Below are 121,896 nucleotides of genomic sequence, written 5' to 3' on the forward strand. Positions count from 1 at the left end.
AGATTCCCAGGAACCTCCCTTCTTTCCACTCAGAAGTCCATCCCACCTGCCTTCAATCCCAGCAGACTCCTCCTCTAGGGCTCCTAACTCTCCACCCCACCTCAGTTCATCCACCTGTCCCTTCTACCTCTCCCATCCTTCCAGCCTCTCTTTCTTAAGACTTTTTCCCCTGAGCATTTAAATAACTCTCAGCCTCTTTCAGCCAAATGAAACCCTCCCTCTGCCCTGAGTCACCAGCAATGTCAGCTTCTCCCTCCTTCATCAGACCATTAAATTACCAATGAAAACAGTAATCTCCAAATCCTAATTTGTTGCCTCTTTACCTTCTGCCATTCTGAACCTTCATAGTTGGGCTCCACCAAAACTGCACTTGCCAAGGTCAATAGAGATGCCCTAATTATTAAATGGCCTTCTTTTCTGTCCTTACATGAGTTTTCTGGAGGCATTAGGCACCATGGAGCACTATGACTGGATGGGCACATTCTTCTGTGAACCCTGACTCACATGGACTGCTGGTTTTCCCAATGGTCCCTCTAGGTCTCCTCATGAGCTCATCTTCACTGGCCACTCCCACACTGCACCCCTGCTCATTTATATTCTTCTCAGGCCCATGGGTCTACTCCCACTGAGAGCTCACAATTCTACATCCAGACCTAACCTGGACATCTCACTTGAGTATATCCTTTCACTCTCATTTAAATTACTTCCTAATCCTGGCCGTTTTTGCTCAGTGGTTAGAGCATTGGCCTGTGGACCAAAGAGTCGTGGGTTCGATTCCAGTCAAGGGCATGTACCTGGGTTGTGGTTCAGTCGCCAGCCCTGGTCAGGGTCATGCGGGAGGCAACCAATCGATGTGTCTCTCTCACATAGATGTTTCTCTCTCTCTTTCTCTCCGCCCCCCCCACCTCCCACTCTATCTGAAGATAAATGGAAAAATATCCTTGGGTGAAGATTAAAAAATAAATAAATACATAAAACTAAATTACCTCTCAAACTGAACCTGTCATCTTTCCTTAAACCTGCTCTATCTAAGCAAATGGGACCGTCCCTGTCCACCCACTTGCCTAGGAGCCATGCTGATCATCTCTCTCCCCCCACAGCCACCACTGCTGCTCTAACCCAACCCTCATCACCTCTCACAGGGCCTGTTACAGGAACCCCCCACATTTCTCTCTTCCTCTGGCGTCCCATCCAATCCACCAGCTGCCCTAGCTGCCAGAGAGACTGTTCTAAAATGCAAATCTGACCCCATCTCTCCCTTGCTTAAAATCACTCCTGACTAAAAAATCTTAAAGGCAGTATCTGGTCCATTCTGAGGTTCCCAACCTTGGTGCCTCTCAAGATCCATTTATTTATCCTCCCCTTTCTTACCTCTAGAACCCAGGAAATCCCTGTGATGTCATAGGTATCCAGGAAACCCCTATGGTAGCATTGCAAAATGTCCTGATCTGCACAGGATAACTGGAGTTTCAGATCATTTTAACGAAGACAAGAACATGTAAAGATTTTAGTATTAACCCAAGTGGCTTGTTTTGAGCTGATAGTTAATGGGTTCCTCATTTTGCAAAGGAGGGGCAGAGATCCAGAGAAGAGAAATAATTTGTTTAAGGTTATGCAGCAAGTCACTGTGTTCTGTTTGCTGTACCAGGCCCCTAAATCCAGGATGGACAGCTACCAGCCTTGGGCAGTACACCTGGAAACTGCTGTCCCTCCAACTCCAGGAAGGCCTTGGCATTGACTCATCCCCCTAGAGACCACACTCCTTCCCACTTCCCTGCATGAGAAGGTCACTCATCTCCTTCCTCTGTCCTTCCTCTCCTCAGCTTCATCTGCATCCTCTCACAGGAGAGGTTAGAAATAAATCCAGCTGTGAGTAGGGAGTCATTACTGGCTCTGAAAAGGTGCCAACAACAACAAAAGAAATTCTCTCCACTGAGGTGGTGCTTCTGGATGGTGAGATGAGGAACAGGAGACACATGAGCCTCCTTTGTGACCCAGCCCTTCTGCTTCTTAGCTGTGTGACCTGGACAGGTTACTTAACCTTTCTGTGCCTTGAATTCCTCATCTGAAGAGTGGCTTCCCTACTGTCTATGAGGGCATGGGGCAAACACATTTGCTCTCCTGTTTTTTCTCACTTATTGGCCTTTCCTTGCTATCTGAGTGTTAGAACTGAGGTTAGAACAGTAGGAGGAAGATAAAGCATTGATTGTAAGTCCTGAGTCAGCCTTGATGTAGGCACCTGGCCCAGCCTAGACTGGGGATAGCTGTCCTGGGGATGGCCAAACCTCCATTTGTCATGAAGTGTTCTTAGGCCTTGTATAAACCTCTGGGCACACATTTTTCAGGCGTGTGTGTGTGTGTGTGTGTGTGTGTAGGGGAGGTGTCAAGAATTCAGTAATGCATGTTCTGGCCATCTATCTCTTTGGCCATCTCTCCATTCCCCCCCAGGCATTATGGGTGAAGAAAAGCCCATGCTCAAACCTACTCTCTGCTCCTGGGGAAACTGTCCAATGTGGAGACAAAGGGTTTTATATATTCTGGCCTCAAATGTAAAAGGCTGGTGGGAGAAGGGTTTTCCTTTTTCTCATAACACCGGAAGGCAAAATGAGGAGCAAGGGGCAGATGGGTCTAGGAATGTGAAAGTTGTCCCATAGCTGGAGAAAGATCTCAGGAAATGGTCGTTGCCTGTGGTTGCAGTTGTGCTAGCAAGGGCTGCCATCCAGGAGATGGGGTGCTGCAAAAGGGATTCCTCTACTGAAAGAACAAGAGTCCTTCTGCCGTTCCTTCCAATTACCAACCCCAGGCTCCAGGGAGACAGACAGGAAATATGACTGGCTCTGAAACCTAGAAGGCAGTGCAGGCCCTATGCTCCTAATTCTTCTGGAATCACTCAAGGCTTGGCATGGAGGGCTGCCTTTTGTCCCTGCCTGTTCCCAGGCTCCGAGCAAGGAGTTGGTACTGAATGTCTGTCTGTGCCCACCTTCCATCCACTGAAACAGCCTGGGCTCCTGTCTGTTGCTGTGTCAGCATCAGCATTCCTATTATATGACCAAGTGGGATTTATACTCTGGAAGCATTAGTACTGGGCTGAATCAGCAGAATGGCTAACACAGGAAAATGTTAGTACCCTCGCCTCTTCTAGGCAGCTCTCAGAAGACCTCATGGACACTCCACTTCCTCTTCAGACAACCCAGCCTGGCCTCCTTCAGAGTTGCCAGGGCCTTTTGAGGTTACCCTGGCAGACTACTGGTGGTGGAAGAATCCCCCAGAGAGCTTCGAAAACATACAGGTTCCTAGACCCCATTGCTGGAGATTCTGATCCCAATGTTGGACCTAGGACTCTGTATTCTAGATAAGTTTCCCCCAGGTATTAGGAGACTGTGATGCAAAGCCAGGATGAGAACTACTGCTCAGCATCATCTCTGATTGGCTGGTCTTTTGGCCCTGCTTATCTGCTGGTCCCTGACCCGATTCCTATTCTACCCTCTCCAAACTCAACTCATGCCATCACTGGACAGTTCCAGCTGATGGATAAATTGCTACTTTGAAGTAAGCTGAAGCTGGTGGGCTCTCTACAGCTTGGAAGCCTCTAAAACCAAAAAGCACCTGCTTTACTCCATGTGACTGGCAGGGTGCCACCATCCTCATCTCATGAGTCATTTGCCCTCTGTTGGAGTTCCAAGCATCAAAACACTTGCTTCAGACCCCTTTACCAAGTCAAGGAGTGCATTCTTGTCACAGTCTGATTTAGAGGCAGGGTGGAGATGTGTCTTTAAGTTTCAGTGGGGCACTTGAGGTCCAGATTGGTGGAACACTTGGCCCAACTTCACACAGCTGAATTTGGGATGACGATTCTAGTCCAGGCTCCTTTGCCTTCAAATGCTAGTCTCTTGAGAATGGGGACAGTTCATCTCTTTGTTTGAGATAGTACTAACTTTTTTATGTGATGGACATTCCCTTGGTGTGCTAAATTTTGAAGCTGGCTCTTTATAGGGAAATATAAGACTTAAAATGTAAAGATGTAGTAGACTTTTTAATCTCTCCCTCTTTCCAGCCTACTCAGTTTTAGGGGATCTAAGAATCAGGCCCTAGATTTAGGGAAGCTGGTTGGTGAGGAGTGGTCAGCCCCAGGAACTCAGAACAGGGAATTTCTGTGGGTCATCAGCCCTGTGTCAACAGGCTCTTTTTCAAAATCCATTGTCTGAATCCTCTCCAAGATCATCCTTTCTGGCTGTGGCCCTTTTTGCTCCTGGGGTCATCTATAGTTCTGCCTTCCTGAATTTTTGCTACAACTTGGCCATGGCAAAACCTTTCAAGTCTTATTCAAGAGGTAAGACCATCACTAGGTCAATCGTTTCTTGAAGCAGAGATTCTCTTTCATGGAACAAAACTTCCCCGAGCACCTGTTCCATGCCAGGCTTGGAGCTCAAAAGTGACTCTGGTGGATCTTTGTCTTTGAGGAATTGTTTGTAACACCCCAGGGGAAGACAAACTTATACACATACAAGTGCAATAAGGAAGTCTAGACCCCAGACTGGAAGTGTGGAGTGTGGAGCTGGGGTTTGGGGGAACCAAGGGGAAGCAGTCAGTTTAACTCATAGTTGAAAGGTGAGTCTGAAAGATGAGGAGATAGCTGAATGGGGTGGGGGTAGATGGAGTTCTCAGCAGAAGGAACAGCTTTTGAAATGGCCCAGGGTTGTAAGATGGCACTGCATGCTTGTGAAATGCCAGTAAAGTGCCCTGTGTGAGATGCAGCCGGGGAGGGAGGTGCAGATCTTCAGGAAAGGCCTGGATTTCAGGCTAAGGAGCAGGGGCTTTGGCCCATGTGCAATGGGAAAGGCATGCATGGCGGAGCCAAGGCAAGGGATGGAGAAGATCAGATGTACATTTGGAGAGACCTTGCAGATCTTTCACTGGGGAGCCTGGGAAGATAGTGAGGCAGGGCAGTTTAAAGGCTGTTGTTACAGCCCAGCCAGTGTGGCTCAGTGGTTGCACATTGACCCATGCACCAAGAGGTTGCCGGTTTGATTCCCAGTCAGGGCACATGCCCAGGTTGTGGGTCAAATCCCCAGTAGGGGGCATGCAGGAGGCAGCCAATCGATGTTCTCCCTCATTGATGTTTCTATCTCTCTCTCCCTCTCTCTTCGCGCTCTAAAAAAAAAATCAATAAAGAAAAAAAATTTTTTAAGATAAAAGTAAAGGCTGTTGTTACAAGTTGGAAGAACTTAAGAAGCATCTACCCAATTCTTTTATCTTATTGCTGCACAATCTGAGGCCCAAAAAGTTAAAGTGCCTTGCTCAAGGTCACCCAGCAAGATTAATAGCAAAGTCCAGGCTTCAACCTGTGGGTTCTGCCTCCCAACACAGGCATCCTCCACTGCCCTAGTATCCTCAGGAAGAGAGGCAGCCCACTGAGATTTCCCCATTGTCCTTTGCCTCTGAATCTGTTGTGTGCTCTGCCCCTACTGCAGACCAGCCTGCTAGGGCAGTGGTAGAGAAGTGTTCCCAGAGGACAGAGTAGGGAGCATTGCTTGTCTGCTTCTGAAGCTGGGGCTGCTGCTGCTGCCTCTACACCAACCAGGGAGCTTTCCAGCCACAGGAGGAAGCTAGGAGCCAGGGGATGAGGCTGTGGTGATTTATGATTGCACAACAGGACATTAATGTCTCTGGCTGGCCTGCTTGTCTGTCAACTTAGCCAAAGAGGATGCTTCTAAAGATCATGTCCTCCAGCACTGGAGATAGGGTGCACAGTTAGTCATACAGGGTGCCTGCCCAGTACCCTTGTGTCAAGCCGGTCACCAGAGGGTAGGGCCCCTCCTTTCCTGAGGACATGCCAAGGGGTAGATCCTCATAGCCTGGGCAGGAAAGGGTGTCCTACTATGGGGAGTCCAGAAGATCTGCCTGGGTTTGAATTCAGGCTCTATCAATCACCTGTGGCTGGTCACATAGCATCTGTGTTTCAACTTTCTTGTCTAAAAAACAAAGATGATTCTGAGCCTCTCAGTCCTTGGGATTCAGCCATCTCTCAGGTTCTTAGGTACAGATCCCCTGTTTCTACAGCTAAAGAATGGCAATAGTTTTCCATTTCAGAAGAGGAACATGATGTATCTAGAACTACGATTTGTCACAGTTGGGTGGAGTACTTCTCATTTAGTTTAATTTCTCACTTCAAAGGAGGGAAAATTGAGACCCAGAGAGGGGACAGGCCTTGCACATTGAGCTGGGAGCCAGGTAGAAGCCAGAATGCTAGTTTTTCAAATCCCTGCTTCAGGTTTCTTTAGCAGTACCAGGCAGTAGAGGAGAAAGCAAGAATGTTAAGCCATTTGCTTTGTATAATGTCATCATGCCTCTGAAGCAGTCCTCTAAAAAGCCAGGGGCTGCTGGGCTGCTGCAGCTTTAAGCCTAGAGTCTTAAAAAAAAATCAAAAGGGAAAGGGGGGGGGGGACAGGGCCAGCTCTCCCCTACACCATTGGAGGGGAGCCTCACTGTGGAGACTACAGATGTCATAACTGTTTGTCTTTGGAACATCCTTTCTTTACATCTGCTTGACTTTTCCCAAACAGATTTGGCCTGGATTTTTGTTTGTTTGAATGCACATTGGACTGGTAGTGGAAGGAACTGAAGTGGAGAGGTCAGGGAATCAGCTTGAAATGTGCCAGAAAGTTCCCAAGATTTAGCATTGACACATTTAATCCACATGTAGACAACCAGGGTTGGCTTAAAGGACTCATTCCCATGGACTTATGCCCAGGCCAGAATAGTTCATGCCTTGCCTGGCAGGAAGAGAAAGGGAGAGGAAGGACAGAAGGAAGTGGGAGGGTTTATTCACCAGCAGGATTGTATTTTGCTGGGTGGTGTAGTAAGGAGAGGGGCTGGATCCTTTGTTGGAGGAGAGAGAGAAGAGTCATTCTAGATTCTCTCTTCACTCAGTCCATATGCATTCCTTTCTTTTTTTTTTTTATCCTCACCCGAGGACATTTTTGCATTTATATTCAGATAGAGCAGGAGGGAGAGAGGGAGGAAGAGAGAGAGAGAAACATCGATGTGAGAGAGACACACTGACTGGTTGCCACCCACACAACCCCAACCAGGCCAGGGACAAATTGCAAGCGAGGTACGTGCCCTTGGTGGGAACTGAACCTGGGACTCTCTGGTCCTCGGGCCGACACTCGAACCGAACCGCTGAGCCAAACCGGCCAGGGCTCATTCCTTTCTTTAACATATTCTACGTATTTACTGTTTACCAGGCACTGTGTTAAGCACCAAGGAGGCAGTGATGAAGAAGACCAAACACAGATTTCATTTTCTGCCTTTGTTAAAATCTCTCACAGGCTTTCTATTTATTTCAGAATAAAGATTTAAGTCCTTTGTGTGCCATTCAGGGCTCCTCATGTTTTGGCTCCTGACTCCATCCCCAGCCCCACTATCCATCACTTTAGGTAGCAAACACTGGATTCTTTGTGTATCAATATATCTGTTAGGGAGGAACCTGCCTCTGAGTCTTGCTGCCTGTGCCCTCTCTCTGCCTGCTCTCAACTCCTATGTGTTCTTTAAGAGCTGAGTTGGAAATGTTACCAACCTCCCTGGAGAAGCTTTTCAGAATCTATTCCTATCCAGCCCAAAATAATTTAAAAAAAACCAAAAAACAGAAAACTTAGGCCCTGGCTGGTGTGGCTCAGTTAGTCAAGCGTCTTTCCGTACACCAAAGGGTCGCTGGTTTGATTCTCAGTTAGTGCACATGCCCAGATTTCAGGTTCCACTCCCTGTTGAGGTGCTGAGCCCGAAGGCAATGGGCTGATGTTCTTCTGTCACATCAATGTGTTTCTTCTCTCTCTCCCTTTCCCTTCTGCTCTCTCTGAAATCAATTTTTAAAAAATACTTAACACTTAACACATTTTAAATTCCTGAGGGCAGGGTTCCGTGTCCTCTTTCTCCAGCATCTAGCATAGAGCTTGGAATATTTCTTCAGAGAAACTCCTTCATTCTAGGTTCTCATACACACATGTAATATCCCATACTTTATATTTTAACTCCTTATCATTTTCTAACATACTCTACATACAGGAGTGGGCAAATGTAGATTTACAGTTGTGAGTAAATGAAACAGTTTATTCTTATATTATTATTTATTAATTATTGTACTATTTATTTATACAACTATAAACCTACTTTGGCCTACCTGTATTTATATCCTGCCTATTTTATTGGGTAGGGTAGTTTTGTTTTGTTGTTGTTGTTCACTGCAGTGCTCCATTGCTTAGACAGTGCTGGAACACAGTAGGTGCTCAATAGATACTTGCTGAATAGATGAAGTAAATAAAATGTGCAGTCAAAACTAGGGGTGTGTGAGCTACATAGAATGTCAAAAAAAGAAGCACATGCGCAAGAATCTGTTAGCTTGACCTCGGTGTGTATGTTCTAGGTGGAGAGGATTGGTTAACCCCAGATAGAACCCAGTGTTAAGCATATAGTAGGCTCTTGGTAACAGAATTGAATCTTTAACACTCCACCCTGGAGAGGAAGAAGGGGCTCCCCAGGGGTCAGTCAGCAGACAGCTGCATCCTTTCTGTAAATTAACCAGTATGCCTGGCCAATATTTGTCCTTCCATGTTTTTACTCTCATCAGGTCCAAGAACCTCAAGGTTGGGTTGGGGAGCTGGAATCTTGTGGGGGAAGGTAAAAGTTTAGCTCCCAATGTTTAGCTCCTTAATTCAGCCACCCCGGGGGCGGGCATCACCTTGACAGTTTGGATCTACAGTAGATGAGCCCCCTCACATGTGAACCGCCTAGGCCTGCTACAGTATCTCGGAGACACGGTCCAGATTTGAGGCTTTGGCCCCCTCCCCTGGTAATTTCCTGGAGAATATGGGGCGGGGCCGTGAATCAGCACTCGCCCGGGCTCGTGCAGCCTTCGTTCCCGCCAGGGGTCCCCAGCGGCCGCTGAATAAGAAACACCCCCTCCCTCCGCCCGCGCGCTGTGACCACTGGGAGCTGTAGTGTTGACCGCCCCTTTGTCCTTGATCTCGCCAACGTTATCCCCTCGCTGGTAGACGAACTACAACTCCCAGGGGCCCAGGTTCCGGGAGCCTGGCAGGGCGGAGGTCTGAGCGGGGAGGGGTGGGGACGTCTGGAGAGGCTGGGACGCGGAACCGGGGTGAAGTTTAGAACCCAGATTGTTGAGGGGCAGCGGGGACGGAAGGGACACGCAGAAAACGGCGACGAGCAGAGTTGCAGAGGGAAAGCCCGAGAAGCGGAAGAGCCGGGGCGGGGCCTGGGCGGGGCGCGCGGGTGGGCAGGTTCTGTGCGTCACGCGGCGTGGGCGGGACCTCAAGGGGTTGTCTGTCCGCGGCACGCACAGCAGCCGCAGCCGCTTCACGACCGCTCCCGCGGTTGCAACTCGAGCCATAACCTTCGCGCCCCCTTGTCGCCTCTGCTGCCCGCTTCCTGGGTCGGTCCCTCAGGCACACGGCTCCAGCCTTCCGAGCCCTCAGGCCTCCCGGTGATCAGGCCGGCCCGACCCAGCCCGGAAGATGGTGGATCGCGAGCAGCTGGTGCAGAAAGCCCGGCCGAGCAGGCGGAGCGCTCCGACCACATGGCCGCGGCCATGAAGAACGTGAGTTCCTCTTCCCCTCCCCCGCATCGCCCCAGCCCCTTCGCAGACGCGGGCCTTCGCGTGGACCATCTGAGTACTAGTCGCCTGGGGTGACTGCAGGGTTGGCCGCTCCTCCTCGCTCACTAAAAGGTCCGAGGAGGGTCTCGATAGCGAATGGGGACCCGGGTTGTGACGCGGCCTTTCCCTGAGTGTGCCCCAGGGCTGGCGGCGCTGCCTCCTAGGCCCTCCCGGGGCCAGGGCTGGGGCGGGGTCTTGCAGGGCTGGTCTCTGAAACGGGGTCTCTGCCCTCCTGGGCTGCTGGGGGCGTGAGCGGGGGCCGTGCGCATCCTTTGTGCCCCACTTCCCCTCCTCCCAGCCTGCGCGTGGGGGCGGGGGACCGCATGGATGCGGTTCCTCTTTCTCTCCCTGGTGTCTGGGCGGCGCCTTTGCCATTCACTCCGCTTGTCTCCTGGTTTCCTAACATCCCCCCACCCCCACCCAATCTTTTCCGCTGCCTCTCCTGACAGATCCTGTAGAACCTTCCTGGGAGAAATGTAGGCTCCCCTGAAAACGTGGGCTCAGTGGTGCAAAATCGAAACCTTCCTCACGTTTTTCGTAACAAAAGGCTCCTCTTTCTCCCATTTCCCAAGCAAAGCTCTCGTGCCTTTAGGAAGGGGGAACGTTTGTTTTGTTACCGTTTTCATTGATTGTTGTCAACATGTCATCTTCATTTTTTCTAATGTTTTGTATTGAAAAGGGTAGGTATTGTTTTCAAAATAAAGGTTGTGAATTTATCTGACTGGTTCAATTTGTGACATGCTGTTTGTTTTTTAAATACAGGCACACATCTGTTGAAATTCCTGCTAAGTTGAAAAAATATTCTCTAATCTGTTACTGCAAACAAAGCGGTGGTGGGAGGCAGTATCAAATCATTCCAGAAGATTCTGCATTTGTCATATTGCAGAGAGCCTAGACTGGGTGGAGGCTGGGAGGAGTTATTTTAAAGAGGAAAAAGTCTTTCTTTAAAAATATTGTTTTGTTAGATACATCAGAGGCTTGGAAAACAACAAAAAAGCTAGCGTATCCTCATGCTGATGAAAAGGGAATACTGATCTCCAGTTGTCTGCAGATTACTGTCTGTATTGCACCATTTTGTCAATAACACCACATTTATCTAATGGGCTGCCAACGAGTTTGATGTTGGTGAGGGGAGGTATTGAACATTATTAAATGAAACATGAAAAATTAATTCAATTAATGATTTAGGTCTCCTCCTATCTTAATATTTAACTTTTCTTCTACCTTATGTAACAAAGGTTTTAAAATGTATCCTCAGTGTGAAGTGGATTTAGGAGTGTATCTTGCATGTTAAATCATTTTACTGAAGCAGTATAGGTATTACAGATTACTGAATAACTTCATGAGTTCACAAAAGATGATAGTGCTGATGCCTTTTTGTTTAAGCCAGCTACATGAACAAAACATTTTATCTCATTAAGGAAGACAGTTGATTTTGAAATTGGTAGTACCACTGAATCAATGTATTACCACACTTTCGATCTTAAAACATTTTAAAGCTCAAATGATATGTTGTACTTTTAATAGTTATCAATATTGGAAATATATTTAGTTTGTGTCATTTAGACTCTTCTAATTTTTCCATACTTCTAGTTTCACAGAAAATCGAGTGACCTCGAACCTATATATCCATAGCAACCCAGTGATGTCACACACAATGACACAGAGGCTGCAATGCACCTAAGGGCTGGTAGGGAGTATGCAAATGGCATTTGTCCAAGGTAATGCAGAAATTAGCAGATATGCCAGATGGAATTGAGCACTTCATCTTTCACCAGATAAGGATAAGTGCAAAAAATAAGAATTTCATTTACCCTTACATATGCAGGTCATTGACCTCTAGATATGCCTATTCATTTTCCTATTTCTAGTTTTCTTAAAAGCATGTGTAAGATACATTTGTATTTTTAAACATTTAACCATTAAAATTGGGCAGTGATGGAATAAAGATAGAAATTTTAAACAAGAATACATTTTATGATCATAGTGCTGGAACCAGGTTGTATACTTGGGTTTATTACATGTTACTAACTTGACAGGTTTTAATAAAAACCTTTAAAAAATCATGACTTCCTACTGGGTCATTTTCAGTAAATGTTAGGGAATATTCTGTTAGAAAACACTAGATTGGGATTTGGAAAAATTCTCTTTTGCTATATTTATGCTTCTCCTTGATGGAATTTGGAGGAAAGAGCAGTTTGTAACTTAAAGCAGGCCCTTTTTTTCAAACCCGTTTACTGTGACTTTGAAGAAGTTGGTTTACCTTGAACCCTGTTTTCCTCATCTGTAAAATGGGTCAATACCTAGTTGCTAAATTAGTAGTGAGGATTAAATAAATGCAATAGGTTCTCAAAATGGTAACTGTTTACAAAACTTTGTTTTTTTTCCTCTTATGAAAGTCATCTCATCGTGGAGAATTTGGAAAATACTGGAAGATAAAAAGAAAACATTGAGTCCTACATGTTAAAGGGACTACATTTATTTGCATTTAATGAAATTATTCTAGTAATAACACTTTTGGGATCTGTGCAGAGTGGTAGTTTTATGTGGGTAACCAGGCTAGACATTATATGCAATATTTTGAAAAGGAGGAAAGAGGGAAGTTTAGTCTTCTAAGACAAATGTATAGTCTTGCATCTAAGGAGAGAGAACACCTAGATGTTTCCTATTGGTTAGACAATGCTGTCTTGTCCTTTAGATTTTAATGGCCTCCTGAGAAGTTAATATTCTAAGTAGGCTACTGGTACTTGCCTGGGGTGGGGGCTGTAGAAAAAGGTTCTGGGCTGCTAATTTTGTTGGAATTACTGAGCTACTCTGGGTGTGTGTGGGGGGCATTGGTGCCAAGAGGCTATCTTAATTACATTTTTTTTTAAAAAGCCTTCCTAGTAGAATTGATAAACTTTAAAATTCTTGCTATCTGTAATACTGTTTTTCCTACTAGCTATTCCAGGAGGCTAGATCAATAGCCATTATCACTAATGGAGTAATGACACCTCTGTAGACTCTTCAGAGGTGGAGTTCTGCCAGCCATTATTCTAAGTCATGTGGTTTCAGTTGTTCTCTTTGAGGTTTAAAGAACACAAATCAGTTTGCTTTTTATATGTTATCTTTCACGATAACTGAAATGAATGTTAACTGCTTTTTCTAATTATTAAAAAATTATATTGAGATAAAAGATGTTGCTAAATGTATGTCCTCATTAATTCTTTGGATTAACTGCTGACCCTGGGGATGATTTCTTCCCTTAGTACTTGGAGGAAACCTTATTTATTTATTACACCAAACTCTAAATTATTAAATAGAGTGGAGAAAATGACCTTGGTTTTATTGAGGTAAAAGTCACATAACAAACTAACCATTTTCTTTTTAAATGTATTATTTGTTTATTTTTGAGAGAGAGAGGGGAAGGGGGTGGAGAGAGAGAAACATCAATTTGTTGTTCCATTTATTTATGCATTCATTAGTTGATTCTTGTATGTGCCCTGACTGGGGATGGAATCCACAACCTTGATGTATTGGGATGACACTCTAACCAATTGAGCTATCTGGTCAGGGCACAAACCATTTTTAAGTGTATAATTCAGTAGCATTTAGTATATTCACAATGTTGTATAACTGTCATTTCTAGTTGGAAAAAAAATGAGAAAAATTTTAAAATGATAAATTTAAAAAGTGATGCTGGTCTGGCTATTGCTGGCTGGGTTTCAAAACATAACTGATTCAGGAATGTGTCAGTAATGAATTGCCCACAACAGCAAAGCCAGTGGTAATCAATATCCCTTTGTCTTTGTTTTCTAACTTCTGAACCTTTTCAGCATAAATTTAAAAAGAGATTTACTTTTAGCTAGATTTGTATTTCCATTATAAAAGTTACAGAGCTCACCCAAAAAAATAAGAACAATTTACCTGAGATGAGAGCAAACTATTAACTATTTAGAGATCACGGAAATTTTGCTGGTCTTCTTATGACTCATTTTCCACCCCAAGGCTGACTTTGTTATAGATGATCTCCCTGCTGTGTGGCAGCAGCTCCCTAAAGAACACTATGCAGTACTGAGAGTGGTGAGCTATTCAAGCATGGGATTCTTAACTGATGGGATTCCCGTAAAAAAGATGTTAAATAAGGTGTTTTGATGATTCTGAGGCTGCCAGAAGCTTCTTCTCATCCCCATATCACTAGCCCTAACACTTTTATTTGGCAGGGCATTTTTCTGTATTTCTACCAGATTTCATTGGATGTGAAAGAAAAGCAAAGAACTTTATACATTTAATAGTCAAGCACGGACGGGGGCCACATGTAAACCACTATCTTTTATTTTCTAAGCTCTGTTTCTTAGTGCTTGACCAGACATTTGAAGCTATAATTAAGGGGGGCTGTATTTGTTGTCTTTCTAGCCTACCCGTGCCAACTTCCTTATGCCTTTCCACTCATAATCATTTTTCCGTTGTCTTCCCCAAATTTCATTTTAGGTATCGGTTATCGTTTTTGTTCATTATCAAACTATATCATCTTATTTTAAATTGGCGCTTGTAGAGATCCTTGAAAATTTTATTTTACTAATTTATGAATTTGAATAGTTAAGAAAATAGTTACATGAAAAGTGATCACCGAAATTTCCAAAAGAGCCTAGCTGGTGTGCCTCAGGATTGAGCATTGTCTCATGACTGAGAGGTCCTGGTTCGATTCCCAGTCAGGGCATATGCTGGGGTTGCTGGCTTGATCCCCCAGTAGGGGGTCTTTAGGAGGCAGCCAATCCATGTTTCTCTCTCACATTGATCTTTCTCTCTTTCCCTTCCTCTAAATCAATAAAAACATTTTTTTAAAAGAATCTTAAATTTTATTATTATTATTATTTTTTTTTTTCTTCACCTGAGGACATTTTTCCATTTTTTGTTCAGGTAGAATGGGAGGGAGAGAGGAAGAGAGAGAGAAACATCAACGTGAAAGGGACACATCGAGTGGCTGCCACCCGCACAACCAACCAGGGCCCGGGACAAACTACAACCGATGTACACGCCCTTAGCGGGAACTGAACCCAGGTCTCTCTGGACCACAGGCTGCCACTGTAACCGCTAAGCCAAACTGGCCAGGGCAGAAAGCTTTAATTTAAAGATAAATGGTTAAATAAAACTGGTCTGGTCTCATGATTTTGTAGAAACAATAAAAATTGTAAATCTTAAAGATGTTGTATGAGTTTTTTCCTTTTTAAAAGAACTGCTGAAGTCTCCATCAAATTTGCGTCAGCATTTCACTTGTAAGGGTGTGTCCCACAGAATTAGATGTTCTTTACCAGAGTTGAATGGTATTCATGTTCCTCAAGGCCTTAGTTGGGTTGTAAAAAGGTAAATAGAAATGTGAGTGTTCTTACGTACATAGAGTAAAAATTTTTTTTTTTCAATTGCAGTTTACATTTAACATTATTTTGTATTAGTTTCAGGTGTACAGCATAGTGGTTAGACAATCACACTTTTACAAAGTGTTCCCCTGATATTTCCAGTACCCACCTGTCACTCTACATAGTTATTACAATATTATTGACTATATTTCCTGTGCTGTACTTTACTTCCCTGATATATTGGTTTTTAACATATTTAAAAAATTTCCAAATAAACTTATTGGTCTTATTTTCTTAATCTTTGAAGCAATATCTTATTTTTTGGAGAGATGTAAAGCCAGGCTTAGTGAGTGTGTAGTGTCATTTCTTAATAATTCTGTTACTAGAATAGGGGTGTTAGAGCTGGGGATATGACAGTGACAGCGATGGGCAGCTGAACATGTAATGACAGTAGTAGCTCAAGAGGAATCCCTCATCTGCCCTCCCCCACAGCTGAGTGTAAAGAGCAGCTGCAGTGGTGTAGAGAAGTGAGAAAAGGCTAAGGGGCAACAAGAGGAAGGTTTTTAAAACTGCAGGTTTGTATTGAAAGAGATTATTGAATTTCTTTAGCTTTCTGAAAGGTATTACGAATTTGACAATTAAGCCACCATATTTAAATAATCTCAATTTAGGAAACAAAGTTGCTTGTGGTGCCAGTACTTGAAAGATGTAGAAATAAGCTTAAACTTTTTTATTTTTTTTTTACTGAATTATTTCACTACAGTACCATTGAATTCAATACAATGCTCCTTTTGTAGCAGTCTAACATGAAATAATGAATGAGTGTGTTTGTAGCAGTGGCCCATCATGAATAGTAGCAATACAAACAATCCCATACTCCCTACCAGTATACTTTTACCTGAGGCATGCCTGGTATGGGTAGACTATGGCGGATGGCGGTTATTTTCAAATCATACTCTACTCTTCACATATGAACTACATTTGATCTTTTTTAACTACATTTGTGTAGTAAAAATAGAAACTTTAGACACTAGATTTTTTTTTTCTTAGGCTGAAAATGACCCAATCCAGAAGAGCAAGGAGAACTAACAGGATAGGAGAAGAGGAACAGTAGTAAAGAGCATTCTGAGGCAAGCAAAGCTAGTGAGAACAAGTGAGCAGGGAAGGAATATTCTAGAATATCTTGAATTTTGGAATACTGTGATTTTTCTAAGGGAGTCTGGCTTTTGGAAGACTGTCATCAATGAGACTGACCACTGATGATGAAAATGTGTGGCTTTGCCCGGCTGGTGTGTCTCAGTGGATTAAGCATCATCCTGTGGACTGAGAGGTCCTGATTTGATTACTGGTCAGGGCACATGCCCAGGTTTCGGGCTTGATCCCCAGTAGGCCCCAGTAGGGGATGTGCAGGAGGCAGCCAATCAATGTTTCTCTCTCACTTCGATGTTTCTCTCCCTTCCTCTTGCTCTAAAAAATCAATGGAAACATTAAAGAAAAAAAAGACAAGTTTCATAACCATAATTATTCCCCATGGACAGACATTGCCATCATGTCTTTTCCTACAGGTTTAGGTTTGCTTTTGTACCTTGCCTTTTTCCCTTGACATTATTTCAAGGATGTTTTCTTTTGTCATTATTATTATTATTATTATTTTTTTATCCTCACCTGAGGACATCTTTCCATATTTTGTTCAGATAGAGTGGGAGGGAGAGAGAAAGAGAGTGGAACATTGCTGTGAAAGGGACACATCGAGTGGCTGCCTCCCGCATGACCAACCAGGGCCAGGGACAAACCGCAACTGAGGTACATGCCCTTAGCGGGAACCGAACCTGGGTCTCTCTGGACCACAGGCCCATTTTACAGGTGGAAATGTTTAAGAAATTTGCCTAAGGCTTGAGCTAAAAGTATTTATTTTTTCTAAATCTAAGTCTCAAGTTTTTTAGGACCTGGCGATTTGGCTCAGCAGTTAAGAGTGTTGGCCTACAGACCAAGAAGTCCTGGGTTCGATTCCTGCCAACAGCATGTGCCTTAGTTGTGGTTTGTCCCCGCCCCAATTGGGGTCGTGTGAGTGGTGGCCAATCAATGTGTTTCTCTCACATCGATGTTTCTCTCTTCCTCCCGCTCTATCTGAAGATGAAAATGTAGGAATGTCCTCTGGTGAGAATAAAAAAAGGTTTTCTTAGGCTCAGTGGTTGAGCGTCCACCCACTTACCAAGAGGTCACTGGTTTGATTCCTGGTCAGGGACTCAGAGGAGGACATTGACGTCACACTCTGGACATCGGGAGAGTTCCTAGAGGAAGTAATGCCAGAGCAGTGTGTGTAATTGGGGGGGCGGGGGATGGCATGATGAGAGGAGGAAAGGTTTTGGGAAGGAATGTCCAGTCAAGGAATAATAGCATGTTTAGCTTTGGGATGTACAAGGAACAGAATCTGTTGCATCATTCATTTATTAACTGTTAGTTACTCTTAGGGAATACTGCAGTAGTGTGCATTTGAAGGCATATTAGGAAATGAATCTTACCCTGGCTTGTGTGGCTCGGTTGGTTGAGTGTCACTCCATATACTGAGAGGTTGCTTGTTAGATTCCCGGTCAGGGCACATGCCTGGGTTGTGGGCTCGAACCCCAGTGGGGGGAGGGGGTATGCAGGAGGCAACCTATCAATATTTCTTTTATGGATGTTTCTCTCTTTCCCTTCCTCTCTTCTCTAAAATTGATTTAAAAAATGAAATGAGTCTAAAGAGGTAAATGGGTTGGTTCATGAAGGGCCTTGTGGAGTTTGTTATTTCTTAAGATATGGAACACCACTGAGGAATTTTATGTAGAAGAGAATCATAATGATTCTTTGGTCTGGTGAGATCATTGGCAGCAATGTGGAAATTGAACAAGAGGACAGTGACAGAGGGAGACTGATTAGAATATTGTAGGGGTCTAGTCTGAAGGGATGAATACCTGGAAAAGGACAGATTTGAGAATTTAATGGCTGGAAATAGAACAGAAAAAGAGGAAAAATGATGGAAAAGATTAAGTTGTGGCCGTGCTGAGTTTGAGGAAATATTTAAGTGCAGGTAAATAGAGACATTTTGGTTTCATGTTGATACATGAAAAGCACTTAGAACAGTGTCTGGCAGAGTGTAAGCAGTTGGTGTTACTTATTATTCATTAAGTAAACCCGTGTTTTTTAAAAACCCATTAACGACCACCCGTGTTTTTTAAAACCCATTAACGACCATGCTCTGGTCTAAGATCAGAAGAATATAATACTTCCGACATTTAAGTGGTAGTCTTCTATATACCCATGATAGCTGAAACCAGGCATAATACGATCATCCTTGGAAAATGGAGAGTTGAAGTCAAAATGTGAAACCCTGGGGGAATAGCATGTTACTAGTGACTGGAATGAGAAATAAAAGGCTAAGAGTAAATATATATGCAGAAAACCAGGAAATAAAAAAAGTCAGCACTGTTAGATTCCTGTAAGATAAAGACAGGGTAATATTAGGTATGTGAAATAGGAAGGCATTTGATGACTTTTTTAGAATGGTTACAGTGGTAATGGGGTGAAGAGTGAAAGAGCATTGAAGAAATGACAAGTAACAGTAAATTCTTAATGTCAATAGGCTCTGCAACTTTGCCCTGGCCGGTTTTGCTCAGTGGTTAGAGCGTTGGCCCGCGGACCAGAGAGTCCTGTGTTTGGTTCCCACTAAGGGCACGTACCTCAGTTGCAGTTTGTTCCCGGCCCTAGTTGGGGCCGTGTGGATGGCAACCAGTTGATGTGTCCCTCTCACATTGATGTTTCTCTCTCTCTCTTCCCTCCTCTCTCCCTTCCGCTCTGTCTGAAGATCAATGCAAAAATGTCCTCGGGTGAGGATTTAAAAAAAAATAGACTCTGCAACTTTGAGTGAACCAACGTATGATGAAACTAGTTTTACCATAGGCTAATTGATATAAACAAGAGTTAAGTTACTATGGCATTTCATCAACATCACAACAAAACATTATTTGGGGGCCTGCTGTTTAGGTTTTTTTTACAAAAACTTAATTTAGAAGGAAATAAGAATGAAGAGATGGCTAAGGAATAGTTCAGTTATCTCACTGGAAACAGCCCAAATGTCCATCAGTAGATGAATGGATAAAAAAGCTATGGTACATATACATCAGCTGTAAGAAAGAATACTATGCAGCTGTAAGAAAGAAAGATCTCTTATCCTTTGAGACGACATGGAGGGACCTGGAGAGTATTATTCTAAGCGAAACAAGCCAAGCAGAGAAAGACAGATATCACATGATCTCACTTATTTGTGGAATGTAATGAACATAACAGTCTGAGGAGCGGTGTAGTCCCAGAGACGTGGAAGTGGGGTACAGACTGACAATCCCCAGAAGAGGGGGTGGGGGGGAATAAACCACAGAACTTATATGCATGTATGTATGAACATTGGACATGGACAACAAAGGTGGGGACAGGGTGGGGAGGTAGGGGGAGGTGGGAATCAATGGTGGGGGGGAAGGAGAAACATCTGTAACAAACAATTTTTTAAAAAAGAATGGAGATGGGATTAAAAGACATCATTTATTTTAATTTTGTAATTGGACTATATGTTGATGGGAAAGAGTAAGAGATAGAAGGGAAAATGCAAGAAACAGAATGACCGATGGGAATATGTTGGGAGGGAACAAACATCTTGTTTGGCACAGGAGGAGGAGGCAGTGAAAGTTGCAGTTGTAAAGGCCTTGAAATTGGCTTATTTAGTAGACACGTTTCTTCTGAGAAGAGGTAAGTAATAAGCAAGGATTGGTAGGCAATGAGTGCTAAGGGCCCAGCTGAAGTTTTAAAAAAGAACACATTAATTTGTAGTAACTGCAATCTATATTTTGTTGGTATCTTTCTGTCTCTTTCACCCCACTGGTCTAAATTTTAGTTATAAGTGTAGAAGGGCTGGGTACTTGGATTGATTGAGCTCTTGGGTGTTTTAGAGATGGTAGAGCAGAGGGACAAGACATAGGAAAGTTGATAATTAATGCAAAAAAATCATTGAATTGCTAAATCTTGATGAACCTTGGAAGGAAGGAATAAAGCCTAAATGGAAAGGACTTAGAGAAAAGGGGGGGGGGATCAAGAGCAAGTCTAGTAGGTGGGAGTGAGGACTGATATCAGAGGATAAGAGCTTGATTTTAAAGTGAATGATTGTAGTCTGGCTGGTGTGGCTCAGTGGTTGGTCATCAACCTGTGCACCAAGAGGTAGCCAGTTCGATTCCTGGTCAGGACACATGCCCAGGTTGTGGGACCCGATCCCCAGTGGGGGGGCATGTTGGAGGTTGCCAGTCGATGTTCTCTCTCATCGATGTTTCTATTTTTCTCTCCCTCTCACTTCCTCTCTGTCTAAAATCAATAAAGGAAAAAAATTTTAAGTGAATGAGTCTAGATGAGGTCAAGGGTATGGTTTGGGGATAAGTTGTCAAAATCAGTGAGATAACTGAACTATTCTTTATAATTAATTTTGTGAAGTAGCCTTGGACAATGGAAGTAAAACTAAAGATCTGGACACAGGTTAGCAACCTCAAAGAAAGTGAACATGACATTGATTCCAGGAAAAATTGTAGAAGCAAAGAAAAGGCCTGAAAGAGGAGATTATGAAGGAGTCAGTATGGTATGAGAATCTGTTTAATTTTTAATTTCCATTTAACTAAATTTTAGAATAGGGTTGTTTGGCTGCTAGTAAAAGGAGTGCTAGAACATAGTATATCTGAATTTTTTCAAGAAATTTGATTAGGTGTTTTCCTGATATGTAGGGTTAAATGGCAAGCTGCAAAGCTTTGACATATGTCCTAATTATTAAAAAGTGAGATCAGCCTGGCTGGTGTGGTTGAGTGTTGACCCATGCACCCAGAGGTCACCGTTTTGATTCTTGGTCAGGGCACATGCCCACGTTGTGGGCCCAATCCCTGGTGGGGGGGCATGCAGAAGGTGGCTGATTGATGTTCTCTCTCATCAATGTTTTTTTTTTTTTTTTTTTAATTTATCCTCACCCGAGGACATTTTTCCATTTTTTGTTCAGATAGAGTGGGAGGGAGAGAGAGGAACAGAGAGAGAGAGAGAAACATCGATGCGAAAGGAGCACATCGAGTGGCTGCCACCCGCACGACCAGCCAGGGCCGGGGACAAACTGCAACCGAGGTACGCGCCCTTAGCGGGAACCGAACCCGGGTCTCTCAGGACCGCAGGCCAACGCTCTAACCGCTGAGCCAAACCGGCCAGGGCTCTCTCATCAATGTTTTTATCTCTTCCTCCCTCTCCCTTCCTCTCTCTCTAAAAATCAATAAAGAAAAAAAAAATGTTTTTTTAAATAGTAAGATCAGATTGGAGTAAGGGTGGGATCTAGACTAACGAAGTGGCTTTATTTTTGCTTAAAGTTCTCTGCCTTGGCCCCAGATTAACTATTCATTACATCTGGTGTAGATGTAGGAAAAAAGACATAGTTAGGCCTTTGAGATTTCAATAGGAATTGAGTATGATTTGGTTTTCAGAAGTTAATTTATGCAAAATTTGATGCAGCAAGATAGTGTTAAAACAGGTATATTAGTTAAGTTTTTGTGTCTAGCAAACTATCCCAAATAGATATTCTCACAAATCTTTTGGTTTGCTGAGTCATTTTGGTTTAGGCCAGTTCTAGTGGGCTGGATTAACTACAATGGCTGTGGAAGGCTCCTGGTTTCAAGCCCCACTTTAGAGCACTTTTCAGGCTTTTGCTTGCCTCATGCTTGCTAGCCAAAGCTAGTGCTCCACTAGCCAAAGCAAGTCACATGACCAAGCTCAGATTATATAGGTGGAGAAATATATTCCATTTCTTTTTGTAATATATTTATATTGATTTTTAGAGAGAAAGGGAGTGGGAGAGGGAGATAGAAACATCATTGAGAAAGACACATCGATCAGCCACCTCCTGCGCATCACCCCGCTGGGGATCGAGCCTGCAACCTGGGCATGTGCCCTGATTCGGAATCAAACTGATGACCTCTTGGTCCATGGATCGAAGCTCCACCACTGAGCCACACTGGCTGGGCTATATTCCATTTCTTTTCTTTCTTTTTTTTTTTAAAATTTAATTTTATTTATTTTGTTTTTATCCTCACCTGAGGCCATTTTTTCATTTTTTTATTCAGACAGAGCAGGAGGGAGAGAGAGGAAGAGAGAGAGAGAAACATCGACATGAAAGGGACACATTGAGTGGCTGCCACCTGCACGACCCAGCCAGGGCTGGGGACAAACTGCAACCGAAGTACATGCCCTTAGCGAGAACCGAACCCGGGTCTCTCTGGACCGCAGGCTGACGCTCTAACCGCTGAGCCAAACCGGCCAGGGCTGTATTTTATTTCTTGATGGGAGGAACTACACAATGATTGAAAAGGAAGAAGATATATACAGGTATGGGATAAATTATTGGGGCCATTTTTGCAAAGGATCTGGGCTGGATATATCATAGTAGATTCATGTTGCCCAACAAACATTCAGAAGTGACTGTTAAGATACCATGGTGATTCAGTGGTAAGTAAAATGTGCTACCTGCCATTAAAGACTTTAGTTTTTTGGGGCATAGGGGGTGAGTATGTAGTTAGAGTACAATGCATCAGAAATACGCAGTGTAAAAGAGGAAAGGTACACATTACTAATACATAGAGTAAATAGTAATTAGTTCTGCATAAAAAATTTTTAGAAGACTTTAGGAAGTAAGTGTAGTATTTGAATTAGGCCTTGAAGGATATGTAGAGAATGTTTCTTTATGAATTCTGAAGGTGAGTTTTTTAGGTGGTCAGAAAAGCATGAGAGCAGAGAACTATGCAGTATGAGGAAGCATAAATATGACCTGGTTCTGGGTATTAATCGTTTGGAGCAGAGTTTTTCTACCTTGGCACTATTGACATTTGGACCAGATTATTCTTTGCTCCTGCAGGGGGCTGTCCTATGTATTGTAGGATGTTCATCAGCATCCCTGGCTTCTGCCTATTAGATAATATCTCAATAGAGCTATTTTTTAAAAATACTTTTTTCTTTATTGAATTTAGAGAGAGAGGAAGGGAGAGGGAGAGATAGAAACATCGATGAGAGAGAACATTGATTGGCCGCCTCCTGCATGCCTCCCACTGGGGATCGGGCCCACAACCTGAGCATGTACCCTGACTGGGAATCAAACCGGCGATCTCTTGGTGCATGAGTCAACACTCAATCAGTCAGCCACACTGACCAGGCTCAATAGAGCTATTTAAAAAAAAAAAAAAAAACTGCACTATACGAAAATTAAAATAGCACTTTCTCATATACCAGCCAGTTTAATTGCTCCCCTCGAAAAATCCCACAGATCTATGATAAAACTAGCAATTATAAATACTAGAGCATTTGTTTGCTGAATTCTGCAAGTAGCTTAGCTGAAGTTTGAGTTCCTGTATTCTGAATAGCAGGCTGAAGGGTACTGACAAAGGAGAATATTTTGAGGAGGAGTCAGGGTGAGAGGAATTGTATTCAGATCATACAAATAGTAAGTAGAGAAGACCCAGGGACATGAGGACTATCTTTACCTGTTTGAAGAATTGATTCTGGCCCCAAGGGATAAAATTCTTAAGGCTAGCAAATGGCAATTGTAGGGAGATAAATTTAGCTTTAACATGAAGTACTTCTGGAGGTGTATTTAGGCCGAGTTCTCACAGAAGTTGTGCAGATAGGTGAGAAACTTTCATTCAGCAGGGTCTGTAAGAGGGAAAAGAGCACTGGTTTGGTATGTGTATAGACTGTATTTTGGGAAGTAAGTTAACTTAGTATATCTCCCTCCTTAACTTTTTTCCTCATAGTGGTAGGAATGAATGCTTTGTAATGAAAAATATCCATGGTGAGAAATGTGAGGTTCTCCCTTGCCAGGTAGCTCAGTTGGTTAGAGTGTCATTCCGATTCATCAAGGGTTCAGGTTCAATGTCCAAGTAAGGACACATGCAAGAAGCAACCAATGAATGTGTAAATAAGTGAAACAACAAATTAATGCCACCCCCTTTCCCCTCATCCCCTCCTCTTTCTCTCTAAAAAAAAAATCAAATAAAAAGAAATGCCCTGGCCGGGTGTGGTTCAGCGGTTAACACATTGACCCACGTACCTAAGGGTCCGGGGTTTGATTCCTGGTCAAGGGCACGTACCTGGGTTGCAGCTTCGATCCCTGGCCCTGGCCCTGGCCAGGGCTCATGCAGGAGGCAACCATTCAATTTGTCTCTCTCACATGGGTATCTTTCTCTTTCTCCTCTTACCTCCTTCCCTTTCACTCTCTAAAAAGCAATGGAAAAAAATATAAAAATAAAGTAAAAAGAAAAAGAAATGTAAGGTTCTTAGCCCTTTCAAGTTTGTTTAACTGTTCCTGAGCAATAAACATTTCTTGTTTTGGGACTTGAAGGTATTGAGAAATAGTAACCTACATCAGACTACATAGGAGTTTATTTGAAGTCAGAAGAGGAGGATTAAATACAAGAGCTAGACGTCTGTGCTCTATGACTGAGTTTTCTTTGTGTGAACCTACATATGAAATGTGAATTACTTGGAATTCTGAACTCCTCAAACAAATGAGCTGATATTTAATTGCTGGTATGTGTGGAAAATGTTATGATACAGTAATTTTATTTTTACAGCTTTATTGAGATAAAATTCACACACCATACGATTCACCCATTTCAAGTGTATAATTCTATGATTTTCCGTATGTTCAGAGTTGTGTAAATATCATTATTACCTAATTCCAGAACATTTTCATTACCCCAAAAAGAAAGCCTGTACCCATTCCAGTCACTTCCCTCCCCCCCTCCGCAAAGCCCCCAACTCTAAGCAATCACTAATCTATTATCTGTTTCTATAGATTTGCCTATTTAGAACATTCCATACAACTGGAATAAATATGTAGTCTTTGGTGACTTTCTTTCATTTAGCATAATGTTTTCAGTGTCATCCATGTTGTGACATGTATTAGTATTTCATTCCTTTATGCCTGAATACTACTCCACTGTATGGATAATGCTACATTTTGTTTATCTACTCCTCAGTTGACTATTTATTTATTTATTTATTTAATCATCACCTGAGGACATTTTTGCATTTATCTTCAGATAGAGAGGGAGGAAGAGAAAGAGAGAAACATTGATTTGAGAGAGACAAATTGAGTGGTTGCCACCCACATGATCCCAACCAGGGTTGGGGACAAACTGCAACCGAGGTACATGCCGTTAGTGGGAACTGAACCTGGGACCCTCTGGTCCACGGGCCGATGCTCTGACCGCTGAGCCAAACCGGCCAGGGCTCAGTTGACATTTGGATTGCTTCTACTTTTTGGCTGTTGCTGCTATAAACATTCATGTACAAGTTTTGTGTGGATATTATGTTTTAATTTCTCTTGCATATTATGTATGTATAACTAGGAGTAGAATTGCTGAGTCATGTGGTAACTCAACATTTTGAGGAGTACTGTGCTTTAGTTTTTTTTTTTTATCCTCACCAGAGGATATTTTTTCCATTTTTTGTACAGATAGAGTGGGAGGGAGAGAGAGTGAGAAACATCGACGTGAAGGGACACATCGAGTGGCTGCCACCCACAGGACCAACCAGGGCCGGGGACAAACTGCAACCGAAGTACGTGCCCTTAGCGGGAACCGAACCCGGGTCTCTCCGGACCGCAGGCTGACGCTCTAACCGCTGAGCCAAACTGGCCAGGGCAGTTCTTTTTTTTTTTTAATCCTTACCCGAGGACACTTTTGCACTTATCTTCAGATAGAGCCGGAGGGGGGGAGGTACCAAATTGGGAGAGACACATCGACTGCTTGCCACCCACATGGCCCCAACCGGGGCTGGGGAAAAACTACAAGTGAGGTACGTACCCTTAGCAGGAACCAAACCTTGGACTCTCCGGTCCAAGAGCCAACACTCTAACCGCTGAGCCAAACTGACCAGGGCTGTGCTTTAGTTCATAAGCTGGAGAAATAGATATGTATGGATCCCACGCAGTATTGTATCATTAAGGACAAAGGCTGTTCAGAAGAGTATTTTATTTATCTTTTCTTTATTAATGTTAGGAAGGGAGAGGGAGATGGAAACACCTATGAGAGGGAACATCGGTTGGCCACCTTCTGCCTTTCCTCCACTGGGGATCGGGCCCACAAACCTGAGCATGTGCCCTGACTGGAAATCGAACCAGTGACCTTTTGATGCATGGGTTGACACTCAACCACTGAGTCATATCTGCTGGGCCAGAAGAGTATTTTATTAAAACACCCCCACCCCACCCCCACCTAGTCAGTGTGGCTCAGTGGATTGAACGTCATCCCTTGGACTGAGAGGTCCCGGTTTCTGGTTAGGGCACATGCCCAGGTTTCAGGCTTGATCCCCAGTAGGGGGCCTGCAGGAGGCAGCCAATTAATGCCTCTCTCCCACATTGATGTTTCTCTTCCCCCTTCCTCTCTCTAAAAAATCAATAAGAACATTTAAAAAAATAAACTTTTTTATAAAACAACTGGCTTTGTTTTTTTAACTTGGTTTTCAAAATTGGCTTTAAAATCTAATTGTAGATATAATTAATGGGGCAAATTGTGGAGGTTTATTTGAATAGGTACGACTAGTAACAAGACAAAGTTCAACCTTGACTACTTTTCAGCCCCTCTGTTTTCAAACCCTTCTAGAAATACACTGATAAAATGTATTTTATCAAATGCAGATGGGGCAAAAGTAGGTTTACAGTTGTTTGTATGGAAAATAATACAATAATTAATAATACAAGAATAAACTTTCATGTACTCACAACTGTAAACCTACTTTTGCCCCCCTGTATTTTTTTATGACTAGAATTTCATTATATAGATGTATCATGATCTAACTAGCCTCCCATCAAAGATTATTTAGGTGGGCCCTGGCCAGTTTGGCTCAGCGGTCAGAGTTATCAGCCTGCGGTCCAGAGAGACCCGGGTTCGGTTTCTGCTAAGGGCATGTTCACCCATACTGTCACCTTTACAATGAGTCATCACACTTCTAAGTTTTGCCAATCTGATCGGAGACAAATGAACATAATGAAATTGGATACTGTATATATATTTTGCTTTTCTTTAACTGTTTATTCCTTTTGACCATTTAAAAAATTACTGGTTAGCCCTGGCTGGTTTGGCTCAGCGGTAGAGCATCGGCCTGTGGTCCAGAGAGACCTGGGTTTGGTTCTTGCTAAGGGCATGTACCTCGGTTGCAGTTTGTTCCCAGCCCTGGTTGGGTCGTGTGGGTGTCCCTTTCATGTTGATGTTTCTTCTCTCTCTCTCTCTCTCTCTCTCTCTCTCCCTCCCCACTCTATCTGAACAAAAAATGTCCTCGGATGAGGATAAAAATAAATAAATAAATAATTACTGGTTAGTCTTAACATTCTTTTTAGGAGGTCTTTATGTAATAGAGAAATTAGCTCTTTTCCTGTGATGTGTTGCAATGTTCACATCATCAGAGACTGTATGGGCAAAAGAGCACAGGATTTGAAGGCAGTGGCCTGAGTTTGTGTCCTTGTGCTGCTGTGTGTTAATGGTATGATGTTGGGGGGAAATTTGTTTCATTTCTCTGCATCACGTATAATGTCCCCTGTAGGGTAGTTATAAAAAGAGCATAGCACTTGGTGGTGTCAGAAAAATACAGGTTCTTAGCCAGCTTTTCTCTCATCTGAACCCTTGAATTTGGCCCTAAGTATGCCATGGGTTTCATGACTCTTCTAGAAAGTCCCACTTCCTAGAATGCTTTTTCCTTCTGTAATTTTTATCCAGGGTGACTGCTGCTGATTTTAAAAAACCCAGCTAAAGCTGTTACTTTCTAATTAAATATTCTGTAAGCTTTCCAGGAAGAGTTTTGCTACCTTAAGAATACCTCTGACTGATACTCTAATGTGAATAAGCTTGTGCCGCCTTCTCAAGGAGTATTGTATCTTCAGCACAGTGATGTGTAGTGTGTGACACATGCTGGATGTTCAATGAATGCTTGACGAATTACCTGAAGGAGTGGCTTTAAGTATATTTTCCTTGCCATCAAACCTTATGGGGCATGTTATATCAAGTTTTCTAGAATGAATATGTGTTAGAGGTCTCCAAGACTATTCCTTAGGTTTAATGATTTGCTAGGACAAAGCATAGCATCTCACTGGTGGCTATGGTTTATTACAGTGAAAAGATACAAAGCTAAATCAGCACAGGGGAAAAGTGCTTGGGATGATCAGAGTAAACCAGGCACAAGCTTTCAAGGGTCCTCTCTCAGTAGAGTCCCACAGGATATATGTGTGAAATGTTGTCTACCCAGGAAACTCTTTGGAGGCTCAGTGCCCAAGCATTTTATTAGGGCTGGTCACATAGGTATTTAATGCCCAGTACATAACAAAATTGGAGACTCCTAGAAGGAAAACAGGTGTTTAGCATAAACATTATTTGCACAGTTTAGAGACAGTGAGCCATTCTTATCTGGAAATGGCGCTAACCCTTTTAAAATCCAAGTTGTCAGATGCCAGCCAAGGGTCAATTGTGTAAACAGACCTGTCTAAAAATAGCAGTCTTGAGCCTATCTTATTAACTCTTGTCTGCACAGAAAAGTTTAGGGCATTTTACTCAGATATGAAAGACAACTTCAGATTTTTTTTTTTTTTAATTTTAATTATTTAGTAGACAGGTCATCTCCAGACTACATATTTAATTGTATTTAAACAGAACAGTGTCACATTTATTTACAATGGTTATTTCACCGCCTACACAGTGTATAGACACCATGTCCATTACATGCACACTGATGCCTATCTTGTACCTTGTCATCTTACTTCTCCTGTTTTTAGTGTAGAGTGTTCATATATAGCAGTCATTGCATTTACTTTTTTCATGACCTCTTAGCCCTTTCAGGTGATGGTGATGGTTTGGACAAAAAAATGCATGAAGAGGCCAAATATACCTAGTGTCTGATAGCTTCTTGTTTTTTATTAAAAAATTTTTTTCTTTAGTGATGTTAGAGAAATAAAGACATTGATGAAAGAAAACATTGATTGGCCGCCTGATGCATGGCCCCTACTGGGGATCTGGCCCACAACCTAGGCATGTGCCTCAACCGGGAATTGAACCGGCGACCTCTTGGTGCTTGAGTTGTGGCTCAGCCACTGAGCCATACCAGCCAGGTGGGAGTTCTATTTCTTAAACTGTTGGTGAGAATAACAGATTTTTCTGGCCTTTTTACTTATAACTCTTTGTCTGCAACTCACTAAAGTCAATTTGAACTTTAGCTAATATTTGTAAGAGTTGAGAAGAGAGATCTCCATTTTGTTTTTTGTTTTGTTTTGTTTTGTTTTTTTATCCTCACCCGAGGACATTTTTGCATTTATTTTCAGATAGAGCCGGAGGAAGAGAGGGGGGGAGAGAGGGGGAGAGAGAAACATCGATTGGAGAGAGACACATCGACTGGTTGCCACCCACATGATCCCAACCGGGGCCGGGGACAAACTACAACCGAGGTACGTATCCCCAGCAGGAACCGAACATGGGACTCTCTGGTCCATAGGCTGATGCACTAACCGCTGAGCCAAACTAGCCACGGCCTCCATTTTGTATTTAAGCAGATCATAACAATGCTGGAACATACAAGCTTTCCACATTTTCCAACATCTGTGACAGTAAATTTTGGGGACCATATTTTGTACTGCTGCTGCATTCTTTTTTTTTTTTTTTTAATGTTTTCATTGATTTTTTTAAGAGAGAGGAATGGTCCTGGCCGGTTTGGCTCAGCGGTTGGAGTGTCGGCCTGCGGACCAGAGAGTCCCGGGTTCGGTTACCGCTAGGGGCACGTACCGAAAAAAAAAAAAATGAGAGAACGAGAGAGAGAGGAAGGGAGAGAAAGATAGAAACATCAATGTGAAAGAGAAATGTCAGCCCTGGCCGGTTTGGCTCAGCGGTTAGAGCGTCGGCCTGTGGTCCAGAGAGACCCAGGTTCGGTTCCCGCTAAGGGCACGTACCTCGGTTGCAGTTTGTCCCCGGCCCTGGTTGGGTCGTGCGGGTAGCAACCAATTGATGTGTCCCTTTCACGTTGATGTTTCTCTCTCTCCCTCCCTTCCACTCTATCTGAACAAAAAATGGAAAAATGTCCTCGGATGAGGATTAAAGGAAAAAAAAAAAGAAATGTCAGTCGGCTGCCTCCTGCACTACCTTTACTGGGGATTGAGCCTGCAACCCAGGCATGTGCCCTGAGTGGGAATCAAACTGGAATCTCTCAGCCCATGGGTCGGCGCTCAATCCACTGAACCACACTGGCTGGGCAGTGCTGAATTCTTGTAAACAATTCAGTGACTTTTGAAAAACATTACCTCTTTTCCCAAATGATGCATATCTCACATCTTCCCACATTGAATCTTGCTTGTTTAAACCTTTTTTGGACACTGGGAATTTTTTTGTCCTTTTAAAATATTATTTTTTGATCTTCAAAAGTAGTATGGTTGTGATCTCCATTTGAATGTAAAAGTCATAGATTCATTCCCATACAAGTCATTTTGAACTTAAGGAATTTTAAGTATTTTGATTCAAGGTTTTTAGAGAAACACTTTTTTTGAGCAGACTTTTTAGAGTTAAAGGCTGTTCTCTCTCATTTAATTTTTCTGTGGTAGAGAACATTTGAGTATGTTCCAGATGTGGTCGAGTTACTGTATCTAAAGATGATACCGGCATTTCATAATCTCCATGTTCCAGTTTGCTGAGGCAACCAGACAAACTTTACATGTGCACAAATTACTACCTTAGGATTCTACGGCCAAACTTTATTTGCAGTATAAGAGCTAATGGTATATAGCATACTGGAGAGGTAATTTGAGCTTTAAATAGTTGCTGGAACTTGAAATAAGGACAGTATGATTTAGGGGAAAGGCCAGGACTCCTATCTCAATGGCCTTCGGCACTCTGGCTCCTCCTTGCACTAGAGACAACTAGCCTTCGGTATCTGCACATTCAGGGAATATAGGCTAGAGTCTTGTGATACATTGGACCAAGGCCTACAGAGGCCTTGGCTTGTTTGAAAGCCAGTCTGGGGAATTTTTCTAGCTATATGATAACTGAAGTTTATGGAAAGAAAGTAATGTAAGATAGATAAAGAAGTTTCAGCTTAGAATAGAACACAAGATGAAATGGAGAAGAGAAGATAAATTAGGAGATTATGTATATAAGACATATAGTGGCTTCTTAGGTGACAATTAAAATGAAGGAAAATTAGCCCTGGCCAGTTTGGCTCAACGGTTAGAGCGTTGGCCTGTGGTCCAGAGAGACCCCGGTTTGTTTCCCGCTAAGGGCACCTCGGTTGCAGTTTGTCCCCAGCCCTGGTTGGGTTGTACGGGTGGCAGCCACTCGATGTGTCCCTTTCACATCAATGTGTGTGTGTGTCTCTCTCTCTCTGTTCCTCTCTCTCCCTCCCATTCTATCTGAACAAAAAAATGGGAAAATGTCCTCAGGTGAGGATTAAAAAAAAAAAAATGAAGGAAAATTATTCAGGGTATTCTTTAAAGTATTTGCTCACATCTCTATAGCACGTGACTGTGTCAAGAGCACTTCATCTTTCATCTGATACACTCTTATACAATAACTTTATGAAAGAGGCAGCGGCCTCTGTTTTACAGATAAGCAAACTGAGGCCCAGGCAAGAAATATCTTGCTCCCAAGGTCACTTAGTAAATGGTGAGACTGGAAAACTCCAGTCTTCTGGGATATTTGAATGTACATCAGAAATTAACAGGAATGGCAGTGCCCTGAGGGCTGAGAATAGTGTCTCCGAAGCCTAGACAATATAAAGAATTGGATATGAGATGATAAGCCTCATTATTCAGGAGAAGTGTGTTTCTGTAAGGGGATGTGGTAGGGGGTCATGGAGCAGAAAGCACCTGTGTCCTGGTTTCCTTCTGCTCTGAAGTCCAGTATACCAAATCCTGATCTCCCACTCTGCTCTATAGCACTTAGGTCATGTCTGGTAGAGGTACATGTTGTTCTCTGGCATTATAATGGACAATCAGTAATACATAGTAAAAAGTTAACACAGAAAAATTACTGATTGATTTAGGAAATACTTAAATGTATATTACTTGTTGGATGTTGTGAGAATTAATAAGCAAAGCATGATCAATTCATTCAAAGAATAAATTGCAGTAAACAAATGATTTGGTTTATATTCTGGTTTAATTATTTCTGAGAGATACTATTTAAATTACACAGCCAGAAGAGATAAACCACAGAACTTATATGCATGTATGCATAACCAATGGACATGGACAACAAAGCTGGGGACGGGGCAGGTGGGATGGGGAGGAGGGTGTCAATGGGGTAAAAAAGGAGAAACATCTAACAAAAATACAGTTAAAAATAAAAATAAATAAAAAATTATCCTGAAAAAAAAAAAAAGAATAAATTACACAGCCAGTTTTACTAAGCAAAACCCTCCCTGCCCCACCCTACCCCCTTTATTTGATGTATTTATTTTTTGGTTGATTCTCACCCAAGGATATTTTTTCATTGGCTTTTAGATAGAGTAGAAGGGAGGGAGGAAGGGGGAGAAAGGGGAAAGAGAGAGAAAGAAAGAGACATTGATGTGAGAGAGAGACATCAATTGGTTGTCTCCCACATCCCCTGACCAGGTCTGGGGATCTAACCTGTGATCCTCAGTCCATGGGCTGACACTCTAACCCCTGAGCCAAACGGGCCATGGCCCCAATCTTTTTTATAAAAGTGAATATAGCCCTGGCTGGTTTGTCTCAGTGGTAGTGTTGGCCCTTGGACCAGTGAGTCGCGGGTTTGGTTTCCAGCCAAGGGCACGTACCTTGGTTGTGGTTCATGCCTGGCACTGGTCTGGGTCGTGCTGGAGGCAGTCAGTCGATGTATCTCTCTCATGTTGATGTTTCTCTCTCCCTTTCTCTCCCTCTCTCTCCCTCCCACTCTATCTGAAGATAAATAGAAAAATATTCTCGGGTGAGGATTAAATAAAAATAAAAGTAAATCATACTGAGTGTGATTCATACTAGAACACAAGTCTCTTGCCATCCCAGCAAACCCTCCACCCCTGCCCATACTTTAGCAGATTTTTTTTTTTATATATCCTCACCCGAGGACATTTTTTGTTCAGGTAGAGTGGGAAGGAGAGAGAGGAAGAGAGAAACATCGATGTGAAAGGGACACATCGAGTGGCTGCCACCCGCACGACCAACCAGGGCCGGGGACAAACTGCAACCAAGGTACATGCCCTTAGCGGGAACCGAACCTGGGTCTCTCGGTACCGCAGGCTGATGCTCTAACCGCTGAGCCAAACCGGCCAGGGCTAGCAGATCTTTTTTTTATTATGTAGATGCTATGGTTGATCTACAGAGGAAACAGTGAAGCCTCTAGAGAGTAGCCAGGAAGCGGGGGGTGGGGGAGGGGTGGAAGGAGAGATGGGGAAGATTTCATGGGGAACATTAGCATTAACTTGGTTCTTGATAATTATGTAAGTATATTCCAGGCAGGAACACAGGGAAATATTCTGGGCAGGGGCAGAACAAAGAGCAGAAGTATGAAGTTTTTTGCCATTAACATGTTACAGCTGGAGCACAGGCATAGGAGAGACAGGGTGAGGCAAGGGAACCACCAATCTGCTATAAGACTTAGGAAATAGTCAATGATCTGGGGTTCTTGATGTTGTGATTTAGCCATTGACTTAGTACACACCAGTTTAGATATTATAGTTAAGTAGACAAATAAAAATGGACCTTAGAATAAGAATAAATAAAATGTAAGAGTTCTATCGTTGTAAAATTCTCTGTTTCATATGGTTGTCAGACACTTAATAGTATATGTGGGTGGCACCGATATCACGGAAATCAATTTATATAAATTAAATGTAGTGTTAGTGACTTGATTTAACTTCTTTATTATATTAGTTTCAGGTGTACAGCATGTTGGTTAGACATTTATATAACTTACTAAGTTATCCAACATCGATAAATCTAGTACCCATCTGGCACCATGCATAGTTATTATATTATTGACTATATTACCTATGTTACACTTTACATCTTCATGACTATTTTGTAAGTACCAATTTGTACTTCTTAATCACTTCACCTTTTTTACCCAGCCCTTTAATTCCTCTTCTATCTGGCAACCATGTAGTTATTCCCATTTTATTACTTATATTTTTTTAACCTTTTCTTCTTCTTAAAGAAGTCTTAAACATTTCTTGTAATACTGGTTTGGTGGTGATGAACTCCTTCAGCTTTTTCTTGTCTGGGAAGCTCTTTATCTCTCCTTTGATTCTAAATGATAACCTTGCCAGATAGAGGAATCTTGGTTATAGGTTCTTGTTTATCATCACTTTGAATATTTCTTGCCAGTCCCTTCTGGCCTGCAAAGTTTCTCTTGAGAAATCAGCTGACTGTCTTATGGGAGCTCCCTTGTACGTAACTATCTGCTTTTCTCCTGCTACTTTTAAGATTTTCTCTTTGTCTTTAACATTTGGTATTTTAATTATGATGTGTCTTGGTGTGGGCTTCTTTGGGTTCATTTTGTTTGGGACTGTACTTCCTGGACTTGTGTGTCTATTTCCTTCACCAGATTAGGGAAGATTTTCTGTCACTATTTATGCAAATAGGTTTATAATCCCTTGCTCTCTCTTCTTCTGATACCCATATGATGTGAATTATATTACTCTTGGTATTGTCCCAGAAGCCCCATAAATATCCTCATATTTTAAAAAAATTTTTTTACTGTTCTGATTAGGTGTTTTTTGCTACCTTCTCTTCAAATCACTGATTCAGTCCTTTGCTTCATGTTATCTGTTATTGATTTAATCTAATATATTCTTTACTTTGGTTATTGTATTCTTTATTTCTTACTGGGTTTTTTTAATGGCTGCTATTTCTGTGTAAGTTCTGACTGAGTTCATCTATTCTCCTAAGTTCATTGACATCCTTATAAGCAACACTTACAGTGTTGTGAACTCTGTATCTGGTAGATTGCTTATCTCCGTTTTGTGTAGTTCTCTTTATGGAGTTTTGTTCTGTTCTTTAACTTGGAAGATTATGTCTCCTCATTTTGGCTGCCTCCCTGTGTTTGTTTCTAAGTATTAGGGAGATCTGTTATGTCTCCTAGTCTTGGCATGGCGGCCTTATGTAGTTAGTGTCCTGTGGGACCCAGTGGCTCAGTCTTCCTGTTCACCTGAGCTGGGTGCTCCAGGGGTGTCCCTCATGTGGATCCTGTTGTAGTTGTGCCTTGATTGCAGTTGGCAGGTCAGTGGGACCCTCAGGCTGGCTGCTGTGAGGACTGGCCATGACTACAGCAGACCAGCTGTTGTATAGGGACTTGACCCCACAGAGTGGATTTTGCTTGGCGGGGCTAAGTTTCATTTGGGTGTTTCATTTGTGGAGCTGTTTGGGTGGTGTTCTGGTAAGGTCTGAAGCCAACCAGGTGTGTTGGTTCTGGGGCCTCTTGGGACGGGCTCTGGTGCAGGCAAAAGTCGGCAGCTGCCTGAGCCCGGCCTGGAACCACTTGGCAGAAGCTACAGAGTGATCTGTACTTGGTAACTTGGAGGTACCTGGGAGAAAGAATATGCTATAAACCGAGACCAGCTGCCATTAGAGCTGGGAGCCACTCAGCAAGAGGTACAGAGCACACTGAGACCAGCCACTGATTGTTTAGAGTTTGTGGACCTTTGAGAGATTTTAGGAAAGTCTGTAGTGTGGGCCAGGGTCCCACTGGTACATTGGTTGGGTGGGGCGGGTTCTCGGGTTATCATCAGGGTGAGACCAGTGAGTGGTATTAGCTAGTTTGATGGAGACTCAGATTTGGCGCCCTTCTGGGAGGGCTCAGCAAAGGAACAGTGGTTACCTGCCAACACTCTGTCTGGACCAGAGCTGCTTCTGATCCTGTACCCTGAAGCTAAACCATTCAGTTCTTTCTCATACATCCCTGGTGCTTTTCAAGCTGCTGCCCAGCACTGGAGCTCAGAGCAAGGGAGTAAGTCCATGCACAGGCCCTTTAAGAGGAACATCTGGGACTCCAGCAGCCCTTCATCTTACCCCAAATGAATACCCACTGATTTTTACAGCCAGATATTGTGGGGCTGGAACTCTTCACTCCTCAGGGGAGACCTCTACAGATAAGATATCCCTCTAGATTTTTTTAAAATATGTTTTTTTTTTTTAATCTTCACCCAAGGACATTTTTGCATTTATCTTCAGATGGAGTGTGTGTGTGGGGGGTGGGGACGACTTCAAGTTGGGAGAGACACATTGAGTGGCTGCCACCCACATGACCCCAACTGGGGCGGGGACAAACTGCAACCGAGGTACACACCCTTAGCGGGAACTGAACCTGGGACTCGCTGGTCTGTGGTTCGACACTAACCACTGAGCCAAACCGGCCAGGGCTAAAAAATATGTTTTTAATGATTTTCTTTGAAGAACGGAAGGAGAGAGAGATAGAAACATCGGTGTGAGAGAGAAACATTGATTGGTCGCCTCCTGCACACCCCGCACTGGGAATCGAGCCCACAACCCAGGCATGTGCTCTGACTGGGAATCAACCTGTGGGACCTCTCAGTCCATGGGACGACGCTGAGTCCACTCAGCCACTCCAGCCGGGCTCCCTCTAGATTCTTAACCGCCACAATTTAGTTATAATTTTGATGTGGTCATCGGAGGAGGCAAGCACAGCGTTCTCTGTGCTATTGCTTTTGTTTTCTCAAGGCAATTAGTTTTGGGGATGATGAAAACCCTTAGAAGTGCCCATATTGAAAGAGACATTAATTCCTATTGGCTATCTCAGCTCAGAAGTACTTTGTTCACCTCTCCATTCTTTTGTATTGCTAGTTGTATTCAGTCAAACACTACAACAAATATGTGTTCCCCAAGTAGCTGAAATCTGAGTGCTCAGACTCAGTCCCATGCCCTCAATTTTGACTACCTTTCTGAGGTTTGTAATTTATATGATCTTAACACAAGAGCAGAATACCTCCTTGTTTCTCAAAAGTCAGCTTGAAGTTGACTTTATATTCTTAACTAATACCCAAAATATTCTCAAGAAGGGATGGGACTGAAGTTTAGCAGACAGGGAAAGATCAAGAGGACGCTGTCATTCTGTAAGAGAACAGAATAGTATATAAGTCATCTATACTAAAATCTCTAGAATTAGTGTGTATGTAATCTTACATGAAATAATGGTTGACCTTTGCAATTTAGATCAAAATTTGGTTTGTCATCTAATAGACGTGACAGTTTCTTCATGGAATAGCTATGTGATATGTGTCCTTTTATGGGGGGAAGCAAGGGTTCAGGCACTATTAACCCAGCTGCATTTATTTTTTCCTGTTGTTCCTTACACCCCCATCCTCCTTCTATAAATCCATACAACCTACCTTCTTTATCTGTTAATCACCTTAATCAACTGATGGATCTGTTTGTGTTTTAGTGGTATAAGATTATGATTAACCCAGCTGACATCATCTGTACCATAACAACTCTATTCTTTTCCTTCTAATAGGTGACAGAGCTGAATGAGCCACTGTCCAATGAAGAAAGAAACCTTCTTTCTGTGGCCTACAAGAATGTAGTTGGGGCACGCCGTTCTTCCTGGAGGGTCATTAGTAGCATTGAGCAGAAGACTTCTGCAGATGGTAATGAAAAGAAGATAGAGATGGTCCGTGCTTACCGTGAAAAAATAGAGAAGGAGTTGGAAGCGGTATGTCAGGATGTGCTGAGTCTGCTGGATAACTACCTGATCAAGAATTGCAGTGAGACCCAATATGAGAGCAAGGTGTTTTACCTGAAGATGAAAGGGGACTATTATCGCTACCTGGCTGAAGTAGCTACTGGAGAGAAAAGGGCAACTGTTGTAGAATCATCTGAGAAGACCTATAGCGAAGCCCATGAGATCAGCAAGGAGCATATGCAGCCTACTCACCCCATTAGATTAGGCCTGGCTCTTAACTACTCCGTTTTCTACTATGAGATCCAGAATGCCCCAGAGCAAGCTTGCCACTTGGCCAAGACCGCCTTCGACGATGCCATTGCTGAGCTCGACACTCTCAATGAGGACTCCTACAAGGACTCCACTCTCATCATGCAGCTTCTTCGCGACAACCTAACGCTCTGGACAAGCGATCAGCAAGACGACGATGGTGGAGAAGGCAACAATTAAGGCCCCCCAGGTGGACTGGCAGCGCACGCTGATGCTACTACTGCAGTCTTTATTTTTTTCCCATGAGTTTGGGGGTCGGGTGGGGGAGGGAAAAGGAGGGATGACCTTCCTAGAGAGAAACCCATGACCTGTCCTGTCTTTGATCGCCTCTTTGACATATTTGCCAAAATACCACTAGTGGAAGTCAGGCTAGCTGTGCTGGTATTGGAATAGCGGCCTCACACCGGCATATGGACTGTTCTGTAGATTAATGCAAGTGGAGCTGTCTGTCTTTAATTTAACTTATTGCTAGATAATAGGATTTTAGGACAAAAAGAAAACTTCAGTGGAATGGCCCTCATTCAGTAAGTTCTGTGGTTCCAGTAAGGATTTTTATGTACATATGCTCTTGTCTTAAGTTTTGGGTATTTTCTATCTCATTTGTTTTAGCTGTGCATTTTTTTCAGGGTGTACTCTACCAGACATGAATAGTTTAAATCCCAAACTGACAGACTTAGAACATAAGGTATATTTATCCTTATGGTTTAGGCCTTGCTAGTTTTCTGAAGTCTCTGATTAGTAGACAGTATTAACACTAAATTGCAGTTTACAGTATTTCTACATTACAGCCATATGTAACATCAAGCCATTGATTGTGTATTTTTCTTTGATAGTTATTTTGGCTTTACATCCTTATTCAGCCTTATCCAGGTTGGTTATCTCTCTCCTAGGCCAAAGGCTTGCCTGAGGAATATCAATGCTACTTTAGGTTTTGGTTAATAGGTGCTTGGCGGGTGGCTATGGGATTTTCGTCTTTCTTTCCTCTTAAATCCACCACAAAAATTATTAATCACTTTAATAGAAATGTTAAACACCACAAAAATGGAGAAAATTCAGGTCTGTATGTCACTTATTGCATCGATACTTTCAGAGAACTCCTGATTTGTAAGCTGCCACAGCTCCTTCCTCAGGGATTATGCTGCCATTTCACTCTTCACTTGAGTCTTCCCCACTGTACCTTATGCTGACACCACTCAGTTGGGTTGTAGAAGCCGGGTGGTCATTTTGAGAAAGTTCATAGTGCAGTGTGTGAAAATTCAGGTGCTAGAAGCTTACTGGTAGAAAAATCCAAAAGGAAGAGCTCTATTCATAAACTTTGTCCCGGTTCTGGGAGCCTTGTAAATGTGTCAGTTTTTCCTCCCTGAAAACACTCTTTCCCCAATTAATTGTTACAGGAAAACAAACTAAAATCATTATCGGATAATAAATAAATCCTATTTGACCAAAACTTTTTCTATATATTTTTTTCTCTTCAATAAAAGCATAGAAATCAGAGATTCATTTCGTGTGCAATCAGTGCACGTTTTAGAATGGAAGGAAACCACATTGCTGTTTTCACAAAGTTGTTTTCATTTAGCCTAGGTCCTTCATTCTCATTTAGGATAAATCTGTCTGAAAACATGGTCTGTTGCATGTGTGTTCAGCCTTTTTTATAAGATCAGTAACTGTGAACTCCCAAGATAGATAATTACACCAGACTTGTTTTCTTTCTTTGTTTTATTTAGGCAAGGAGAGGTATCAGTAATGAATGAGGAAAACTGACACTTGCTTTTGCTAAAACCACAATTGAGCTTACAATTATGAAATGAATACATTTAAAGAGATCCAGGTGACAGTAAAGAGAGAATGGTGATGATACTCTATAACATTGCAGTTTATCAGCATGACTTTTCTTAGAAGGTCCCCTTCCTATGCTAGAGTGAAAGTCCCCAACTAACCGTACCCTACCAGAACTAATAGAAGAAAGCTCTACAGGGCCCTAAAGTCAATGCCATGGATGGGAAAAGATTTGGGGTGGGGGTAGGTTGGGTTTTCCTTAATTTATCTTCCATGTCCAGTGAACAGTGTTGTGTCATTGTAGCATTTGGAAATGATTTACTGGAATTACAAAACCCATATATATATTTTTAATTTCAGCTTTAGCTCTGGCTGCTTTTTATAATCAAGATAAAATCATACCTGAGGGCTAAAAATTGAAGAGGGAATGGGCGACTTGATATTTAAGCAGCTTGAATGGTTTCTTTTTTCTTTATTTTTAAAGAAATGCACTTGCCTATGATACTGTCTCTCCAGTGAAATGATTACTCCTCCATTACTCTATTGATACAATATTGTGCATGCTAGTGTTGTATTTCTATACAGTAGCTTGAAATTTATTTATTTATACTGTAGGTGTTATGTATTTCTATGACAAAAAAAAATTGTCTACAAATTTTTTAAAGTTTTTTAAATTTAATTTTTCCTTTTGGAGGTAAAAGTTTGCTCTACCAAATAGTGATTGTAACAAATTGATCTGTTTTGGATGTTGCTATAGTGACATGCAGTTATATATTTTGTTTTTAAGGGGGGGGGCAAAGAAACACCAGTGTTAGCTTAATCTTAATGTCTGGTGTTTGTCATGGTGAAATTATAACTATTACAGTGTAGAGAACAATGAATATGTTCTCTGAATGAGCCTTTGTGCTTTTTGTCATGTTATGCAGTGAACTATTTTTAAGGTCTAATCAGTGATTATTTTTCCAACTCCATGTTTCTCTAAGGAATTATTTCACACACGGACCATTCTTAGCAGTTTTCCTCAGTGATGGAATATCATGAATGTAAGTCATTATGTAGCTGTCGTACATTGAGCAAATAAACTTACAGATCTGATGTCAGTGCTACATAGTGTTATTTAATGAGTTTAAATTTTCCGTTGCTTTTGAAGATTTGATTGGATGTGAGTGTTTTCTCCTTTCCTCTTTCAAAGAATGGGGTTGGATTGGGGGAATGGGGTAAGACAGTATCTACTGGAAAGCGCCTATATCTGGGAATAAGACTTGGGTTTACTGACCTTGAAAAATCATTGCATCTTTTGGGCCTTCATTGTTTCTCCTACAAAATGAGTGCCTTCAACAAGATCTTTGAAGGTGGCGTAAAATATTTGAGAAGTGCAAAAACCTTAGTTTGAATCACAACTCCTTTTGATCTTGGGGCAAATGACTAAACTGAACCTTGGGTTGTGTTGGGGGCTGTAAGTCTAAATAAAAACTGGGTCCTGTGCCTGGTTCAGTCTCTCTCAATTAATTAGGTGCCCAGTATTGTTGCAGACCTCATTAGCTATTACATGAGGTGATTCTTTGTACTTATAAGTATATTGTCTTGGGTTTTTTTAGTCCTGAGGCGGTCAGCAGCCATGGTTAGTGTGGGCTGAGCTCTTAACAGCCTGCTATTGCTGATGGCAGCTGTCAGAATATGTCCACCATCTGAATTGAATCCCTGGGTGTGTGGGCTGTTCGCCTTGACCAGGTATGAGGAGGGCTTTGTGTACAGGAAGGAATGCTGGGGCAAAGGCTTTCCTCCTCCATCAACTTGGGTGTGTTCCAGCAAAGGAAGGGGACGAGGTACTGGTTCACACAGTGGAAGAAGATGGCTTTTTAATTACTTGAGAAATTGTTCATATTTTAGGTATAACACTGTGTGACTAGGTTTTTGCCTATGTAATCAATGAATTCATCACTCAGAAACATCCTGAGAGTACTGCTACAACTACAGCTGTGGAAATAGAAGTGACAGATGTGCCTAAGGTCCTGTAGCTTGCTGATAAGCCCACATCAGAGCTCCACCCAATCTTTGGCCCTCCTGAGCTCTGCCTACTAACACTAGGTTGTGCTCAGCTAGGAGATTCAGAAACTGAGCAGCAGCCAACATTCAGCCACATTGACTGAGCACTTTTAATGAGGGAGTTACTGCCCTGGCTGGTTTGGCTCAGCGGTTAGAGCATTGGCCTGCAGTCCAGAGAGACCCGGGTTCGGTTACTGCTAAGGGCACGTACCTTGGTTGCAGAAATAATGTGGGAGTTACTGAGGGCAGAGAGATGATCAGACATCTTGCTAACAGGAAGGTATAGATACGGGTGAGATCAGAACAGTCAACTTATTGAAAATAACAGACTTGCCGGGCCAGTGTGGCTCAGTGGATTGAACACCATCCCATGGACTGCGAGGTTCCGGTTCGGTTCCTGGTTTGATTCCTGGTGAGGGCACATGCCCAGGTTTCCGGCTTGATTCCCAGTGAGGGGTGTGTAGGAAGCAGCTGATCTATGTATCTCTCACATCGATGTTTCTATCTCTGCCTTCCTTTCTAAAACATCAATAAAAACATTAAAAAAAAGAATAACAGACTTCCCAATGCTTGTCAGAAAGAAAGTGTAGCTCCTAGAAGTTGCTATTTTTTGTTTGTTTTGTTTTTTTTCTTTATTGATTTTAGAGAGAGGAAGGGAGAGTGAGAGAGAGAAACATCAATGAGAGAACATCAATTGGCTGCCTCCTGCACACCCCCCACTGGGGATCGGGCCCATAACCTGGGTATGTGTCCTGACTGGGAATCAGACCAAGACCTTTTGGTGCACGGGTTGATGTTCAATCACTGAGCCACACTGGTCAGGCGAAGTTGCTATTCTTATACCCTTGTTCCTTCCATGTAACTTACTGTTACAAGTGCCTGGAATTTGACAGGAGACTGGAATTTGCATCGAGGTTTTCCACAGACACTTAAATTTCTCTTGAGATAAAATGCTGTCTGTTGTGTTTCTGTGTAGTTTTAATTAGTTCCTTAATGTAGTAGTTTTCAAACTTTAATCTCAGGACCCCTTTACACAACTCTTAAGTGGTTTTGTTTATGTGTAGTGTATCTAAAACTGGAAACTAAAAATACTCATAAGTAGTTGGAAAAGGATGGCCCTAGAGAGTTCAGGTTAAGAAAGTTCTAATTCACGAATTGCATGATGCCCGGGGTTAGTCACCAAGGAGCAGTCCTGTTCCTCAATACACTTTAGAATTTTAAAAATTACTGATAGTGCGAAGCAATTAAATGTGATGAGAGAGGGGCAGGAGAGTAATTATAAAAGAATGAATGACCCACTCTGCTTGAGGCATCCACAAAGTACAGTTTCCATTCCTAGAACTTCATAGGTGGAGTGGAGGGGCCATCAAATGAGATTTAGTGGCAAGGGACCTAAAAGTGTAGCAGGTAAATTGCTGTTCGGTGTGAGTGGTTTTCCTCCTCTCTATTTATGTGTCATTACCACATGCATTGGCCTCTGTGCTGGTCAGCTGAAACTGCATGTTGACTCACTGCTGATCTGAGTGGCTAAGAATGGCAGCTACCTCTTCTTGGGTAGAGAAACTCTCTGAAGCAAGCGTGGAGAAACTATCTGAAAACTAGCTAGGTAACACTATTCTCTGTTTCTAAGAGTTGACATTTAGTGGTCATCAGCCTAATCAGAACATTAAAATGTGGGATACCAGCTTGGATAAAGATAAATGAGGTTAAATCGGAATGGCCACAAACCCCACCTCTAACTGCAGATACCTGTGATCAGTGAGGAACTTGGGGAGAAGAGTGGCTGGGTCACACTGATGTATCCTCAGTACCAGGGTTTAGGATTGTTGGGGTCTCATCTTCACACTGAATCCACATCTGGCAAAACAAGATGCTTTAGGATTTCCCAATTTAATATTCTGAAATGGCACTCAATTATCCATAGTATGGGAAAGGAAAGTCAATAGAAATTATTTTGGGGAACATTTTTTTGTTTGTTTTTATTTCAATAGGTAGTACATGTGTGTTAAAAATACAAACAGGTGTAGTCTAAAACAGGTTTTTTGCATTGCCTTTGAGCTAAGAATGGTTTTTTTTTGTTTGTTTTATCATCCTCACCAGAGGACATTTTTCCATTTTTTGTTCAGATAGAGTGGGAAGGGGAGAGAGGGAGGGAGAGAGAGAGAGAGAAACATCGACATGAAAGGGACACATTGAGTGGCTGCCTCCTGCATGACCCAACCAAGGCCGGGGACAAACTGCAACCGAGGTACATGCCCTTAGTGGAACTGAACCCGGGTCTCCCTGGACTGCAGGCCAACGCTCTAACCGCTGAGCCAAACTGGCCAAGGCCTAAGAATAGTTTTTGAAAAATCTTCATTGATTTTTTTTTTTTTTTTATCCTCCCTCATCTGAGGACATTTTTTCCAATTTTTGTTCAGATAGAGTAGGAAGGAGAGAGAGGAAGAGAGAGAGAGAGAAACATCGATGTGAAAGGGACACATCGAGCGGCTGCCACCCACACGACCCAACCAGGGTCGGGGACAAACTGCAACCGAGGTACATGCCCTTAGCGGGAACTGAACCCGGGTCTCACCAGACCGCAGGCCAACACTCTAACTGCTGAGCCAAACCGGCCAGGGCTTCATTGATTTTTTTTAGAGAGAGAGGAAGGGAGAGAGAGAAACATCAATGTGAGAGAAACATTGATCGGCCGCCTCCTGCACACCCCCTACTGGGGATCGAGCTTGCAACCCAGGCATGCACCCTGACTGAGAATTGACCTTTTGGTGCATGGGACTATGGGCTGGTTTTTACATTCTAAAGGGTTGCAAAGAAAAAGTGCAGCCCAGCTGGTGTGGCCCAGTGGATTGAGCACTGTCCCATGAACTGACAGGTTCTGGTTTAATTCCGGGTCAGGGCCCATGACTGGGTTGCAGTCTCGATCCCCCAACATGGGACATGCACGAGGCAGCTGATTGATGTTTCTCTCTCAGGTCAATGTTTCCATCTCTGTCTCCCTCTCTCTCTCTCTCTCTCTAAAAAATCAATAAAACATTTTAAAAGAAAAAAGTGCAGAGAGCGACATAGTATTGCCCATAAAACTTAAAATATTTACTGTCTTTTCTTTTTTTAAATAATTTTCCTTTATTGCCCTGGCCAGTTTGGCTCAGCGGTTAGAGCGTCGGCCTGCGGTCCGGAGAGACCCGGGTTCGGTTCCCGCTAAGGGCACGTACTTCGGATGCAGTTTGTCCCCAGCCCTGGTTAGTCGTGCGGGTGGCAGCCACTCGATGTGTCCCTTCACGTCGATGTTTCTCTCTCTCTCTCTCCCTTCCTCTCTCTCCCTCCCACTCTGTCTGTACAAAAAATGGAAAAATATCCTCGGGTGAGGATAAAAAAAATAATAATAATATTTTTTCTTTATTGATTTTAGAGAGAGAGGAAGGGAGAGAGAGTGAGAACATCAATTGGCTGCCTCCTGCATACTCCCCACTGGGGATCGGGCCCACAACCTGGGCATGTGTCCTGACCGGGAGTCGAATACACTACCTCTTGGTGCATGGGTCAATGCTCAACCACTGAGCCACACCAGCCAGGCAAAGATAGTTGCTTTTTTTTTTAATCCTCACTTGAGGACATTTTTGCATTTATCTTCAGACAGAGCAGGAGGGAGAATGGGAGGAAGAGAGAGAGAAACATCAATGTGAGAGAGACATCGATTGGTTGCCACCTGCACGATCCCATTCAGGGCCGGGGACAAACTGCAACCGAAGTACATGCCCCTAGCGGGAACCAAACCCGGGACTCTGGTCTGTGGGCCAACACTGTAACCGCTGAGCCAAACTGGCCAGGGCATATTTGCTATCTTGACAGTAGTGTGATGACTCCTGGTCTATCAGGAACTCTCCTAAGCCTGGCTTTGAGATGGAAGAATTTTTGCTCCTTTTGAGCCCTAAGTGACTCTTGGATCATAAAAGGTTTTGCCTTGTGATTTTAAATATGTATAACTGAAATTTGATGGACACAATAAGTACCTCTTGAATTAGATTTAAACCCAATTTAAAGGGTAGCTAGGTGATACTGGACCACTTTAACCCCCAACGTTTTATTTTGAAAATTTTCAAAGACAAAAGGTGAAAGTGACAACAAAATACCTACTGTTTGATATGACAGTAAACATTCTGTCATGTTTGTTTTGTATTTCTCTGTCTTGTGGAACCTTGAAAATGAAATTTTTTTGTAACCACCCCTACACACACATACCAATTAGGATCTAATTAAAATTCATTAATTGGATTTAATTATTAGGTTTCTTGAGCCTCTATTCCTTCTGCCTCTTTTCAAGAGACTAGGCTACCCACGTCCTAGATTTGTCCATTTATTTCCTCCTGTGTCATTTAATTTGTTCCTATCACTGGGCACTTTTTATCTTGCATAAGAATTTTACTTTGTCCCTCCATTCAGCCTTATGTGGTTCATGTGGAGTGGAATAGGGTCTGACCAGGGCTCTTGCCCTGAATCCAGTGATCTTAAGCAGCAGCCAGCACCAGGGCCTGTTACCTGAGCCTATGAAGACTAAGCTGCAGTTCTGAACAACAGGCTAGGGGGAGTGCCTGCTACCCATCTTGTTTTCTGAGCCTTCCAGACTAAGGGGTTTTGCTGCTGCAAAACCTCCTACCTCCCCTGGATGGAAAAAGCATTAGGTAGGTGCCCAATCATCACTTGCTTTGACTCAGCAAGCCTTGTCACACATGTGCTCATTTGGCCTGGTGAATCCTGGTGGCTTGCAGCTGTTCTGCTGGTGTCAGGGGGTGGGGTGGGGTGTGTGAAAGTGCAGCCCACCAGTGTACGTTGGAGTTCTCAGGAACGGGCAGGCCTGTCAGAGAGGCTGCCTTCATGTTGAATCTACATCTGTAGAATGATTCTAGGATTGTTTTAACACGATCTTGGTGTAAACTGGTTCTTCCCACCATGATGGGCAAATCACCCTATACTTACTGGCTGTTCCATAGGGGCTGAGAAGAGAAGTCAACACTTGATACCTCTTTTCACTTTCTCTTTGCTTGAAGCCAGAATTTAGGGGTGGGGTTTTGATGGATGGTCAGTTATTTAAAGTCTGATGGCAAGCACATTTTGAATTCTATCAAAGCATATTGCCCTCCAAAAGTCCTTGCTTCCCAATGTATGGAGTTACATCATCATACTTTATAGGTGTTTTTGCCTACTCAGTTTTAAAAAACATTCCTTTTTGGGAATGTTGTGGTCCTAGGTTAAAGGGGGTTGGATAGTGGGAAGACTAAAACTGAAAAATATTCTCTTGCCCTAAATTAGGGTATATTAAATAGAGATAAGGTAAATTTAGGAAGTATTGTAAAGGCTGGGTATTCGGTATAAAGGGTGAGCAGCTTGTGGCTGACTGCAAAGCATCTTGGGTGAGACCCTCTCCGTGTACTCTCCCTAAATGCTGTCCAGATCTCTAGGATCAGACAGATACTACATCCCACTGCTGGTGTGAAAGCAAAAGGAGTAATAATTGCTCCCAGTGGCATATTAGGATTTAAGTTTCCTTAGCCTAGTGGTGATAGAAGCCAAAATGAACCTGGGCAGCAAAACAATCGCCTTGGTCCATCCCTCAAGGTTTCAGCACCCAAATGTGTACCAGCAACGGCGAACTTGTCTGCCCGTCCCAATATTTGGGTTACCGAATGGTTTGCAGGGCCCTAGAATTGGGGGAGGGGGGCGAAATTCAGCATCAATCCTGGACCAACTCTGGGCCCCAGCACCGCCCCCACCTAGGTAGGGTCCGGCTCCGGTGGTGCCGTCCTCTGCTGTCCCCCGCTGGGTACTGCCGGTTCTGCAGCTGGTTCTCGTGGACAGAGTTCAGATGAGTTCTGCTTCCTGTAAACCTTCACGCTACTCAGTTTTGGCCAAGGTCACAGGACAGCAGCAGCGCCCTCCAGTCCAGGGCGCCGTCCTGGGGCCTCTCTGGTCATCTCCCACCCCCAAACACCTGGGCCCCAGGCAAAGGATTCTGCTGCTCGCGTGCCCGACAATGCCGGGGCGAATTAGCCTGGATGATCGGCAGAGCTCTACGCGCCTGCACGCCGTGTGCTACCGCTCTGGACAGCCCTGTCGCAAGACTGGTCAAAGCTCTGCTCTGAAGAACGAGGGGCTCTGATGATTGAGGGTCTCAAGGTTCCAGGACCGGCTAGACGCCGGTCTGTGAGCGCAGAGGCGGCCTGCCTTCCAACCGCGTGCTTTGGCGAGAGCCAATCATAGGCCAGTCTGTCCCACTCCACCAATGATCGGCCTGTTGCTAGGCCTTGGGTTTCTGCGCCAGGATCTGCCTGCACAGCTGCCCCTTCTGATTCGTTCCCTACCCTGCCCTCCCACCATGCGCAGGGCTTCATTCTCCCTTTTCAAATATTCTTTCTGCCTTCCGCCTGCTACCCTCACTGTATTCCTTTGTCACCAAGAGTAACCTAGACTGGGCTTTTCAGGGCATAGCAGTGGTTCTCAACCTTCCTAATGCCGTGACCCTTTAATATAGTTCTTCATGTTGTGGTTGACCCCCCTCAACTATAAAATTATTTTTGTGCTACTTCATAACTGTAATTTTGCTACTGTTATGAATCACCATTGTAAATATGTGTTTTCCGATGGTCTTAGGCGACCCCTGTGAAAGAGTCATTTGACCCCCAAAGGGGTCAGGACCCAGAGGTTGAGAACCACTGCCTTGTAGGGTTAGCGACATCTATTAGCGCGTCCATCGCCTTGGCCGGCCGGTGGAAGGAGCCGGTTTGAGAGGGCGGAGCCTCAGGCTCCTGCTGGGCCCTAGACCCCGTGCCCACCTGTTTCCCCCTCTTAAGGAAGCGACTTCTAATGTCCTGTGCAGGTTCGCTGTGCTTTTTTTACCTACATAGCTCTCATTCTGGAATCAACCCAGGAGGTCAGCATTATCCCATATTGTAGAGATCTGTACACAATAGTTGGAAGGGCTCAAAGGGGGTTGGTGACTTGAGTCTGTGGGGTTCTGTCACCTCATTCGCTGGTCCCATGACAGAGTGCTGAATTAGAGGGAAAGTCTGCTGTCCTGAGGACAATGAGGCCAGCCCCTGCCTCTCTTAGGCAGGTATTCAAGGTCCTCTGCTGCAGCCAGGCCCCAGCCTACCGCTCTAGCCTCATCTGCCTGTCCCCAGTGCCACAGCCTGGTCCTCCTCTGTGCATGTGCTGTTCTCCCACCGAATGCCCTTGCTTTCCCCATGCTCCTGGATAGACGCTTATAACTTCTAATTGAATGGTGGCCACCAGGGCTCTCCTCCAGAATCAGCTGTCAGAAATGTTAGGGAGTGCAGACACCCCAATCTCTGCACTTCTCATCTCCCAGTATAGAGCTGTATAATCCTAAGGTCTGGGAGGGAAGGTGGGTTGCCCAAGGCACAATCCAACTTAGATTTAGGACCTGAAGATCATTTTCAGTGGCTACTGACTGTTTAGAAAGGTGAGATTTCTGTCACTCAGCAACTTCTGTCATTTTCCAAATGAAGGGCTATCAGTGGAAGAAAGCTAAAGAGCTCAGGATTTGAATTCTCATTCCTCCATGTCCTAGTTATATGGTGTAACTTCTCAAGTTCCTGAGCTTTTCAGAGTGTCAGTTTCCATATTTCTAAAATGGGAATAATACAGTTACCTCATCAAACCACCTAGCATTGACCAGGTGCTTCATGTGCTTAATGACCAGGCACTGTTCTAAAGGCTTTAGGTGTTTTAAGTCATTGAGTCAGCTTCATTTTGCAGAGAAAAAAAAACTAAGACTTAGTAACTTGCCCAAGATCCCACAGCTAGTAAGTGGACCAATGGGGATTTGAACCAAGGCAATTTGACACCAGTGGCCAAAGCATAACCATAACCCTGTTCTGCCTCTCAGAGGTATAGAGTTGTTATGAGGATTTAATAAGCTAAGGAGTGATTGACGGCTAGCAGGTGCCCAATACACGCTACTTGTGATTGGTAACAGAAACTGTGATCAATACCTATGCAATAGGGTGGGGTAGGGGCTCTGGCTCCAGGCCTTGGCCTCAAAGGCAGAGTTAGGGGTGGCAGCCAGGGGAATGAGCTGAGTCCTCCAGAAGGGAACTTTCAGGGGGCTTAAGAGCTCTCAGAGACTGAGGCCCAGAGCAGAGAAAAAAGGCATGGTAGGTACCAGGCTAGGGGTGGCGAGGGTGGGGGTGGTGTCAGTGTTTTCCAAGACCATGTCTTCTGTGCCCATTTCTGCTCTGGACCTGGCAGGACTCAGAACTTGAGCAGATTCCCAAATGTTCTGGGGTGAGTGGTGTCAGGTATCTGGATGTCTCTGTAGAGCACCAGGGGGCAGTCACTAGCCTATCTGGGCCTAGAGGGAGGGGAGGGGCAGGTAGAACTCTGATGCCCAGTCTCAGGGTATCCTGCAGGGGGGCATTCTCAAGGTTTGCTTTGGCACTGCTTCATCCCTCCTGGCAGGTGGGGCCAAGGTTTCATTTCTGGAGTTGGCCAGTACAGTCTGAGGCCTGAGCTGGCCAGGCCTACTACCTGCTTGGTGGGAATTTATTACTCCTCCTCCAGAAACACTCTGTTTCTCACCCAGAGGCCATTGCCTTGGGGCTCCAGAACCCTTGCTGAGGGATTGGCCTGTGGAGCCACTCACATGAGTTCAAGGCTTTCATGCTGGTCAGGCCTAGGGAAGAGGGTTTTCAGGATCTTCATCGGGCCATTGAGGGGATTGTAAAAGAATAGCTCTGCCACCATGACTCCAAGAGAGGTTGGGTGGGGATCAGACAGGGAGAGGGACTTGGTGGGAAGAGGGCACCTTGGCCTCTCTGGTCATCCACTGACCTGATTAGGTTCTCATTCTCCTTACATTGTTCTCCCCAGTCTGAACACAGACTCTTGCAGCCATCCCTAACCAGACTTAGAGGACTCTCATGAACCCATTTTGTAGAGGGAAAATGATGTGGGAAGAAGAGGGTTATCCAGACCTGCCCTGGGGTCAGGGCCAAGACTGAAGCCTTCCTCGTGATGGCCCTTGTTGGTCCTGCAGAGAGCTATCCTTACCTCCTTGGGCAACGCTGGGACTTTGGCCTTCCTACAGTTGTGAGGGGACCAACCCTGGTCAGTCACCAATCTTCCTGATTCCCCCTTGATTCCCATTCTTCACCACACTAACAGGCAGTCAGGGCAGGAGGGGCTTCAAAGGCTACCCAGATCCTTCAGAATAGGAACTGAGCCCAGAGCAGGGCTGGACCCCAGGCCATGCCTTTTAAATACAGAGCTGCTCCTGATCCATCTATCCATTCTTTAGTCCAAGCCTTCCTGGAAGGTTCAGGTTCTGCCCTGTTAACCCTGGAGAGGGTGTTACTTCCTTCCACTCAGGCAGTCCCTGAACCACCAGTGCTGTATCTTGATCCAACCACCACCAGCTTAGGCTGGGCAGGATGGTGTATTGGACTGGTAAGTGAGATAGGCTGGAAGGAAGGGTGGGAGGGGGCCATTATGCTGCAGAGACCCCTCCCTTTGCTGGCAGTTTTCCCCAGGAGCTCCAGACATGACCTTTTCTCTCAGCTGGGAGGTGGGAGCCCTGGCCCTCAATCTGCCCCTCAGTGGCGAGGGAGATGGATGGATGGCCAGCGAGGCTCTTCCACCCTCCATGCTCCTACCTGAGGTCATCCAGCGATTCTGCTATTGATCCAGAGCTGACCCTTCTTAGCTAACCCTGGGATTCCTGGCATTTTTCATGCTGCCAGTCCTCCCAGCGGTTGGCAGAACTATCAAATCAGAAGCCCATGAGAAAATATATACATATAAGTCCAAAGTCACCTGGCCAGGTGGAGGAGGACCCAGAGCCTTTGACTAAGAGAATTGTGCCAGGGATGGAGTGAGTTCCTGCTTACTTGTGGGTCTCCCCAGGGCACCCGGTGCTCCTTAGGGTTGGCACACAGGGACACTGGTTGATTGACAGACACTATACACTTTGGGGTAGAGGGTGCATGGTGGGCCTCCTCCACATTCCCTAGGGCCACTTCCCTGGGAGAGCAGCATGAGGCTTAGCCAGTGCCCAGTTCTGGCTAAGATGAGCCGGGACTGGCCCAGTTGTCCCCACCCATGCAGCTTCCTCCCTCCTTCCCTGATTTGATCCTGGGCTGGCAGCTCCTTGATGCTGTGTACATCTGGGCCTGGGGCCAAGCCCTGAGCTCTAGGAGTGTCCCAAATTTCCAAGTCCCACAGTGTGCACATGGAGGTGGGGGTGGGTGCAGGGAATCCAAGGTAAGGCTAGCAGATAGGACCCTGGCCAGCCTGATTCCTGCCCTGCCCTGGGCTCTGTCAGGAGCTTGGTGACCTCTAGAAGACCAATGGGTCTGGGGTCTCTGTTAACCCAGTGGCCAGTTCCTGGCCAGGGGCTCCAGTCCTGCCTGACTCTCATCTCCTTTATGCCTTTGGTTGCCCCTCCCCCATCACAAAGGTTTTTCTGGCCACACCCTTTGGACCCAGCACTGGGGTCCTCTAGGCAACTTTTGCTTCCCACCCCACCCTCTTCTCAGAGCTGTCTACACCTAGGTTGATTCTGTAGCAGAGAATATCATGGTATCTGGAAACAATTCACTCACCCAGCAGCCAAGGTCTGGGGTCTGCTCCACCTTACAGAGGCAGTGAGGTCAGCCAGCCCCAGGTAAAGAGCCATGGCCTCAGCAGATCCCTTCCTTTTCCCTGCCTGCTCCCCACACCTCCACCTCCAATCCGTCCTCTACACTGCAGAGCCTGCGGCTCCTACATCCAGGTACCTGGTTCCTTTTCCCTGTCTCCCTGGCAGGACCCATGTCCACTACATCTCAGCAGGACATTGCCCCCTGCCTCTTGGCTGGCTCCTTACCAACCACTCTCCTGTATGATCTGGAACCTGTTTCTAAAACAGGGATGCTTAAACCCTTTGCTGACTCTGCAGCCTACAAAGTATGGCCTCCAGTGCCCTCCAAGACAGAACCCCCACCACCTCCTTCATTTGCCCCCTTTCTCTCTCCCTCACTTGCTGCTTATCCTGCAGCCTTCCAGCCCTTGCCCGTGTTATTCTCCTTGGCCTATCACACAAGGGTCACTTCTGGAAATCCTTGTTCCCCATTCTACTAAGATTGCAGCATGTCCCAGCCTCTCTCTGATGCATGATGCTGCTTGTCATTGAGCTGCTTCCTCCACTTGCCTCTTTGAGAGCAGGGACTTGGGCCTACTGGTTGAGTGCTGGGCCAGAGGAGCTGCCAACAGGGAGGGCAGATTTCACAACTGGAAGGGAGAGAGACCTGGGAATTAGCCTGGAACTGAAGGAGGCGTGTGTGCTCTACAGATCCCTGGGGGAGCCAGCACCAGCCAGGGTTGACAAGCAGCCACAGACACTTGAGGTCCCTGAGGGAGCCGTTGTCATCAGCCTGAAGCATGGAGCATCGGCCCTCAGACACCCTTCAGCTGGGCAGAGGGGCCCAGATACTAGAATAAAATCAAGACCAATATCTGAGTCTGCAGCCTTGAAGGACATCAGGGACCTCTAAAGAAGGACCCATTGAAAATTAGGGAAATGCCTAGAGAGTCTTGGAACTGCTCCTGTGTCACAGCAGGAGCTCAGGGACTTCCAGGTCTCCCAAAGCCTAGTGCCAGCCCCTCCCAATGGAGACCCCCCAGACCTGAGCCAGCCAGTCCTCTCCACTCTGCCCAGAGGTGCTGCCTCAGAGTCCACATCTTCCAAGCTAGGCTCGGGGCATAGGGCCAGACCACCTCAGATTCTTCTCTGCCTCTGCCCCTTGTGTGGCCTAGGCAGGCTACAGGCCATATACCTGTTTCCTCATTTCCTACATTAGTTTCCCATAAAGACTGGGGCCTATTTCCTTTGCAGGGAATGGATTCCTTCCCTCCCACCTACCCCATGCCCCAGCTGTGTACCAGATTATGGCCTGAACCCTGGGGACCTCAAAGCTGCTGCCCTGGAACCCCTCTCCTATAACACTGACAGCACCCCAGGTGCTGACCCCTGCCTGCCCCAGACCATGGCTCTGTACTCTGGGCCTGAGACTCCTAGAAACTTTCTCCAGGCCATTTTTCAGCCTGACTCCCTTGAATAGCTGTGGTCCCTGGGCTCAATTGCATCCCTCTCCTCCTCCTCCTGAGGTCCCACCAAGCCTCATTTGCAGCATTTTAAGCTGTGGCACCCCCAGCTCCACAGCCTTCCTGTCTGATCTAACCTGTCCTCCCCTGCCTGTGGCCACACATATGTCCCCCACCCCTCCAGGACTGTGTGAACCAAGGCAAGTTTATCCATTTCTTTGAGGTTCACCTGTGCCCAGTTAAGCAGGCCTAACCACACCTCTTCCCAGGATTGAAGTGAGGATTATTACCTTGTCAAAGGCTTGGCATCAGTTTTCCCACACATCAAGGGCACCAGCAGAGGAGCTGGCAGCTCTCTCTGACAAAGCAGGAGGACGCAGCCACACCTGTGCAGGCTAGGGCCATCCCACTGCCAACCACAAGGGAGCTGGAGATCAGAGCAAGGGTGAGAACTAGACAAGCTGACTCTGGGTTGTGGCCACGGGAGCATGTAGGTGTCCAGGAGACACCTGAGATGTGGGATATGTCTGGAATGAGGGTGGCAGATTTAGGAGATTGGAGCTCGGAAAATAAGTGGAAAGTGGAAGGGTGGGTAGACTGGGCAGTGCCCCTGGCCTTCAGGCCCAGACTTGTGCTGTCAGCTCGGCCAGCACAATCCTTGGTCTATGTATTTATTTCCCTGTTGGCTTCCCTCCAGGTCTGGTGAGGCCTCCGAGAGCTGAGACCTGCTTTGGCTTTATGCCTGCTCCATATTATAGTATCCCAACAGGGAGCCTGCACCAGAGAGAGGAAATTAGGAAGCTGGACAGTGTCTGGGTGGGGTGTGTGTACACATGCATGCCCAGACCCTTCCCTGTGGGGTGCTGCTCCTCTCAAGCACCCTATGAAAGAAAGGCTGTGGGCTTATAAAAGAAAGCAGGAGTATTTTGCCATGTGGCATCTTGTCTACAGAAATAGTGTGGGGTCTCTCAAGCTCTTGAGGACTTGAGACTGGGCTCCAAAGCTCCCACCTGCTTTTGGAGGTGCCTCGGAACCCTCCTTGGGCCAGGTAAGAAGGTGTTGAGTTGGGCAAGGGCAGACAAAGGAGAAGGCCAAGGTAGGTGTACCTGCTCCTGCCTGGCAGTCAAGGCAGGCCCTCTGTGGAGCGACTAACTAACCTCTCACTCAGAATCTTTGCTTCTCTTCCACTAAAACCTAGGCCCCAATCTCTGGAGGACACCATCAGGCCTGAGAGCCCAGGCCCCATCCTGTACGCATGGGCATGGGGGGAGGAGGAATGGGTCCTTTGACTAGGCCTAACTCCCCTCGGAAAGTCACCTCGAATCACCACACTCATCATATCATCTACATGATCCTGTCCCTCTCTAAGAGGATGATATAGTCATGAAGTCGGGTACCGGACTCTGAGCTCCCAAGAAGAACACCTCCCCTAACCCTGCTATCCCCTTCCACCTGACCCAGGCTAGGTGTCCCTGAGTACCCAAGCCTGGGCCAGGAGCCTCTCCTTGCTTCCCTGGCTCCCACACCTGGCTTATTGGGGTTTTAATTGCTGATTACAATCATTACCTCTCTCTTCATGGACATGGTGCTGGGGAGTAAGGGCTGTGCCCTGTGATGGACACCAATGAACCCACAGGGCCCAGCATGGGGTCTGGCACAAAGCAAGCCCTCAGCAAATCTGAGGAATGTGTGAGCCAGCAAATAGCACCAACTCCTATGCCTCCACACACACCAAGGTTTAAGGCGAGTGGCAGGCAGCTGTTTTGAACTTTATTTGAGAAAAACAACATAAACGTATCAAAAGAGCATACAGGCTGACTGGTGAGGATGGTCAGTGATTGCTATTGGGGGGTTCGAAGCAGGTCTAAGGCCTTTATTTGGCTCCGGGCTGCTCGGACTTCCCAGCTTCTGGGCCCCCAAGCTGGGCGCGAGCCTCGAAGGTGACAGGGATGGTGATCTCTGCTGACTGGTTGGCTGGCTTGGGCATCGGGGCCTCCACGGTGAGCGTGCCCTCAGGGGACAGGGAAGAAGACACCAGGGTGGGGTCCACACCAGGGGGAAGCCTGAACATGCAGAGAGAGAGAAGAGTCACACACAGGTGAGTCACCGAATCCTCCTCCCGACCCCCACCATCTGGTGCTAGGACCCCCACCATCTGGTGCTGGGACTCACGTGTATTTTCGGGTGAAGCACCGGGAAATGTAGCCATGTTCATCCTGTCTCTCTTCATGCTTGCCTAGGGAAGGGAAGATCAGAGTTCGTGAGGAACCACCTCTCAGGCCAGCCTACATCCAAACACGCCCCACCTGGTGGCCTGGACTCCCGGCCAACTCAGACTGGCGGAGGAATTTTGGGGCCTGGGACTGTCCCAGGCCCTCATAAGCTTCTGGAAAGTTCCGTTTGCCTGGCGCCCCCTCCACAGACCGGAATAGGGGCAGGGACAGAGCAGGAGGACCTGGTCTCTTGGGTTGAGGGCTGGGGTGGAGGTAAAATCTCCACAGGAAAAAGGCGTTTCTTCCCTTAACAGTGAGTTTTTTTTAGGGCCGAAAGTTCCCTTAGGGGCTATCCGCACCCCCCTTGCTGGGGGGGAGGGGGCAAGGCCAGGAGGCCAGTTTTTCACTGCCTAGGCTCCCGCCCCGCCAGCTTCATCCCCGCAGGCCCGGGTCGGGGTGGCGGTGGGGTGCGGTGGGGTGGGGGTGGGGCAGGTGCTCACCGGTGATCTCCACCACGCCTTCCTTGGTCTTGACCGTCAGCTCCTCGGGGGCGAAGTGGTTGACGTCCAGGGACACGCGCCAGCGGTCGGGGGTGTGCTGGATCTCCGAGACGCCACTGCTGAGCTGTCTGCTGAGCGCGCGGCTGTAGGCGGGCGCGGCCACCGCCGGGGTGCCCTCGACGGCGGCCGCGGGTAGCGGGCGCATGTAGCCCGGCCAGCCGCTGTGGCTGAAACACTGCGACCACTCCTCGGGCAGCCGCGGCATTCCGAAGGCCTGCTCGAAGAGCCGGCTGTGGCTCGGGTACCAGTCGCGGAAAGGGTCCCAGCTAGGACTCCGCAGGAGCGAGAAGGGCACGCGGCGCTCGGTCATGCTGGCTCGGTTCTGCGATTCTGGCCGAGGCTCGGAGAAATGTCGGGAGCCGGAGCCAGCAGCGCTTTTAAAGGGCTTCGGCTGGGAATTTTTAGCAGGAGGTGCTTCAGGTCTCTATTAATGGCAATGACTAGTTGCGGACAGCCCCTCCCCCTGCATACCGGGGCGGGGGCGGGGGCGGGGCGAGGAAGGCTCTGCCTACATCTGGAACCTTCTAATGCTCAAAAAAACAAATGACGAGAGCGCTGTTGCTGATGCAGTGCCCACTGCCGGACACTCACAGGCCTGGGCGCCAAAGCACTGGGCTACAGCCTGTGGACAGTCCCATTCTTTCGTCCAGGTGGACAAAGCTGAGAAAGGTTGAGCTACTTGTCTCAGGCTACACTAGAAGTGGCAGAGCCAGGATTTAAACCACAGGGTATCTGATATAGTGTGGGTGTTTGGTTGTTTGTTGTTTTTATTACTTTTAAAGAGAGAGATTTGTTGTTCCACTTATTTATGCATTGATTCTTGTATGTGTCCTGATGGGGGGGTTGAATCTGCAACATTCACTTATAGGTATACTCTAACCAACTGAGCTACCTGGCTGGGGCCTGTGATATAATATTTTAAGAAGCAGTCTGGCCTTGGCCAGTTTGGCTCAGCAGCTAGAGCATTGGCCCACGGACCAGAGAGTCCCGGGTTTGGTTCTCGCTAAGGGCACATACCTTGGTTGCATTTTGTCCCCGGCCCTGGATGGGGTCGTGTGGGTAGCAACCACTTGATGTGTCTCTCTCACATCGATGTTTCCTTCTCTCTTCCTCCCTCTCTCCCTCAAGATAAATGCAAAAAATGTCCTCGGGTGAGGTTAAAATAAAAAGCAGTCTGGTGTGGTTTTCAGGAGTGTGGGCTATGGGGCCAGACTGCTTAAATTCACATCCTGGTTCTGCCATGGTTCTGTCACTGATTGGAAGAACTTATGCAAGTTAGACTCTGTGTGCCTCAGTTTCTCCATCTGGAAAATGGAGATGATGACGATGATGATGATGATGATGATTGCATCATTGGGTTGGTGTGAGGATTCAACGACTTCATAGAAGCACAGACTTTAGCCCAGGGCCTGGTACATGATAACTGTCAATTACTGTTATTATCTACCTGGAATTGAAGAGAGGGAGGAGGGAGGAGAGTGTTCTATCCCTGTTGCACAGGCAGTAGCATGTGTGGGTCCGGCCCTTTCCCCCCTGCTCCCAGCAATGAGGATGGTGCAGATGTGAGAAACCCCAGGTCCAGTGCTGAAAGGGAGTCAGGCGGAAGATTATTGTAAATCTCCACATTATATCTATGTTGTGAGCAAGGAAGCATCCCTGAAAGGAGTCATTCACACATGTTTGTGTCTTTCCATAATGCCAAGTTCGTTAGGGTGGCATGCATCTGGTGGGGTAGGAGTCCGGCAGGGCTCCAAGCATGACCCAAGGTACAGCCAAGCTTGAGGTGATAGGATCTCTGATTTCTTATAGCTCACAAGGAGTGGAGGTCTCACACATATTGGTTTCCAGAAGGAATCCTTTTCCAAGTGTCCAGACTTCTGTTTTGGGGCCTTCCGGGCCCCTTCTAAGGGTGCTCCCGTTACACCCCATTACCTCAGTCTTGACACACCTCAGTCTTGACTGACAGTGACTCCATATTGGATTGTCAAAGATGTTCCAAAAGTATGTTCTGGTCTTGCTCTATACAATCTATTTTTTATTTGAGGGCAGGGAACCTGAAATGCAGCAATCTTGAGTCAGATCTGGGCTTTGCCATTGACTTACTGCATGATTTTGGGCAAGGCCTTTTCTTTCTCTAGGCCTCAGTTTCCCTTTTTGAAAAGTATAATTACAAAGCCCCTTTTATTTATTTATATTTATTTATTTATTTATTTATTTATTTTTATCCTCACCCGAGGACATTTTTCCATTTTTTGTTCAGGTAGAGTGGGAGGGAGAGAGAGGAACAGAGAGAGAGAGAGAAACATCGATGTGAAAGGAACACATCGAGTGGCTGCCACCCGCACAACCGACCAGGGCCGGGGACAAACTGCAACCGAGGTACATGCCCTTAGCGGGAACCGAACCTGGGTCTCTCAGGACCGCAGGCCGACGCTCTAACCGCTGAACCAAACCGGCCAGGGCCCCTTTTATTTTTTATTCCCACAGTACAAAGGAAGAGGGGGCTCCAGGTGGTACAGTTTGCTAAATCTTGCTTAGAGCCTGAGGCCTGCCCTTTGACCCCACCTCCTACTTGATCACTTATGGAATCCAGGCCCCAATGTCCCACCTTTGAAAGACAGTGGTGCCTCTAGGCTCCTGCCATAATCCTGACTTTACCTCTTTTCTGCCTTCATAGGCATGGCCCCGGTCCAGCCTTCCTTCTTGAGCCTCTGTCTTATTATCCCTCCTTTTTAGCTGAGGAGACAGAGGTTGAGAGTGACTGGCCTACTGTCTTCTGTTAGACATGAGCAGAGTAAGCCTATTGCCTCTAGTGCTCAGGGTTCTTACCACCAGGGGCTTCTACCTTGGAGTTTCCCTACCTCCTCTCTTTCTGAGACCTACCTTGCTTATTGCCCCTCTTCTGGGGCTGAGGCTGTACTCTGTCAGTTCTACAGGAAGCCTTGCTCTGCCCAGGACACCTGAGGGGCTGGAAGCCAGACTCCAGGCCACTTACCTTGATGAGCAAGGGGGTAACAAGTCTCATGCCCTCTCTGAGCCTCAGAAAGATGAGAGAGAGCTCCTGGATGCCTTTCTTTCTTACCCCTCATGTTCTCCATCAGGCAAGAGCTGGGGCTGGCCACACAAATCTGAGGTCACCTCTGGAAAGGCCTCTGAGCACCTGGGGCTGTATTGAGCCAAGGGTAGAAGGCAGACAGGACCCCTGCCCTCTGCCCCATCTTCTTTGCTGGATCATGACATGAGCCCAGTGGGTCTCAGTTGGAAGCTATTGGCTGCCTCCCAAGGGTCTCAGCTTCAAGAAGCCCCAGGCTTTCATTCCTTGTCACGCCCAGCCCCATAAAGTCAGGATGAGGTCAGGAGCCAAGGAGGGCCCTCATCTGCCCCTGCCTGCCCACCTTGGCCCATACTGGAGCCCAGGTGCCCCGCCCTAGAGGGAGCTGTCTGGTATAGTCATGGATGCTTTCAGGTGTGTCCTGCCCTGCCGGGCCCAGCCACGCTCTGGGTGGGGGCTGACTGGCTGGCTGCCAGCTCTTTGTAGACACAAGCTCCCTTCATAGTTCCCTTCATCTTGCCTGAAGCTCGGCAGGGAGGATCCATCCCTGCTGTCCCCAGCTGGAGGAAGTTGTGCAACCTGAGGTGCAGCAACCCCAGCACTCTGCCCACGGTGGGTGGAGGAGGCAGAATGGAGAACTCACATTCATCTTCAATAGGCCAGTTCTTGAGGGACCTGGGTCACCCTGCCAGTCACAAGGGAGGGGACATGGGTGGGTCATGGCAAGAGGGGGTGGGGTATGGGAGAAACTGGGTTTTGGGGTCAGAAAAGGCTGGGCTTGAATTTGGGTGCTGCTGTTCACTGGCATGGTGACCTCTCTGAGCCTGTATGTCCCCATCTACAAAATGTGGCTAATAATGCACCCATCTTGCAGGACTGGAGTGAGTATCAAATGCAATAATGCATGTGAAGTGCCTGGTGCTCACTAAGTGTTAATTGTTATTAAGGAAATTGGGCCTTTAATTTTTGGATATTGAAACTTAGACTAATGAGAATTACCCAGTCGTATGTGTGTTATAGTGCGTCCAAGTATCTTATAGCGCATCCCATTATTGAGATGAGGAAACTGAGGGCCAAAACTGCCCAAGGTCACAAAGCTGGAAAGGGGTGTGAGGAACTGGAACTCAGGCCTCATGACCCCCTGTCCTACAGAGGAGAGACTTCCCAGGCAGTCCAGGGAGGGCTGTGGGCTTCTGGGCGCAGGCTGCTCTGTTCAGCAAGGGTTGCCTGTCAGGACAGGGAGGGTTGGACCAGACTCATGGGGTCCCTCCAGCCCTGACCAAGATGCCCTTCCTCCAGAAGGTTGTACCCTGAACCCAGGCACAGGACTTGGCAAGAGGATCAAGGGTTGGATGTCAGCCCCCACTTACCCACCTGCCCAAATATTCTTTGACAATCATCTACTCTAGCATTCCAGTCACTGAGCTGCCAAGGGTAGTTTTTCTGTAATTAAGAGTCTACCCTCGCCCTGGCCGGTTTGGCTCAGCAGTTGGAGCGTCGGCCTGTGGTACAGAGAGACCCGGGTTCGGTTCCCGCTAAGGGCATGTACCTCGGTTGCAGTTTGTCCCCGGCCCTGGTTGGTCGTGCGGGTGGCAGCCACTCGATGTGTCCCTTCACATCGATGTTTCTCTCTCTCTCTCCCTCTCTCTCCCGCCCGCTCTATCTGAACAAAAAATGGAAAAATGTCCTCGGGTGAGGATAAAAAAAAAAAAAAAAAAAGAGTCTACCCTCAGGGATTTCCTAGAAGCCATGGCAGGGGTGGGGGGATGTGGACACTGCAGGGTCTGGGATTACTTAATTGGAGGGGCCCCTCCCTGACCCCAAAATTCGGGATGCTTTGCAGCAGCCTCAAGACCAGCCTCCCAGCCTGGCACTGTGTCTGAGGCCTTAGCCACAAAAGCCACACCCTTGGGTTGCCTTTACCAACTGTGGCTGAGCCAGCTCCTCCTTCCCTAACACAGCTTCAGAGAAAGTTCCAGAGTCTTTAGGCAGCTGACAGAGCTCCCTGGAGAGGCCTGACAGCTGACAGATTTCACCTGTCAGTGAGCCTGCTGGGAACTGAAAATGAGGGCAGCAGTAATTAGAACACACGGGGGTGGGGGGCAACAGATCATTCTGGAAGTGTGTGGACACTGAACCTCTGAGTCCATTTCCAAAAATCCATTTCCAGCCTGCACACCCACTAGGCCTTTGGCTTCTGGCTGACCTTGGGATCACCTCAACCTCATCACCATTGAAGGGGTGCCAAGGAGGGGCCAGGTGGCCCCTACCCATCCTCTGGCCCCTACCGCCTGCTGTCCAGAAGAAAGAATCTGTCTAGTTTGGAGTCTGGGGACCTGCATGTCTGACTCTGGGACCTTAGCCAGCAGCCGGCTCCCATGACTCATTTTCTTCATCTGTACAATGAGACCATTGGACTGGATGTTCTCTAATACTCCTTCCAGCACCGTGAATCAACAGTTTCCCTTCTACTTTCCCCCTCCCCCCGCAGGTCACTTACACTGCCTGCTCTGCTCTGGAAGGAGGGGGTGTGTTTGTGGTGAGTGGAGGGAGGGGATGAGGGAGGATATGGAGATGTGGCACCCCCTGTGGTGGCCTTGGAGGTGGGAGTCCCTAGGGCTGGAGCACCCTCTTGTCTTAGGTGTCCTGAGAAACTTTCTCAGGCAGAGGGGGACCTGGAGAAGGAAGGGAAGATACCTGGTGATAGGACCAATTTGTTCAATATGCCCTCAGCTGAGAGAGGCTGATGAGAGGCCAGGGGGGCTCCCAAGAACATTTCAGAGAGGCAAGGGATGGGGGGAATGTTGCCGGCTGGAACACCCAAACTGGGCATATGCACTTGAGATTTGCTACCCTGAGTCTGGGGCTGCAGGAAACCAATAGGAAAACAGGACACAGGAAAGTCCTGTCCAGTTGCCTGGCTGCTTTGTGTGTTGGGAGAGGAAAGATGGGGGTGGGGGGTGGGGAGTGATCCCTGCAGCCCCTATCTGTGGACTGAGAGACCAGGAGAGAAACTACTGCATCCCAAAAGCTCACACCCTGAGAAGTTCCCCCACCCCCATCCCATTTCCCCTTCCTTGTTACCAATGCAGAATTAGAGTTTCCTGTTTTCCTGCCTGCCTTCCTGGCAGTATTTTTCTCTTTTCCCAAGGTACAGAGCAGAGGCTGACCCCTCAGCCCATAGGAAGGACAGAGAGGGTACCCTGGTACCCTGGTACCCTCCCAGTCCTTACTCAGAGAACGGGCTTTCTCAAATAGCCAGTCGGGGTGCTGAGGACAAGAACTTCAGGTTTCCAGGCTGAGTTGGGCCAGCACTCTCCTCTTGGTGCACGTCTGTTTTGTGTCCCTAGGCAGATACCAACTAGCAGTTTTCACTCTCTCTCTGTCGCCCTCTAGTGTCTGCCTGACACCACTACACCTTGCCTTTGGGCTCCTGGCCTCCCCCAGGGTTTCTGGAACTGCTCAATGCATGGCTCTCTTGTTCACTCATTTACTCATTCAACAAACATTTCAAGGGTGCCAATTTTGAGGGTGGCAGAGACCAATAAAGCATGAGCTGGGCTCCAGAAGCTCACAGATTTAAGGAGAGAGAGACTTGCCAACAAAAAACTGGAACGAAAGCCTAAGACCCTGAAGTCAGAAACAGACCCAGCACTGGAGGAACCCAGAGGCAGGCGTGGCCACCACAGCTGGGGACCAGAGGCTCTTCAGAGTAGGAGGCAGCTGAGCTGAGCCTCACCTGAACATGTGGAGGAGAAGGGGCATTCTTGGGGGGCCCAGGGAGGAGGATCAATTGAACTGGGGTGTACTAGAGTGAAGGGCAGTGGTGGGAGAGGAGGTTGGAGGGCTGGTAGGAGGAAAGGATTGCTGTTCCAGGTAGAGCCATTTAGAAGCCTTCCAAGCCCTACGAGGTGGCGAACTTGGTCACAGGATACAAGGTCCACAAGGCAGAAAGTTCTCTTTCATTAATTCAATACTGTGTCCTCAGAGCCAGGAACTGTGTGGCACACAGTAGGTATTTATTTATTTATTTATTATTTATTTATTTATTTTCAATCCTCACCTGAGGACATTTTTCCATTTTTTGTTCAGATAGAATGAGAGGGAGAGAGAGGAAGAGAGAGAGAGGGAGAAACATCGACGTGAAAGGGACACATCGAGTGGCTGCCACCTGCATGACCAACCAGGGCCAGGGACAAACTGCAACTGAGGTACATGCCCTTAGCAGGAACCGAACCCGGGTCTCTTTGGACCACAGGCCGACGCTCTAACCGCTGAGCCAAACCGGCCAGGGCACACAGTAGGTTTTTAATAAGTACATGTGCAATGAGTGAATGAAAGGTTGGATTTGTATTTTATCTAGTTGTTTTTTTTTTATTGATTTTAGAGAGAGAGGAACGGAGAGGGAGAGAGAGAGAAACATCGATGAGAGAGAACGTCGATTGGCCACCTCCTACAATGCCCCCCACTGGGAATCAGGACCACAACCTGGCCGTATGCCCTGACCAGGAATCGAACCGGTGACCTCTTGGTGCATGGGTTGAAGCTCAACCCCTGAGCCACATCGGCAAGGCTGGATTTGCATTTTAGATAGAGCAGGATGAATTGGAATGGGCAAGAGGTGGCATGGGAGGGATGCTAGTGAGAAGGCTCAGGATTGTTGGGACAGAAATGGAGGTGGGGCAGAAAGGGAATCGGTACCATCTGGGGGCAGCTGGCTGTGAGGTGTGAGGAGGAAGGCATCAGGCTGAATAATGAGAAAATGGAATTGGGGAGTGGGGAAAGAGCAAGTATGGGCTCCGTGTGACACAGGCTACATTTTCATGCCCACCTTTGTGTTTTATGGCCCCCTGCCCAGGAGGTGACATCTCCAGAGAAGGGCCAAATATGTGCTCCCTGTAGCTCCAAGAGCTTGCCTGAGGCCCAGTTTTGCTGAACTTGTATAAAGGGTTAAAGAGACAGGTGCTTCTTTGAACAGCTTCCTCAGATCAGAAACAGAGCCCCTGGCCCCCACAGGTGACCCTTCTAGTCAGAAGGAAAAGAAACTGGAGAGGAAGTCATGTGTTGACACAGCCACAAGCTTCAGGAGCATGACCTCCCCTGCTCTGGGAACCAGACCAGACCAAGGCTCACACAGATTTGAGCTTTGGACATGTGAGATGCTTCCTCAGCAGAGGTGGAGCAGGGGCCCCTGAAGGCTTAGTGGTCTGTGAGATCCACAATTGCATGCTGAATTGTGGGCATGTGCACATCTTCTGGGGAAAGGGTTCCCACCTTCATCAGGTTTCCAAAGAGCAGTTGATTCAAACCAGGTGAAAATCTACTACTCTAAGAGGAGGAGGAGAAACAGGAAGGGGAGAAGGAAAAGGTGGGGGGGGGGGGTTGATTTTGTGTATTTGTTTAGATCTCTATAAAAGAAATATAATGTAACTGTTAAAAGAAAAAAAAATAACCCACTACTCTAAACTCCCTTTTCAGGCTCCATCCTAGGGAGCCTGGATTCAGCCACATGATGCTCCAAACTGTTCTAGCAGTTTTGGAACATTCCACATTTGGGGAAGGTCCTGTGTGTTGGCCCAGTGCCTCCTCCCTCTGCCCCACCCCCACCTACTGCTGAAGCTAGTTGGGATGTGGGGTTTGGGAGTGATCTTCTTAGGTCCCTGTTTTCCTCCCCACTAAGCTGCAGGCTTTGCAGATTCATACATGGGGGCAGGGGGATGGATGGATGTGCTGGGCTTAGGTTCCTTGGTGCCGGTTCTTCTCTCTGGGTCCTCAGGAGTCTTGAGCCCTCTCATTTCTCAGTGGGAAGAACCCTAGAACCCATGCCCTTGCACACTCTCCAGGTATTCAAATCCACAGAGGCCTGGTCTCACCACCTGCCCTTTGGGCACTGAGTGTTTTTATTAGAGTCCCAAGTTTTATCCGCATCGCGGAAAAAAAAGGGAGTGGGAAATAGAGAGAGGGGTAACCCGGAACAGACCCCAGACCCCTCCCCCCACCAGAGCCCAGGGCATCTGCCCTATTGGGCCAAGGAAGACTTCATTAGATCCCTGAGGGCCCCAGGAGGAGGGGGCTGGGAGCAGCAGAAGAGGGCTGGGGGCCACTGCTTCCTGTCAATGTCCCAGGCCAAAGCCCTCAGTCTAGATCCTACCCTTTCTCCCAAGGGCTGTAGCACCCTTCTCTGGGAAGCCATAGCTGGCCACCTCCTTACCAAACCCTGAGGAAGAAGTGCTCCCTTGGGCAGGCCCTGAAGCCCATGTTATCCTATGCCTGTGACCCAGACAAAGAGCACATAGGAATGGCAGGGCCTGCTCAGTCATCAGGCTATATTGCTTCTCTCCTCTGCTCACAGGCTCTTCTTCCATCCACCCATCCTCTCTTCCACCTGATGACTTGAACCCTTTTTCATCTCAGGTCAGATTCAGTTATGGTCTGTATGTCCCACCTCTTTTCATGCAGAAGGTCTAACTTGTGTGGCCTTGGCCCAGGGAATGAGGTGAGGGCTGAAGGGGAGAGACTGGCCTGGAGAGGAGAGGTGGGACCAAGAGTGAGCTCCCTGGCTCGTCTTGGCACTCCTGGGCCTGGAGAGGGGTTTGGGAGAGCCTCCAGCCCTCAGCCAGGGTTCTCTTGCAGCCAGCTCAGAAGGAAGCAGCTCCCCAGCCTGGATGGTGGTACACCAAGGGTTAGGCCATTCTTCTTTCTGTCTAACGTATATCCTGCTTGCTGTCCCATCTCCTTGCCTGCCTAGTGATAGAGATGAGCCAAGGGCCCTTTGTAGTGGGTAGGGGAGGCTCCCAGGATTGGCACCTTCAGCGATGTCCCTGGGTCCACTGAGCTGAGGTCCCCAGCCTGGTGAGCTGTCATCAAGCAGGAAGTGGGGCAGGGTAATCCCTGTGTTCGAAAAGGCTCTTTGTTCCCTGGACATGGTGGGTGGGCAGAAGGTGGGGGTAGGGACCCTCTAGAAGCAGCAGAACCCAGCTTCTTTGTGTCTGCAGGGCACCCACCCTCAAGGTCTTCCCTGGCCCTGGGACCTCTTTGTAGCAATAGGGTGTAGGGCCCCCCCCACCATGGGTCCTGGGGCCTGACCCCTCCACTCTCCCTGTGCCAGGGGCACCAGGCTGGGCCTGTATGGGCTCAGAAGCCCCCACTTTCTGAGCTGCTCCGGCTGTGGTAGCTGGGACTGGGGGTCCGGGAAGGACTGCGTGTGTGGCTTCGGGTCCCTCGACTGCGGCTGCTATAGCTTCCATGGCTGTGGCCAGGGCTGGGGCTCCTGCTGGGGCTCCTGCTTGAGTAGTCACTGCTCAGGCAGCTGGAGGAGGAGGATGAGGGGCTGGGCCGGTAGTAGGGGATGGGCCGCTTTCGGGCACTGCCAGGAGAGAAAAACTGATTACAGGCCATCCAGGGCCCTGAGCTCTGCCCATCCTGGGCCCTCACTTGGGCCCTGAGCACCTCCCCTGCAGTGGCCAGGGGTTTGCTGCCTCAGATTCACCCCTCCTCCTGCCCTAACAGGATTGAACAGTCAGTGGTCACTTGCCAATTTCATGTTGATCATTTTGTTTTTCCTCACTTGTCTGCAGAGAAAGGGGGTCGGAATTCTCAGCTTGACCTGAGTAGGTACTCAATAAATATTGAATGAATCTAAGTTTTAAATATAGACAATTTACATCAACCAAGTTAAGCAGTGGCTTCTGTGCATGGAAAGGTTTGTGGATATGGCCCAGCTCTGCTCCTCTGTTCCCCACAGAATGAAGGATTTGGGTATTTTAGGTCCCATGAAGAGAACAAGGAAGAGATCCCTGGCCACTGCTGCCTATACCCACCGCTTGGCCCAGGCCCACAGGCCCCCTCTCCTCACTCAGCTACCTCCCACCAGCCCTGGAGTTAGTTTGAAGCCAGGAGACTGTGACCCAGAGAAAAGAAAAGAGAGTGGTTAAAGGGGCAACAAAGCCCCATCGGACGAAGTTAATTCTGAGGAAGAAAACAGGTGTACGTTAGTGGGAGGAGGAGGAGGCAGCCTGGAAGAGGGACTGAGGTGGGTGTCAAGTAGCAGGTGTGTGGGTCTTCCATCTTAGGACCTCCCTCATATGTCTGGGGGATGTCCCATGCCTGGTGGTCTGGCCTTTAGCTCTGGGGTGAAGGGAGGAGGCACAGTGATCATCAAGGCCTGGGAAGGGCCAGTTTGAGAATTAGACCATGTGAAAACTGAAAACATGTTCAGGGAGGCCTGATTATTTTTGGACATAAGAACAGAGACCCAGAGAGGCCCACCAATCTTCCAAGGCTGCCCAGTAAAGCTGTGGCAGAACTGGGCTCAGAATTTTGCCTGTGGCCTTCTACCCCGTGTCGGGGTCGAGGACTTTTGGGTGATTTCTGCAAACACAGACCATCGGTTCACCTGGAGACCCAGGCCCATACCCTCCGGTCCTGGCAGAGAAGCTCTGATCATGGCACAGCCCCACTGGACTATGTGGAGAAAGTAGAAAGGATGGATTCCTCCCACAGCTGCCCCAGAGACCAGGCTGCTGATGCCCCCTCCTCCAAATTCCCCAGGGGGCTGGAAGGTGAGCAGTGAGGTTAGTGAGAAAAGGAGAGGCAGACAGACAGCTGAACAGAGCCAGATCAGCTCACATGGGCATCTCCCCTGCAGCCTGTGGAGAGGGGGTCCACTTGGCCCCCAGGCTGGCCACAGGCCACTCAGCAGGCTGGACCTTGAGACGAAGGAGAAAAGGAGACATCATTGCCAGGAGATGAAGGGAGGGAGGGAGGGGCTCCAGAAGGGATGGCTGGAATCTTCCAGAACTTAATTTCAGATTTGCAGCTTTCCACCCAGACCCAAGTACAGATTCCCCCTCCCTTCCATGGGCCTTCAGGCCCCCTCCAGGGACCATTCTCTTCTTGAGGCCTTCCTCCCCTCAGTGAACCTCAACCCCTGTCTGAGTCCACCCTGTCCCCAGCACCACCACTTCTAGCCTCTATGCTCCATGGGCCCTCTTCCCTTTACTGAACCCCCATCTTCTCTCTTCAGCCTCCTCCCCTCCCTGCACTAGATTCAGTCGGTACCCCCCCCCCCCCGCCCCAGAGGTCCCGGTGGCCTTCAACCCCTAGGTCCCCCGGCCCCTCCATACCTGGTGATGCGCCGCGGCTCCATGAAGCTGGGCGAGTCCCGGCGCCGCTTGCGGATGGGCGAATAGCTGCGGGAGCGGCGCCGGGCGCGGGCAGCATCAGCCTCGGCGTGCCTCGCGCGGCCCTCGCTGTCCTTGTCCCTGCGCGACCCGGCCCGAGGTGAGCGCCGCTGCCGCTGCCGCGCGAGGGCGCCCCCGCCCACCCTCTCCCGGGCCCCCACACCTCTCCTTCTCTCCGCAGCCCCACCCGCTTACCGGCCGGGTGGTTTCTTGGGCGACGGAGAGCGGGTGGGGCTGCGGACCCTCCTCTCCGCCGAGCGTGAGCGGGATTTGGAGGGCGAGCGGCTCGAGCTCCACGAGCGAGGGTGGGGGCCCGGGCTGCGCGACGAGCTCTTCCGCTCTGGGCCGCCGGGCCGGCCGTGCGCGCCCGGGGACGGGGAGGTGCTGGCCGGCCGGGCGCGCGGGGGCCGCTCCTTGGCCCTGGAGGAGGGGCACCGCGACAGGGGGTCAGCTAGGGAGAACGCGGGCTTCGTGGAGGGGCAGAGTGGGGGCTTCTAAGCTTGGGAGAGGGGGGCTCAGCGGAGAGGAAGGGGCTCCGCAGGGGCAAGGCTCTGCGCGAGGAGCTTATAGAGGAGGGAATGGGTTCGTGAGCGGGAGGAGGACGGATCCCGGAGGAGGAACGGTTGGGGGGCAGGGAGAGAAATCAGTGAGGAAAAGGGAGAGTGGGGAGGTTCAAGTGAGGGGCAGGGTGCTCCGTGAGGGCGGGAGGAGGAGAGGGAGCGTGGGGGTGGGTAGGGAGGGGGTGTTAGTGTGAGAAGGGAGGGTTCCTTGGGTCCAAGGAGAGTGACCAGTCGGGGAGGCACTCGGTGAGTGCGGAGGGAGAGTGGTCATGAGGGCAGAGGAGTCGGTGGGGGTGGGTGTTCCGGGGGGCAGTGCGGGGAGGGGGCGCCTCCATTCCCTGGGACCGTGCCCGCTCACCGTTTACTGTGCCCGCCGTGGCCTCGCTCCGAGCCAGGCTCGGGCCCGGGGCCGGGGACCCCGCCACCGCCCGAGTCGCTGCTGGACCGGGCCCTGCTGAGTGAGCGTGACGAGACCCGGGGCGGCGCGGGCCGGGCGCGCCGGCGGCCTCTACGGCGGGGCGCGGACGCCGGGGACCGCGAGCGCCGTCGCCGCCGCCGCCGCCGCCGCCGCCGCCGCCGCCTGGCCTGCCCGCCCGCCGCGCGATCTCCTCTGCCCTGCGACGACGGCGCCGAGCGCGGGCTGGTGCTCTCCTTCCCCCGCGCGGGCGACGTGGCTGCGCCGGCCTCCGCCTGGTCGCCGGCCCTGGGCGAGGGCGAGCTGGGCTTCTGACGGGGAGAGAGGCAGAGAGGGAACGGGGGTGGGGGGTGGGGGGAGAGGGAGGCCGAGAGAGTGACCGAGACAAAGAGGGGGGACAGAGAGACAGAAGCAGAGACAGGGAAAAGAGAGGGCGTGGAGAACGCAGAGGGGAGAGAGGCAGAATCCGAGGAGACAGGGTGAGGGGAGACGGAGACGAGTTAGAGAAGCAGAGAGACAAAACGGAGACGAGAAGTCCGAGAAAGAGAGAGAGAGGATAGACCAAGAGAAGGAGCGAGAGGTCGAGGATGAGAGAGCGGGTGGGTGGGGTGGGGGGAGAGAAGGAGAAGGGGCTTTCACCGGGCCCAGGCCGGGGGCTGCCAGTCCCGGAGCATCGCACACACGGTTCCCCGCGCCTGCCCTGCCTCTGCCTCTCCTGAGTGTCCACCTTCTGGCCTCAACAGTGCAGCTCATGCAAGGTTCTCAGCATGCAAAACACAAGAGGAACGGAGCGGTGGGGGGCGGGGGGCTGACAGGGCAGGGAGGGGGCTCCAGGACGGGCACGGAGGCTGGCATTGCTCCCCTCCATGGGACGGACGATCCCGGCCGAAAGAAGAGAGAGGGCGGGCACTGGGAGGCCCGACCAGGGCCAGCCCAGCAGGCCGGGCCCCCCAGCGTGGCGGTGAGTGAGGGGATGGAGGGGGCACACGGCACACAGATGGGGCAGGGCGGGACAACTGAACTCAAAACTAAACCGAAGAAAGGGAAGAAAACAGAAATAAAAAACAAAATCCACAAATGTCATTAGATACCAAAATCAAAAACAATGTCTGAACTCCTGGGGAACTGACATTTTTCTGTTAACATTTTCTTTCTTTGTTTTCCGGCCCTGCAGAGACCTGTGGAGCTGTCAGTAGCACCCGACTGTCTTTCTGTTTCTCTCTTTTCTTTTTCTTTTTCTTTTCTTTTTTTTAAGTTCTGATTTTTTTTAAGTCCCTCTTGGTTAACGTCCACTTACCAATAAAGTGGCACTTCCTCCTTTAGTAGGTAAGATGTGTAAGAGAAGGGAAAAGTGTGGTAGCGTAAGTTCATCATTAGATTCACAAAAATGCAAGAGAGATAGAGAGAGAGAGAGAGAGAGAAACTCAACCACCCCATTCTAGGCCTAGAGGAGGCCATACTGCCTCTGGAGGAAGGACTGGCAGCACCTGGCTCCTTGGGCCTGAGCAGGCACCTCTTGGGTGACCATGACCGCTGGATAGAGATGTCATGTTTTTCCAAAAGTGGAGTTTAGGACACAAGGATCTGGATACAGAAAACCAGAAAGGGCACCTGGTACCTTCAAAAGGGCCCTGGCTAGGAAGCAGGGTCCCAGAGCCTGACACTACCTCACTTAGTGACCCCAGCCAAATCACTTCCCCATACTGGGCCTCAGTTTTCCCATCCACGAAATGAGAGGGTTGGACTTTGCTTCCTAATGTTCCTTCCAGCAAATATTCCAAAATTCTCTGCATGCCCCCTGACCACCCTCTCCATCCCCCTCCCTCCATAGAACTGGCCTTCCTCCTGTCCTTGGGTTTCCATCTGGTAACAGTTGATTACACTTGTCTGTTTATAAGTATGTCCATCACTCCTGCCCCACCCCCAATAACCAGCACCAACTTGACTTTGAATACCTCCAGGGCAGATTTGGTGTGAAATTCAGTTCTGTAACTTGAACTTTTATCACAAAATTTGGCACCTAGTAGGGCCTCAATGCCATTTGCTGAGGAAGAAAGAAATGCCCTTATAAGGGCCAGGGCCAAACCAGGGAGTCAGGTCACAGGGCACAATGTAGGCCAAGTTATTTTGACAGGCTCTTGGGATGAGAGAACAAAACCAGCTGGTACCCCTCAGGGCACCTTGCTACTAAGGGCTGGAAGGAGTGTGGTTGGCACCACCCTGATGCTTCCTGCCTCTGTGTGCCAAGGCCTCTGTGTGTAAGCCTGGATCTAGCCTGGGCATGAAGGTAGAGCCCAGAAGTCAGCTCCACTGGTGGAGAGGCACAGCCAGCTCGTGGCTGGTGGCTGAAGCAGCCAATGGACGCCAACCATAGAAGGTGAAAGCAGCTGACCAGAGCCAGATGGGCTCCTCCTAGTAGAGTCTGGTGTCTCTCTTTGGGGCAGAAGCAGGCATAGGTGGGCAGAGTAGATATTACCAGGTACCAAGGTACCCTTCTGAGCACCCTGACTCTAGGCTAGGAGAGATGGAGGCTAGGTTGTTCAGCCATGGCCCCTCTGACATGGCATTTTCATTCTCAATAGATATTACCAGAGACCTTTGGCTCTCCAACACACATGCCCTCCACCCTTGCCGGTATAACTCCCAAGCTCCCAGCACTAGGTTCTGTCATCCAGCATCCTTTTCCTTCCAGAGAACACAAATGCAAAAGTCTACAGGTCCCCCAAATTTCCAGGATCTTTTCTATCCCCTGGGTTGTCAAAGAATGTAGAGTGAACAGATCCAGGTGGGGGAGTGGGGACCCTGGTAGCCAATGCATAGTAACTTATACCCAGGGAGACACTGATCCCCATCTTTACAAAGCCTTTGCTTGCTACTTTGGGTGGTGGGGGTGGTGTAAGAAGGCAAGCAGGCAGAATACTAAACTTGGGAATTAGGACCTGGATGTGAATTCTGCTCCAACCCAGACGCTGGATATGAGCCCCAACTTCTGACTCCAGGAGAGGCCAGCACGGGGGGGGGTGGGGGGGAATCAAGGGCTACAGTGTTCTTTCCCACAGGCACTGCAGGGCCCTTTCTACTTCCCACTGTTGGTCTGAGAGTATTAGGAATAAAAAAGGTCTGGGTTAGGTGGATGCCCACCCCCAGGATGTTGCTGTCCCTAACTGTTGAGGCGCAAGTCCTTGGGCCAGACCCTTGTGCTGATCTGGACCCTTCCTGCCTGGTACGTCTTGAAGTCCAAGCTCTTTCCTATTTTCCTCTCACCTCCTCCAAGCCAACTGGCTGCCATTACAAGACAATAGTAATTGGCAAAGTTATCACACTGGAATCAACCCTAATGTGAGCTTGCTGTGAGATCTAAGGAAGTGACTTAATTCTGGGGCCTCAGTTTCTCCATTGGTAAAATGGTCATTAACTGGGGTCTTTCTGAATAGGGTGGGCCTGTTCAGGGGTTGAGAGGCTCTTTATAGAGTACAACTGACTCACTGTTTCCTCAAACAGGGTCAGAGCAGTGCAGAAAGGCCTGGGGCCCCATGACATGTCCCCCCAAGTGCCAGGATGATGGAGGATGAGAGGAAGATGTTGCTTGTAGGGTGGCATATAATGCCTTCCTTTGGGGAAGACTCCTAGGGCCAAACTCACTCCACTTGTCCCTCCAGGTGCTCTCATGACAGGGACACACAATCCTGCCAGAGGGTGAGCCTCATCCTCAGCTTGGTTGGGTCTCATTCTTTCCAGGAATTGAGGAAGAGATGAGTCCAGATACCATGGATTGTTTCACTGCCAGACAGAACTGTGGTGGCCAGGGACCACCAAACATCTCTGGAAGCCTGTTCTATGTGAGTCCTGTCCCTCTTGCCTGGAACTGTGCTCCCCTCTTCCCCCTCCTCTCTCCGACTCACAGTCTGGTTAATGCTTATTCTTCTGTACAGTCAGCCCAAGGCCACAACCTCCAGGAGGCCTCTCCTGAGCCTCACCTGGAGTCAGGCACGCTCCTCTATGATCCCACAGACCCTTGTTCCTTCTCAGTATGGACTGTGCCAGCACATGCTGGGGCTGGGCTATCCTGATGAGCAGAGCTCCCCATCCACGGTTCAGCTTTTCCCCTCTCACTGTTCTGAGTGATCTTTTTGTCTGCCCTCCAGCCTGGCAGGTAGGGGCTGCGAACCCAGGTCTGCCTGCTTCTCCCTTGGCTTGGGCACTCAGACAGCGCCTGGTACAGAGGAGTGCTCAGCAAACGCTCAGTGTGTGTGTGAATGAGTGGATGAGTGAGTGAGACCTAACCTGCCTCTGAGCCCTGCTCTCAGGAGCCCTTCTGGTCCTTGGTACCACTTGCTCCCCAACATCTTTTTTTTGTTTGTTTCTTAATTGTTTTAAGGAAACTTTACCCCTGGTTAAACTTATGTGATACCTAAACAACCATTTGATTCAGTTAATTTGGAGAGAAAAAAGTACAATGATATTGGGTGATCACTGACGTCCTATCCAACATCTTTTCTTTTCGCGTATGTAAGAAATTGTTTAGGTCAAAAGACAAGGGGAAGAGAGTAGCAAGGAAGAGTGTACTTGCCTGATCCTGGTATTCTTAGACACAAGAATAAGTGAGCATCTGGGACAACTAGCCCCTCTAACTCAGCATTTGAGAATCCTGTTTCTGGGTGTCTGGTCACATCAGGTACTCCTTGGGCGGGGTGGGGGTGGGGAGTTGGGGGTCTGTGCCACTCCTACATCAGGCAAGCAGTGCGTACTCCATGAATAATTTCCTTGTCTGCCCTCCTAGCACCACCCAGGGTTGAAGAATGTTCTGAGTGGGTGAGCTCCTGAGCACCTGCCCCTGGGGTCAACTTGGGGGTGATGAGGCCTTCTCTTTCCAAAGCTGAGGGTGGAGGCCCAGTGAGGCCTTACAAGGGTTAGGATGTCAAATCTGTAGCTGCTCTGAGGTGGGACAGAAAACAGTTTAAAGGGCAGGGATGAGGAGTGGGTCCTACCTCTGACGTGTGTCCTCAGTGTTACTGGATGAGCACTGGCCTGGAAGTCACAAGTCCCAGGCCCTAGCCTGGTTCTGCCCTAACCTTGGGGGTCTGTGGCCTCTATTGACTATTCCTTCTGGATCATTCTGCACATTAAACTCAAATTTGGAAGATGGAAGGATGCTGGGGGAAGGAGGGATTCCCTGTCTAGATTGGGTAGTGGTCAAGAGAGGGGAGGGTTAGCAGAGAGTGCCTTCCATTCCCCAAATTGCACCACAGAGACTTTTCTAAGTAGGCTCTCTAAGCCCAGTGCCTACTCCTGGCCAGCTCACCCCCCACCCAAAGTTCACCTACCATCACACCCCAAAGATGGAACTGTGTGGTTCAGCCCTGGTGTTAGCTGCTGCCCCGAAGTTCTGCAGCTCCCACACTATAACTCTGCCTACAGCCAGGGCAGCACCCATAGGAGCCCAGCAGGCCCCAGAGAGTGGGGGAGGGCTCTTTCCCCAGGTCTGACCTCAGCCAGAACTTCCTCCAGGATCTGGAGGTCAGAAGGCCCAGCAGCACAGGCCCCTCCACCAACAAAGACTTACTGCCCAAGTCACCCCAGGGGCTGGCAGGGGTGAGGGGTGAGAGGCTTAGCAGTTACTCCAGACAACAGAAATCAAATTGGCTCAACCACAGCAGAGAGTTCAGGAAGGGAACACAAACTTGGAATGCTAAACCACACAGAAATGCATTCAGACAACAAAATGAGAAAGAGAGAGCATGAAGGGGGATTAAGAGGTAGGGTGTGGGTTGGGTGGAGAGGAAGAAGGAGGAGCAGGGAAGATGGAAAGGAGGGAATAATGAACCAGAAAAGTTGTGTGTGGAGGGGTTGTCAAGAAAACCAAACGACAAACCAGAAAACACAGCTTTGTAGCTCATTTGGAGAAAATGCAAGTTACAAATGAGTAGTCATTAAAATAAAGAAAAAAAAGGGAAGGGAAGAAAACCAACCAGAGCGAGACGGAGAGAAAGAGAGAAAAAGAAAACCACATTCAAACCAAGCAGAGTGGCAGGGCTTATCTGGAGATGGGAGCGAGCGAGAGCGCACAGCTGAGCTGGGATACCTACCTTCTCAGTGGTCAGGGACAGGAATGCAATAATAAAAAAGAAAAGAACGTCTCCGCATTGGGAATGCAGAATGGGGAAAGACAGTGACTTTAAGCTGCACTCCCCCTCTGAGTTGGCATATGGGCAGCCAAGTGTGGCTTTCATCTAGTCCCTGGGATGGCAGGGGGCTCCTGCCCAGCCATTTCTGTTTGCTTTTTCCCCCCACCACCACAGGTTCCAATAGCCACGCTTTTTAAAACTCTTTTAAACAACAGAAAACCTCCAGAGGGCATGCAGGAAGCAGCTGATGGAAGCAGAACCACAAGGTGGAAGGAGGAGGGGCTGGCAGCCTGGGGAGATAGGCCCATTTCAGAGGAGACATGGGGAGAGAGAGAGAGAGAGAGAGAGAGAGAGAGAGAGAGAGGCAAAGGTAGAAGGAAGAAGGAAATAGAGAGACAGAGAGAATGGTGGACCCATCCAGAAAGAAGAAGGAAGCTGTTTAAACAAGGCCAATTGGAGTGGACAGATGGGGTGAAGTGGGAACTGTATTTAAAAGGGAAGGCAACCACAGATTCAATTTGGAGGAAGGATCATGCCTCAAGTCAACCTTATTCCCCTTCCCCTGGCTTCAGCACCATTTAGCAAAATCCATCCCTCCTCCTTTCTGGCTTCATCCTGGAAGAAATACTAAGATGCCCTTCCTATTCTGACTGCCCACTCTAGCCACGGTCACTGCTCTTCCCTGGGGGTGTGGAGGAGAGCGGCCTGGGATGAGGCAGGTCAAGCAGTGCCATGGGCACCTCTTCTTGGGGTCACCCTAGGCTGCCCATTTTGTGATGAAATTTGAGGCAGAGGCCAGAGAGCCTGGGGGCCTCTCTGGCACTCTTCAGCAAATAGTGAGACTTCCCTCAACACTTCCAATGCTGGGGACAGGTGGAGCCAAGGCAGAGGGCCCTAATTCTAAGGCTGCAAACCCTGCACACCTTTTCTGGCCAGTATGCTGGGCTTTGGGCTCAGCATCTTACTCTTCTCTCACATCATGAGACCTTGAGAAGCTCCTTCCCTCTCTGTGCCTCATTGTTTCTTCTCCACATGTGTGTGAGCTGTGAGGGCTTAGGGCTCCTGGAGTTGCTAAAGCTGCAGTCATATAGGGTTGGGCTTGTGTAATGCCAGGCTCACCTATACCCTGGTCTTCATGTGCGCAGGCCTCAGTTCTGGGGAGCTGAGAGAGCTGGGAACCTGCCATCAATATCTGGAGGGGTCCCCAGGGGGAAGGTATGAGCTGAGACCCCCAGCATCCACCTCCCAAATCCTCCTTCTCCTGCTCAGGGCTCCTGGAGTGTGCTTCCCATTGATTACTGGCTCTACATCTTGGCTGTAGCTGGGGGTCTTGAAGTTAGAGGGTCTCCTTTTAGATCTACCTCTAAAGTACTGTGTGACTTAGCTGGTCTTTTAATCTCTGTGAGCTGCAGAGAGCAGTAAGCAACAGAATTCAAAAATCCCTTTGGGGGTTCATCCCTGGCCTCGGATGGGACAACAAAGATGCTGAGAGCTAGCATCCCACTAACCTCAGTCTCGAAATGGATGGATTTTTCCCTCTTGCTTGGTAATGTCTGGCTTTGAAGCTCTCACCTGACACCTCTCTCAGGTGTCTTTAGCTCCCTATTTTAAGGCCTCCTAATAATGTGAGGCCTGGCATGGAAGGTGCTGAGCAGCCTGTCCCTGTCATGCCCAGCCATCTAATACTTGACAGAACTGAGGAGAGGCAGGAAGCTCACTGCTCTGGGAAGGTCCCTGGGTGACTGGGACAACTCTCTCCCTCCTTGTGTCTCCCAGCTTCTCTCCAAGGTCCCTTATAGACAGGGATTCGGAAGCATGGTCTGCACCACTCTTGTTAATTTGAAAGCTGAGGCAGTCCCACCGGTGCCCTGTACCCCGGGGTTGAGGGAAAGTATGGCTGCTGTGGCAGGTTTGGCAGAAACTGTTGGTATGGGAATCATTTTTTTAAAGAGTTATCTTCCCTTTTAAATTCTGATTACAAAGGAAAAATAATTATATAGAGATATGTATATGATTAATGTTCAATTGAGATTCAAAAATAATTTCTGCATTAGGAAGAGAGGCTCCCACAGTAACGCACAAAAGCAAAATTCTAGAACAACAGAGAAGATAGAAAAAAAAAACAAAGAGATTGCATTTCTGTACATTACAAAAGGAAAAATAAGAAAAAGTAAATACAAACAAAAAACAAAATAACACAAAAAGTTACATAAACTTCCCCACCCTATTCCCTTGCCACTAAATGAGAAATGGAATCACAATATTACCATGTTTCAAATGGGAGGCTAAAAAAAACAACAACAAAAAACATAGATGGGGTTAAAAATGGTGAGCTTTTGTTTTTCTATTTGTTTCTCTCTCTCTCTCTTTTTTAATCTTCACCTGAGGATATTTTTCTATTTATCTTCAGATAGAGTGGGAGGGAGGGAGAGAAAGGGAGAGAGAAAGAAACATCGATGTGAGAGAGACACATCGACTGGTTGCCTCTTGCAGGACCCAATCAGGGCCGGGGACTAACTGCAACAGAGATACATGTCCTTGACCGGAATCGAACCCATGACTCACTGGTCTACAGACCGATGCTGTAATCACTGGGCAAACCAGTCAGGGCTCTCTCTTTCTTTTTTTTTTCTTTTTTTATCCTCACCAGAGGATATTTTTCCATATTTTGTACAGATAGAGTGGGAGGGAGAGCGAGGAAGGAGAGAGAGAGAGAAACAGCGACGTGAAGGGACACATCGAGTGGCTGCCACCCGCACGACCAACCAGGGCCGGGGACAAACTGCAACCGAAGTACATGCCCTTAGCGGGAACCGAACCCAGGTCTCTCCGGACCGCAGGCCGACGCTCTAACCGCTGAGCCAAACTGGCCAGGGCATCTCTCTCTTTCTTTTTTAAAGATAGAGTCCAAGAATACCACTCTCAGTGCTTTTCCCAAAAAACATTTTTGGCTAGTGGCAAAGTTTATGACTCCATCTCACCTCCCTGGAGGTGAGAGAGAAGTAGCCTCAGTTCACTTTTAAGAAAGGCTTTATGGGCAAGGAGGGGATCTGGGCACATGTGAGAGGCAGAGGATGTTCAGCAGTCCCTGACCTCCCAGAGCCCAGAGGGTAGGGAGAGGATTTGGGGACCATATTTTGTGAAAGAAATAACGAAGTGTTGTCTCCTAGAAAACTCCCAGGACAACATCAAATGGAGTTCTGTTTGGGGAGAGAGACAAGATTGGGGTGCTGCCCAGGGCCACCATCCTTGACTGCTTGCTCCTAAGGCTTACCTAGTTGCTGTGGCCATTTTGTCTGCACATGTTCAGGGCTCCTGAGGGGGCTACTGCTCAGATGTCTAAGGCTGGGGAGGAGACCAAAAGTGGGAAGGGGCCTCCTTTCCATCCTGATTTGAAAGAACATGCTTTTCAGTACCTCTGGGGAGGGGTAGGGCATGAGGATATAAAGCTTACATGAGAAGGTGTTTCGGGCACTGTGCTGTTTTGGCTCTGTGCCCATGGGGATGGGAGGGTCCCCAGGTTGGGCATCATGTCTCAGACCTGTCCCTGTCCTGGCTGCCCTCAGCTGCCTCTGTGTGCCCTCTCCCAGACCCAGGACAGATCCAGGGACATTGGTGTGATCCTCCCCACAAGCTCAGGAGCCTGGTACCCTGTCCAGGTGGGGCAGTTTCCATACACATAATGTCCTTAAATAAAAATTAACCTTGATACCAAGAGTCTTTTTCAGGTGCCCTTGGCTTTCTTTGCTGAGGCCCTGGACTAAGGGTCTTTGAGAAAAGAAAGGGAGTGAAAGGAAAACAGCCAAAAATCAAAATGAAACTGACCAACATGTACATGTTTGCTGCTGAGACCTGAGGTTTTGGGAAGGGCAGCTCCCCCCTCACTATGGAGGCTTCTGGACCACCTGTGGGTCTGGGGGAGGAGGAACCTGCAGACTGCCCACCCTAAGTCCCCTGTGCCCACCCAGTGACCCTGAAAGTGTTGCATCCCCTTCTCTCTGAGGGGGCCTCTATACTGTACTCTAAGATATACAGACAAAAGGGGGCTACAGGCTTCCTCTGGGGACTAGGAAAACCCCCATCCTGGTTCAGACCACCCAGCTGTGAGCTCCTATAATCACCACACCTGCCTGTGGGTCTCTGTGCCCCTCCTGGGGGGTGGATGGGGACAGTTTTGGGGGTGGTGCTGGCATGGTCTCCCAGGGAGCAATGGGTACATTGGGAGGTGCCTTAGGAAGGATGGGAAGTGGAACCCCTAGGTTTGAGACATCTGTCCAAGCAACGGGCAGTACCTGGGAAAGCACAGACTCTCCCTGGAGCAGAGACTTTAGAAATGCATCTCTGTTCCAGCAAGGGGACTGAGGTGGGGGAGAAATCTGGGTGAGGTGGAGGGGACTAGTGAGGGGGGTGAGAGACAGAGAGCACTCTGAAAGGGGGAACAGGCTTGGTGAAGAGAGACTCAGGGACCAAGTGATGCCCAGGGCTCAAGAGTCCTGTCTCTTGAGTCTTGTTCCAATGCCCATGCCCCCTCCCACCTCTATATGCCTGGGGGAGGGAAGCAAGAGATCTTGGTTTCTCTTCAGCTCCTTACCCAAATGGCTGAGTGTCCCGGTGGTCAACCCTCTCTGGCCTTCAGTTTGTGAAGCTCAAGTGTGGCCCAAGCCTGTAGCCCCCCACCCAGGACACTAGAGCCAGGTGGGCATAACAACCTAGCACTCCTGGCCGCTCCCATTCAAGGGAGGGCGCAGGGGAGGGGGAAGCGACGGGCCAAAGGGAGGCGTGCAGCGCCCCCGCCCTGTTACACACTCACTGCCCCCTGCCGGGCAGCGACTCACCCCGCCCCAGCACGGCGCAGCCCGCGCGGCGCGAGAAACCTCTGCAAAGCCAGGCGTACGTACATCGGGCGGGCTATGCGCTGAGCCCGGGCGGCTCCCGTGCGCTCCGCTCCGCTGTCTGCTGCCTCCGTTCTGCTGGGGCGACCCCCATCCGCTGCCGCCCGACAGGGAAGGCGATCGGCTCCCGCTGGACCGCTGGCTGCCCGTCTTCCGACCTTCGCCTCGGTGCTTGGGGCTCAGCCTAGGGCAGGGGACATGGGGGGAGCCTGCGTGGGACGCCCCTTTACAAGAGGCTGCTGCCCTGCAGGAAGGGCAGCCCCCTCCCTACCCGCCGCAGCACCGGGTCCGGAACCTTTCTATTTTGAGAGCAAGGTCCCAGTCCTCACACTGCCTTGATTTCCATTTAAGGTCTGGGGCGCCTAGCCCAGTTGCAGGTTGGCACTGGCACTGCCCTGGTAAACTGGTCACTGATTAATTGCCTGTTGTCTGTCAGGCTAGCTCCCTGGCCCTTGGGGATGTTTAATATGCAAGCCCCCCCCCCCCCCCCCCCCCCCCCGCAGAAAGCAGAGCTCAACCACATCTTGAGGGCCTCCAGTGGCCCAGGACCTACCTGCTGGGTGATCTGGAATCACTGTTCTGGGAAGAGAGTGAGGGGCTGTGGGAACTTCCGCTGCTGTGGCGATGGGACCTCCGGCCTGGGGACTCGTGTGGTCTGGGAGAGAAATCAGCCTGTACCTAAGTTCTGCTTGACCTCCCTATGGGGGATGCCCATGAAGGCCTGATGGAAGCCACTGCTGACCAATATCCCCTCCCAAGTCTCCTACAAAAGTAACACAAAGACTGTCCACACTGGTGTAAAGCCCAGTTAGTACCTGTGGGTCATTTGTGGGAATTAGGAGAAGGCACCTTTTTCTCTAGAGGGCCCCAGTCCCCCAAGACTTCACTCATCTCTCAGCTGGACTGGGAGGCAAGAGGCCTGGGTTCCAGTTCCAGCTCTGCCACTGACTCAGAAGGGCTCGTGGCTTACTCTCTGGGTCTGAATTTTTCCATCTGGGCAGGGGTACAAAACGAGCTCTCTCCAAGAGTCTGAGTCTGTGATTCCAGAAGGCCAGGTTTGCTGGGTGGGAAGAGGGGCTGAGTTGCTGGAGAATGGAAAGAGTGCTTACCTCTTCCTCTCTTTGTTCTTCTCTTTTCTTTTGCTCTTGGGGCTTCGAGATCTACAGAAAGTAGAGGCTAGGTGACAGCACAGTCTGAGCCAGGCAAGGGAGAGCAAGGCCTCAAGCCCTGGAGCCCAGATGTGCCTAGGTGTGGACCTGAGATATGTTCTCTCTGACCTGAGCCTCCCTGGCAGGTATGGAATTGCCCATCCCATTCCACTGCTTTGGTTTCTTCCACTAAGCCAAGTCTATTCCTTCCTTCTCTAATAAGTCCTGGCCCAGGATCACCTTCTGCCTGGGCCCTAACTGCTCCTTCCTCTGAGAGTGCCAAAGGGTGATGTGGCCCAGATCCAGAATGGAGGGTGACTTGCCCTTATGTTCTGGCATCAGTCTCAGAACAGGCCCCTCTGATGAGTTATCGGGGTGGGAGGGTGACCCCTCCACACTTTATTTGTGTTCCCTGTGGCCCAGGTCCTCCCGGATGGGGCCCTCCCAGGCAGAGCCCAAACTACCTGCTTCTCTGTCCTCTGACTGTGGCCCAGCCCATCGCCAGCTCATCAGGGGTTTAGAAAAGAAAGGCTTTTCCTTAGGTGTGATCTTCCTGCCCTTGAGCATAATCTCCCTGCTTTTGGGTTACTCCTCTGGACCCCTACCCCATCCCATCCCATCCCACCCAGCTCTCTGGGATGGGCTCCACAGCCCAGTTCCCGCCTTTGACAAAAGGATTGAGAGCCTTCTGATTAGCTCTCTAAAGTCTCACCCCATGCCTGGTCTGGTAGGTCTCTCAGCCTCACCCTCCCTGATGCTACCAAATCCTGGCTCAATCCTTCCTGTCTTGAATGGATGCTTTCTTTTGACCAAAAATGAGATGATGCTAAGAAACACTGGAGGTGTTTCTCACAGGAGCAGTGTGTGTGTGTGTGTGTGTGTGGGGGGGGGGGGGGGGCTGGGGGTAGAGGGTAAAAGTTTGGGTCTAGAACCCATATTGCATGCCTTGGGCCTCCATCTCCCTATCTGGAGCTATCTGGCCTAGCTCATCTCTAGGTCCTTCCCAGGACTGATAGGTGCTGGCCAGAGGATCTGTGCAAGCTGATGGTGACTACTGAGGCCCACAATGACCTGTAAGAACTGGGGGAGGGGGAGAGGAACTGGGGAAATTAAAGGGCCAGGATTAGGTGTTCATTTAGGCTCCTCCCACACCTGGCAAATGGTCATGGGCAAATTCCCACTGCAGGAATAGGGCTGGGGACTCTGCCCCTCCTCAGAGCTGAGAGGGGCTCTGGTTGTCATGCCAGCCACGGGGATGTAACTGCCCCACATCTTTCCCTCCATGCTGAGTGTTCTCCTTTCTCCACCCCTGCTTCTGCCTGGGCTTCTGCCTTTCACTTCCCCCTGCCCTCTCTCCCAGTCCATCCTGAGTAAGTCACCGTCCTGCTCAGAGCCCCATGCTGGCTCTCAGCCCTGCCTAGGTCGAGGCCAGCTCCATAGCAGTCAGGCCTGTTGGGGGCTGGCACCTGCCCCTTAGATACTCAATCTTTAGCCATAGCCACCCACCCTGTCTCCTACCAACTAAGGCATTCTTCTACCTGGCATGCCCTTTTTCTGCAAATTTGGGGTTCTAATCCTTCTGCCTTCTTAACTGACACCTCTACAGACAAACCCCTTGGACACGAGAACTGCTTTGTTGTCTGGAAATTCTTGGATCCCTGTGTTAAGGCTGACTCATGGGGCAGGCAAGGATTGCAAACCACTGACCTTCATCCTCCTTCCCCTACCCTCAGTCCCCTGACGGGCTCTAAGAAGTCCCTGGAGTGGGAGGGTGGAGCAGGGCAGGACCCTCACAACCCTTTCCATCATGGTTTCTTTGGGGCCTTGGTCTCTGCAGGTGGGCGTTAGCCTCTATCCATCTCCTCCTGTCACACCTCCACAGCACACTGCTCACCTGTGCCGTCTCTTCCTCCTGGACCCAGAATCAGACCTGTGGGGCCATAAAAGGGTTCTCTTGAGCCCATCTGGGATGACTCGGGGACACCCAAGCAGCACAGCCTTGGTCCTGGGCCCCATGGAAGTGAGAAGAGGCCCCAGGAGAGGAAGGGTACCTGTCTTTGCGGTGCTTCTTCACACTCTTCTTCTTCTTGCGCAGGGGTGAAGAGCTCCCACAGCTGTGGACAAAGAAGTATAAGGTGAGTTCTAGTGAACTGGGACCTGGGAGGCAGAGGGGCAATGGCTAGGGAAGGCTGGATGCCTGGGGCATCAAAGCTGAAAAGGGTATTCCAGGCCATGGAGCCAACTGCCTATTGTACAGAGTGAACCAAATCCCAGAGGGTCAGCAAGGTCCCTAAGGGTAGTTGATGAAGCTGCCTGTGTTGCCCCTGGTCACCCTTCTAGCCCCCTTGGCATTGTAAGAAAGAGCTGTTTCAAACCCAAAGGTTGGAGGCTGTAATGGGATTTCTGGACTATGAGGAAAAGCTGCTGGTGTTCAAGGTCCAAGCCCTAAGGTGCCAGGCCTCCTGCCTCTGCAGGATGGCTCTGGTATCTCACCCAGCCAAGACCCCCCCCCCCCCAACCCCTCCTGGTCCTTGCTTCACTGACCTGCATTCGGAGTCTAGTCTCCTCTTTTTGCTGAGGGCCAGGGGAGAAGAAAGGACAGACAGTTGGACGAGGTTAGTTGGGCCCCCAGACATTTGCCAGGGTCTCACTCAGAACAGGGGAGTGGGAACCAAACCCTGCCAAACCCCTCCTCCCCAGGCCACTCACACTTGTGGCCTTGAGGGCAGGACTTCTGGGAAAGGGCAGAGGGGTACCCATCAGGTATCCCGAGACAGGGATGGGGTCGGGGGTCCAGTTCTGGGGCAGAGGGACTGAGACAAAGGTCAGTGTACCCGGATCTGGGGCTTGGGGCGGATGAGTGCCAATGTGGGGGGCTCAATGAAGGGAAGGAATTTGGTGAAGGGAAGGGGCTCAGTGGGGGAAGTCCTGGTGAAAGGAAGGGGGTCGAGTGAGGGGAGGAGTCAGTAAGGAGAGGGGCACTTTGTTGGGGGCAACACAGTGAGGGAGAGGGATTCAATAAGGGCAGCGGGGCTTAGCAAGAGCCGGCGCACAAATGCAGCGTCGGTCCCTGTGGACACTGCAGGGGAGGGAGGGTCCCATCGCTCCCTTCCCGGCCCCCGCCGCCGGGCGGCGCTCTCACCGGTTCCTCCGGTGGCTGCCTTTCTTTTTCTTCTTCTTGGGAGGGGGCGACGCTGAGCTGCTGGACCAGTGCTTGGTCCTGGGTGAGAGGGGGGCGGAGGGAGGGGCCGAGGTGAGGGGGAAGGACCGCCCCGCCCCCACCGCCGCCCAGTCCACCCCCGCCACGCCAGGAGCTGACCTGTACCCCCGGTGCCCGCGGTAGCAGGCGGCCGGGCAGTCGCAGTCCACCGGGCCGTCGTCTTCGTCGAAGGGCGCGTACTCCAGGCCTGGCTCGGCGCTCTCAGGCAGCCGCGGGGTCTCCGCCACGCTGCCGGCGACAGGGACGCTCAGCACCCGCCCCCGCGGGCCGGGCCTTTCCGCTGCCCCTTTCTCAATGCAGCGTCCCAGGCCTGGTCCGCCCCAAAAGGACCAAGGTAGGGCAGAGTGCGGCCGGCTCCGGGGTCTGCAGCCTCGACCCCTAGATGGGCAGGCGGGGATTTGGGGAATCCAACGGGGAGCTTTCCTTACAGGACTGCCAGCCTTCACCGTGCCATATTTTGCAAAGGAGAAAAAAGAGCACCGAGCCCTCCTTCTTCTAAGTTCCCCTTTCAAGTTCTGCCTCTCATCAGTGAGCCCCCTCCTCCTGAGTGAGGCCTCTCCCTTCAGTGAGTCCCCTCCCCGCACTGATTCTTTGTCCCTTACTTAGTCCCATTCATGGCACCCCTCACCCAGCCCCCTTTTCCCTCCCTGAGCCCCTCTAACTGGTATGGCTTTCCTTAATCCTGCTGTCCTAGTCCCTGAGCTGCCTCCCCCTGCCCACCCGACTGCCTCCCTCCCCCACACTCCTCCTTCCTCCAGCCCTGGCCGCCTCTCTGAAATATTCATAGTTTCTCCTCGCCCTCCTCTTCGCAGCCTCCAGCCTCCGGAGGCCTCTTTGCTCTTCTGCTGCTGGGCTGTCATCAATCACTGCCTGGCGGCAGCAGGCGCGGGCCCCAGCACTCCGCGGATGCTCCCCATCCATCTTGCAGAGCTCTCCCCTACGCGCAGCAGGACCCGATGGTTCTTTCCCTGCCCTGAGAAAGGAGGCCAGGGCTTGGATGGCAGAGTGTTAAAAACACGACAAGAGCTTTGGATTCACACAGACAGGTCTGAATCCAGGCATGACCAAGCTCACTGAGCCTCAAGGTCCTTATCTAGCCAACGAAGAAAAGGATATCCCAGCTTTGAGCAGCGGATTAAGTGAGATTCTGTCTTTGAAGGTACTGTGGTCCCACACACATGGTCACCACTATTAGATGAGGAGCCTCTGACTGACACACACATACTAACACCTCCTCTTCCAGGGAGAAAAGCAGTTGTGACACATGAAAGACATACAGGACAAGGAAGGCAGACCACAGCTACTGAGGGAAAAGAATTTGCAGGGACAAATCTCCAGCAGAGCACCCACTAATCTGCTAATCTTGAATCTCAATAATGCCATTCAATTCCCTAACACCAACCTGACCCTGGCAGCCTTGAAGTCATCCAGGTAATACAGGAAGTTTTTCTGGGGTGATGGAGGAGAAGCTCATGTCACTCCCCCATCCCCACAGAGTCAAACACCCCCACATCCCTTCACTCAAACCTGTGTGCTCTTCCCCACGCTCCTCTTCCGAAGCCAGTGGCCTCCCACCTCCTGTCCCTGAAATCTCCAACTCCTCTGCCTAGTCAGCACCCTACCCTCCAGGGCCTGTCACCCCACACAGCCCTCAGCCACACAAATGTCTGACAAATAAAACATGGTCTTTAGGAAAACTTAAGGACACTCCAACGTTTGTGTGGGTGAGCCAGTGGGAAGAGGGGCTTCCATTTATCCAAACACAAAAATGAGGACAGTTATTCACAGAATAAAATAGCTCAGTTTGGGCACTGCCTTCTGCCGGGATCCTTTCTTGCCTCCTGACATCCTAGCTGAGTTAGCCACTGAGTCTAGGTCCTCACCGAGCTTCTCCTTCCCCTCTCTGTGCCCTCTTTAGTCTGCTGGCCATACCCCCAGGGACATCTATCTCTCTTTTCTTCCTCTGTCTCAGGGACAGAACTCCCTCCCCTTCACACCCCCCTCCTTCCCTGGGGCCTTTTGTCTTTATTCTTCAGTCCCCTCTGAGAACTTTACTGGAGAGCAGGCATAGGGTATGAGTAGCAGGCTAAGGGAGAGGCACAGGGTCTCAGACCCTTCTGGTAAGACTTGTTTTGGGAGTTCCAGGGACATCAATGGGAGTAGGCTGTGACCTCTTTTGCTAGTTTTGTGGGGCTGGTACCACTACATCTGCTTTGCAAGATCTTCCACAGTTCTCCTATTCTGCCTTTCCCGGATGACAATATCACTAACAGTAATGTTTTCTAATGTTTAAATAGTTCACAAAACCCATACAGAGCCACTTAGAGAAATCGCACCCCCCCCCCATTTTACAGATGAGAAAACTGAGCCCAGAGGGGGAAAGGAACATCCCCTATGGTTTTGGGACCTTTTAGTAAAGAATATAAGTTCACTTATGCAGTTGGCTTTGGGAAGTCATGTCCAAACAAGACAGCTCTTTGACTTAGCTGGGAATCCCTGCTGTAGATGTTAGCTCAGCTGTCTCCTCCCTACTTTATAGACACAGTTGTGGAAGTGTGTATTGAGCTCTAGATTTGTTAAACATTTCCTGCTCTTCAGTTCATGTTTGTGGTCTAGTTTACTTCTCACCACATCCATGGAATAGGCAGGGGAGGTGCCTCGTTCCTCCCTGTAACAGAACAAACCAAGTCCCACAGAGCTGACCAAAGCAAGCCCAAAGAGTCCACTACAGAGAGACCAAGAACATATTGAGGTTGAACACAGCACCGTACAGAACACATGCTGGACTGTCTGCCATGGGCAAGGTTCTGACCAGGGAAAAGACCGCCTGTCACATGCTCTTCTTCCCTCTAGGAGTTTTGCTAATTAACTGGTTCTGTTTCCCATTAGCCAGGAGCATAATGGTCAATTGACAGATGAATGAGTCCAGACAGAGGAGGAGCAGATCCCAGGCAAAGGCTCTGCCCTCTCTACTCATACACTCAGCCAGTGTGCCAGGCCTGACAGGGACCTGGAGGGAGGGTAGTCGTGGCAGGAACAGGGATGAGTTAGGCCTGGGGCCTCTCCTCTAGCTCCTCAAAATATAAAAATATGATACTGTGCATGTTGTAATTATTAATGCAGGTGCCAGGTACTGTTCTAAGCACTTTACATGTATTTATCTCATTTAATCATTTAATGCTCAGAACACATGAGCCATTAATATTCCCATCTTACAGATAAATACTGAGGCACAGAGAGGTCACACTATGTCTAAAATTAGATGCACACACACACACAAAATAGATGAATTTGCTCATTGTGTTAGAAAGTAGCTTATGAATTTTGTTTTCTATAAATCCTCTCTCCTAAACATTTTGTTATATTGCATAATTATGAAAACAATTATTCTTAAAAGTTGTCATTGTTGCCCTGGCTGGTTTGGCTCAGCAGTTAGAGTGTCGGCCCATGGACCAAAGAGTCACTGGTTGGATGCCAGTCAAGGGCATGCACCTCGGTTGCAGTTCAGTCCCCAGCCCTTGTCGGGGTCATGCGGGAGTCGATGTGTCTCTCTCACATCAATGTTTCTCTCTCTCTCCCTCCCTCCCACTCTATCTGAAGATAAATGGAAACATATCCTCAGGTGAGGATTTTAAAAAAACTTGTCGTCTATTAGAGTAAAAAAAGAAAAAAGAACTGACAGCAGCCACAAGAAGTAAAGAAAACATATGCATTTCAAAGAAAAGGTTTTACTTTTATCCTGGGAATATGGGCAAAGTGTTTTTCAGAGGCAGCCTTGAATGATGGGGGGTTTTGAACCCGTGTAGAAAGGGCTAGGGTGTTTCAGGCTGACGACCCAGTATGAGAAAAGATGTGGGAGAGAACATGCAGGGCATAGCTGGGAATTGCCAGCAGGTCAGGCTGGCTGCTGTGCGATGCTGAGAATGGGAGACCCAGCTGGATCTAATGTGTGGAGGCCTTGAATGACAGGCCAGGGAGTCCAGACTTGATTCTGTGGGTGAAGATTTCTGGGGCGAAATAGGACTCCCACATCAATCATTTCCAAGGACAAAAGCATGTCCTCTCTCCATGTCTCTGGGACATTACTCCTCCTCTCTGTCATCTCTCCCTCAGCTGCCCCACTTTTCTCCCTGCAGTTTTACCCATCCGATCATCTTCCAAAGGGGAGAGTCCCCAAACACTTGTCTAACCACATCATACCTCTCAAAACCATCTACTGGCTCCCACCATTTGTGGGATCACATCCAGATACTGTAGCAGCATGATGTTCTGGTATCCAATATGGAGGGTAGACTGGAGGTGGGACTGTCACAAGAGACTGTCACTCAAGCCAGTCAATTAACTTACGGAAGAAGGATGATCCCTGGGGATAAAATGCTCTGGGAATGACTCTGTCCCTGTTGAGATCCTTCCTGAGTGGGAGGTGTCATGGGCTTTTACAGTCTGCAGAGGGTAAAAATCACACACACACACACACACACACACACACACACACACACACACAGAGGGTGGAGACCCTTCAGCTGGCTCTTCTTTGTCATCTCACTCTGAGAAGGCATTGGATTTCTGCACTTCTCAAATTACCAGTCTATGAATGGGTGTGGGGTATCAGGGTCAGGAAGCCAAAGGCATGAGCACAGGGACTGCTGGGTAGTCAGAGGGCTTCATAGATTCCTGACAGAATCCCACAGTTGGCAGAGAGGGTGGAGACACCAAGGCAGAAGGGAATAAGCTCATGTCAATCTAGTACTCACTATTGCCAGGCCTCCCTGTGATCATAGGGATTATGGATGTTATGTCCCCCTGGCCACCAAAATTCATATGTTGAAACCCTAATCCCAAGGTGATGGTATTAGGAGGCAGGGCCTTTGGGAGGTAATTAGGTCATAAGGGTGGAGCTCTCGTGAGTGGGACTAGTGCCCTTATAAGAAGAGACAAGAGAGCTAGCTTTCTTTTTGTCATGTGAGGATATAAGAAGGTAGCAGTCTGCAACACAGAAGACATTCCTCACCTGAACCTGACCATGATCTCAGACTTCCAGCCTGCAGAAACATGAGAAATAAGTTTTGTTGTTGATAAGCCACCAGTCTATGGTATTTTTGTTATAGTAGCCCAAGCTGACTAAGACAGTGGTGGTGATCGTCTATTAGTGATCCATGTCTGCTGTGTGCTAGTGACTATTCCTCACACTTACAGTCATTGTCTCATTTAATTCCCTCAACAGTCCTATGAGGTAGGTACTAATATCTTCATTTTATAAGCAAAGAGGTGAAGGCTCAGAGAAGTTAAGGACCTGCTCAAGTCATACAGCCAGGGTGTGGTAGAGCTGCAATCCATAGCCCAGGGGGTTAACAATGAACTTAAGGTTTTGGACAGGTGGAGTGTCTGTCACCAGAGCCTGCACTATCCCTCCACTACCCCACAATCTGAGCTAAGAAGGGAAGGTCCACAGGAAGGCAGGTACATGACCAATCTGTCACCTCTCTGCCTCCAGCCTTGGGTTCAGCACCACAAACAGCTCTTCCCAGCCTCTGAGTAATCCAGTGTGCATCATCAGCCTGCTTAGCTTGCTGTAGTCACTGTTTGGAGTGCTATTTTCATACCATTTGGGCTGCCTGAGCTAAAAGAAGCCTTCTGGTCAAACCCCTTCCCTGTGTAAAGGAGGAAACTGGGGCGTTGGGGAAAACTGGCAAGCTGCCTTGTTCTAGGCACCAGGGATATAGCAGTAAACAAAACCGATAAGATCTTATTTTCATGGAGCTGATGTTCTGGTAGGGTCCCAGGATTCTGCCAAGTCTATATTCTCCCCTGCCTCCAGAGCAGGAGTCTTCCCTGACCCTCAAATCTTCCAGACACAGCCTCTTCCAAGGAACCTTTCCTGACTGACAACCCAAACCTGTCCCCTCAGCTCCCCCACTGGCCGCACACAGGGCTGAAAGGTTCAAGTGGCCACATTGTCAGGAGTTGCCAATAATTCCTGGTTTCAGGTTTCAGGTTTGTGTTTCCACCCAGAGAGCAGGAGGCAGGTCTTCTCCTCCTCTCCTCCCCTCATTGCACTAGCATAGGGTTAGGCATCAGCACAGATGCTCAAGGACATTTCTTTCTTTTTTTATCCTCATTCGAGGACATTTTTGCATTTATCTTCAGATAGAGCAGGAGAGAGAGAGGGAGGAAGAGAGAGAGAGAGAGAAACATCGGTGTGAGAGAGACACATCAAGTGGCTGCCACCCACACGACCCCAACTGGGGCTGGGGACAAACTGCAATGGAGGTATGTGCCCTTAGTGGGAACCGAACCCAGGACTCTCTGGTCCGCAGGCTGACGCTCTAACCACTGAGCCAAACCGGCCAGGGCAAGGACATTTCTTTTGATGATGGAGACTGCAACGTTCCAATTGCATATTTTCCAGTGTGTCCCAGTTCTTAAATGCATCATTCATTTGTTCATTCATTCAAGGAAAGGTAAGCTCAAGACTACTGGAAAAGATGTGGAAATCATCCACTAACCAGAGAGAGTTCCAGCTGTGGAAGGGATGAGAGTCCCCAGGGAGAAGAGGGAGGGCAGAAGGAAGGAAGAGACCTGAGGACATGACAGAACCGTGGGGGGACACCAACATCGGGGAAGTGGGCAGGAATGAGGGAGACAGCAGAGCCATCAGAGGGGTAGGAGAAATCCACAGAGAACATCTTGGAAGCCAGAGGGAAAGAGGAAACACAATGGTGGCACCTGCCAGAGAGGTCAGGCCTGCAGAGAAGCATGGGCCATGGTAAGTAGGACTCAGGTGGCCACAGCCTGAGCAAGTCGCAGGAGTCATGGGGGCAGAAGCCAGATCTCCATAGCTTAAGGAAGTGGAGACAATGCATGCCACACACTCTATAGAAATTTGATTGAGAAAGGAGAGAAAATATGGGCTGGTAGCCAGAGGAGAAAGCCGAACTGAGGAAAGACAATAACTAGATTAAGAGGAAGGAGCATGGAGGAGGGAAGAAGGGCAGGCCTGAGCTGGATGGGCCCAGAGAAGGTGGCAGGTAGAATCCAGAGGAGGACTCTCACCCTCACACTTGATGGAAGAGGAAAGGGCAGGTGGTTTTCAGGGAGTCCTGGGGTGATTTGAGGGGGCACCAGTCAGAAAGCCAGGACCTGTTGAGTTTGGAGGAGTGTGGGCAGTAGCAGGAGGACCTGGTTTGTCAAGAGGGTTGAGAAAGAAAGAGAAGGGCTGGCCTCGCTTTGCAGGGGATTGGCTGGCATCACTGAGGGGGGAGGCAAAGGAGCAGTTGAGGGCTGCTGTGAGTTCCAGGAGGCTGGAGAGAAGGAGTTGGTGGTGGCGTCACCTAGTCCCACCAGAGGGAGAGGCCAGCTGAGCCTGGCTCTGCAGGTCACCCATGAGCCCCCCACAAGCCTGAGCCTGCTCTGACTCTGTTATTACTCCTACCCAAGCCAGAGCGGGGAGGTTTAAGTGAGGTAAAGTGAGAATCTCCTATCTCTGGAGCCCCCAGCAGCCCAGATGGTCTGCAGAAAGAGCTTCCCTACTTGCTGCCCATTGAGGTCCATTATTCCCACAATGCTGTTTGCTCTCAAGACAACTTGAGAAACAAGAAAAAATCCTCAGAAGGTTCTGCTGTCATTTTATTTTTGTGTGAGTAAAAGTGACAGGGATTTAGAGCCCCAGTAGATGCCCACTCTCCTAAATGCCCAGCAGCATTTACCCCACCTCGGTTTTACTTCCAGACAGAGAAGCAGGGAATATCAGAACAGGGTGGGGACACTAAGGCTTCACAAGGGGACTATGGAGCAGAGTGGATTCAATGACACATTCTCAGGTACAGGCTGCCCTGCCCTCCTGTGGCAATCTGCTCAATTTTGTATAGGTTTGAGTGGTTCTCAGTTCTATTTAATCTGAGATACTGTTGACCTCTATAACTTCCCTGTTTATCCAAAGCCCTCCTCGGGCCCCATAGCACACCAGTGTGCCTCCTGTCCTGTGACAGGTACAGAGATGTCACACACACACACACACACACACACACACACACACACACACACACACACACCAGCTCATGCTCTCTTTCTCTGACAAGACTGGCCACGCTAGCAATGGCATTTGGTGTGTTGGTTCTTACTTTCCAGAGTACATGTTTATTCTGGAGGTCACTGTACAGGTAAGAGTTGGGGCAGAGGAAATAGCTTGGGGTCATATTGTCAGCCTGTGACAATGCTGGGATCAGAACATTCCTCAGGTTTTCTGATTTGCAGTCTGTGATTCCCAAGCTGAGATGTGGGCTACTTTCCCCACTGCTGGGCCATAGATAGAACCCAGGGAGCAGGGGCAGGTCCCCAGCAATGCCCTGGTGCCCTGCAGCCCCTGTCTTTTGCCTGGGCCAGTCTGGAACTTCCAGTGGACAAAGTCCATGTCTCTCTCCTCCTCCTCTTCCTTGCACAACCCCCAACCCCCAGAAGGGGCATTTGGAAAGCCTCCTCTGGCACCCAGGTGCTGTCTGAGCCTGCACCCTCCCTTCCCCTGCCCCACACAGGTGGCACTCACATGTGGCCTCCAGGCCTGTCCTCCCTGGTGAGCATCCCCTCCTTCTCCATCAGCATCTGCCGGAAAGTCCTGACCTTCTGTCGTGTTTCCTCTTCAGAGTACCTGCAGGGATGCAGGGAGGGTGATGGCTGCTCTCTTTGCTTTGGCTCCTTCCCACCTGTGCCCCTCCCTCTTTCCCATCCCTCAGTCACAAGAGCATTTTCTAGTTTCGGATGATCTGACAAAGCAAGACTCTCAATGCTGGGAAGCTTAAGGCCTGCCCACTTTGTACCAAAGCAGCCAACCAACCAACTAAACAAACAACCAGCCAAACAAACTAAAGGAAGAGTTGTTCCCAGAGGTGGGAAGACAACTTAGGTGAGGCTACGCCCTGCCCTTCCTCCTGGCCCTGTCTACCCCCTGGGCAGGCCTCCCTTTCAGATCCAGGCTGCAGTCACTCTCTGGACACGTTTTAGGGAGAAGTGAGAATCTGGCTTTTTTGCTTTCCTGGCCTCAAGGACAGCTGATCCTTACAATAGCCTTGTGAAGTCTTTAGAGCATCCTCATCTCTGCAAGATTAAGGCTACCAAGTGGCTTGTGGGGACCCCAGTGCTAGATCCATTGTTTCCCTCTACACAGGTTGGGGGTGGATGAAATCTGGGCCTTGAATAGAAGTTCCTCACTTCTCTACTCCCTTCTCCCTTCCTCCCTGATCCAGGTCTCAGGCTAGGGACCAAAGTCCAGAATTCTCTGCTCCTCATCCTTGCTTGTACACCCTGGAGCCAGTCTTTATCCTCTCTCACTGCACCACTGTGACAACTGTTGCCCAAGCCTTCCAGCTCTCTGGCATTTCTTTCTCCAGCATGTGGCTATGCTGCCCAGGTAGAGGAAGGTCTTTGCTCATCCAGCCCCTTGCCCTGTGCCAGGGACACAGCAGGCATTTAGTGGCTGCTGCTGAATTAATCTTAGGGTCCCCAGCCCTCACTCTCTCCCCTTCCTGGGCTGAAGGTCATTTTCCTGGATGAAAAACATGGTGGCAAATAGGAATGGGGGTCCTATCTTGTCTCTATTGTCCATTCACCATTCACCCTCTGTCCATGCGGCAGGCCCAGCCCTCCCTACTCAACTTGTTCATGAAAATAGTACATTGTTCTCTCTTAGGCACTCCATATCTCTTCCCCATCCTTCTCTCTTCAATCCCTTTCTTCCCTTCTTCAACAAGCATTTGTGGATTGACCCTGCCTTTTAGAGAGCAATTTAGCAATTCTTTTCAAAAGCCTTAAAAAATGAACACTCCCTTTGACTCATAAATTAACTTCCAGGTTTACCCTGAGGAAATAATCATGGCTAAGCACAAAGATGTGACTCATGGGATGTTTACAACAGCATGGATACCCTCTGACCAGGTTAGGTGCTGATGTTTGTGTTTCTATAGCAACCTGTACTTCCTGGATCCTGGCAGGTGGTTCATGTGCTAGTCATTATCTGTTGGCTCCTCTGCATTCTGCACTGGCCTGGGAGTTCCCTGAGGACAGGGACCTTGTCTGTCTGGATTGTCATTGTGTCCCCAGCACCTGGCACCTTGCTTGAAACCTATGGCACCCCAAATTTTTGAGAAATGAGTGACTGGTGGTGAAGAGGCATTGAAGAGTTTGAACGTTGGATTTTAATTTTGGAAAGATGGCTTTGGCAGCTGTGTGGCTGGAGGAGAGGGACTTGGAGGCAGGGAGGCTGGCATTGGGCTACTGCAGGGGTTCATGTAGGAGAGGGTGAAGTTAGAGCTAGAGAGTAGGCCTGAGGATGGAGGAAAAGAAGTGGACAAAGAACCGTCTAGGTGGGAGAATTGCTAGGACTCAGGGACTGATTGAACATGTTGGGGGAAGGGGTAGATGAGGAGCACAACTTTTTAACTAGGTGTCCCCTAGCTTGTGTCTGATCCTCTGCAGGTTCAGGCACCTGTGTGGCCCGTCATAGGGAGGGTTGAATCATGCCTGGAAGGGGGAGAAGCCTATCTCTCCCACTCAACACCCCCACCACAGGGAGGATGTGTGTAGGGGGGTGCTCAAGCCACACTATACTGATACCTCAAACCCAGCTTCACCAAGCTCGGGCCTGGGCCCAGAGTGTCCATCTCAGTCCCTGTGTAGCATTCAGCTGAAGGGTCCTTGTCCTTGTGCATTGGGCAGTGCAGAGCCCTCAGACAGTTGGGCTGACCTGGTGCTCAGGAAGAAGAGATGGTGGCCTCTCTGAGCAGTGGAGGCACAGAGGAACTGCTCCCATCTCACCTTCTCCTCAGAAGACCAGCTGGTCATTGTCACCAGCACAGAGACAAACAGCATAGGCCCTCTAAAGCTGCTCAGCCCCTGACTCATAGACTCATGGGAGGGAGACACAGGCTGGCTGGACCATTGGCATGGGGCCCTGGATGTGGTGGGTTGGGGGAGGAGATGGCCCAAGAACAAGGCTGGGCCAGATCCCCAGTTGGATAGGAGGGGCTTCAGGCCAGTGTCCAAGGCCCAAGCCTTGGGGTCTGTGGAGCACATAAGGCTGGGAGATGGGTTTTATTAAGACCTGGTATAGGACATATGCAGGGACCTGGGGTTCATCTCAGAGCCGGCAGGTTTAAGACAAGTTGACTAACTTCAACTCCTATCATTGAGGGTTTGGGGGAGCTGGATTTAACCAACTTGGAGGCTTGGGGAGGACCACTTTATGCCCCAGGGTTTCATGCTGGGAGAAGCTGAGGACCCAGGAATAACATCTGGTTATTGGGCAAACAGGTCTCAAGTGTCATCACCACCTCCAAGTCTCCCTTCCCCTCATATCTCTTGAGGTCAACCCTCTCAGATGAGGCCATGTGGGACAGTGATTAGATTAAGGAGCAAGGCAGGAGAGCCAGGCAGTCTTATTTTTGAGTCCTGGTACCACCCCCTACCCCCACCTCCACTTTCTAACTTTGTGATCTTGGACACTTCTCTTAGCCTTAGCCTTAGCCCCTACATCTGTGAAATGGGATAGTGACCTGCCTTTCAAGACTGTCATAAGGATTAAGAGAGATGATATAATATAAAGCCCTTTGCCTGGCACACAGTAGGTACTCAATAAATTATAGTGATTGAAGATTTTTGTTCCAGGGTGGTGGGGACAGAGGGTCCAGCTATCCCGGGTTCTTTGCCTTTTTCTACTCCAGACCCTTGCCAGATCAGCAAGGTCCCAGGTCAGGAATCACCTGGGCCTCTTCACTCTGCATTCCCAGGAGGCAAAGGCTGACATGGGAGGGAAACTGGCACCCAAACCATCTACTCTCTGTGGAAGTGGCAGCATCTGCCAGCGTAAGCCCATGCAGGAGGCCTGGCTAGCATTGGCCCAAGCCTCCTACTAAAAGTCAAGTGGGGATAGAGAGGAAAGTGATGTCTGTCTCCCTGGTCCCCACTCCACTATATGAGAAGGACATGCTAAATTTGTTGCTTTGGGGACTTCCTGGGTTGCCCTCTGGGGTTGGGGTGGGATGAGGGGACACTGTATATATATATATATTTTTTAACTTTGTAACTTTATTTATTTATTTACGTTATTGTTGAAAGTATTACAGATGTCCCCCTTTTGTCCCCACTGACCCCCTCCTACCCGCTCCCACCACCTTCCTGCCTTCCCCAGCCTAGTGTCCATGTTGATTGGTTGTGCATACATGCATATAAGTTCTTTGGTTTACCTCTTCCCACCCCTCCCGCCCCCCATCCCTCTGAGTTATGTCAGTCTGTTCCCTGCTTCCATGATTCCGGATCTCTTTTGGTTGACAGCTTATTTTGTTCATTATGTTCCACAAATAAGTGAGATCATGTGGTATTTGTCTTTCTCTGACTGGCTTATTTCACTTAGTGGGACACTGTTTTTTGGTTTTTTTTAATCCTCACCCGGGGACATTTTTCCATTTTTTTATTCAGATAGAGTGGAAGGGAGAAAGAGGAAGAGAAAGAGAAACATTGACGTGAAAGGGACACATCGAGTAGCTGCCTCCCGCACGACCCAACCAGGGCTGGGGACAAACTGCAACCAAGGTACGTGCCCTTAGCGGGAACCGAACCCGGGTCTCTCTGGACCGCAGGCCGACGCTCTAACTGCTGAGCCAAACCGGCCAGGGTAGGATACTGTATTTTAAAAGAGGTCCCCAGAATGGAAAATGTTTCATTCTACTTATTCTTGCCCAGACCCAGAGCTCCTAGATAATCCCTTCCTTGGTGAGCAATTTGATTTTCACTGTACCTCTGAGGGGGTGGATGGCCTCACTATTCCCATTTTATAGATGAGGAAACAGAACAGGAAGGGGGTGGGATTAAAGCTCCAAGCCTAGCAAGGGGCAGAGCCTGCTCTTTCCATGTTTCCACCATCACCATTACCACTGTGTCCTCATAGGAAGGGACCTGGGTAGAGTGGATGGGGGGATGTTTGTGGTGGGTATGGGAACATCACATTGCACAGGCTGGGGGCTCTGTGCCCAATCCCATGGTGATTGCAGGCTACACACAGAGGCTACCCGGGAAGGTGATTGCAAATGCAGCATCAATCACCAGTGAATTAGCCGGCCATCCATCAATATTAAGGAAGGGATTGCTTTTTAATGGGGGCCAAAGAATGTGTGTTCCTGTGACTAGTGGGGATATTTGTCAAATGCCTGAGAACCTGGTAAATAAACGTGAATGAACCAGTGTTTCTAGAAATGGATATTAATGACTAGATTTGATAACAGGGCAAGGGTCCCTAGTGTTTTTGGAGCACTTTCTGGAAACTAGCTGGGGGCAGAGAAGCCCTGTATGTGCCTTAGTCTACAGGACCCTCAGAACAATTCTGGAAGGCAGGTGTCCTTATTTTACAGGTGAGTAATGTGGCTTGCCCAAGGTCACCGGCCTGGGCCGGAAGCTTGGATTGTTGGGTTTCAGAGTGGCTGTGGTCTTCACCCACCAGGCTACCACTAAGAGATGGAATGTGTGGGGGATGATGACTAGAGAGCCAGCTTTGTGGGAGACTCCTAAGGACCACCTGCAGTGAGGGCTTGGGTGGGAGGAAGAGGCCCTGACTGAATATCTGGAGACCTCGTGAGTGCTTCCCCGAGAGGCAGGGGTCCTTTATGTCTGGAAACTGACACCAAGGACATGGCCAAATGACATCCCTTCCACTTGAGGCTGCGTGCATCTGGTAAAGGCTCTCCCAAGTGCAGTGAGGGGTGGGGCACAGGGAGGAGGAGGAGATTCACCCATGGGGAGGAGGCTTGGGAGGGAGAGGAGCTTCACGAGGGAGATGCCTTGGGCTTCCTTGAAAGTAGGATTCTGGAGGGAGAGGACTTTCAGAATGGGAAGTTCAGTGAAGAGGAGGGGGATTAGTGAGGGGAGAGGTGCTCAGGAAGAGAGTGGGGCTCTGTGAGGGGGAGGAGGCAGTTTCCAAGAATAAAGCCCCGAAAGCTGGCCCTCCCTCCTTTGTCCTAGTCATTCCTTCTGTTCCCTAAGCATGCCCATGCTCCCTTCACTCCTGGACTCGCCCCACTCAGCAAGACTTGCAGGTTTAAGGTCCTGGGGCTCTCTCTGCAGAAGGATACTCCATCCTACCCCCTACTCAACCCTCCCCTGGGGATCTCATTTCTTCTGCCCACATTCTCAGCTCATCAAACCTATTTTCAGCTGCCGGTTGGAGGCTTCCTTTTGGTCTGTTTTCAGTAGCCTTCCATTCATCCATCTTTATCTGCAGAGACCCTCCCCTCTCCAACTTAGTCCCCAAGTGAAGGTGAACGCTAAGCCCCTCTGTCCCTTTCTTTTCCTTATAAACACTGCAGGTGGCCCTGGACTGAGACCCAGCCTTGGCCTGCCTTTCTGATGGCCTTCCACTGGTGACTCTCTGTTTGAGCCTCACTGTCTTCCACAGGGACAGTGATCCATGTCTTGGCTTCCTCTTGAGGAGTCCAAGAGGCCTGGATGGACAGACAAAAGTATGGTTTGGAAAGACTGGTGTACATAGGCTGTCTGCCCTGATGTGGCTCCAGGCCTAACCCTAAACATTGGCATTTTTGATTTCTCAGTTCACTGACAGTGTATGTTTGATGGGCAGGCCCTGATCCCAACTTTGTCTCCCTCTACAGCAAGTTCACTTGTTTCAAAGTACTCAGGGCAGATGCAAATGGGTAGGCTTTATTCTCTGTATCTCTATCTTCAGCCTCATGTGTGAGGGCTGTCCCATCACCACTAGACTTGTGAGGGAGGTCCCTCATACATCCTATTTCTCAGCTGGACAAACTCTTTCTCATCCTTCAAGACCCCTTCAAATGTTTTCTCCTCTCAAAAGCTCTCCTCTGAGCTCCTGAAGCACTTGGCCTTCTCCTGTTCTATAACCATGATTCTAATCTGTTTTGTGATGGGGTTGGCTGTTAACATGTTTGCTTCCTTTTTGAGATGGGGAGGGACTTGGAGGAAGTAACTGCAATTCAACTCTGGGTCTCAGCATTGCCCAGCAAACAGCCCAGAACATTTGTGTGCCTCTGTGACTGGTTCTGAACTAGAGGGTGAAACCTAAGCTTCCAGATATGGCTGCCAGCAGAATCCCTTTGCTGAAACCGCGGGCAGTCCTCACACACAGTGAGGGTCCATTGTGCTTTCTTGTCTGGCTGCAGCACATGCTTGGCAGAGTCTAGGCAGCTCGATCCACCCATTTTATAGAAGGGGAAACTGAGGCCTTGATTTGTCACTAGTGTTTACATACCTCTCTCCCCACTGGACTGGACTGGATATTTTTGGAAGACATGAATTGTGTCTCCTTGGCTTCTGTGAATCTGAGCCCAGTTCAGAGGTGTTCAAGGCAGTTTATTGGTTGAATAAACTAGTAAATGAATAAAAGTTCCTCTGGGCTTCCAGTGGTTCCGCTCCGACTGGGTCAGATTCCTGTACTTTGCTTGACTGGGCTCCAAGGACCCCAAGCTTGCCTAGCTCCGCCCTCGACCCCAGCCCCGCCCCATCCCTGCCCATTGGCCCTGCCCCGTGGGTTCGGCCCTGCCCATTGGCACTGCCCTGCAGCCCGCAGGTTACCCACTTCCGGCCCCGCGGCCCGCTCACCCCTGCTCCTCCATCATCTCCTGCAGCTCCATGCATTTGAGCTCCACGCGCCGCTTGCGCTCGTGGTCCAGGATCTCACGGTGCGCGCGCTTCACCAGTCCTGGCTCCGCGGCGCGCGCCTCCTCCTCGGCCCGCGGCCAGTTCCCCGAGGAGACGCCCGGCTGTGGGAAGCCGTTAGCAGCATCGGGTGGGGACGGCATGCTAGCAGCCCCGTTGTTAACGGTTGAGGACATAGTGGCTGATCCCGGAGCCGCTGGCCTCGGCCCTGTGAGACAGACACAGATACAAGGCAGGATGGTTACTTCTCGGCCACTTGCTAAATTCCTCTCTGGGCGGGTTAATCCTGGAGATTTAAAGGCCCACTCAGGGCTCTAATCCGCTTCCCCTCAGGCTGCAGAGGGGGATGGATGCAGGTTTGCACCTTTGGGTCACACCTCAGAGCATGAGGCGGGATTGGACACTGGACTTTCCCCATCTGTAAGATGGGTGAATGCAGGTGGGACTATAGATGATCTCTATGGCCCCTGGTTTGGAATGGAATAATTTTCAGGGACCTAGTAACTATCTAAGTAACCCTTTCTGCCTTGTACCAATGCCTGGGCCTGACCACCTAGCCCTTGCCTGCACACCTGCTTGCAACTCCCCAGGCAATCAAATTGGTTCCTGGGAAAATGTGTTAGTTTTATTCCTTTTTTCCTTCAGGCTCAGTTTAAACCCCTCTTCCCCCAAACACTTATTGTCCTGGCTCTGGCTGGTGGGATCACAGACTACATGTGATCCCACCTTCCAGTCTGCTCCCAGGGTGGCTCTGCAGAGATGGGAAGACAGCCTTCTCCAGGCTTAGGGGTATTCCCACCCCAGATGCAGTTTTCAGTTCCCATTTTGATTTGGCTAACTTCTCCAAAGCCAGCCATCCAGGTGGGGGCCTGACCCAGGTTGAAGCCCGCAGGACTGTCCCCTCCTTTATCCTAGAAGCACTGCTTCTGAGGATGTGACCAAAAGTGACACTGACGTTAGTTTTACAGACAGCTACATCCTCCTACAGGCTCAGGGTGACATGGGAGTCAGCATGGCTTGGGAGGTAAGAAGTCCTGGCTCCACACTAGGCCCAAAGTGGAGCATGTGCATGCGTCTGTGCGGGGACACACACACACACACACACACACACACACACACACACTGAGGACCAATCTTAACAGAGGGAGGCACCTCCTGAGCTATTTCCATTTCCTTTCTCCAAGGCTCTGCTAGTTGCTAAGCAACAAGGAGGCCTCCTTCCCAGGGAGTGGGATGGGAGGGAGGGAAAAGGTGGAGGGAGGTGGGAAGAAAAGAAGAAATTGGGCATGCCTGGACATCCTGGATGGACCTTCCCTGCAACACAACCGCAATACACATTCCCCTTTCTGACTTCAGAGTGATGGGGGTGGGGGACGTTTAGAGTCAGAGATTGGAAGGCAAATAAGAGAGTGGGGGACTGTGAGAGCCACTAGAAGCTCTAAAGGGGACAGAGTGACAGTGGTTATGAGAACATGAGCTCCTTTTTTTTTTTTTTTTTATCCTCACCCGAGGATATTTTTCCATTTTTTACTCAGATACAGCAGGAAGGAGAGAGAGGAAGAGAGAGAAACATCGATGTGAAAGGGACACATCGAGTGGCCGCCACCCACACGACCCAACCAGGGACGGGGACAAACTGCAGCCAAGGTACGTGCCCTTAGCGGGAACCGAACCCGGGTCTCTGTGGACCGCAGGCTGACGCTCTAACCGCTGAGCCAAACCGGCCAGGGCAACATGAGCTCCTTTATATGTCCATCCCCTTAAGTCCCAAAGTCCCCTGGTTCTAGGCTAGGCTCCTCCACTCCTTTATGTGACTCTGAGAACATCAGTGCTTCTCTCTGAACCTTGGATCCCCACCTGTGCCTGGAAGCATCATCCAGACTCCAGGAGAGAAGGGCTCCTGGGGGTTTACAGACCAAAGCTATTCTTTTAACCCCTCTCCACCCCAAACCCACTAGGTGTCCTACTTGTCCCTATACCACCTCTGCACCCTAGCTTCACCAGGGCTTCTCCTGGGGATACCCCATAAACATCACCTACTCCCCAGCTCCCATGCAGAGCTCTGGAAAGTCTGCTCCCCACCTGCCTTGGCCACTGTGCTTGACTCATGGGTGACCCCTCCATATGTCAGTCACCTGAGCCAGGGACATGTACGGAGCTTAGAGACCTCCCCTGCCCTGGCCCACTGCAGCTCACCTGTCATCAAATTTGGTACCTCATCCCCTCTTCCTAACATTGCTCACATCTATCCACTTCCTTCCCTCCCATTACTGTCTCAATCCAAGCCCCTTACTCTGGTCAACTCTGGCCTCAGTGTCCTGCCCTCTCTGTCCATCCTGCAACAGCATTGTGGGAGATCAGTGCAGGAGCAAATCAGATGTGTCATGCCCTGATTAACAGCCTCTAGTGGCTTCGCGTCACCTTAGCTTAAAGTCATGACATGACCTGCCTTTTGGTCTAGCTGTAACCAACGACCCTTCCAACGATTCTCCATCTTTCTTGCCTCTCCCCGGGACACTCTTCTCCTGACTCCTACATGTCCTCAAAGTCACTGCTCATAGATAGCACCACCTTCTGAAAGCCTTCCCTTAGCCCTCTGGCTGGTGCTGTCCTCCCAGAGCTCTTGCCACTCCTTGTTGTCACTATGGTTCACTGGCCTGGTTCTCTCTGGGCCGGGGGCAGTTTTAGTTTCTACTACTGGTGTCAGCAAAGTGCCTGAGCAGGTGGAGCTCAATGCATATGGACAGAGCAAATGGAAAACAATTATAACAGGAGGCGGGATAGAGGAATACCTGGCACCATTCTCAATACAGCCTTCAAGACCCCTTCATGTTTTGCCTTATTCTCTTGCAGCTTTGTTCCTTGCTACACTTCATCTTGCAACCAATATCCAGCCCCCTCAGCCTTGGTCATCTGTTCCTAAACAAGCATTTTCACTCCTTTGTGCCTTTGCCCATGTGATTACCCTGTGCTGAAATACCTTTTCCCCTCTTCTACATCTGGGGACCTTCTACTCATCCTTCAGGGCCCAGCCCAAATGTCACCTCCCCTGGGAAGCCTTCTCCACTTCTGAGGGAGGATGAGTCATTCCTTCCTTGACTCCCACCACTTTTGTCCTCACCTATTTAGATACTGAGGTTTAACTTGTTTTCATCTGACCCCTGTTCTAGACTGTGTGCCCTTTGAAGGGAGGGGACCATCTTTTCATTACAGCTCCTCAGAGCCTCTCCAGAACCTGGCAGTGCAGGAGACACACTGGAGGTGTTGGTAGAAAGCCAGGTTCTTAGCTATGCCGCTCTGCAGACTTATCTTCGGGTGTGGGTAAAGCTCCTCAAACTAGAACTTGGCCCAAGCTCCTTGAGGGCAGGGGAAGAGAAGCTAATGGCGGCAGTTCTGAATGTACTCAGATCTCTAGACCCTGTGAAATTCTATCCCCAGCACTAGGAGAATGTCTGGATGAGATTGCTAGGCTCCTGGAGGCAATCTTTCAGGATGTGAAGGTATAGGGGACAGGTACAATCTTCATTTTCACTAGGACAGATGGTGGGTTCTACCAACTTCTGGTGAGTTGGAGTGTGCCAGGCAGGAATCTGAGGCAAGTTATTAAAAGGATGATCCCTGAACCCCTAGAGGAGATGCCAGGGTCATTGCACGCTAAGCCCACTTCTTTCCAAGTTAGGGTTGCTGCACCAGCAAACCAAGGTTACTGCAGGCACAGGGTCTCTCTGTGAGGCATCTGACATTATCTTTTATGGAACCCTTGTGAGATTTCATAAGGCAAAGAGACATCACGCTAGTGGGAACTAATATTCTGTACTGTTTTAATTGGTGGATAGATTGACTTATGCTCACTAACTAATAGGTCAGTGTCACATTAGACGGAGGTATTTAGTGGGGGACCATGGGGCTCTGTCCTCACTAATCCAATATGCTCACCATTGACTGGATGGAACTTTGACAACCTGATGATCAGATTCACCGAGGATACACTCTGGGAAGGCTCATAAATTCAGAGCCAGAGTCTAAAAGGACTGAACAGACTGGAGAGATGGAAGGAATCTAAGAAGGTGAAACAAGATAGTGAGAAATACCACATTCTGAAGCTGAGTCCCAAACTAACTTTCTAAAATTGGAATGGGGTAGACATAGTTTAGAGGCAGCATATGTAGGAAGGATCTAGAGGTTTTCAATGGTCACAGACTCAGTCATAATGTGGCTGCGAGAAGTATATGTTATCCTATGCTACATCAACAAACATATGATGTATAGAATGAGGAGATGATAAGAATATATAGGCTATCAGAATCCCTATCTTCATTTTATTTTATTTTTATCCTCACCCGAGGACATTTTTCCATTTTTTGTTCAGATAGAGTGGGAGGGAGAGAGAGAGGGAGAGAAACATCGACGTGAAAGGGACACATCGAGTGGCTGCCACCCACACAACCAACCAGGGCTGGGGACTAACTGCAACCGAGGTACGCGCCCTTAGCGGGAACCGAACCCGGGTCTCTCTGGACCACAGGCCGACGCTCTAACCGCTGAGCCAAATCGGCCAGGGCAGAATCCCTATCTTTAAATATTTGAAGGATTGTAGAGGATCTAGGCCAAACCTGGCTGAATCTGCTGGGAAGCTTGTAAGAAGCAGGTAGGATTGCCAAATTTAGCAAATAAAAATATAGAATGTGTAGCTAAATTAAATTTGAATTTCATGAATTTCATATTTAGGACATACTTATACTAAAAAATTATTTCCTATTTATCTGAAATTCAAATTTAACCTGGTGTCTTCTATTTTATATGTTCATGCTACCTGGGACTCACTCTGGACCTACTGAATAAAAATTTCTGGAGGTGAAGTTGTTAATGTTCCCCAGGTGATTCTGATATAGACTATGGACTAGCCATTGGGAGCACCGTCAGAGAAGCAATTCTCAAATTTTACCAGGCCTCAGAGTCCCCTGGAGGGCTTGCTAAAACACTGATGGCTGGGCCCCACCTGAGTTTCTGCCTCAGTAGATCTGGGGTGGTGTCTGAGAATTTGCCTCTCTAACAAGTTCCCAAGTGCTGTCCTTTGACCACACAGAGGAGCAAGGCCACTGCTGGCCTTTGTCCCAGAAGACAAAGCCAGAATTCCTGCAGGGAAGTCATCTAGAGTGAACTGTAGCGAAGTCTGTAACAGAATTTTCCCCCTTAACAATCAAATCTTGGGGGGAAAAAACTAAGCAGTTCAGTTCATCCTAGGATAAGTGAGTTCCCTGTTACAGGAATTGTTCAAACAGGAGACAGATACTATATTCACTCAAACACTCACCCAGCACCTACTCAGGGCCCCACCCTATGACAGCCTGAGGATTTGGAGATGAACAAGACCCCTTCCCGGGCACAGGCTGGTTTTGGAAACCAATAGGTAGTAGGTATAATGTGATACAACAATTTGAGGAGTGTCTGTAGCTTTGCCAGAGGGGGTGAGAGGGGCTGGAGGCAGGAACACCAGAGCAGGTGAGGCCTGAGCAGAATTTAAGAAATAGAAAGACTTGGCAGGATGTGACTAGATGTGGGGTGTGTGTGTGGAGGGTGTCTGGGATAACCCTGACTTGGGTGACCAGCTGGACAGTGCAGCCATTTACTGTGATCGGGAACATGGAGGGCAGATTGTGAGTGTGTCGAGGGTGAGGTGTGGAGGTCAAGCAGGTAGATATGACATCTAGAGCTGTAACCCTAACCCTGACCCTAACTTGACAAGATCCCTGGGGACATTGACACTGAGTCTCTTTGGAGGCAGAGCAGCAAATGGGAAGCCTTTTCTCTATTGCTGATTGGCTGTGAGACCCTGAGCAGGTCTCTCTCCCTCTCTGGACCCTTGTTTTCCCACTGGACAGTGCAGGGGGCGGGGGCTGGACTCAGAGACCCCACAGGTTCTTTTCTACTCTGGAAACCCAGGTAATACTAATTACATATGTATACTGCCAAGCTTTCAGCCCACCCCCTTCCTGTTGATGTCGCCAGTGGCCAGAGCCACAGCAGCCACCCCCAGAGCTCAGCCCTGAGGCTGTCTCCAGCACTGGGTCAGGTCCCAAGGGCAAGCCCAGATGCTGGGCCAGCCAAACCCATGTGCAGATTTAATTATGCAGATCTAAGTGATTAAAGAGCCAGACCTCTGATTTCCAAGCATCATGGCTGAGACCCTGGGCTTCCTCCTACTCCCAGACCCAAGCCTGGATCCCCTGAGCAGACCTGGCAGAGGACAGGATGGAACAGTCTGGCTGCTGGTACCTGCAAGCCCAGCCCTGCTGGTAGAGATTAATTGAAGGTGAAACAGTCCATCTGTACTGCAGGGTCCAGTCTGCTGACAGGCACGGAGGCCTCTCAGCTAATGAGATCATCACTCATCCTGGGGCTCAAAAGGGTGGGATGCTCAGATGGGAAGTGACCTGGCCAGATCTGGGGAGAGGGAGCAGTGGACGACATATGTGTCTGAGGGGGAGACTGGGCCCTGCCCTGGGGAACCCTGGTTTGATAGGGATACAGGGCTATGCTCTTTGGGAACTCAATCTAAGTGAGCTTGTCATGTGACTTAAACTCTGTGCCTCAGTTTCCTTGCCTGTAAAATAGAACTAACAACAGCACCCTCCCCAGAGATTTGTTGAAAAGGATGAATACATTACATGCTACTACAGTGCCTAGCATGCAATGAATGTCTCATAAATGGTACCGGTGGTTGGTATTATTTGTCAGTGCTGACCATCCTGTTTTGGACATGGTGGGTGTGAGGAGTCCCTAGACATCAGGGGAAAATGTTCAGGAGCCTCAGATCATGGGTCTGGCACTCAGGAGGCTGAGGTCAGCCTGATTTGAGAACTGTCATTACGTGGCTGGACACTGAGACTGGAATGAACACGGTTGTTGATTGTGGAGGGAGGAGAGAGCAGAAGCAGGAGCTCAGGGTAGGGGGTGGATGTCATTCCGAGGAGCTGGCTGAGATGACATGGGCCACTTTTCTACTGCTGGCCTCAGCCAACTCCTCCCCTCCCCGTTTCACTCCCAGCACCCATGGCACCAACTCAGGGGCCCCCTGTGCTCCTGAGGCTCAGAAGCCTCTCTCACCAGGGGGCAGCACTCACTTCCCTGCCTCCACTTGCCAGACACCTACCATCCTAGTGGTAAGGCCAGGACTCCAGGCCTCCACACCCTCAAATGTACAGGTTCCCACAGCTTCATGTAAGCTCTCGGTTCACAGTCACGCACAATTCAACTATATTCTTGCTGCTAAGGTCTTTCTGTTGTCTCCTATGGGCCCAGGAAAGCAGGGGGTGGGGTGGGGTGGACAAGGAGCGCTGAACTTGGAGTCAGAGGACTTGTGCTTGAATTCTGGTTGTACCACTTCTGCCTGGTGATCAGGGAAAGTCACTAAAGCTCCTGAGCCTCAGTTTTCTCACCTGTACAATGAACACAGTACTCCTTATCTCACAGTGTGGTGGAATCATTTATTCTTTCAGTGACAAGCTTGTTATGAAGACAGATCCTAATTACACCCTCTCCTCGCACCCTGGCCTGGTGCTGGGGGAGCAAATAGGAGACCAGAGAAAGTCTACTTGGCCTGGGATGGTCAGGGAAGGTTTCACAAAGGCAATGGTGTTTGAACTGGCCCTTTGGAAGATGAGTTGTTCCTTGTAAGGAAGGGACATCCGGGGAGGGGGCGGGCAGCACAGGCTGAAGGCAAGGGCAGGCAGGGTGCAGGACCTTGGGCCTAAGAGGACCAGGGTGGAGTGTGATCATGGTGAGCTGCCTTCCTGCAAGGTGGGAGCTGCAGACCCAGTGTGAGTCCTTCTAGAGAAAAAGCCCAGTGTGGAAGAGAGGGTGGGCAGGGACATGCCTCTTGAGATTCCTGGAGGAAAAAAATTCTTTGTAACTATAAGAAACGTGATGGAACTGACAAACACACAGGAAACCACATACTTAGGTTGTGAAACTAGGTCTGGGTCTTTGTGAAAATGAATGTGCAACAACAATGGTTTGTCAAAATGTTTTGTGAAGCTAGGAAAGAAAACCCATCTCTGTGTCCAAGGAAACTCGGTGTGTCTCACCGCACCTCAATCCCTGGCACTGAATCCAGGCTGTACCTGTGACACCAATGTGTCCCTTGGAGTACTAGGGGAAGGGGCTCTCCTGTCAACCCCTCCTTTCCCTGTGGGGCCCTTCTCCAGACCAGTCCCTGAGCTGCTCCCGCCCAGTGCCTACAACACACTGGAAGCCCTTCCCATGCTCCCTGCCCAGGAGGGTAGGGCTGGGGGGTAAGAGGCACAAGATGGGAAGAAAGCCCTTCAGCTCAAGGGGCAAATCAAGCTCTCATGTCACAGCTAATCATCAAGTGGCCACTCTGGGCCCCAGCAGAGGACAAGAGAGAGATACAGGGGAGAAGCAGTGAAGCCTTTAATGTGTTAAGGTAAGTGCTGGCAAGGCACACATGTAGAAACATTAACTGAGGGGTGGGGGGTGGGGAGGAGCATATCTGGGAGGTCTTCCTGGAGGACAGATATTGAAGCATAAGTAGGAGCTGGTGGGACAAAGAAGGGGAGGAAGGATGTCTTGGGTAGAATGTGGAATGTGTGGAAAGAAGGCTTAACAAGGAAGGAGAGAAAAGCATGGGCTTCTGCACAGCTGAGCACAGTGGATGGGAGAGGACAGAGGCGCTAGGGTTATACCCTGTAGGCAATAGGGAGCCAGAGAAGGTTGTTGAGCAGGAGAGATCATGGTCAGATTTGCATTTTAGAAAGATCTCTTTTGCTAACCAGTGCCTTCACTTTTGTTGACCCTTGCCCTTTAGAGAGAGGTGTGACCCTAATTTCACATTAACCCAGTCCACATTAATCAAGACAGATATAAAACTTGAAATGCATTAATAAACAGACTCGATGAAATAAAAAAAATTATCAAGACAGATGTGTGCAGAGCAGCAAGTGGCAGAAGAGCCAGCTTAGGCTCGAGTCACTTACATGTGCCGCAAAGTGACTTAACCTCTGTGCTATTTCCTCATTTGTAAAATGGTGTCAATATAAGTAACCCCCTTAAGGTTGAAGGAGTTAACCCTTTAGTTAAGGGTACTAAGTTCTATGTCTAAGTACCCTTGCTAGTATTACCATAAACAATCAACCAGTCTAAACCTCTACAAGCATGAGTGAACCAGTAAGACATGTAGATCAGCATAAATCAGAACAGATTATGTAGATAATTTGCCACTCCAAACCAGTACTAACTTGTGAAGACTAGTAGGCCAACAAGGTCATTTTTCACAGACACAACCTACATGGACCAGTAGACCAATATTCACTGGGGAAAATGCTGCAGGGTGAGGCCCGGGAGGAAGACGCTGGGGCGGCCAGCAGTGGGGTTAGCTAAGTGAGTTTCCCCTCTGCCTCCTGGGGACTCTCTGGGGAGGGCGGGAGACTCTGGCACTGCTGCTTGTTACCCAACCCTCCAGAAGACGCTGTGGGGGAGGGAGGAGAGAGGAAGAAATGCTGAAAGCCTTCCTTTCAATTATTCAGCAGCCAGAGCTTCCTGCCGCCCCAGGTTGGAGCCAGAGGAAGTCCTTGGCCAGAGTCCCCAGGCTGGGGCTGGCTGGGTTGATAGAGTGCTGGTTCCAGGAGGGGCAGGCAGCCTGGCCTGCAGGGGTGCTGGCACCACAGCCTGGGCCTGCGCCTCAGTACGCTTGGTCCTCTTCTGCCCTCCCCTATCCAGCCCTGTGCTGGGACCAGCCGGCCCTGGGCAGGGCTTGGAGCTATCCCTGGCCCTGCAGTCTCAATCTGTGCTATGGAATGGAGGTACTGAGGCTGGCCAAGTTCCCAGAGCCAAAATGGGGTATCCAGGGGAGGCAAGGGAAGGAAGGCAAGCCCACTGACCACAGGGGAAAGCCCAGGCAGCTTAGCTGGCACCTAGGTCCTGGGCATCCTGTCCAGCCCCAGCCTGTCTCATGCGTGGCACTCTGCTCCACCCAAGAACACACTGGTCCATGCTGGTCCCTCTGCCTGGAATGCTCTTCCCCTTCCATTCATTCTACAAGACTCTCTCAAGTATCACCTCCTTAGTGAAGCCTGCCATGACCTCCACTGGGGGACACACCTCTGTGGTGCTCCGGGGGCCTCACCCTCTGGTTACCACTCTCAGCATTTACCTTCGTTCTATTGAGACTGTTAGCTCCCTAGCCTAGTAAGGGCTCTCCAAGGGCAGTGACTGGGTTGCCTCTGTCTTCATCTCCCTGGTGCTCATCACAGAACTTGGCACAAAGCAGCCATCTGTGAATGTTTGTTGAAACCCAGACTGTGTTTGCATTGACGGTGAGCTCACTACTTGTTTTTTTATTACTGCCATTTCTGGGGACTTCAGTGGGAAAGGTCCCTAGTTACCGCTCTCAGTATTCCTAGACTTTGTGTGTTGACATTTGCACAGGCCATATTGTCATACACTTTTTAAGACCTGGACTCCAGCTGTTTTTGAAGGGACTGGGTGGACTTGCCTGGCATCCAGTCTCCTGCCCATCAGCCTAGGGCCCCTGTTCCCGTTCCTGTTGGCTCTTATTTGGATTCCCAGAGCAGATGATCTGAGTGTCCTAGGGAGAGCCACCTAAGTATGTGTTAGCAGGACTCCATGCTCTCCAAGGACCCTCTCATGTTGGGCTCTGAGGCTGACCCTGGAGTACAGAGGAGCCCGTATGCTCTCATCAGCTTCCATCACCCTCTTCACCTTCTCCTCCCCACCAGGACACAACCCTCCCAGGCTCACACCTGGGAGCTGGGCTGAGGAAAGGTACTATGAGCTAGAAGCTCTATAACCAGATCTCTTTTCCTTTTGGGGCCTCAGTTTCCCCATCTGGATGACATGTCAGGGGAGTGGGGCCAGGGTAAGGCTGGGCTCTGAGTCCTTGGCAGTCCAAGACTTGGAATAATCAAAGCTGGGTGGTGATGGGCCTCCCCAGGAGTTATCACAGGAAGGGTGTGCTGGGACAGACAGATAAGCCCCTTCTACCCACTGGGGCAGGTGACAAGAGAAGCCAGGGTAAGCTGCTTCCACTGCCCACACAGTCTCATTATGGAAAATTCCCTCTATTGACTCAGCTCTAATCAGGCAGGCTGCCCAGGGCATCCCCCCTAGGTTTCTGCTGGGCCCCGTAGATCAAAGAGAACCGGGCTGGGGGCTGCGCCTCAGCTGCCATTCTCATTGATCCAGATGCGCCTCTAGTTGCTAGGCAACAGTCTCCAGTCTCTCCTGGTCTTTCCTCCCCCAGGGGCTGCAGGATAGGGCAGTTAAGGGGGGGAGAGACCCCACATTCATTCTCCAGGTTTTCTCATACCAAGCTAGAGGTCTCTGTCAACAAGCAGGGGAGCCCCCCACCTGCCCAGGAAGTGCCCCCTATTCTGGGAGCTTGGCCTCTCACTAAAATGAACCCCTTTCTCCCCTCACATTTGTATTCATTTTCAGAATATTCAAAATCCACACCTCCTCTGCTCCATGTAAGCACTCTCTCAGGAATACAGGCCAGGGATTCACAGAGAGGGTGGGGAGACCTTCACAGGGTCAGTGACAAAGTCAAGATAAGAGTGCAGGCTCCCAACTTCCAGCTCTGTGTTTTACTAGATGTGAGAGCCATTTAAATCTTGAGAGAATGGCTCTGAAGACAAATTCACACTCCCAGTTTTGAGTGGGTTGGCTTTTTTTTTTTTTCTTTTTCCAAAACGTAGGATGCATTTCATAGTAGTTTTTTTTTTCTTTTTTGTTTCAAGTGCTATAATTTAAAACTGTAAGTTGTGCTTTAAAACGGGCATAAAAGTGTACTATGGATTTTGGGGACTGCAATGGACTAAATAATGGAAATCTGATCATTTTATCACAGTTTAATATTTTACAGATTTTATCTACCCGATACTGCTCATCCACATCCCTTTTTTAAACTGAATATGTACATATCATCCAGCAGTTATATGTGACCTACTTATATCATGGCTTATTTAGGGTTTTAATGTCTCTCCCCATCTGAGGTCTTTTTTTAAAAAAATTTTTTATTCTTTACTGATTTTAGAGAGAGAGGAAGGGAGAGAGATAGATAGAAACATCAATAAGAGAGGACATCGATTGGCCTGCTGTCCCCCACTGGGCATTGGGTCCACAACCTGAGCACTTGCCCTGACTAGGAATTGAACCGGTGACCTCTTGGTGCATGGGTCAATGCTCAACCACTGAGCTAAACCAGCTGGGCCCCTGTCAGAGGTTTTTATAGCCCTTGAGGATTCAAAGTATCTGGCTCTTCCCTCTGGTCCCTCATCAAACCTTCTTTTTTTTAAATGCAACTAAGGAAGAGGAAGAGGTGATGTACTTCCTCAAGTGTGAAGAGGCAGAACTCAGCAGTCCAAGGGCCCAGCCCTAAGAACCACTGAGAGGTGCATGGTCCCTGGGCAGCAGTCCTGGTGTCCTTGGTCTTGCCACTGCCTGCCATCTGCTCCCCCCAGCTCCACAGCACAGTGACAGCTCCTCCCTGACTCCTCTGCCCAGCCTCAGTCACACACTTCAGCTCTGAGAGGCACAGCTTTCCAGGGTCCTTGACAAATGGTAACCAATTAATGTCAATTAATCTGATTAGCCTAAATAGTTAATTAAGCAGTTAATTAAAAACATCATTGACAATAACCTAGGGTTCCTGAGGGATTGTGAGTGGGAGGTATGAATGATGGGGGAGGGGAGTGCCTCCTTGCTCTGGGAAGGGGCAAGCCCTTTAAGGTCAGATTGGGAGTGAGGGTCACTTCTGCAGCTGTGTCTTCTCCCAATCTTGCTCAGCCCATAGAATCATCATCAGGTTGTCTAACCTTACTCCAGCCATAAGCTCACTCCTGCCTCTGGCCAGTGTTGCGAGGGTCTGAATTCTATGGAAGAGGCTGAACTTGAGCATAGCACAGGAAGGAAAAAGTCCTTTCTGGGAAACTAATCTTACAATCCCAGAGAGGAGTCCTGGCCTTTGTTGCCACCACCCCCACCCAGACCACACACCTTGCAGTTTACAACCCCATTAAGACCAGGGACTTCCTCAAGCTGCAGAGCAGCCCTGGAGGGGAACTGTCATCCTTAAGCCCATCTTACAAATGGGGAAACTGAGCACCTCCCATATGCCATGCCCTGTGCTTGCACTGGGGACCTGCAACCATAAATAACACAGGGTCCCTGCCCTCGAAGAACTCCTAGTCTGAAGCATCACAGAACAGTGCAGCCTCTGTGGTCCGACCACGTCTTAGCTGGGTGATGCTGACATGCCTCAGTACCATCCGCTGTGACCTGGCTCCTTCTTAGGATGTTGTGAGGACTCAATGAGTTAGTACACATGAAGGGTGCTAGCTGGTGTTCATGATGATTACTGAGGGAGATGGAAGGCAAACTGGGCAGTTGGGGGCATGCAGAGGAAAGGTCCCGGAACAAGCATTGCACAGATGGCATGTGAGCAGAGTCTGAAGTTCAAGGAGGTAGAAAAAGAGAAAGAAGGGGATCCAGCTAAAAGGAACAGCAGGTGCAAAGCAATGAGGCACCAACTCCAACTCCAGATGTACAGTCACCTGAGAGCTTTGAAAATGCAGACCACTAGGCCCCAAACTCATATTCTGAATGGGTGGGTCCCAGGAATCTGCTTTTCATAGAATGTTCTGGAAGTACCGAGGCAGGTACTCTGCATTTAGAGACCGTGACTGCTGTGGTTCTGGATGTCCCAGGTTGGGAGGAGTAGAGCCACCGTAGGAGAGGACCCAGGCCATGTGACCTGTGTCCTGAAAGCACACCACAGGCCCCCCTGTTCTCTCCATCTGTCCAAATCATGCTCGCCCTTCAGGGTGACCTTCCTGAAATGGCTCTGGTTGTGTGCTTACCTGCTGGAAACATCCCTTAGTTTCTCTGCTGCCTACAGAGAAAGATTAGAGTCCCCCACCTAACACTAAGGCCCCTCATGAGGCCTCTCTCCAGCCTGGTCCTTGGTCCCTCAGGACAGGTCCTGGTTCTCCAGCCACACTATTCCCTAAGTGCCTGGTGCTCTTTCTTCCTCCATAGTTCTGCTCATGCTGTTTCCTCTGCCCAAAATGCTCTTCCCTTTTTTCTCCCTCTGGCACACCTGTACTTATCCTATAAGGTTCATCTGAAAATTCCAGCTCCAAAGGCACCCAGCCAGGCAGTCCTCTTGCTACCACAAGTGCCTGGCGGCTCTAGGGATGTTCCCACATAACTCATATTCCATCCCCAAACATCTCCCATTTTGTGGGCCTTGCTCCCCAGTAGACTGAGGGTGGCTCCTCCCTTTTTGCCAGTGCCTCCCACAGGGTTTGGGGATGACAATGATAATTGAGCTTTTCAGTTCAGAGGACCTGCCCAGGAAATGTTTGATGAATGGATGGATGAATGAATGAATGAATTAATGCATGAATGACCATCTATGATTTCTGAAGTATGAGAAGCAAGGGACAGAGGAAGAGAGAAATTGGGAGGCAGAGAAGAGAAGTGTTCTGGGGATAATAGTGGGTGGGTCACAAGGATCAAGAAGCATGTGTCAGTTCATGCCAAACAAGGAGTGGAGATAGGATTGCCCAAAGGCAGGGCCTGCTGAGGGTGCAACTTCCTTACAATCCCAGAAGCCCCCTCTGGCATCCTATTTGGAGAAGGGATCGATGGGCTCCTCTGCCAGTCCTGAATTTTACCCACCCCAGCCTGGGGTTCTCTGTCTGGCACTGAGGTCTGTGCCAGCAGCTGGGATGGGCAAGGAAGACAGACTGGCCCATTTCTCATCCTACTCCTGCCCATGGGTCTTCCTCCCTCCCTGAGTAAACCTAGGCTGGAGGACATGCACATGCACCCCTGTCAAATCTCCCTGAGCAGTGTCTCTGGTACCTGTCTCCTCACCCACTGTGCCATCACATCCTTCCCGGTCTCTCTGCCCTTGGCCTCTTTCTAGCCATCCTCCCCCCTTCCCTCACCAAATGCAGCCAGAGTGGGCTTCCTAAAGTACACATCTGACTGTTTCATGACATTGCTCCAAAGTCTTCCACGACTCCCATTGATTTCTAAATAAATTCCACCTCTTACAGTGGTTTTCAAGGTCCTTCCAGACCTGATCCAGCCTACCACTCCCCCTGGCTGCCCTCTCTCCTTAGGAATGCCCACTGTGCTATGGCTACAATAGATCATTCACTGTCCCTGGCCGACACTCTCAGGCCCCGTAGCCATCCTCCCCAAGGGAAACCACAGCCAGCAGACCTGAAAGTATGTCCCACTCAGAAGGGCAAGGGAGGGGCCAGGTTCTCCCTGCAGCTTTCACTGTCTCCCTGGGAAGCAACTCCACCCATCCCCAGCCTTCTCATGGCCATTAAAAAATAAGCTTTTTGAAGAATCTTTAAAGACATCAGAAAATGCTCACGATAGAGTGCAAAAAGAGGATGCCAGTTTCCCCCAACAGAGTGTTCCCAGTTATTTAACTCGATGTATCTATGAACACATGGACAAAATCCTGGAAGAAAATTCTTCCCCCTGCTTTGTTCACAGTGGCTATCTTTGGGTGGTAGCTATCTTTGATAGTTCCTATTTTCTCTTTGGTTTCTCTGTTTCCCAAGTCTTGTACAATAAGATGTGTCATTTTTTCAAATTAAAAGACTCCAATGAAACTTTCTTTTACCTGTCTCCATCCTGGGGAGTTCTGGGGAATTGTGGTGGAGAGGGGCTTGTTATGGGGAGAGGTCTCAGAGCCACAGGCCATACTCAAAGCTAGAAATTGGAAGGCCAAGAGCTCCCCAGCGCAGTAAGCTGCCTGTACCCCAAGGTCCTGTTCGCTGGGCTCAGGCTGCCTCATGGCCCTCACAGACCCCGGCAAGATGCTAAGGGAGCTGTGGCATTGCCCGCCAGCTCCAGCTGGCAGAGCAGCTTCTGCAGTGGGCAGCAGGCCAGGGCGGGGGTGGCAGGAGGCTGAGGCCAGGCTGACTGCCGAGGAAGCAGTGCTGCAGACGGATGGGCCGTCTGGCTTTTGGCGGCAGGGTGGGAGTCCCTGGGGTTTGGGGGCTGCTCTGGAGCCAAGGCCCACATGGCCACTGAGGCCTTTCTGTTAGGCCAGAAGTTAGCCTGAACAACCTGGAACTGGCACACCTTCCTAGGCCCCCTGAGACCCCCATTCTGGATGACATGGAATCAACAAGTCTTGGCCTTTGGGGATGGAGCTATTGTCCTCCTGGGCTCATGACCCAGAGGAAGGTGAAAGGGCAGAAACCCACAGGTGTCAGCAGGCACTAAGCCACCATGAAGATCTAAGCTGGGTCAGGCTGGGGTCTCTAATGAGCCCCTCGCTGTCATAGGCCCCTCTGCTCCTCTGGGCCTCCTGTTCTCTCTCTGATCTCTCTGTTTCCTCCTTGAGCACCTCCCACCTCCTTCCTCTCTGAACCCACTCTCACTGAGTGCCATCTCTCTGATCCTTTCTTTCCTCATTAAACCCTCCCCCCTCTCTGAACTCCCTAGCCTTTCACTGAACCCAGGTGTTGGAATTAAGAAGGAACTTCATTTCTTGTCTGGCTGCCCTTCCCCACAGGGCTTGGACTAGTTGCCATACCGACCCACCTCTTCTATAGGCCTTGCATCCTTTCTTTAGAGCATCGGCTGCAAAATCCTTCCCTGTCCCCAAGAACTGCACAATCCTTCTCCATGAATAAGCCTCAACCACCGCACCTGGACAAGGGGCCTGTGTATGTGTGCCTTGGGGCCTCTGGGACTCTGGCAAGCAACCCTAGGAGGTGTATGCAGGGCATCTTCAGTGTCCCTGCAGGTCGACTCAAATCCTGGGCCAGAAGGGCTTCAGCTTGGGATCTCCAGGTGAGCTACTGGGCCTCTCTAAGTCATATTTTCCCCCTTGAGTTAAGACTTCAAGTTTGTAGGTGGAAGGGATGGGTACATTTTATTTATTTATTTATTTATTTATTTTTATCCTCACCCGAGGACATTTTTCCATGTTTTATTCAGATAGAGTGGGAGGGAGAGGGAGAGAGAAACATTGATGCGAGAGAGACACATCGAGTGGCCGCCACCCGTACTACCCAATCAGGGCCGGGGACAAACTGCAACTGAGGTACATGCCCCCAGCGGGAACCGAACCCGGGTCTCTCCAGACCGCAAGCCAACGCTCCAACTGCTGAGCCAAACAGGCCAGGGCAGGGATGGGTACATTTTAAATCTCAACTCTAATGAATAAATCAAACCTTGAAACACTGGAGGTGACTTCTATTTCTGCCGATGGAACCACAGGCTTCCCACCATACCGATTTATAGAGCAGAGAGGTTTAAAAATCTTGATGCTGGCAGGACCTTTTAGGGTCATCTAGTCAAGTCCTATTATTTTGTGGAGAGGACACTGAGGCCCAGAGAAGGAAAGGACCTGTTCAAGGTCATACAAGAAGCCATAATCAGAGATGGACCCAGAAAGAGTCTTTGGACTCCTGTCCCAGAGCCCTTCAGTCACCTCCACCACATGCCACCCTCCAACTTCCACTGGCCCACAGTTCTCTGGCTGATCATCCCCTAGGAGAACCTGGGGAACTGAGGACAGAGTGGTGCTGTAGAAGCCTCACTGGGCTCCTGAGGCAGTGGGCTAGGGTTGCTCCAACACTTTGCTCCATGACCTTGGGAAAGTCACATCACTTCCAGGCCTTGTTTTGCTCCTCTGTGAAAAGGACCAGGTTATATGAGTGTGAAATGAGATAATGTATGTGAAGTGATAGGTCTGTGGCAGGGGCTCAGAGTGTGTATAGGAGTTAAAGAAGAGAGTGGGCTCCCCACATCTCCTCAGCAGAGCCCCTGGCTGGCTGCTAGGACAGGAAGAGATATAATTCTGCCCCTGGAGGCAGTATAAAGTGGTCAAAGGAAGGAAAATTCAGTAGGGGAGGCACAGGCCAGCAACGGGGCAGTTGCTCGTGACCAAGACCCTATCTCAGGGGGTGAAGACTAACCGCTTCAGAAAGGAACTGGCAGTCACTGGCTTGCTAAGGTCAGCAAGAGGCTGGCAGGCCGAGAAGGTGAGAAGTGGGTGCAGCAGTGAGCAGATGGGCACGTCAGAACCAGACTCCCCATTTGGCAGGCATGACAGTGGCGGGGGTGGGTTGAGGTGGGGGCACCCAGCTGGCCAGTTCAAAGCATATTCCACCTTCAAAAATCCCAGCGACCTTGAGGGAGTCAGCTCCTTCCTGCACTGCACACCTTCACCCATATGCCTCAGGCTCTCCACCTGGAAAGCTGGCAGCATGAATAAAAAAACTGACATTTAACTGGGATTTGATATCAAGGGTTTGGGACAGGTCATCAGTGCCACTTCTGCCCTAGGGGAGACAGCTTGTGTGGCTTCATGACCTTGGGAAAGTCACTCAAGTCTTGTGTCTCAGCTGTGAAATAGGGACAATGATGGCTGCCTTACGAAGTTTTTGTGAGGATTAACTGTGTCAACTGTAGCACTGTGCCTAGCATGGAGCCTGGCATTAGCCCTCAACCAATGCCCACCTCCTCTGGGAAGAGAAAGAATGGCTTTAGACAATGCTGAAAATGTTTTCACCTTTATCCAGCTCCTTCTTAAGAAATTCTTACTTGCATTCAATTTATTAACACTTGCCCAGTATTTTACAGCTTAAAAATAGTTTTCCATCCATTATCTGGATACTATTAATGCTATGCTTGTTTTACAAATTAGGAAACAGGCTCAGAAAAGTTAAATGGCTTTCTGAAGTCACATAGCTTGGATTTGAACCCATATCCCTCAAACATCAGAATTCATGACTCCAAACCCACCCACCCCTAACTCTTAAAATCCCATCAAGTCTTTATTCACACTTCAAGAATTCTTCCCCCACCCCTCACAGGAGAGTGTTATGGGATATAAAATTAGGGAAACAAGAAGCTGGTGTTATGTGGGAGCAATTTCCTAGGCAGCTTGGTCCTATTTTGGGCTGGGAAAGAATCTGGCACATGCTAGGGACATGACCTTAAGATGCCCCCCCTGACAGGAAACTCTTCAGCCCCTATCCTTCTCTCCATCAAAGTGTCTGCCTTTTCTCTTGACTCAGGACAAAAGACCAGTGCAGGCCCCCTGTTGCCAGAAGTGGGTGAGTGAATGAGGTCTCAGGGGAGCGAGAAGTTATAGCTAGGACAGAGCACAGGCATTAGAGTACCAGGCCAGAACTGGCTGCCTTTCTCTTGCTCTCCCCCAAATCCATCCCCACAATGAACCTACTGCCAGGAGCAGGAACTGCAGGAGGCTTCAACACTGTCCAGGCAGGAGCCCTAGAGGGAGGGGGAGGAGGATGCAAGGCAGAGGCTGCGTCTCTTCTCTCATCTCTCCTTTATACCAGGATTGTGTTCTGGGTTTAGGCCCACTCTGAGCTCTAGAAACTCCCCCTGAGTATCCAGACAGCCCACAGAGAAACCTCCTAAACTCTTAGTGGCTATTTTCACTTCAGTGTCCTCCATCCTCTTCCTGGTGTGAGAGTAAATGCCATCCTGTGTGAGACCCAGTTCTCATTGCCAGCTCCTGCCTCCCCAGAGGCATATGGGCTGGCGAGAAAGGGGCCAGACTGTCCCTTGTGCTGCTCCCTGCTAGACAGAAGCCCAGAATTCAGGTGGGGGCCTGCTCCTTCCAACCTTCCCAGTGACCAGTATCTCCACAGGGTCCCTGCATCAGTCTCTCCCTTCCCTAAGGAGCAGGTCCTTCTCCTCAGTTGGGGGAGGGCAATTGGACTGCAGTTGGAGGGTTCTCCAACTGCTCTCCAGCATTCTCATGGGGCAGGCCATGGTCATTCACGCCCAGAGGAATCCTGTCAATGACCCCGCTGGGTTCTCACTTTCTCCACTCCTCTCTGTGAAATGAACAACATTCCTCATCTCTGTTCTCCAGGTGCCTCGCATCTCCAACCAAACACTCTAGCAATCCTCCAACCTACCCTCTGCTAGGGGGCCTGCAGACTCTGAGTCCCCAGCCCAGCTAAGGAGGCCCGAGGTTCAACCCAGCTCCAGCCCCTCTGGGAAATGCCCCCGCCCCACTAGGGGCTCTCACCTCCCTGCTGACCGCCGCTCTCCGCCGGGCGCTCGAGCTAGGCCCCCGGTCACCGCTTGTCCAGCCCGCCCCCAGGCCGCCTCCTCGGGTCGGCTAGGTAGGGCAGCTCCGTGGGCCCGCACAGCTCCGCGCCCTCTGTCTCCTCACGGGCGCCGCCGCCGCCGCCGCCGCCGATTGCTGAAATGCTGGACAGCGCACCACCATAGAGGCGACCCGCTGGCCGGCCAGAGCGGCCGGGTGCCCACAGCGCCCTCTATAGGTGTGGAGACCCCACCTCACCCCACCCCACGTAGCAAGGCGATAAATGGGGCGTTGGGGGACTCTCCACACAGGGGCGTCTATCTGCTCCACTTCTTGCGGGTGGGGGCACTCTAGGTTCGGGAGGCGTCCGGAGCAAGAGAGGTTATTAATTTGGAACTGGGAATGGAATTCAGGATGCTGAGTTCTGGCCAAGACACTCCGCAGCAGATGTCTAAGAGGGCCCTAGGATACAGCTGGGAGACACCTCCAGAACACCCCTTTCATCGTGCATCCTGGTGGCCGGACCGAGGTCGGGTAGGGTGCTGGTGGGGCACATCTCAGTGGATGAGAGGAAATTTGAGAATGGAGTCGGACCTTCCATGGTGCTCACTCTCTTGGACATCTGGAGTCCTGAGTTCAAGTCACCCTTTGGTTACTTTTCCTGACTTTCTTTTTTTTTCTTTATTGACTTTAGAGAGAGAGGAAGGGAGAGGGAGAGAGATAGAAACATAGATGAGAGTCAACATCTATTGGCTGCCTCCTGCATGCCCCCACTGGGGATCCAGCCCAACCTGGGCAT

At 49.0% G+C, this 121,896-nt stretch overlaps 3 protein-coding genes across 3 annotated transcripts; 1 reads left to right on the plus strand and 2 right to left on the minus strand.

Annotated features, from left to right (window-relative positions):
* The first annotated feature begins 9,530 nt into the window (after positions 1–9,530).
* YWHAG (tyrosine 3-monooxygenase/tryptophan 5-monooxygenase activation protein gamma) lies at positions 9,531–40,183 on the plus strand. Its single transcript, XM_036280085.1, is given in 3 exon segments — positions 9,531–9,564; positions 9,567–9,613; positions 37,551–40,183. Coding segments are annotated over 3 exon segments (738 nt in total). The 3' UTR covers positions 38,208–40,183.
* Positions 40,184–55,704: 15,521 nt separating this feature from the next.
* On the minus strand, positions 55,705–57,143 carry HSPB1 (heat shock protein family B (small) member 1). The gene is made up of 3 exons (XM_036280268.1): positions 56,662–57,143; positions 56,121–56,184; positions 55,705–56,011 (listed from the first exon to the last, which is right to left on the minus strand). Exons 1-3 carry the CDS (start codon positions 57,029–57,031, stop codon positions 55,822–55,824), a joined length of 624 nt encoding a protein of 207 aa, XP_036136161.1. The 5' UTR covers positions 57,032–57,143; the 3' UTR covers positions 55,705–55,821.
* Positions 57,144–65,640: 8,497 nt separating this feature from the next.
* Positions 65,641–121,107, minus strand: SRRM3 (serine/arginine repetitive matrix 3). The gene is made up of 15 exons (XM_036279595.1): positions 121,077–121,107; positions 100,931–101,195; positions 93,858–93,959; positions 85,415–85,543; positions 85,238–85,315; positions 84,640–84,669; positions 84,147–84,209; positions 83,990–84,025; positions 82,057–82,107; positions 81,501–81,602; positions 80,954–81,131; positions 69,874–70,241; positions 69,151–69,375; positions 68,899–69,036; positions 65,641–67,139 (listed from the first exon to the last, which is right to left on the minus strand). Exons 2-15 carry the CDS (start codon positions 101,161–101,163, stop codon positions 66,908–66,910), a joined length of 1,965 nt encoding a protein of 654 aa, XP_036135488.1. The 5' UTR covers positions 101,164–101,195; positions 121,077–121,107; the 3' UTR covers positions 65,641–66,907.
* Positions 121,108–121,896: the final 789 nt, after the last annotated feature.

Source organism: Molossus molossus, unplaced genomic scaffold (assembly GCF_014108415.1).
Source record: "Molossus molossus isolate mMolMol1 unplaced genomic scaffold, mMolMol1.p scaffold_m16_p_3, whole genome shotgun sequence".
In the NCBI taxonomy this organism is placed as follows: Eukaryota; Metazoa; Chordata; class Mammalia; order Chiroptera; family Molossidae; genus Molossus; species Molossus molossus.

Coding starts and splice junctions, on each gene's coding strand:
- HSPB1 (XM_036280268.1), bottom strand. CDS start 57,031: ATGACCGAGCGCCGCGTGCCCTTCTCGCTCCTGCGGAGTCCTAGCTGG. Junction 56,185..56,661: donor AGGCGTGGTGGAGATCACCG/GTGAGCACCTGC, acceptor TCCCTTCCCTAG/GCAAGCATGAAGAGAGACAG. Junction 56,012..56,120: donor TGCTTCACCCGAAAATACAC/GTGAGTCCCAGC, acceptor CTGCATGTTCAG/GCTTCCCCCTGGTGTGGACC.
- SRRM3 (XM_036279595.1), bottom strand. CDS start 101,163: ATGTCCTCAACCGTTAACAACGGGGCTGCTAGCATGCCGTCCCCACCC. Junction 69,376..69,873: donor CACGGCGGGCACAGTAAACG/GTGAGCGGGCAC, acceptor CCCCTCCTCCAG/GGCCAAGGAGCGGCCCCCGC. Junction 69,037..69,150: donor CCCAAGAAACCACCCGGCCG/GTAAGCGGGTGG, acceptor CGGGTCGCGCAG/GGACAAGGACAGCGAGGGCC.